Source organism: Porites lutea, chromosome 2 (assembly GCF_958299795.1).
Source record: "Porites lutea chromosome 2, jaPorLute2.1, whole genome shotgun sequence".
In the NCBI taxonomy this organism is placed as follows: Eukaryota; Metazoa; Cnidaria; class Anthozoa; order Scleractinia; family Poritidae; genus Porites; species Porites lutea.
The window spans coordinates 32,175,447-32,287,383 of NC_133202.1; the positions used below are offsets into that span (position 1 = coordinate 32,175,447).

At 38.8% G+C, this 111,937-nt stretch overlaps 10 protein-coding genes and 1 pseudogene across 11 annotated transcripts in view; 5 read left to right on the plus strand and 6 right to left on the minus strand.

Annotated features, from left to right (window-relative positions):
- LOC140926865 (calretinin-like) overlaps positions 1-12,738 on the plus strand; it is a 17,875-nt gene extending 5,137 nt beyond the window's left edge. Inside the window, exons 2-11 of one of the 2 annotated variants that reach the window (XM_073376546.1) lie at positions 148-218; positions 1,317-1,409; positions 2,039-2,122; positions 3,801-3,857; positions 4,869-4,946; positions 6,865-6,920; positions 8,075-8,114; positions 8,540-8,593; positions 9,288-9,359; positions 11,872-12,735. In XM_073376546.1, coding sequence (XP_073232647.1) covers positions 148-218; positions 1,317-1,409; positions 2,039-2,122; positions 3,801-3,857; positions 4,869-4,946; positions 6,865-6,920; positions 8,075-8,114; positions 8,540-8,593; positions 9,288-9,359; positions 11,872-12,012 — 746 coding nt within the window. In that variant the 3' untranslated portion in view covers positions 12,013-12,735. Of the gene's footprint in view, positions 1-147; positions 219-1,316; positions 1,410-2,038; positions 2,123-3,800; positions 3,858-4,868; positions 4,947-6,864; positions 6,921-8,074; positions 8,115-8,539; positions 8,594-9,287; positions 9,360-11,871 lie in introns of both variants that reach the window. The other variant, XM_073376547.1, reaches the window with a different exon arrangement.
- On the minus strand, positions 9,635-11,507 carry LOC140928185 (uncharacterized). Its single transcript, XM_073377898.1, has 4 exons — positions 11,219-11,507; positions 10,979-11,122; positions 10,619-10,708; positions 9,635-10,147 (listed from the first exon to the last, which is right to left on the minus strand). The coding sequence occupies exons 1-4, from the start codon at positions 11,285-11,287 to the stop codon at positions 9,635-9,637; spliced, it is 816 nt and encodes a 271-aa protein (XP_073233999.1). The 5' UTR covers positions 11,288-11,507.
- A 2,411-nt stretch (positions 12,739-15,149) lies between the features above and the next one.
- Positions 15,150-24,973, plus strand: LOC140928343 (calretinin-like). Its single transcript, XM_073378083.1, has 11 exons — positions 15,150-15,483; positions 16,130-16,197; positions 17,947-18,036; positions 18,919-19,002; positions 19,646-19,702; positions 19,876-19,953; positions 20,627-20,682; positions 21,599-21,638; positions 21,796-21,852; positions 23,423-23,494; positions 23,898-24,973. The coding sequence occupies exons 1-11, from the start codon at positions 15,378-15,380 to the stop codon at positions 24,072-24,074; spliced, it is 885 nt and encodes a 294-aa protein (XP_073234184.1). The 5' UTR covers positions 15,150-15,377; the 3' UTR covers positions 24,075-24,973.
- A 1,055-nt stretch (positions 24,974-26,028) lies between these two features.
- LOC140928342 (calretinin-like) lies at positions 26,029-33,967 on the plus strand. Its single transcript, XM_073378082.1, has 11 exons — positions 26,029-26,237; positions 27,015-27,082; positions 28,079-28,168; positions 28,372-28,455; positions 29,272-29,328; positions 29,510-29,587; positions 31,166-31,221; positions 31,923-31,962; positions 32,052-32,108; positions 32,469-32,540; positions 33,209-33,967. The coding sequence occupies exons 1-11, from the start codon at positions 26,132-26,134 to the stop codon at positions 33,476-33,478; spliced, it is 978 nt and encodes a 325-aa protein (XP_073234183.1). The 5' UTR covers positions 26,029-26,131; the 3' UTR covers positions 33,479-33,967.
- Positions 33,968-34,111: 144 nt separating this feature from the next.
- LOC140928341 (probable ATP-dependent RNA helicase DDX27) lies at positions 34,112-53,125 on the minus strand. Its single transcript, XM_073378081.1, has 23 exons — positions 53,021-53,125; positions 52,805-52,951; positions 52,441-52,500; positions 52,076-52,193; positions 51,629-51,699; positions 50,641-50,736; positions 49,816-49,921; positions 48,483-48,595; positions 47,385-47,445; positions 46,523-46,673; positions 45,599-45,698; positions 44,669-44,810; positions 43,809-43,945; positions 43,033-43,131; positions 42,366-42,448; positions 41,686-41,780; positions 40,118-40,203; positions 39,656-39,776; positions 39,485-39,567; positions 36,261-36,378; positions 35,743-35,845; positions 34,787-34,849; positions 34,112-34,358 (listed from the first exon to the last, which is right to left on the minus strand). The coding sequence occupies exons 1-23, from the start codon at positions 53,111-53,113 to the stop codon at positions 34,343-34,345; spliced, it is 2,262 nt and encodes a 753-aa protein (XP_073234182.1). The 5' UTR covers positions 53,114-53,125; the 3' UTR covers positions 34,112-34,342.
- A 1,440-nt stretch (positions 53,126-54,565) lies between these two features.
- On the minus strand, positions 54,566-64,957 carry LOC140928347 (transmembrane prolyl 4-hydroxylase-like). Its single transcript, XM_073378085.1, has 11 exons — positions 63,540-64,957; positions 62,619-62,700; positions 62,054-62,188; positions 60,967-61,040; positions 60,262-60,323; positions 59,594-59,628; positions 58,963-59,122; positions 57,954-58,011; positions 56,970-57,103; positions 56,106-56,196; positions 54,566-55,623 (listed from the first exon to the last, which is right to left on the minus strand). Exons 1-11 carry the CDS (start codon positions 63,714-63,716, stop codon positions 55,339-55,341), a joined length of 1,293 nt encoding a protein of 430 aa, XP_073234186.1. The 5' UTR covers positions 63,717-64,957; the 3' UTR covers positions 54,566-55,338.
- A 1,793-nt stretch (positions 64,958-66,750) lies between these two features.
- Positions 66,751-72,302, plus strand: LOC140928345 (galactosylceramide sulfotransferase-like). The gene is made up of 2 exons (XM_073378084.1): positions 66,751-67,394; positions 70,505-72,302. Exons 1-2 carry the CDS (start codon positions 67,279-67,281, stop codon positions 71,568-71,570), a joined length of 1,182 nt encoding a protein of 393 aa, XP_073234185.1. The 5' UTR covers positions 66,751-67,278; the 3' UTR covers positions 71,571-72,302.
- Positions 72,303-75,826: 3,524 nt separating this feature from the next.
- Positions 75,827-80,062, minus strand: LOC140928346 (cytochrome P450 10-like; annotated as a pseudogene).
- A 1,616-nt stretch (positions 80,063-81,678) lies between these two features.
- On the minus strand, positions 81,679-90,832 carry LOC140928348 (cytochrome P450 10-like). Its single transcript, XM_073378086.1, has 8 exons — positions 90,351-90,832; positions 88,337-88,527; positions 86,763-87,139; positions 85,851-86,017; positions 85,569-85,647; positions 84,707-84,869; positions 83,108-83,151; positions 81,679-81,907 (listed from the first exon to the last, which is right to left on the minus strand). The coding sequence occupies exons 1-8, from the start codon at positions 90,791-90,793 to the stop codon at positions 81,803-81,805; spliced, it is 1,569 nt and encodes a 522-aa protein (XP_073234187.1). The 5' UTR covers positions 90,794-90,832; the 3' UTR covers positions 81,679-81,802.
- A 6,332-nt stretch (positions 90,833-97,164) lies between these two features.
- LOC140926066 (uncharacterized) lies at positions 97,165-99,985 on the plus strand. Its single transcript, XM_073375867.1, has 2 exons — positions 97,165-97,172; positions 97,217-99,985. Exons 1-2 carry the CDS (start codon positions 97,165-97,167, stop codon positions 99,516-99,518), a joined length of 2,310 nt encoding a protein of 769 aa, XP_073231968.1. The 3' UTR covers positions 99,519-99,985.
- A 6,007-nt stretch (positions 99,986-105,992) lies between these two features.
- Positions 105,993-111,937, minus strand: part of LOC140928349 (uncharacterized) — a 6,531-nt gene continuing 586 nt past the window's right edge. The window contains exons 1-5 of the mRNA XM_073378087.1: positions 111,922-111,937; positions 107,698-107,891; positions 106,815-106,929; positions 106,451-106,516; positions 105,993-106,245 (exon numbers count right to left, since the gene is read on the minus strand). The exon at positions 111,922-111,937 is cut by the window's right edge and continues 586 nt beyond it. Of these exons, the coding sequence (XP_073234188.1) occupies positions 106,202-106,245; positions 106,451-106,516; positions 106,815-106,929; positions 107,698-107,891; positions 111,922-111,937 (435 nt within the window). The 3' untranslated portion in view covers positions 105,993-106,201. The remainder of the gene's footprint in view (positions 106,246-106,450; positions 106,517-106,814; positions 106,930-107,697; positions 107,892-111,921) is intronic.

Sequence of the window (111,937 nt, forward strand, 5' to 3'; positions counted from 1 at the left end):
GTGCTTCTGAGTAAAACTTTTATCCATAGTTCAAAAAAAGAAAAAGGAAAAAAAAGGGAAAAAATAGCCATAAGAGTATGTTACCCTTGCTGAGGAAGCCTAAAGCATCATCAGAATGTTTTGACGCATTTTTGCATTACATTTCAGGAAATGGTTATATCGAGGCTGGAGAGTTGGATGATTTTCTGGTTGCACTTCACAAAGAAACCTCTAAACAGGTGCAAATAATGTCGCGTTCATACATATCCTCATTATTATTACATTATGTAATGCCTAATGGTTTTGCTCTTCACCCAGCTTGAGAATTCTGTGAAACCTGGAAAAGTTAATACAATACTGATCGATAACTCAGCAGTGCCAATGCTTAACTTTGCGTTTATGGCTATATGAACAAAATTCTACAAGTCATTGTCAGCTAATCAGAAGAAAACCAATCCAACCTTCTGCTGAGGTTTTTTCTCTGCGGTTTGGCCTACCGTCGACACGTATTCCACCGAAACGGTCACAGAAAACGCATCTCTTCTAAAAGGTTCTCCAGAGTGAAATTTTCTGAAAACGCTGGTTTCGAATACAGTGATGCCATGCATCATTTACTACTAGCACAACGCATGCTCCGTAAGGGATGCCATCGTATTTCCATTGATTGACGATTTCGAAGAGACAGGCGAAAACGATTCCAATACGCTACCTGTCATTAAGACACGTATTTTTTTTGGAAAACGGAGGAAAAAAGTTCGTTTTCCAAAATATCCGAATACGTGTGGACGGGGCCTAAGTAATCCCATGTGAAGATTACCGTAGGTTTTGTTTCTCGCTATTTTGTTACTATTTCTAGGAACATAAGCGTATTTCCTCATAAAATTTTAGTGAAATTTTAATCTTGCCTTTTAATATCTTAACTTAGTAACTTCCTGGTTAAAGACCGTTAAAATTGAAAAACAAAAATGATCATTCAGTTGTTTGAAATACAAAGCTCTACCATCCTGCAAACCAATGAGCGTAAACTAATAAAGACTGCAACAGTTGTTCCTGGAGCTCCATTGTAGTTTCATGCAGCAGGCTCTCTGTTGACCCGACGTGTTTGTGTGTAACGACAATTATACTGAAAGAAAACCTAACTATGTACAGTGGAACCTCCAGTACCTCGGTATAAAGAACGAGTTTCTTTACCCTAGTAATAGCAAGATATATGAAAAAGGACTTCGATATAACGAAACTTCGTTATATTGAGGTTCCTCTGTATGTGTTAAACACGATTCTAAATATCTGTATTTACAAATAGTTTCATTCTTACCCATTTTTTTCACCTGTTTAAGGAACAACACGACCCAAAATCAATTGCAGAGATGAAGGAGGAAATCTTATATAAGTACGACGAAAATTTTGATGGGAAACTTGAATTGGAAGAGGTATTTATGACAGTAAAACACTAGCCTCCTGCTACTTTTGCTGTCTTTTTTTAATAGTCCATTTGAATTAATAGAAGTCTGTGTTCTGCTGTAAGGTTGCCAAGTGTCTAAGCCATGTTACATATTATAATCTAGGCAATTTCACCAATTACTAAGACCGAAACGATTACAAAATTTACTGAAATATCAAACCAGGAGATCAGAAAACCTCCAAAAACAAAACAAAAACAAGAGCAAATAAGCAAAATTAAAGACGACTAAAACGAATTGCACTCTGGAGTTTTATGACCAGCTCTAAATCGATGTAAAAAGGCAAAATTATTGAGAGGAACGAGCTTGGCCCCTTTAAAAAGAAGTTATGATAGAGAATCAAGTGTAAGGCAAAAAAACATTTCGGGACATTTTTCAAATCGTAATATATTAACTGCCGTGTTAGACAAGGATTTTAACACCCTTTCCTTATTACCATATAAGATTAACTTTTTCTTCAAACACAGGAAGCTACAGGAGGTCACAATGTTTCTCCAGGTCATTCAAGATCAAAGGGCCAAGGAAGAAAACAAACAAATCGCCGTTAAATTTACCTTTTCTTCAGTTATATCACTGACTGTTAAATTTCTTCTTCACAGCTCACCAGAATTCTACCAACCGAGGAGAATTTTCTCGTAAAGTTTCAGCACCATGATTCCTTGACAAGCGTGGAATTCTTTAAGGTTTTAAATTTGTTACGTTCACTTACCGCATAGACTGCAAAACAGTCCTTATTTTTGAGTATTCAAGTAGGCGCGAGCAGTCAAACAAAAGGTCTGGAACGAGGCTGAAAACAGAGAGCGAGACTGGGGAGGCGTGTGAAGCTCGCGCGCTTCGCGCGCGGAAGACTCTTACGCCACGCTTTACCGATTTCTTTACTGAGTTTGAGAAAAAAACCGACTGTTTTGCAGTCTACTTACCGCAGTTCTTCGTATGAAACACATGTACAATTGAGCTATTAAGTATTTCGAAACAGTTTTTCGTAGACCACACCGATATTCAATTGCCTTAAAAGTGATTTTATTCTTGTTCGAACGCCATGAAATTTTCACCACCAACTGACCTGGGATTGAACTTTGTCAATATGTTGTTTCAATTAAAATCGATAATACCAAGACGACGATAAACACAAATCTTTGAAATCACTTAAAGACGAATTTTGCAACATCTAGACCTGCCATTGAAAATCCAGGAACTTATGAGTGAGGTGTTTGGCAAATAACCTCCGTGAAAATAGAAAAAAAAAATTGTGTTTGAACCTTGAAATGGTCTATTCCGAAATGAGGGACGTCTGTATTAGTTGTTTTCAAAATCAATTTTTCGTCCATTTTACTCAGTGTTTCTCACAGTTCGCGCCCTATCTCGACCGACTATCTTTGCACAATTTAGCGAAGAGGCATTTCAAACGGATTGTTTGGATCAGTCATCATCAAACTTGGCAAACAGTTTTAGCTCGGTGGCCTTAACAACATGTGTGATATTCATTGCTGAAATATTAGTCACGTGACCTGAAAATGATCGTGAAAGGTCTAAGTGTTCACGTGACCTGAAAATGATCATGAAAGGCCTAAGTGTTCAAATTAAAACGGGGGAAAGGAAATGAAAGAGCAGCAAGTATTCTTGGGCACCAGTGTTTTTCCCACGGCCTGGATATTATGAAATAGCCCTGCATTTATGCCTACCTTATTATAGGAAATTAACGCTCCATGAAATTAAGGTATTGGAAATTAACGCGACTTAAATTAACACGAATTTAATGGCAAACGACTTTCGAATAAAGAAAATTAACGCGAAAGAGGAGGTAGAATTTCATAATAAAGGAAATTAACGCGATTAAGACACGGTTGGTGGTGACAACTGAAAACAAATTTAACAAATATTGTAAACCTTCGCCTTAGCTTTTGTGAAAGATGAAAAATAAAGGGTAAATTAATGGAAAGAAAGAAAGCTTGCAGGTAATGTTTTTTAGGTGTCAAGAATGTCTGGACAGGTTCCAAAATTGGGGTTAAAATACTGGAAATTAGAGCGCGGAAATTAGCGTTGCACTTAATTAACGTCGCGGAATTTAACGCTCAATAAAATTAACGCGACTTAAGTTAACGCGAATTTTAACGATTCGCGTTAATTTCATAGAGCGTTAATTTCCTATAATAAGGTAAGTGGAGCAAGGATTACGAGATAAAGAAAAACAGATCACGTGACTTATAAAAGACTTTAATAACTCTTAATAAAAATGCTTTGCCTTCTAGATAAAAAAAATTAAGTGGAATAATCGGGGGGTCGAGAAAAAATGGTGATTTTAATGAATAATCATATTTCAAATTGTTGCATTGTTTTGTGCTTTATTCTCTCTTTTTTAAGGTGTGGACCCATTACGACCAGGATCAGTCAGGTTTCATAGAGAGCGATGAGCTGAAGGTACGGCACGCCGAAACCAAAGATGAAAAGATATTTTACTAGATCTTTCTTAAAAGTTCTTATACTAAAAAAAAGGTTGGAAAGTACCCAAATTTTTGATAATGGTATTGTCAAGCAGCATCATATAAGGAGGTAACGCTGGTTTAAAAATATATATCTTCCAATAGGACAAACTTAAAGCAAGGGACACACACTAAAATATATTTAAAAATAAGTTCATTTACAAAAGTTTTCTTGTATCTCTCCGTTTTTATCTGAGGAAGGTGACACCAGTCTCCTACGCAAATTATATACTAATTCTTTTTCTTTGGGAATGATCGCACCTAGCATATGATTATTAATAGCTCTTTTGAAAGTGGATATATCTTGCTGTTCTAAAAGATTAAAGATGCTGACTGTTTGAAAGGTAAAATGACGCTTATGGTACCTGTCTAAAAAAAGCTGTATAACATTTAAATCAGAATCAGAAGCGCCATACACGGCGAGACCATATGTGAAAATGGGAAGAACTAGGGTTTTAAACAAGTTATCTATTTCCTTCTGGCTAAAGAGTTCCTTTCGTAGAGTTCTGAGAATGTGAAGACAATTGTTAGCTTTTGTAAGCTTGAGCCTGACGTGCTCGCTAGATTTACAATTAGGCTGAAAAGTCAGTCCGAGCAATACAAGGCTATCACGTTGAGGAATGTTATTGATGGGAGCGTACTGATGGCGTGTACCGCTACTTTCCTTCTTTCTAAATATCAGTTCTTTACACTTGCTCGGATACACAGCATGGCATAGCTGTGAGGTCTACGAAAGGGCAAACAGTGCGGTTTCAAAGACCCTTTACTGCCGAAGCGAGTGTAAAGCACTCCTTTAAGCGCCAGCTTCATTCGTTGATGCCGTATTGTCTCATTGTAATTACCGGCTTAAGATCAGGGTAGCTCCTGATACTCGTGAGTCAATTACAGTTGCAAGAGATATGTTTACAAAATCTAGCTGGATCTACTTACCATCTATTCATTTTATTAGGGGTTTTTGCGAGATCTTCTTGGTCGAGAAGGGCATATGTTGAACCCACAAAGACTTGAGGATTATGCCACTGCCATGGTAAGTTTTGATTGCAGTTAGAATATGTTTGTTGTTCAAACCTTGTCGGATGTTTAGTTGGACGATTACAGTTGCATGAGAATGCTTAGCATTCTATATAGGGAGACGCTGGCATCATGAGAGGGCCCCCAAAAGGGTTCTTCGATCCCTTCATGCTAATCCAAATTTTAACTCAATCCTTGAATCCCTATTGTAATTTTCGGCATCCAGAATCCCGTACATACTTCCACACCTGAATCTTGCCCCCGTCAACGTTACGTTTTGCTTTAAAATGCCGAACTCCGGTCTTCGGATAAGGCAAATTGGATACCCTCTCATAAGTTAGCAATTATATTTGGATAGGACCTTGCATGATCTAAAAAATTATGCAGTTCTTATTAGATAATAACTGAATTATTTGTGTTAAGTCACTATTATTTATTTTTATGTAGCATATAGCTTGAGAAATGTAATCTTCTGAACTATCATTCTCTCTGGGCCACCATACAATGGGGAATCTCCCTAGGACGTAAAAATTATTCGAGTTCGGCTTTTAGTCTTGGCCCGCTGCCGAATCAGTCTATCGCTATTACGCACCTCATCACGGAAATGATGCCGTTGATCGGCGAAGGCTCGGATTTTGGATTTTACTTTTTTAAACAGCAGTTTAAGACCTCACTAGAACAGTTTTATATTTGCAAATTAAGTGTGTTTAAAATATACTTGCCTATCAAAACGCCGTGACATTAACTTAGTTTGGGAGTTCCTGAATGGCTCCAAATAATACAGTGTAGGCTGCTTGAAGTAATCGTTGTCAAATGTCGTCGTTAGAACCCAAATGGTAGGCACACGGTCAAAAGACAATTCTCCCCATAAAATTCGATCAGCTGCAGTGAGGAAAATAAATGTCCGTAAGAGCCTACATTCTAAAGACCCAGCATTGTTAGATAATTTAAGATCAGAAACGATAATTAACAGAAGGAGGCTGAGTACATGTATCTTATGAAGAGTTATGAAGATCGAGGAGGGTGTTATATGTCGAGGCCGTAGGCTGAGGCGGATCACACCCTCCGAGATCTCCATGTTTCTTCATATGATACGAAAGCCGAATTCAATGATTGTTTTATTATTCATTTAAAATAAGTCCCATATTAGTTTAAAAACATAGCTAAAACATGCTTACCTCCATCGATGTTAAGTTCATCTTCGAAAGTGCACCTTTAGGGTTTTTCAGCTCCGCAAATATTCTCCAAATAGCAGATGTCGCCCTTCGAGTTGTCTTCTTGCTGTTCTTGCCATGTTTTTAGCTATTTTTTCGCCTGGTTCTTACTCTCGAAACGAGTGAAATGTCCGCCATTTTTGTTTTCACAACAAAAACAACTCAACGTTGTCTCCAGGTTCATCTCTGTTAACGGTGCATTAACCTGCAAGGAAGCTGCACATTTGACGTCATCGGTTGATTAATCGCAAAATTCTTCCATATTTGGTCATCAGTAGCTGGTTATGGTGAATTATGCGTGTTTAGCCAATCAGAATCGGGGAAATATTTTGAATGAATAATAAGCGGTTTTATTTAACGAGGGTTACACGTGGCAGTAATTAGAATTATGATAAACTAGTGGCCCACTAAAACTAAATTAAAAAATACAATGAAATGAAATAAAAACTAGCGATAGGTTATTATTTGTTGGAAGTTACATGTTGCATACGTTTGCACACCCTGTTGCATATTGTTGCGTGTTGTTGGGCCGGATTTGTTACGCAAACTTTTAGCCCTGTGCAAACGGGCGTAACATTGTTGGGAGTTGCTGCGTCCATTTGCACGTAGCTTAACAACCCTTCAAGTTTCTGCGTCATACTTATTAGATTTGTCATGACAGTACAAATTTCCTTTCTTACATGATTAATAGTTCCTACATGTAGCTTACTTTTCTTTCAGCTGGACTTATTCGACAAGAACAAGGACGGGAAGCTGTCATTGTCGGAAATGTCCAAGTAAGTACGAGCTGCTGTCACATGACTCATAGTATTCTTGGGGTAGAGATATTTTTTTTCTAGGGAGGAAAAAGCTGGAAGGACATGCTTTGAAGTATAGGTGTCACGAGTTATTATAAAGTTGAAGAATCATAGGAGAGATCAATATCCCTGGAAACCTAGTGCAGTTGCCTCCCCGCCCCACTCTCCGTACGGACCATAAACAACTACAGCCTTTTATTTTGGCATTAAGTGTTAATAAATCAACAACTATTTATTTGACGCCAATTTTTTTTCGTTGTAACATTAATGCCAACGACTTCTGTTGCCAAAATTATGATCATTCGATTTAAAGGGGCTGTGTCACGGCAGTCCAGTTCATTTTGTTAAATTTTGCCAATTACTCTCCCTCAATCGCTATGGAACTTAAAGTAAGCAAAGAAATTACACGTAAATGACAAAATCAAAGATCCGTGACAAACAAATATATGTCTCCTGGGCATTATTTTTGAAGTTGCAAACAGCAGGAATCATTTTTGAAAAACTGTTAGGCTGAACAGTAGACTACGAGTAGTCCCCCATTTTTCCTCAGGGATAGTAGGGCGAGCGAAACGCGAGCGCGCGTGAAAATCACCCGACGCGAGAAAAGGTGACACGCGGCGTGTCGCCTTTTCTCGCGTGGGGTGATTTTCACGCGCGTTCGCGTTTTGCTCGCCCTACTATCCCTGAGGAAAAATGGGGGACTACTCGTAGTCTAGCTGAACAGTTTTCAAAAACCCTAACTTCAATCCGTTTCAATCTTCTTCATCCGTGGCATCTGTTGTTTCTGTTATGTTATTTCAACCTTACTTTAAAGTTTTAAGCGGTTATTTTTAGGTTTCTCTTAATTTAACGGGCATTTTGTAATTTCCTAATTTGGCTGAATTTCGCCGTGACACAGCTCCTTTAACGGCCTAACAATATCCTCCGTAGATCACCGACATTGACGATTAAATCCGCTCCGCTATCTGTAAGTCTGAGAGAAAATCGGGGCCAAAACGTTCGGGTCCTTACTTGATATTAGTCAAAAAAGCGTCTTTATTTCTTATTTTGATTTCTGTGTCTTTATAAGCTATTTACCGACTTTTAGAACTAGTTTTGCGAAGCACTGTAATACTTATTCGTTTCAATTGCAGGATTCTTCCCGTTGAAGAAAACTTTATGAAGAAGTTTGGGGTAACATTTCTTACTATGTGTTCCTTACATCTAGGGGACATTTCTTCTTAGGAAAAAATGTACAAGTTCAATCTCCTTTCTCAAACTTCTTTGTAATTAATAACTCTACAGTTACTAACAAGTGTGGCTTATTTAACATGGAATCAGATGAGAAACATACAGCTCAATGAGTACTTACACATTGAAAAGGGACAGGCTAATATCCGACTTATTTTCCTCAATCAACAATAAAAACAAATTAAAGCGATCAAAAATACCGTAACACTACTTTTGTAGGAGTCACCCGATCGGGTTAGAGGTCGGGTTAGGGGCATCATCTGTGATCTTTTAAGGACTCATCGGTCTCACCCAGCTGTGAAAATGACTTATAAAAGGGAATTGATCCAAGAGTAAGCATTCTGTATAGTATTGCTTTGTTTGTTTAGGGTAAAAAATTGACCGAAGCACAGTTTGACCAAATATGGAACAAGTACGACGAGGCAAGTAAAAAAAATAGCCCTTCGTTTTGTATATACTAGAGGTGGACTAAGCATAATGGTGATGATAACGTTGATCAATTCTAACTTATAATGTTTTTTCAACAACACTGGCTAAAAAGAACACATTTCCTCGCATTGAATCGAAGCCAACAGGGATATTTCGATACATCAGGATCCAATGGGATCCCGCTTGGTATATACTTATATAAAGAAAAAATTTATTTAGGTATGACTTTATTTACAGACATATACACCTGTACTAACCGGTAAGTAACGAATGTATACGTTGCGATTATCATAACAATCGTCAACACAATGACCAGGGGGACGGAGCCAAATTTCGCATTATGTGGCTGACCTATGAACCCTTTGCAACTCGCAATCACTTGACCTTCCTTATGGAAAAATTATGGGTTGCAGCTGACAAAATAAAAATGAGACCTCAGTGGTGCTATTTACATCCTCTAGATGACGACTTTGCCTATTCTCACTACCTATCTGTTGAAAAATGTATTGGATATTCTAAGGAGAAGTTACATATGTTCACTTCTGGAAGTTAAAGGCCGGGTTGATATCATGAATACATCACTACAAGCCTTGGGTGCAAATTACCCTCCGACAAATATGGCTGTACGTAATTCCAAATCCCTTACCATGTTTTTTTTTCTTTCGTTTTCCTTTCTTTTTAATTAAGGATGGCAATGGTTATATTGCTGATGAAGAACTTGATGCTCTCATGCATGACATTTTGGCTAACTCCAACCAGGTAACTGCCTGATTCAATAACAGATCACATATAATTAATCGGTACGTTAATTTTTTACTTTGTGCATGGTATAAACGTACTCCCTTAGAATTTACGTATCTTATGTTTGTTTGTCCGCTTGTTTGTTTTTCTATCAAGATTTTCTATTGGTTTGAAAATGTTGTGTGTACTTAGTTAGAGACTCCCTGTATATAACACTAAAGGGCAGATGTTGTATACCCCATGTTAAGTTCAAGACGAGACCCGAACTCGCCATGTTCGGCGGGGCATAAACTTTAGGCAGGGTTAATCATTCTCGAGAGCACTTTCATCCTTGATGTTTTGAGAACGGAATCTGGAGCCAGGATAAGTGCTACCCAAAAGGCAGTTCTAGTGCTGTTGTTTTGCCTGTCATTCCTGATATCAGCACTGCTTTTTATTGACAGTTCAAGATAATCAGGGTCCAAACACAGTTTTTTGAATCTTGGTTTTTTGGCATCACAGTTTTTTTTCCTACAGCACACCTTCTCCACCTCCAGGGGCATGTTGCGGCAATTCCCACATACACACCACTCAGGACGTGGTCCTTGCCTCTGCAGAGGGATGGGTTGGGGTGGTGGTGTTATTGTGATACTAGCTTCAGCTGCAGGACTATGCGCCTCAGCAATGTCATCTTCATTATTATCATTATCCAGATCATCTTCCATAATGAGCAAGGAGTCTATATAATCCAGACTTCCGATTCCCCGTCTCAGGCTTCTTATACACAGTTTCTTTATGGTCTCTGAGTCAAGTGTGTTGATGAAATCCTGCAAATTATAGAGAACAACATTCATTTGGAATGATGATCCTAGAGCAGATCCATAACATCTCCAGTCCTTGTTCATTTATGTGGCAAGTATGGATTAGTGGGGCATTGGTATCTATAACTATAGCATATAAAAGAGTGACAAAAACTTGAAGGCCCACGACAAAGAGTTAGCATATTAGTTTCTGCACACCCATAAGGAATAGTGGCCAGTTCAGGAGCATATTACAACTCAGTGAGTCAAATTTCTGTGCCTGTGTCCCGAATTTCGATTGAATAAAATGACAGGAAGATGAAGACTTGTATAATAAAAACACATAAAAATATAAGTTACTTACACCCTGTTTGTGACAATATTCTTTTGTTATGCATCGTAACGCGTTGCAATAGAGGTCCTGAGCTTTGTAGAAACAACGTTGTACAAAGTATAATAAAAGCGTCGCAAATCCTGGGTCAATAATTGACATTTTACCTTGACTTGTTGGTTTGCAGCAACACGCTCATTCTCTTCGCTTGGGCGTTGAGTGGCTTGGTTGTCCCTAGCAGGGTTCGTAGCATTAGCCTGTTCAACAACAAATTATTGTGTCTATGAGTAGGTTTCTAATTTCACAGAAGAATGAACATACGCCAGCAAGTTGTTTTAGCTTCTTCGTAATTTTCGTGGGTAATAATAAGCTTGCGTTCGGTTTGCGTACTAGATGTTTATATTCACATCTCGGAATATCTGTAAAGTGCCTTGACCATTTCATTGTGACTTGAGAAGCACTAGCACAAATGATAATTGACCTAAAGCGTTACATACAAAGATGAAAGAAATATCTTTTTATCTCACCTTATTTTGGCAGGGTTTAGAAGGCTTCCCGCACCGACAAGCGTCAGTACATACACGGTTCGCTCCTCGACAAGGGCAACCTCTCGTTGAACCCTCCTTTCTTCGGGTTGAGCAAGCACTCTTACAATTACATGGGTCTGGTTCCTAAAATAATTTAGAAAGTGGAGAAGCTTTAAAACGCAATTAAGCTAAAGCATATAAAAGCAAAGTATCTGATTGAAATCACAGAGTGCTTCTCACCTCCGCTGATTCTTCGACTTCGGACGTTTCGCTTCTCAGAGACGTTTCGCCTTCCCTGGACAAGTCCATCGGTAAATTATCCGTGGTATTAAAGAAAATCAGTGCCTTGGTATAAATTACGCTCTATAAGAACTATGTAGACTCGTGTTTACTTCGATTCAAGAGGTTTGAAGATTCACTGAAGATTTGCCGACGGGATGCGCATCTCACTTTTAGATTCGCGCGGGTGATGTTGTGATATGCAAATTAGCTGAGAAATGGTATCCAATGCACATGCGCACCAGCTGACTGTGTCCCTTTAAAATCACCATTGACATTTGTGGTGCCTTTTAGATCTACCATTTACAAAAGAAACTGTGTGATGGTTACATTTAAGCGAAACAATTTTTTTGTCGTACTTTTTCAAAACCATGAGCTACTAAGGGCATCTTTTGTAAAATGTGAAGCAAAGCTGGGGCTCTCTTTTTCTGGGGCAATGAGGGGGGGAGGGGGGGGGCAACCTCTCTCGAACTTTGATAAGCTTAACTAAGCTAATAAACATCAGAGGCCTTGAATAGAGGCAAAGCTCACATATTTCTTTTCAAGAAAATAAATGAAAATGAAATGAAATAAAAATTTCAACGATAGACTAAATAATCCTTGTTTTTTTTCAGCCTGAAGCGGATGACCCCAGTACTCTGAAGAAAGTCAAGTCCAGTCTTATGGAAACATTCGATAAAAATAAGGACGGGAAGATAACGAAAGAAGAACTGAAATTTATGTTGTCACCTGCTGGGGGCAACGAGTGTGCATGAATTGTGTCATCTGCCATAGGCAACTTGGCTCACTGTTGGCTACATAGTAGTAAAAAAATCATTTTGCTGTTTTCAATTTGATGTTTCGAGAGAGTTAAATAGTTAAGACCACTTTCGATATATTAAAATTAATACTTGGCTACGAGGATTGTGCGAATCAGGAGCCGATTACTTAAATTAATCGGCTCCTGTGGGAAGAAAGCAACAGAAGTGTATTATTCATTGCTGAGAATCAAGATGATTTCCTTTGTTTTGTGCCCCAAGCAATATAGCCTGCGAACCGCAGTCGTCGGTTTTTCTCGGCGGGAGAAACTATAGACTGTTCACAGTCCTCTATTTTTCCGTAAGATCATCGAGATTGAGCGCTTTGTGTTACGGGCTGCCATCGTGCATGAGTGTCAAAACTACTTTGGGGGTTGGGGCCGTTTGGGAGGAAGCGAGAAAAATATTACCCCTCCCCCCCCCCAGGTATAATCCCCGACGCCCGCCCCCTCGGTATATTTGAAAATCAAGATACCGTGACGGTAAGACGCGGTATATCTAAACGATCTCACGAATAAATAGGGGACTGTGAACAGTCTAGTGAAACTTAAGCCGAGAAGACCGGATTCTTACAGGCTACAAGCAATAGAGCCAAGTATGAATTTTATTATATCGAAATTGGTCTATTGCTCTTCTTATAGGTAATCAATGTTTGTCAGAAATGATCAATAAAGTATTAAATAATCAATTACTTACTGAGAATGGAAATGTTTATATGGAGTTGTCCAAGGAAAGAGGGGTTACCCTCCCAGCCGAGTCAACAGTTAGCGGGCGTCATTCTATGAGTAAAAGGTTGTCTCACTCTTTTGCTCGAGCCAACAGCGATTGCTCATGCGCTGATTGTCTCGAGGCGAGAAAAAGTGTTAAAATGGAGAAAAGGTCTCCCGGTTAGTAGGGCGAACCCCCAGGGATGACCCTACCAACTGTTAGCTATTAGCTGTTAGCGTGCGATCCTACACGTGTGGAAGCCAGTGGGGGACAAGCCATGAGGCTAGACGCTAGTAAGAAAAAAATCTAAAGCATTAGATGGAAAGCAATTGATATTCAGGCAAATCGATAACAGTTCTTCGATGTAAATATCGATTGGTTAGTTTGTCGATGAAAACCTAGTATTACAATTGCTATGGACTTTTAGTCGAGCTGATCATTGAAATAAAATTACACAAGTTAACTATGCCATTTAATTACAGCATCCGTGGGGTCTTATTACGGTGGTCCGTAAGGGACATTACAATAAAGTTTTTTTTGCTTAAGTTATCGCCCGATAAGTTTAAATTATCGCGCGATAATTAGTCAGTTTATACATGGCGCGAGAAATTGCAACATATCACATGATAAAGAGAAGCTGGAACGTTGCATGCACTGTATGCATGCATTATCTTGATGTTGACCCTTTCTTTATCATACTAGGAAGGAGTTATAGTCTAACTTTTAAGCCAGCTTAATAGGGTTCTTTTGAGTTGCCAAGCTAGATTTCCAAGCAAGGGATTGTTTTCACTGTGGGGCACGAGGAGATGATTTATTCTCCTTATTTCATTTGCACAATCTGAGAGGCACTTCGCAAGATTGATACGAATGAACTTCATGATATATAATCGTTATTTTGCTCACCAGACTAGGCAAAGAGTAATTTGGAAAACCTTATAATATCCACATGACAAGGAGGACCACCAGGGTCCAAACTCATCCAACGAAATGAGCAAATAATATATATCCACCAGGGCCCGGTTCCTAAAAGGCCGAGTAGCGTTAATCCAGGATTAAAGTTTTGTTCTGTTTTTGTATTTTACATTCCTACTAGGGTATAACATTTTGTGTTATCCCTACTATATCTCTCCACGTGCAACGTTCTAGCTTCTCTTTATTATGTGAAAAGTTGCAATTTATCGCGCGATAAACTGACTAATTATCGCGCGATAATTTTTAAACTTTCTCATTTACTGGCGCGCGATAAGTTTGAATTATCGCGCGATAACTTAAGCAAAAAAAAAAAAAATGCAATGTTCCTTACGGGCCACCGCGGCTTTCATTTCCCGCAGCGCAGGCTATACAGGTCTATAATAGCAAAGAGAAGAGCTGCACAAGGAGCTGTTGGAAGAGGCTACCCTGCGAGCAGAGACCCTTCGATCTTTTATCTAGGAAGATCGAAGGGCCTCTGCTCGGAGGGTAGGAAGAGGCATGAATGACATATTGTTCAGACTTCAGATGAAACGGCATCTACATTTTGGAGACTTGTTGAAGGCTCTCACAGAGGTTAACCGTCAGCCGTTGAACGGCCTAAAACACAACAGTTAATATTTTTATATTATACCGACGTTAATATTAAATCTAACTCTTGGACTAAATGTCCGCTTTTATAGTCAACCGTCAACCAATAACCATCACCCGTCAATATTGGAAAAAAATTAACCGTGTCCGCTTAGTCAACCGTCAAATGCTCTAACCATAACCATCAACCGTCAAAATTGGCAAAAAAATTAACCGTCAACCGTCAAAGCTACCACCCCATTGAGACAGACCCTAATGGGTGCGTCCCTTCCTCGTGTGCGCCTTCCTGTCTCGCGCGCGGAGCTTCTCCTATCTCCCAGCCAATAATCATTTGTCGTCAAGCAACGCTCCTCCCCTTCCCACAAAGGAGGAAAGGTACGTTGCGTGACGAAGCATAGAACAGCCGTTAAGGAGACTAATAAATTTTTCCTATTGACTTAGGAGAATGTACTTCATAATCTTTCACTTTCTGTACTGCCAATTCTTCTTTCGTGCACGTGTTCTTTTTCAACGCCATCTTGGATTCTTTAATAGAAAGTGGTCACAGATACTTTTTAGGGACGGTCCATTAGAAAACGTATGGGTGGGGGGGGGGGGGGGGCGAAGTATAAAAAAAGATATATTCGCACAAGGGAAAATTAAATGAAAAAAAAAAAAATTCATGCACGCCAATTAACCCTAAAAAATATTCATGCTACGGCCTAAAAATAATTCATACAAGGAATTTGATAACGAAAAAAAATTCTTGCGGCTCGAAAATTCCCCACCCCCGTAACTTTTCTAATGGTCCGTCCCTTATCAATTTCATTGTTTTTATGATCGAGCTCTTGAGTGATGGCCATACGACATATGTTTCCGGCCACCATGAAACACACGTATCGAACGAAAATGAACTGTAAACCTGCTGACGTCTATCGTGGATTACCGCGCTAATCATTGTCTTATATTCGAATACACGGACGCAAAAAGTCAACTTTCCCAGTGGACACGTGTATCATATTTACACGACCCCTAATCTGTTGTCTCGTACCACGCAGGAACAGTACTCGACACTCATGGCTTCCTCACGCGGAATGAAGCCTTTCGTAACCAAATTTCACGGCAAAACTAAGCTCACATCGACTGAGTTTATGGCCATTTTCAGGAAATACGACAAAGATGGTGAGTTGTTCTCTGTTTGGCATCAAACTTTGCATATATCAAGCGTTAATCCAACAGCTGCAAGCGACTAAGTCGAATAACGTCGAATAAGAGGAAATTATTCATTTATACTGCAGATCCTCTCACGCAGTCAGGAAACGTTTTTATTTCTGCATGAATTAATTTCTTCTTAGTGCTGTACAATAACTCTTTCGTTGAATTAACAAGGATGAAAACGACGAACAGAATTTACAATTCCAGTTTACAATGTCTCCTACTGCTAATGATGTGAGCGAATGATTTTAAACCTCACTTTTTTTCCTCGAGAGAGTGCCGGATCGGAAGGCCCTCAATGAAGCCTGAAAAAAAAAAAACTGAAAACACGTAAAAAATAGAATTGAACTCTTGGAGGAACTACATTTTAAACCTCAAAGTTTTGTTTCATTATGATTTTAAAAGCCGTTTGCTCTTAGAGTATACACATTTTGATAAGTCACGAACGTGTGACGAAGCACTTCGATAATGATATAAAAAAGGGAGTACTGCCGCGGTAGCTGCGCGCTAAATAGGTTTTTATACATTTATTATTTTTTTAATGTATTTTAGTCTTTAATTTAATTAGTAGCTAGAATATGAAATAGTGCTGACAATATTTACTTTTTTCAAGGTAATGGTTACTTAGAAGCGAGGGAACTTGATCCTTTTCTGCTGGAACTGTTGAAGGCCAAATACCGTGTAAGTTTTTATTCGCAAATAAGCAGGTTGTTTTGTTGTTGGTGTTGTTGTTTTTTTGATTTAAGTAGATCGTTAAGGAAGACCTGAATGCAAAATAATTCTCAGAGGAGTTATATGGGTTATTGTAAAGCTTATATGACAAAAAATCACGCAAAATAAATAAAACATCAGCAAGTCCACAGCAACAAACCAACGAGTGGTGCCGGATATCCCCGTTGTTGGCCTGGATCAGTACAATTAAACTTGTAGAAAAATATGGAACGGCTTACTGATCCTTACGGCAAAGCGATGAAGAAGTAAACAAAATAAAACAAAAAATATATTTAAACAAATTGCCCAATATTTCGGTTTGAAAACAAACCTTCTGCAGGAGCTAAAAAAATGGAAATAAAACTAAAACTAAGTTCTTTAGAAATAAGAATTTGAAAATGTAAAAAAAAAAAAAAAAAATTCACGCACCCGCATCTGAAGAATGACTCAAGGGCGGGAGCCTGATAAACATCATGACTTTCCTAATATTTGCCCTTGTCGTGTTGGCTTTCATCCAATGGCTAATGTATTGTTCCAGGAGCCGAATCCTGGTTATTCATAGCCAGTTAGCGACTGTTGATCAAATTTGGAACGTGTTTCGTTGTGAAAATTAAAAGGAGCCCCAGGCCGTGCAGGCAGCACAGATGTCACGCAAAGAAACGGCGCGGTGGCTCAGCTATTTTGTTGAAGAGGAAATTGCGGACGATTTCGTACAACAGGAATAATACACAAAAAATGCCACTCAACGGATGACAACTGCTATTTGTTACAAAGCTGGAAATTTCTTTCCAACAGTGCACGCTCTCATTGGTTATTTTGAGATGGTCACATGACATCTAACAATGAAACTGTTTCCCGCCAAATTCTCTGAGCGGGCAACATTGCATAAAATCTATGTCGTCATAGGGTAACAGTGCACTGTTACCCGCGAATGTTGACCGACGTCCGCCGTTACAGCAAGGTTTAATGAATCCCTAGCTTCAAAATTTCCAGCTAAATAACGAGTCACTCGAACCACTATGTTTCCCTTGGCTTCGACACGGGAAACATTGAGATTCTCGGGGGACAAAAATAACTGTTTCCCTGGGGACCAGTCACGAATTGTTTAATGAAGTTTATCTGCAAGATCTGCTGGATGTCTGACTAAAGTCTTCTTATCGTACTCACGCAACCTCGTCCAAAAATCGTTTACGGACTAGTTAGGGCTAAAAACTAATTTGAGGATGGAACAATGCCACTGTATTGTATAATTGTTATTTTTATTCGATCAATTACTTTTTTTCACTGCCTGAGATTAGGCCCAAGCGTAGTGAGGTTTATAAATTGCCAGGAATAGCATCACGCACGGATCGCTTGGGGCGTTGGAATATCGAACCCAGTAGAAAGTAGCAGAAATAAAATAAAATAAAAGCGCGATCGTTGTTTTGTTTTCTATATTTCCATTCCTTTTTCTTTGTTGATGTGAATGTCGGTCTTCCCAGAGCAAAACGAAGTAAATTACCGGCCAAGGAAAGACCCGCCAAAACGTCAAAACATTTTTTTATTCTCGCGCAGAATTTCAGCGGCCCCCATAAATCCAGGTTGGTTAGTTCTCCGAGTCGGTTGGGACTCTTCCCGCTATTTAAACGGGTCTTTAATAGTGGTGCGGACTTGAGTGGCCGAATAAACTTATGGTTTTACGATTGACACTCTACTTATCAATTCTCTTTGCTTGGATAGGGTGTGGCGCGTGACAAGGTCAAGGAGATAAGAGAACTTATTTTAGAAAAATACGACAAAAACTTTGACGGCCGTCTTGAAATTAATGAGGTATGTGAATGCAGTTTGTTTAAGTAGAATTTTAACACAGATAAGTAAAGAGATAAAAGTAAAAAGAGAAACAACAACCCGGAGACGAAGGGAGATACATCTGTGAAATTTGTACAGACTTCAGCATCGATTCAAGTCAATAACGATTTAGAGATAGCACACCCACATAGCGTTTCTTCATCTACCATTCGTAGTCGAATTGTAGTATGAGCCAACAACAATCCACATATGATGTCAACACCGGAATTTGAACCCGGGCCACGTTGGTTGGAGGCGAGTGCTCTCACCACTACGCTTTCATTTGTTCCCCAGTCCCCTTCTCTGCTTGCAGCATCTCTGATCGGAGGCACGCAACGGTCCATGTCCTCATTGCTCATTGACTCCTGCTCTAGTGGCTGCGAATTAGGCCGATCAGTCGAGCCTGTTTCAGGCTCCGAGATAGTTGGAGTCCTTGGAATTGAGAAAGCGTGAACACGTGTCTTTCACGTACGTGTTGTCCCTACTATCTAGCCTGGAACAGAGTAAGAAAGCAGAGGGAGAAATCATTACCCAATTTCAGAAGAAAACGCGCTGTTTTAACCCTTTATGTGTCCAGACTAAAAGAGGCCAAAACCAAAATCGCTGGTACCAGAAATACTTAATAGTTTATATGCTAACATACACCCTCCTCCATCACCATTTCCACTCCCCCCTTATACTAACAACTCTTAGACCGTTTTACGTACAGAGCTGTACAGGGCAATTCCAAGGCTTCTCTTTCATTTGACGCACGTAATGTACCTTTACCTTTTGTATATATAAATCGTATCATTTAACTATTTCAGGAGCTGTATATTTTATGAAGGAGTTTTAAAGTTATCCTTTCGATCATTGTTTGTATAGGTAGCGCAGATCCTACCAACCAAGGAAAATTTCCTTCTTCAGTTCCAAAGAAACGCTAAGCTTACCAGCGTCGATTTTATGAAGGTACGTGAACGTTAATAAGTAAATACCGGTAAATGCTTTCAAACCAATCCAAGTTGAACTGTATAACAAGGCTGATTCCTTCCCCCATCCACGTGGAGGAACCTTTGAACAAACTGAATGTCAATTTCCCAACGAACATTGCTCCAGCTTTCACTAGGAGGTAATATGTAAGAAGAGATCTTAACAGAGGGATAGCCTCTTGATCCTCCTTCAAAACAGCGTAACGTATTATGAAACACTTAGTTCAATGCCTTCCAGGGAATCACAAGGAATAGTCTAAACCTTTAGCTCCATTTATACCAAAGCTCAACAAGGTTAAAAATCTTTTCCTTTCTAAAAGCAGCTAACTGACCTAATTTTGCGCAAACTACAAAACATGGTGACTGAATTTCAATCGAATCCAGTGTGAAAAGCTGGGTTTACGTTCCAGTTTTCCGTGTCCTTTTTTTTGTTTGTTTGTTTTTTTTGTTGTTTTTTTTTTAACCTGGTTTAAGACATGTTTAGTTGGTGTGAGTGGGGCATTAGTCTTCTTATGACTTCAGTAACCAAGGAGTTGCTCGCCTTTATCGATCTATAAAATGTCAACAAGTAATTTAGTTGATTTTTAAAAAAATAATTACTTCTTAAAAAATTGTCATTTCAGATCTGGAATCATTATGATGCTGATAAAAAGGGATATTTAGAGAGACAACAACTAAGGGTTAGTTGTAGATCTTTGTTTGATTGTTTGATTATGCGGAATTTAATTTTTTGAAAGATCAATATGTATCAGTTTCAAAACGCCTTTTCTCATAATCTTTCCCCAAAAAGGCAATTGAAATCAAGAGTACTACACAAAGAATAATTTTATTTTCTTATCATGGTATCTTTCAGGGATTCTTCAAAGACATGTTGACGGTTAATAATCCAAGTATCAGTCCACAGAGAATTGAACAATATGTCAACGCTGCGGTGAGTAGCAGGAGCCGATAGCGTCTCAACTAAGTAGACATACAGTAAAATTTGTTAAAGTTCGTCTCATGTGGCAGCATTATATGCATGATTAAGAAGGCCTCTGTTTTTCTTGTAACCCTTATGTGGTATTTATGACTTTATTGATTGACAATCCCTCTTCCCGTTTGAAGACTTCGCAACAACCTCGTTCCCACTTGTGTCTCTTGTTTCAGGCCCCTGGGGCCAAAATAGAAGAAAGGCCCTGGAAACGAAGTTGCAGTCATAGATGAGCAACTAATTGCAGTAAAGGAGCTGTTTTGAATTTTTTTTTTGCCGAGTACGCATTTCCTATTATACACCTCGCTTGCCCCCGAAGTTTTGCTTAACCCTCGTTGTTAACTTCTCGTGGGTGTTACATTCGCCCAGAGAAAATTAGAAGACATTGTTTGAAATGCTTAATTTTGGGTCGCAAACAAGGTGTGTTCAAGAAGCGAATTGTTGCAGAATCAAATTACTCACGTTTAAGCTAACACTGATATGAGTTGAGGATTCAACTAACCAGATGGTTATCTCTTGCGCTTTAAGGAAAGTATGAGACGAATTGCAAGATACTTTGCACAGGGTTTGTGTCTTCTAGTTCAATAAACACTGACCTTCAGTTTATAATGAAACACTTTCTCTTTGTTCTTAGATCGAAACGTTGGACAAAAATGATGATGGGGAAATAGAGTTATCTGAAATGGCTAAGTACGTCAATCTCTCTTCTATCTTCAGTCTTTAATGGTACTAAGTTGGGAACTACTTTCTGAACCTTTCTATTTGTCAGGAATTACTTTTGGGTGGCAAGATGATTTCATAAGTCAACAGGAGTTTTCCCTTACTCCAAGATCACGTGACATGTAACAATTAAATGATTCAAACCCTGAGAGGGGGATATTAGGGAGCTTAAGCAACAGCGTTTTTGAGCGACGGACGTCAACCGGAAGTGGACCTTATGCATCATTGGGCAGTGGATTGGTTAAAAAAAGCGGTTAAACCCTCTTTATAAGAGAAAAGAAACTCAGCAATACAAATTTGTTAGCGTCAAGGCATATAAAAAAGGAGAAGGCCTCACTTCCGGTTGACTTACGTCGCCCATAAACGTCTTTCTTAAGCTCCTTATCACAAAATATGTGACCTGATCAGGGGCACCCAACGGCAATTTTCGGGAAAATATCTGTTCGGAAGACGATTTGAGAACTAGAATTTTCGGAACATTTGTTGTAAAATTTCGTGCTTGCGTGCCTCTCCTAGGATTTTCGAACATCTACAAAATGGTATAATTACCCATTTCAAACGGATATTTACTCTAAAAAAGGCAACCTAGAATTTTCGGGAGCCTTTTCCTGACTGAAATTTTCGAAAAGGTAAGTTTGATCACTATAATTTTCGGATCACTAGACTTTCAGCTAGGAAATCAGAATAAATGAAAAGTTTTTAGGGGATAAAAATATGCCTATATCTACCGTTTAAATACTAAAATACGTTCAACAATGCTATGTTAAGTGGTTTTGAACTATATCCTCGTTGGGTGCCCCTGCCTGATCAGCGGATGGTGAAATAAATGGGTAAAGGCAGGATTGTGTCACGCTATCTGCGCTATCTACTTGTTGGTTTCTTACAGACTGTTGCCTGTAGAAGAAAATTTCCTCTCAAAATTCGAGGTAAGCTAAATTAATTGAACCCAGAGCTTTTTCGATGTATTAATTTTAGTGCATCAAGACCCTTGTACTGCATATTTTGTTTCGGTTTTTTTTTTTCGTTTGTCTTTGTTTTTGTTTTTATCTGTTTGCTTTTGTTTGTCTGTTTGCTTTTAAATAGATCCGAAGCAAAATGACAAGAAGAGATTTTGAGAAAATTTGGTACCACTACGACCAGGTGAGAAACGGGCCAGGTCCCGTGTTACGGACACAAATAGAGATATGTGTAGAATAAACGAGAAAATTAAACTAAAAGTAGTATAAAACATTTTAAGTTTCGTGCATAGTTTCCTATATGGCAGGTGCATAAACTTTTCTGATAACGGGCGAATATTCAAAAGAAACTGAGTGCTTTGTATTAATTTAACAAAATGGGTGTTTCTCAACAAACAATAACGGGCACAACAGGGAAAAGCATAGTTTATATGTCCAAATAGCGATCATAATTCAAAACGTTCAAACGACATCTTTTTTTAATAAATATTAACACACCAGATACAAAGGGAAGCACAGATGGAAAAACTTGAAAAAGACTTGAAACGGATTGAAATCATGGTTTTTGAAAACTTGTTAGCCTAACAGTTTTGCAAAGCTCATTTTAAATTTGTTCTTGTACCATGTGATATCATGCTTGTGAGTGATCTTCATTTAACTCAAAGTTCTGGTGTTATCCCTGCTGGCAACTGATTTTTCATAGTGTGAATAAATAGAGGATATGACATGGCTGTGGATATACGAAATTTCTCTTCTCTTTCTTTTTCTCTTCTCTTTCGAATCTTCTCGTGAAATATTTTTCAACACTCGAAGATAAATTTGGTATCTCTAAACGGCCATCCATATGTAATGTTCTATTATTATATAAACACCAATAAAAAGCCAAACCATTTCAATGAAATAGAAAACAACTTCACTGCGATTTATTATGTAGTCATAGCAACGGTGATCTTTTTACATGCGAGGATAACATGTCATTCTCACGTCTGAGTATGTCATGTTTTGGCGCGAAAGCTCACCCCTGGTATTTCAATGCTGTATAAAAGACGCGTATTTAGCAAAGTTAACAAAATGAGCTTGACAGCCGTGACTCACCCCCGTTTAATGTTACAATTAGCAGTGCCAAATAGTTACAAGTAGACAAATGAAAACAATGCAATAATGGTGTAATACACTCAAAATTTACGTCACACGGCAGTTCAAAATTATCATCATAGCTCATCATCCGCAAAGAGAGCGTATTAAACTTAGGGGCGATGATGCGCTCATCCCGGGCCATTTACGCAAAACACTGACTCGGGTTGAAATCTTGTGCATAAATATAAAACTGTAAACTTTGACGTGGTGGGAAACAACCCGCCGAAAAGTCGTGTCAAAATCAACTGAACAGACTAAGAAGAGTAAAAAAATTGTATTGCCTAAAATCATACCCATGTTTTCTGAACCTTTCCATACGGAACGGTGGAACCATTTGATTTTCCACCCGGAATTTCCGGTTTTTTTCCATGTAAATGGTAAGTACCCCTCCTCCCCGACCTTTCTTCATCAGTGCTTGGCGGAATTACTAGTGCTGCCATCTCTACGTATCAGTTTTTACGGAGGCATCAATTTAGAGGCAGCAGTTCATCGTGACTATCTGACTGTGTTTTTTGGTCTTCACTAATCCTTTTCCAGGCTGTGGGTAATTGCAACTAGAAAATCATTCTATGTTTCATGTTTAAAGCACTTTATCCCCCTCTGTCTTGTCCGCACAGGATCACAATGGAACTATTGCCGGTGCGGAGCTCGATGCTCTGATACGAGACTTGTACATCAAGAATAACAGTGTATGTATCCAAATACCACCACCATGTATTAATAGTACTGGGGAAGCCGTTTTGTCCACATTCGTTTCCTTTTAAAAAGATTCCCCTAAAATTGCCATTTGATAGGTTTGTGACGATTCACTTTTTAGAACCAGTTTTCTATTACAAATTTTATACATTGTGATCTTTAAAGTCATAGCCTGAGGCGAATAATGTTTAAGCTGCATTATTAGTTGGAAATAAACACCCCCCCCCCCCCCAAAAAAAAAGCCCAGTTTGAAAAACAAGTCAAGTCTTAAAAACCTAGACTAGGGGAGGCGGGGAGTGGAATGGGGGGGGGGGGGGATTCTTGTTAAAGTGCTACAGCCGTAAGGTTATAACAGGGATTAGAAAGTTAACGATTTCGATTTCTTTTAATATGCAGGAGCCACCGGATATGAAAACGATCAATGAGCAGCGTGAAATGATTATGAGATTTGCCGACCGTGACAAAGACGACAGGATAAGAAAGGAAGAGCTGGGACTGTTCTTCTCTGAGTCACGGCGAGTACAAGAGACCAAGATGGATGCGAAGGGTAGAGAGGCTTCGAAAGATAGCTAGGCTCTAGGTCGTGCAATCCCTCAGTAAAGCGAGTACAATAATCTTGAACTGTGATCCCGGAGAAGTAGCCAGTAGGTAGATGTAACATATGGCAAAACTTTGGTAAGCTTTGAACAACCCTTGGAGTGGTGTTCTGTCTTTGCTGAGTTTGTTGTCTGTCCGCGTGTTTAGCAGACCAATCAGAATAATTTTGTCAAGCAATAAGGGCAGTAATAAGATGGCTTAAGGCCAACTATGGGACCTTAACTTCTGTTCAACGCTGTGGTGACCATTAAATAGTAATATATGCGAATGCATGCATAAGCTCAACTCTTACGATGACCTAGACATACCAGGGAGCAAGCAAGGCTCTTGTCTTAGAAATAAACGGAGGATGGGATGTTACAAGCCCACCTGTAGAATGGAAGATGCTTCGACCAAATAACTTAGTCTCACCTTTGGTCTTTCGACGTATTAGGCACTAATTAGGCTTAGTCTTGGTAGGCAAAATTAACAATTATACGGTTAGCTTACATTGAATAAATTATAATACACAATGCATGTAGAAGAGGTTTCATTAATGGTATCAATAGATAGCCTTGAAACACCTGCCACAGGTGAAGTCGACAAATAAAGTCTAAGTACATCTCGCAAAAGTGGTAATATACTGTGATTTTTTCTTATCAGTTCAGTTAGGTCAGTGGGGACAGTGAATACTGTATCAGTTGCAGTGATTAAAGGTTCAAAGACGTCTATTAATAGTGGATTTCATAAACGTAGCTCCACTTGTTGTCAGATTTAATGTGGAAATATATAAAGGAACTGGTTACCATTAACGACCTCTTTGGCTGAAAGGCTCCTGGAAACACTTCATTTTACTTGTTACTGGAAATAAATGGTTACTATGGCAACACATTCTCGTACCAAACACCAAAAAAAGCTCCATAAGCTTAGAAACATGTTTAGCTAGTTACAAGACATGTTTGTTGTCTAAAGATAGACGGGTGGTATGAATTTGCGTGTACGTCCGAGGGTTAACATTGGAAAAAATAATTATAAAATAATTTTTTGACAAGATCAAAATGTTCCGATATGGAAAGTCGGCCTAAGGTACCCCTGACTAGGGCCGAGACACACTGGCATTTCAGGAGGGTGATGACAAGTCAAACATTCACTGCAGTTGGAATTCTTTCTTACACACCTCGCACGCGCGTGCACTCCCCTCTGACTAAACCGAAGAAAAAAGGAGACTAGTAGACGTGTACTGAAAAAGAAAAGGGGAGGTAACCCTCACTCGTCCTTGAAGGAAGAACTCTCCCACAGAAGGAGAAGGCACTACTACAAACCGCACATTGATATTGAGAATGTTGAGCGAGCCATCCACTAAGATACTTGATATTTAGTTGTCGTGCATAAACTTCATTTCACTTGTTTCTGCAATATTGGTCAATAAACGGTATCATTTGTTACGAAATAAGCAAGACGCTGACAGACGCTGCATACTAATTATGGGCTTGAGGTACTTGTGCAGTCGCTTGTGGTTATAAATTATGAGTCACAGTGGGATCCACTTTCAGTCAAGTTACGTCGATAAAATAGACGCGTTTTCATTTTCTTTCAGGCATTTTTACTTCATCGCTGACTGAAAACAGTCAAATAAAAATATAATATTTTAATATTTTTTAACATTTTTAAAAATGAAAAACAACAGCAAACGTGAGGAAAGTAGCGGACACACAGAGACACCTCGTGACAGAAATTAAAGGAAGAGCGATCGTGTTTCGCTGAAGCTGTAATGACAAATGCTTAGGATGTCACAATTTGACTTAGCAATTTCCGCTATATTTAATACCAGCAAGAGAAATATTCACAGACAAAAGCTTTGACAATAATTTTCTCACACCTTGAAATCAGCCAATAAAATCGCCGAACACAAATCATTTGTTCATTTCTGGGGCTCACGTACATGGGTACTAATGCTCGTGGAGTCAGCTGGTCTGATCTGCTGGTGTATGTTTACAATGACCCACAAAGCCTGTCTGTGTCAAACATAGTGGGAGCGGTGCGTAGTCGACGACATGGCCTCTTCTCGCGGGATGAAGCCTTTCGTGACCAAATTTCACGGCAAAGCTCAGTTAACATCGACTGAATTTATGGCCGTTTTCAGGAAATACGACAAAGATGGTAAGTTTTTTGTTTGGCTGAAAATCTTGCATAAATTAAACGTTATTCCAGCAGCTGCAAGCGACTAAATGGAGTTCGATTCGCAAATCCTCTCATGCAGGGCCAAGAGACTTTCTCATTTCTGCATGGATTCATTTCTTTCTTGTTGTAAAACAGTTTCTCGTTGAATTTAACGCGAGATCAAAACGAGGAACAGAAGTAACAAATCCATTTAATGCCCCGTAGGCTTTCTTCATCAAGACGAGCGAAACGCGCTAATGAATCTGTCAAAATGAGAAATATTAAACCTATTTTTTACTAGGAAAAATATTACTTTATTTTTATACCAGAAAATAAAAATGCTCCAAACCCATAAGAAATAAAATAGAATAGAATAATACGAAACCGGAAGACATTTGGATGATATTATAAACAACGACCTCCTTAGCCTCAAAATTTTGCTTTATTTATGATTGAATACGATGAATGCTAAGTAAATCGCTGTTTCAAAATTTGCATGACACCTGGTACCGGTACAATTTCCGAATTTTTCTCTTGATTTTTTAATGCTTTCTTCCTTACAAATGAAAAAAAGAAAAAAGAAGACTTGATTTCTTAGTTGATTTTTTTCCACTACTGCTAAAGAGACTCTTAAGCTCTCTTAAGTATCTTAGTCATGAAAAAAACCCTACCGCAGGTTTAATTTCTGTAAATCATCGGCTCATATTTTGACGCTCGCGGTTAACTTAACAAGCAGCTAACAAAATGGGGCTCACAATTATATTTACTCTTTCAAAGGTAATGGTTACATAGAAGCGCGGGAACTTGATCCTTTTTTGCAAGAACTGTTTGAGGCCAGATACCACGTGAGTATTACGAAATCAACAGATTTTTGTAAATTTTTAAATTTCGTGTTATTTTATGCGATCTCATTAACAATTGAAGACCTCCCCTATTACTCATGTCTTAAATTAATAGTTTCGAGTCATTGGCTCATGCAACAAAAATTTGGGATTATTGCTCTTGAGGGGTCACAATCACACACCCGCAGACATGATACATGTATTTGGAAATCACGGGGTGTGTATAAAGATTACATGATTAAGAAACTTAGACTGAGCACTTAGCATAAATATTTTGAAAAGTGGATCGATTGAGTTCCTACGAGGTTTATAAGAGGAGCATAATAATAAACAGCTCAGTAGGCTATATAACCCCACTATAAAGTTGTATCTTATCCAATATAAATTGATCAAGAAGTTGGTTACAAACTCGACTGAGATCCTGTGATCATTTCACTCCTTAGAATTGTTTATTTTGATTTCAAGCACCCGATGAGAAATCTATTAATCGATTCTTATAAACGCAATCTCTTTCCTTAATATCTTCTCCGGACTTAAGGCGTCATGTAAATGTTAATAACTCATAGTTATTTAATCCTTCAAAATTACTTTAATTAAAAATTATAAATTTTATAAAAGTAGGAACTGGGAACGGTACACAATTGAAATGTGATAGAGCCGGTTTTGTTAAGTAGAATGCGAGCGGTCTCTCTTTTTCTTTAGATTTAGAACTGCATGAGGGGAGTGCATGAGCGCGCGAGCGTCAAGCGGCGAAGCCCCGAGGCGGCGAGAAACGAGGCCGGTAGTGCGTTCCGCTCGACGTACTAAGACAAAAGAGAGACTGCTCGAAGTCTATTTTTGTTATCCTCTGATCCTGAACCAAATACGTTGGTACGTTTTTCGAGGCAGTCCTATTAATGTGACTTAATCATGTGGGTGAAGTTCCCTTAATAGTGAGACAGATATGAGATAAATTCGTACGGTACTTTGCTGATCGTGATTGGTCTTCACTGTCGACAGGGTTTAGCACACGACAAGGTTAGGGAGATGAGAGAACTTATTCTGGAAAGATACGATAAGAACTTTGACGGCCGCCTTGAAATTAATGAGGTATGTGTGAAGACACCTTTTGACACTGCTAACCAACAACTCGCATCTATCATCTGCAGACAATTCGGTTGAAAGATCATTCTGGGATGCACAGAATGAAACCAACACGTTGTTTTGTATCTGTAAATTGGCCGTCTAATGTAGTTATTTGTAAAAGCTGAACACGTTTTCAAGGAATAAGTTTATCTTTTTTACGTTTGTAGTTGGCGCAGATCCTACCAACGGAGGAAAACTTCCTTCTTCAGTTCCAAAAAGAAGCCAGAATCACTAGCGTAGAATTCATGAAGGTAAGGTGCTCATTGATAGTAAGTCATGATGATTTTCCTAGTCTAGTCGTTGAAGGTTAGAGTAGAGCCATTATTTTACCTTATTACAGGTGTACATCGGTAGCTAGGAAAAAGTCATCTGGCTAACAAACCTGACTCAGACTGACAGTGTGGTCAATTTACGCCGCCTTCTCCAACTGTTTTCCGTTTTACGGGTATTTAAATCTACTTAAAGCTAAACGGAAAGAAAAGATTAGTCGACAGAAAGATTTAAGGTCCTATCTGGGAATCGAACTCGGGACCTCTAGCACAGAGGGCGCCGCGCTAACCAACTGTGCTGGTCGTTGCTCCTAATCCTTGGATGGAGCGAAAAACCGTTGAAGAGGGGGGCGGGTGAATAGGGGTGTGAAAATCCGCCGATCTGTTATGCTTTATCACCCAAATCCTCCGTCAAAATTTTGTTCTCAAACCGAAATCCCGGCAAAAATTTTTTAGGACATGCAAAGTCCAAAATCCCCCCCCCCCCCCCCCCAAAAAAAAAAAAAAATGGATGAATCCGCAATCCACTGCAATTGAAGGATCTCCAGATCCGTTAAAAGCTCGCTCCGAATCCGAAATTCGGGTAAAAATACTTGAACGAGCGAGATTGAAAGGGGCGACAAAGGGGCCGGGGGGGGGGGGGGGGGGAGGTTTGCCATAGGCCAGAAGACAACCATCTCCTCGTCGACTTCCTTTGAAACTGAAGAAGTTGTATTACTTGGATACCAATGCCAGCAGATGAAAGTCAACTCGCCTTGACCTAAACACGTTAAAATACTAACCGTTTTGTCATTTCAGATCTGGAATCATTATGATGTTTATAGAGAGGGATATTTGGAGAAGAAACAACTGAGGGTCAGTTTGAACATTTACTGCCAGTAATTGGATCTTGTGCATTTTTTTCAAGAAGCTTGATTTTTTTTCCTTTTGGCTCTCATAATATTAGATTCGCTAAAAAGGCAATGATAATCAACAGTTATGAGCAAACAGTTATTATTTTATCTATACATTCCTTTTTTCTTGCCCCTTCTTTCAGGGTTTCTTCAAAGATATGTTGACGGTTAATAATCCAAACATCAGTCCACAGAGAATTGAAGATTACGTCAATGGCGCTGTAAGTTTCAAGATCTAATAGTGTCTCGATGAAGTAGATTAAGGCTTTTTTGTGCATGTTCACACTATTTTACTATGCGTTCTTGCCGTAACGAAAACTTATCCGGTGTAGTAGAACACCTATCCGATATCTGACTCTTGCACGTGCAGCGCAGCTTCGTTCCGTTACAGAAATCGCGCCGAAATCATCGTTTTTTGTGTGTGATATGTGGTTTTATGTGTCCAGTATGGTTTTCGTGCCAGGCGCAAAAGCTATCCTTTATAGTGTGAAAAAAGCCTTAGACGCGGGAGACTTCTCTGTAAAGGTGAAGTTCTTGTCACATGTCTGAAACCACGAAGGGAGATCAATATGGGCGTGGAGTTAGGGTTTGTTTGACCGGTAGAAAACCTTGCTAAACCAGGCAACCAATTTGCGCAACCATGGGATCTGAGTGTACTCTTAATTTAAATTGAATAAAGTTGATCAAGTTGAGCAAGTTCTTCTTAGGACGCTGTGACAGCGATTAATTTTCTTGCTATGTCTTCCTACCCTAACCGGTACTTATTTTTATGGGCAAAAACATTATTAGCTTTCCGTCCTGAAAACCCTCAACGGTACCAAAATTTGCAATTTACATCCCTAAATGAGTCGACAAGCATCCCCATCTCCTGTCACTGAAAAGTCCTCCCGAGGGGCAGATGGGTGGGGGCACTCAGACAAGTGCTTTACGTAACTTGCCAATTATTTCAAACTGATATGTCTCGCATCCCATCATATGGCCCCCTGGTGAACAACTAGAGATGTCTAGGAAAACTATACCCTCTTGCGTGTTCGGATGTAAATGAAATGAGCTTAAAGCCATACTGTAATTCCAGTGAGAATTTTAATTCTAAGTAGGGATAAGTAGGGCGCAAGGAGAAATATCGAGGACACGCGCACGCCCACGAGGGGAGACGGGGAGAGGGAGACGTCCTCTTCCCTTTAACTCTTCTCTTCGCGTGTTCCCCTCGCGCATGCGCTGTATTATAAAACTTGGCCAAAAAGCTTGTCGTCGTCTGCCATGCGGGCTTGTAACGGATACACTTTGGAGGCTGTCGCTTACTACTTTCAATACCTGACATCGATTGATATGTCTGCAAATCACGCTAGGACCTCAATAAAAGGAAAGGAATCACTTCCTAAGAACTCAAAGCTAAATGATTTTACGTCACGTTTTAAAATGGCCTCAGGCGTTGTAAACTTCTGGGTCTCCCGCAACAAGACGCTGTAAGTCTTGTCATTCAGAAGGTCAAGTAATGATTAACGTCATTATCGCGGGAACAAGTGCATCTACACACTGAAGTATGATGATAAAGAGATTTAGCCAAATCTAAAAGCGAAGCTCTCGTGAGATCTTTTGAAATTTTTTTTTTTGAGGTTATTCAAATTTCGTCATAAGCAAGAAGCAAACTGAACTCCTCCTGCAAATTGGACTGAGCCTGCGACCCTGATTTTGGCTTTCACTGGCTCTATATGTAGAAGGAATATAAACTGGATATAATGGGGGCCAGTTAGTTGAAAATCCACTGACAAATGAAATGTAATTTTCCTTGTTTGTAGATCGAATCGTTTGACAAGAATGATGATGGGGAAATAGAGCTATCTGAAATGGCTAAGTATGTTCAGTTAATCTTATATTGATCATTGGAGAAGTTTGTACATTGTCAAAACTAAAAACAAAGAAACCAGCCCAACACGAAACTCCCTCTTAACGGAAGGTTTTTTTCCGGCAGACATATCAATAAAACGGCAGAGTTCATGGTCCCGCCATGTCAAGCGCTCTCTTGTCATTCCTTTCAATTTTTTACCCCCTACAAGACAGACATTTCCTTAAGACGCTGCCTCTCTCCAAGCAGAGTTATCAGTATAACACGCCTAATTCATTCGTTTAAACATTTTTCATTTGTACTTCTCCTTTTTCATTTTCTCATGATCTCGTTATTGTTATTGGATGTAGGTCTCAGCTGTTTTTTATGTTTAGTTCAAGTAATTACTGATCGTGCAAGGGCGGTTGAAGGGAAGTTCTTCTTGTCTTTCCACCTCCCGCCCCACCCCACCCCCCTTGTCCATTCATTATTGCCCCAGATACCTCAGATTTGCCTCCTACACAAACTCTTTACTCCTGAAGATTCAATCTTCCCCCCTTCCCGCAAAATCAAAAGTATAGATTGCCCCTGTTGCGTTTGGTTTCATTGGGTGTATTCTGAATGATTTATGAGGTTTGTATTAAAGATTCATACACACTGAGATAATTAATGATCGACAACGTATGTGCTTATTTTCTTCTAAGCTGCATTTTCTTTACTCTCATCTATAGACTATTGCCTGTTGAAGAAAATTTCCTCTCAAAATTCCAGGTAAGATGATCAGCTGCCTTTCTAAAGTACACCATTGTCCGCTAACAAGTTTCCTGTACTGACATTATTTAAAAATCTTCTTTGCCTAGATCCGAAAAAATTTGACAAGACAAGAATTTGAGAAAATTTGGTACCACTACGACCAGGTAAGTAATTAGTACCGTTTCGTGGCCTTGAAGATAATGAAGTGTAGTTTGTTATACACAAACGATAGTTGGGTTGATCACACGTGTTAGTGCTGAATACTAACTATGGAAACAAGAATCAGCACTCGGGTGAGTTTGGTCTTTCTCAGTACGCTGTCGAAATTTTTCAAGACATCTGAATCAATCACTCACCGAATCGCAGGCATCAGCTCTATGTTGTTTCTGCCTCGTCAGCCTCGACTGCTTCTATAATCTACGCTTGGCTGACTCTTTGGCAATTCGTTTTTATATTTTCATTCATGTCGTTTTTAGGAACCATTAAATTAGTCAGTTTTAATTTTTTGCCTTTTACCTATACAGGATCACAATGGAATAATTGGCGGCGCGGAGCTCGATGCACTCATTCGAGACTTGTACATCAAGAATAACAGTGTATGTATCCAAATGCCTAGACTGTATTCCTGGGAAAGCAGTTTTCTGGTCCTCGGTTATTTCCATAAGATTAAGAAAAATGGATACTGATACTTTTGGTTAAATTTGTCTCTGAAACCAAATACTACAAATTCGGGTAATGCCGGTGTTTGAGGTTGACGGATCAAAAATGTATAAACTTTTTGGCTAACCTAAAAAGAAACAAATAATAAACAAAACGAAAAACAAAAACAAACTAATTAATATTAAAAAACAACAACAAGAAGAAAATTTAGAGACTTTGAAAAATAAAATTCATGCCTTTCCCTCGTTCTGACGCAACGTAATAGTAAAGAAAAATTGGGGAAACACAGCAGAGTTTGCCTTGTCGCTGTAAAGTAGCCTGCGACCGCAGACGTCGTTTCTCTCCCTCCGGAAAAGAGGCAGAGAAGCGACGACCGGAAATACGTCTTCGGTAGCAGGCTACTGTAGAGCTTCTCTCTTTCAATGCATTTTGCTGCTTACTCAGACCACGTGACCCGAAAAGCATTTCCTGTCGTTTGTACATGGAAGCCCTACCTTACGATAACCCCGTTCACATGATTTCCCCGATATTACAACCGTTCTTTTTTCCCTTTTTTTATGGTCATTGTGTGGTAACATCGAGGGGTTGTCTTTTTATTTGTCAGGAGCCACCGGACATGAAAACCATCAGCGACCAGCGCGACATGATCATGAAATTTGCCGACCGCGACGGAGATGACGGGATACAGAAGGAAGAACTGGGATTGTTTTTCTCTGTGGCACAGTCACGGAGAGTGCAAGAGATCAAGGTGGACGCAGAAAGTAGAGAAGCTGAGAGACGGGCGGAGAAAGAAGCTGAGAAAAAAGAAGATCAAAAGAAAGCAGATGACGGCAGCTCTACAAGTGGAAACGCGGGCTGTTGTTGGCTATTCTGATAATGTCAAAAAATAGGACTACATTTTTGTTTATCATCCTTAGTACCCAGATTTCTCGTGTTCCTGTCCAGCAGATGGTCGCTATGGAGATCAGCCCGTAATTAAAGCACTTCTTATGACTGAGCTGCTGTCTGCTGAGCAGGGGAAGTGTGGGCTTTGGGTGCCAATTTAACAATTGACCTAAAAATGACGACCTCGCATTCTGCTAGTGTATTGTCTCCTTGCAGCGCTTTCAAATGAATCTTGAAAATGCAAGCAATTCACCGATCAGAATGACATGTCATTTGTATCAGGGAAAACGCTGCCGGCGGCTTCTATGCATGCTATTTCAAATTGCCGTAAAGTTTTCCGGGCTGAAGAGACAAGCACATACAAATATTAAGAAAAAGTAATAATAAGATAAACAGACAACTGACAAGTACTAAATAAATAACACGATTATATTAGAATAAATTATCTGTTCTTTATTAAAATATCACGGTTTATGGTCTCGCTCGTTGATAACGGGGTACTAACTACAGAAGTATTTTACCAACTGAAATAAGGAACGAACTGAATTCATGCAAGGCAGATTTCTTCCTGGCCTGAAAGTCACTAAATTAAAGTGCTTACCAACACAGAAAAATGAACAAGTAAGGTGTACTGACAAAAGTCTGTTGTTCAAAAATCGATTTATTTTGATCAGGAATTTCCATCTGGAGGTACAATGTAAACTTTTTCACTCGTAAACGCCTTTTCTTTGTCGTGACTCTTCCACTTATAACGTATCCTCGGCCGTTGACGCCGTGCTTGAATATGCAAGCGATTGGTGTAAAACAATTTTGAAGTTCCTGCCTTCAGTAAAAATCATTTTCGTCCTTTGAGTCATCTTCTCTTGTACCTAGAGAAATGAATGGAGACGGAGCTGTAGCGATTCTCTCATTACAGACTTTGATTAGATATGGTTTTACACAAAGCAGCGGCGAGAGGTCTGCAAAAGCTGCTACAGTGGAACCTCGATATAACGAAGAGCCAAGGGACTGACAACATTTTGTTCGCTATAACAAGGTTTCGTTATATCGAGGTTCTTTTTCATTTATTTAACTATAGACCTTTCCCGCGTTGCTGTAAACAAAGGCACCAACTCGAGGCTCGTTGGACAAAATACAGTGAATTGTATGAAATTGTCCACCCAAGCCTCGTCCTCATTTCTTTTTGTTTGCTCACTTGAGCGTAATGCGGGAAAGGTCTATTCCTGGGGTAAAACAAAAGAAAAAAAAGAAGAAGAAAAAAAAGACTTTCGTTATAGCGAGGACATACAAAACTTACCTTTTTTTCGACTTAAATCTACTTGAATTTTTCTTTAATTTCTTTGAATCGTCGGGTCTGGAGCTGCAGATCAAAATGAATTCTTTTCATGCAATCTTAGTTACAGCCCACGACTCCCAGAAGTTTGGCTTTGCCTTTTTGACAAATTGCAACACTGAACCCTTTCCTAGTTGGGGCCAGCAATTGCGACAACTTTTCGTTGCAGGCAAGATTCCCTATTACGCCGAATCAAAACAAATGGTCCAAACTTGTTTGAAAAGTTCAAAAAAAGACTTGCTTTTACATCTGGAGCAAGTGTAACGCTTTTTATAGCAGGCCCACAAAGTAGCTTTTAGTTTCTGGATCAACAAATTGACCGTTCGCTACTTCACCCACGACTGCTTATTTCTTCTCTTTCTTGTATCCTTTCAACTTTAATACAAACACTTCTGTAATACGAACAGTTCTCTTGGACCCAAAGATACCAAACTTCATAAATCTCTACCTCCATAATACAGAAGACTCTATAATACAGACAGTTCTGTTGGCCCCAAAGATACCAAACTTCACACAAACCCTACCTCCGTAATACAGACACTTCTGTAATACGACCACTGAGTTATTTTTGTTTCAGAGATACCAAACTTCATACAATCCCTAATTCGTTAACACGGACACATCCCTATTAGGGACAGTTCTTTTGGTTCCAAAAATACCACACTTCATACATGTTCAATCCCTAATTGTTCAATACGGACACTTCTCTACTGCGGACAGTTCTTTTTATCCACAATATAATCCCTGCCTCCATAATACCTGATATATATTAGTCCAAAAGAAGCCCATGGTTCACACAATCCCTCCCTCTATATAATAAAGACACTTGGCTCTATTCTCTTGATATTCCTTATCACAAATGTTTCACAGTATAAGTAACGTGGGTTATTTTACCCACAGCACTATCGTAAACAACTAACCTCTGTCTAAAAGATTTTAACGCCTTTTTGCTCGTGTCGGTCAGTTCCTTGTCGAAGGCCTTTAAGCGTGAACCGGCTGCACCATCAACACCTTTCGTTTTTCCTGCGATGAAATATCATACTCTCAATCTCAACAAGAACAGTACTTGAGCAGTGACGTGTCGTACAAGAAAAAAATAAGTGGTAAGCTGCACACTAATCCTGGCTTCCGAAGTCACTTCAACTTGCTGCCAGAAACGTTCGCACCTGCAGATAAAATCATGTGGTCTATAGAAAAGAAGAAACTTACAGGAAAAAAAAAAAAGGTCGATTTCGTCTAATCAAGGCGAAATCTTATATTCAGTGGCATTTACGCATGATGCTATTTGTTTGTTTGTAAAAACGGTTTGGTTCCAAAAAAATGAAAAGTGAAATGTCTTATAAAATAAATTTGACTTTCGCTCACTGAACTTAACGTGTAAAATGAATTATACTTTTTTTTTTCCACGCCATCTTACAATAACCAAGCATAATGAAACCTTTTCTGTCCAAGTCGGGTCTGTCTGGCGGGAAGGCGTGTAATCGCTTCTTCTTCTTTGATCTCTTGACTTCTCTTGCGATAAATTCCATCTCCTTTCTTGCTTTTTTATCCTCTTCCTAATTAAAAAATATATTTCGTAAGCAGTTAGTAGAATTGAGAGAATAATTTAGTTAAATTACAATCAAGAGGCCAGAGCTTTAAAAATTATCAGCAATATTGAGGCTGCATATGTGCGTATTAGAGTGGGGGTGTTACTAAAACGAAGACCCAAAAACGAAGACCTAAGACCTAAGACCCCTTGGACTAAAACGAAGACCCTATGGACTAAAACGAAGACCCTATGGACTAAAACGAAGACCCCTTCGACTAAAACGAAGACCCCTTGGACTAAAACGAAGACCCCATGGACTAAAACGAAGACCTCATGGACTAAAACGACTGATGCTAACCGCTGAGGGCAATGCCTGCAATGCCCGCTCCCGTTATTTGTTACGGCGATTTGGGAATGTTGTGGAATTTCCTCTGCAGTATTTAGTTGTGATAGTTAAGTCTATCACTTACCTTTCCTTCAGGTTTCTTCGCGGAAAACATTTTGCATGTTTTAAACCTCTTTGGAAGTGTTTACGGTGAAGATGACGTCAGTTTTATTTAAATCAAAGCTTTTTGCAGAGTGAAGGCGAGAGTGCCCTCGTGGCCTAGTGGTAAAACCATAATGTTGGAACAAAGATCCTAGGTTCGAGTCTCGTCGAACATGCGATTTTTTTCCTTGTCTTTTTCCTTCTTTTTCTTTTTTTATTATTATTATTTTTTTATCACAGTTATCAGAAAAACAACTGTTTAAGCCGTAAAGATTAGTCATTTTTTAACAATAGAGGATAGAATATCGTAACAGCGTATGACAGGGATATAAATAAAACAAATAAAACCCGGCATAAAGACAAATGAACCTCGCTTAAATGAAACTCGAAATGTAAACCTGTACTCGAGTAATGTTCTAGATCGAAGGCTTTCTTTCCCCTATTGATGAGGTAAAAAGTAATAAAAAGAGCGCGAGGTACCTCTGTCCTTGAATTCGTCAATGAGGAATTCCCTCCCTGTACTACGTGTTGCCACTGCTTTGTTTTTTAAATGCATTGATACAATTCTTCGATATTTTAGAAAGCTGGAGCGCGCGGTTATATTTTCTTAACTCATTACACCCGGGATGACACCCAAATCATCCGACAATGAATTTTGAACCATAAAATATCAGAAAGCGAATGGACCTCCTCCTCCCTCAAACCCCAACTACGCGCCCATAACACGTTTGGCGGAAGTCTTCAAGACAAATCCTGTCAAAAGCCTTCTTGATTGTCTAGGCCTCCCATTAACACGCTGATGACCTTTGGGCTTGTCACGCCAATCGCATTATAGCCACACGCGCATTATAACCACACAACACAAGAGGGCCCTCTCGCCTTCACCCTGCAAGAAGTTTTGATTTAAATAAACTGACGTCATCTTCACCGTAAACACTTCCAAAGAGGTTTAAAACATGCAAAATATTTTCCGCAAAGAAACCTGATGGAAAGGTAAGTGATAGACTTGACTATCACAGAGGAAATTCCACAACATTCCCAAATTGCCGTTACAAATTACGGGAGCGGGCATTGCCCTCAGCGGTTAGCATCAGTCGTTTTAGTCCATGGGGTCTTTGTTTTAGTCCAAGGGGTCTTCGTTTTAGTCCATGGGGTCTTCGTTTTAGTCCATAGGGTCTTCGTTTTAGTCCATAGGGTCTTCGTTTTAGTCCATAGGGTCTTCGTTTTAGTCCATAGGGTCTTCGTTTTAGTCCATAGGGTCTTCGTTTTAGTCCAAGGGGTCTTCGTTTTAGTCCATAGGGTCTTCGTTTTAGTCCAAGGGGTCTTCGTTTTAGTCCATGGGGTCTTCGTTTTAGTCCAAGGGGTCTTCGTTTTAGTCCATGGGGTCTTCGTTTTAGTCCATAGGGTCTTCGTTTTAGTCCATGGGGTCTTCGTTTTAGTCCATAGGGTCTTCGTTTTAGTCCAAGGGGTCTTAGGTCTTAGGTCTTCGTTTTTGGGTCTTCGTTTTAGTAACACCCATTAGAGTGGGTCTGTACTATGTCGATGTCACGGTCTTATGGCTGTTGTTGGGGAAGAAATTCTCGTCTCGGCCGCAAAGCGCAATAGACTAATTTCGATATATCAAAATTCAGACTTGGACCAGCAACGAATAATGCATTTCTTTTGTTTTATTCTCCCAAGCCTCGGAGCCAAGTGTGGATTTTAATATAACGAAATTGGTGGCTAGTTTCGAATTATAAAATTCATACTAAAGAAGTCTCAGAGGGATTAACAATTCATTATTTTGTTTTATTCCCCTGGGCCTTGGAAACTGAGCCAAGTATTAACATCCGAAACTGGAACAACAACTCCGACCCGGTCTGACTCAGTGGCGGATCCAGGGGACCGAGCCCCCCTCCCTCTTTATTTCTAGACCAAACTGAGGCACCCTTATCTCAGGGTCTGGATGACCCCCCCCCCCCCCCCTCCGCCTCCTTATCGGATGGTCTGGATCCGTTACTGCCACTGCATGGCAGACGGGAAAGGTGAGATGGGTAAATTCAGGTCCTCTTAGGGGGGGTCACGTATGTCCCTAGTCTGAATTTAAAAACCTGTCGTTTCGCGTATTGAAGAGGAAGCTATGTCGCTGTTGGTATATGTTTTACTATTATATTTGCGCTTTTGTTGGTGTCACAGTTTCAACCCATCTTTGTGTTGTTTGTCGCCATTTCTGCTGTCCTATGTCACTATTTCAAGGCCATATTGCTTATTGGAATTTTTCCCTCACAGGGCCTCTAATTGGGATAGCTCAAATGTCCGCGCATGTGGTTCACAATGCCAGGATGACTTGTGCACATTGAAATCTAGACGTTCTAAAAATAATGATGACTGCATCTGTGAGCAAATTTACTCCTCAGTCCGCTCTAAAAAGTTTAGAAATAGTTCACTAGCCCGCCCAACACCGCCGGCGCTTATTGCTAAAGCAATCAATCATGCTAAGCTTTTACGATGGTTCTAGGGAAAGCCATCAAGTTGCGTGCACGCGGGATAAAAATAACACGCCTGTGCGAAGAAAAAAAAACCACAAACAAACGAACAGGCAAAAAAACAAAACAAAACGAAAGCAATAACAAAATAACAATGCAAAATAAATTAAGCAGCTTACATTTTCCTTTTCATTGCCGGAGTTCTTTCCTTTCTTCTTTTCGTTCTTTGATTTTTTGCTGGACGGTCCGTTCGTGGTTTTATCTGTCAAAACAACGATAAAATGAACGTGAATATCAACAGACTTAAGCAAAGTCGAAACCATACATGTCGATAGAAGTCTGAGCCTCACCTGATTCCCTTTTAAGATCCGCTTTGTTCTGAAACCATGTTCTTGCAGGCCTGGAGAAGATCTCTTCTTCGTGTTCAAGAAGGTTTCGCGCCTTATTCATTTCCATCTCCGAAACTCTTAGCTGATACAAAATGAAATGAAATAAAGTGAATTAAAAGCATCGACAGTCCCACTTCAAATTCATTACTGGCCAAGAGGCAACGAATCAGAACCCCACGTGAAATTTGTGGCGTTGCGCACACCAGGGCCCATTTGCTTGAAAGGTGGATAAAGCAATTGGCTTTCCTTATACTTATACGCTGGATAGCGATTTATCCGGTGGATAGCGCTATTCAACGTTTGAAAAACCGGGCACAGCTGAATAAACCTATATCAAAATTTGCTCGTGTGGACAGTAACAAACTATGGGTTCTACTGCATTCCTGAATGGCTGCTAAGCTGCAGACACGCGTGTTTATTTACCTCTTTTTCTTCGCCTTCCTGTTTTAAAATTTCTTTCAAGTCTTTGTCAAGTCCTTGAATCTTATTCCTGTATTTGCCGATAACCTCTGGAAAAAGAAATAAGAATGAAAAAATCAGATGACATCTTTGCATTTTGTACGACTAGGCACAAACCTTTTCGGCAGTATTCTTGGTCACCAAGTGGCTTACAATTCGCCATTTGCACATCTCCCATAATACACCTTGTGTGCCGCCTAAGACTTTGCATAACCTTTGTTTTTTAGTTCTTCTGGGTATTACAGTCGTCCCAAGAGAAGTGCAAAATTTTGGGGGGCAAGCAAGGTGTATTGTAGAAGATGTGAAAATGGCTACTGGCTAATAGGGAAATTCCGTGTTGCAATTAACGAGAGGGGACTGAGTTCGGGTTCAAACCAGAGATAGTAAAAATTACCACGCTGTCATTGCCGTTCTCAAGTCAACTTTGTTCATTCCACGTCACATTTGTGTAGGGGCGGCAAAGAAATGTACAAAAAAGCGTTGTTTTGCTCACTGAACCTACAGTATTGCGTTTTAGACGTGGCCGTTGCCGTCGCCGTCGCCGTCGTAGTTTCGTATTACAGCGGTTACCACTAACACGTGCCCTTAGTGGACGTCAATCAACCGTTACCATGGTTTTTCACGCGTTGGCCTTGAGAAGATTCTTTCTCCGTTTCTTGAGCACTCGGAAGAATATGTCGGCGTTTCAGCCGTTTTTGCAATATTTTGCTGCAGGATCTGACACCGCTTCATGTCAAGATTACGAGGAGAAAGAATTTGTTGAGTGTTTCTCGGAGGAAACTCAAATTATCGACATATTTACACACTGTAAGTTACAACCACATAAGCTTTCTCAATCGCTCGCAACTCGTCTGAGTTCTTGTTAGTTCTGGTTTCTATTCGATAACATAAAGAATGATAAGTAGTAGAATTCATTTTCGAAAACAGCCTCCATTCAGAGGAAACTTTTTCCCTTTTCGGTGTGATATCTTTTGTTTCTTTGAATTTATACTAGCTTAGCTTCTTGGCAATTCAGTCGTCCACGGCTCCCGTGTTTTCATACATCAAAGAAATAAACAACCTTAAAACCGTTACGTAAACTATAGAGAATGTTTCGGCTATTTCACTCAGCTCGCAGAGACCTCGTTGTTTTAACAATGTAATCCTTCATCTTAATAAAATAATTTCTGGTTTCTATTCGATAACATGAAGAATAATAAGTAGTAAAATTCATTTTCGAAAACAGCCTCCATTCAGAGGAAACTTTTTCCCTTTTCGGTGTGATATCTTTTGTTCGCCCTTCATTCAGCGATGAGGGAACCTTTTCTGTCAGAGTGCGTGGAAAACCATAGCCTGCGAAAACATCCGTTCCTCCTCGCTCTTCGCCGCTGGGGACGTTTCGCGCGGAGGAACGTCCGCGACTCGGCGACAGAAATTCCATACTGATGACGTAAAATCTGTCCGGCATCCGGTCAGAAGCGCTAATTGGTCGACGGAGTAGTTACATTGTTTTAGCTATTGTTTAGCTCGTACAAAACAGAAATGACTCTCACCTGAAGGAACTATTCTACTCTTCACTGGTGTTTTTGCTAATTTCACAATCTCTTTAAGAAGTCCCCTTTCCTTCTCTCCCACCAAGGAGACAGACCTATAAATAGCAAAGAAAAATTAACTGAAGCCACGTAAAAACGGACTTGACAACTCGGCCAACAATGTCGGGAGTTGTTGCGTCCGTTTGCACGAAGCTAAAAGTCTGATCGGTTTCAAACTTTGCGCAACAACTCCTAACAACACGCAACAACACGGCTAAAAGTCGTGCAAACGGACGCAACATGTAGCATCTAACAATGTTAGGAGTTGTTGGCCAACAATGTTGAGTCCACTTGCACGGGGCTTAAAGGTAAGTAATACTTATTAACTCTAGTCCTAAGAGGCTCCAACAGACAACCTTGTTTTTTAAAGAGTAAAATGTCGGCACAGGACACTTTACATTTTTAATCCGGGAAAACAGCCGACATTTGGCGACGCTGGTTTCCCCGCCAAATGACGTCTGAGCAACGATTGAAGAATTTCCATACTGATGACCTGATTGGTCGTGTCGCGATAAATACTTGCTTCAACCAATCAGAACTGTGTTTCAATTTCATCATCATCATCATCATCATCATCATCATCATCATTGTCGTCGTCATCGTTATCATTATTATTATTATCAACTTGAAGCCAAACATACCTTCCACTGCGCCCCGCACGAGCTGTCCTTCCTACTCTGTGAATATACTGCTTCATTGTCGGTGGAAGATTGGCATTAATAACCTGTCAACACGAAAAGGATCTTTTTCATTAGAAGAAGGCCGCGCGACAATACTTGGGTGTGCGAACATCTTAAAATTTGTAATACTGTTCTTGCCTCTACGAAATTCTTGGCCTCCATAGCCTCCAGGGCATAGGTTCGCCGCGCGTTCTTCCTACGGCAAGTGAAGAAGCCCTGAGAAGGCAGGATATCAACAACGATCTAAACTGGAGAGGGCAGGGGTCTCCGTGTCTGCAGAGTGGGAAAAGGCACGAGCCTCTAACATGGGCTGCACTTTCACATTTGACAACAAACCTCTGGTTAACACTCGGGAAAGCTACATGTGTACATAGGATTGAGATTCACGGTTTACGGTTACACTGTACGTACATGCAAAACCTGTATGGTTGTGGTGGTAGATACAACAATTCATGACACAGAAAGCAGCTTGCGTGGTAAGATTTTCCATGCGGTTTCGGGGTAAAGAACGAGGAACGATTTTTCGCGCGCCCAAAACCGAAACGCTTGCTACGCAGGCTGTACACCAAGAACTGTTTACAACTGCAGTTTTGTCGCAGGAAAAACCACAGAAGGACACGGTACTCACTGTTTTCACACCAAGTATGTCCAGACCTCGAGAAGCTAAGTCAGTAGCTACAAGAATATCCACTTCGCCTTCCTTGAATTTCCTCAGAGCCTCCAATCTCTAAAACACATGACATCACAAAGAGAGTGCCAATAAGATTATCTCCTGTAATGCACTTTCACTCAGTTGATTTAGTTGTAAGTGTGGGAGTTAGTCAACTAACGGAATTCGCAAGAACTATTGTCCATTAAATCATACTAAAATAATAGCACATTATTGTAGCCTCCTTTAGTATCGACTTGTCCACCGGGTGTTTCTATTTCAAAGAAAGCTAAGGAATAAAATTGTTATGTTGTGTATTTAACGACCGACTCTATCTCAAGATACAATTTGCATGTTAAGTTCGTAACGTCCTAGGGCAGCTGATCGTGCAATTGCACTGAATTCTACTCTTCTATAAGTGTGTGTGTTTTTCTTCTTCCACTGGCTTTGACTGCGAGGTAACTATTAAGTTTGACTCTGTGAATGAAATCTCGAAGTTACCTCTTCGAGAGCAATGCTCTATTTGAAGCCAGCCTTGTTTTCACAGCAGCTTTCCTTTTATAGTTTTTATTGAAGTTTAACCTCATATTAATTAATGGTTAGCGAATGAGCGCACGTTCAGGTATCCAACTGTAACGTTATAATCTTTTCCCAGTTTTGAAACGCCCGATAGCCCCAGTCGTCTCAAACAATGTTCAGGCGATTGGGACAATTACATGGAATTTAAAAAAATAAAACTGATATTGAAGCTTAACCTGCAGCTGAGTTAAGTTCCCATGCAGTTCTTCAACACTTAACCCCAGCAGTCCAAGGATGATTCGTAGCTTATGAGCTGACGCCTTGGTTTGTAGGAAAATTAAACAATGCTCATTGAAGGTTCTACTGCACAGCGCTGCAAAAAAGGAAATATAGACCAACAATTTCAGCAAGTCAGAAAGTAGTGTAAAATTCCGAAAATAAGCCCCTCCATGTATACGCCCCTGCAAATATAAGCCCCCCAGTTCGGTAACGCAAAAAACCCTCCGTTAAATCGCCCTCAAATACAAAGTAAAACAAAGCAAAAACGATAAATTTACTTCCACCTATAAGGCTAGCCCAATCGATTTTGAAACGCAAATTTCCCTCCGTAGATAAGCCCCTCCGAATATAAGCCCCTCCAAAATAAGCCCCTCAAAAAGGGCCCGGGGTTTATTTTCGGAATTTTACGGTATTAGTTTAAAGAAAATTTTGTAAGGAGAGTTTCATGAACAGTGTACACATATCAAAAAGGAGCTCGTTTTGTCTATAACTCATAACCCTGCGCCCTTTTCAATCCGACGTTTTTCAAAGAGTTCATGAAAGAGATCTAGTTTGGGTAGTTTGACTCCAACCCCCACCGCACCCAATCCACAGAATAACAACCAAACAAGTTTATACAGTACATGTATGTTGTTGGTTACAAGTCTGAATAGAGTTGTTCTGCACTTAAACACGAGTAACTGGTCATTTCGCTACAAGTCGTTTCCCTGACCTGTAGATCAGAATCTTTTCACAGCAAAGTAATACCGCATCAGTTTGAAAATATACAAAAACAGATAAAAGTCAATGAAACAAAAAGTAGAGGGGTCTTACATACCTGTCACTATAGCCAGTCTATCATTTTCTCTGTTACTTCGAATTCTCACAAACTCCTGTCTCAAGTTATGAGCTACATCAGTGTTATTATCCACAAAAAGTCTGACTGGCTGGTTCAACGACAGAGTGACAAGCTCTTCAACCTGCACAAAACGCAAACAGTAAACCTCTGTCAGAGATTTAAACGAGACAACTGACTTGGTTCCCCTCCAACGCCACTTACACGTGCGCATATACGACTAAGAACACCTCAAAATCTCTAATTTGAGATAACTGCGGCAAAATTAGTCACCTTGTTCGTGAACTGTCAAAGATATGTGTATAGAAGACGGGCTATACATTGTACATTGTCCAATAGTCAAACAAAGTTTGTAACATTTCTTAATCTGGCGTATCTGTACCGGCATGACTATTAAATCCGAGCATTGTTATGGCTTCTTAACAGTGGTTTAAAGATCACTACAAGAACATACATGCACTAAACAGAGGAATGTGTACTGGGGTGGGAGATTACTTTTTTATTTATTTATTTCATTTTATTTTATCAGCTTCGCCAACATAATATAAATACGTAAGGGTAATCAAACAAAAGAACAAAAAAAAAGTGGCAGGGATTCCGCAACAGCGTGAGCCAGTTACTGCGGGCCCAGTAGTTGTTTCCCACAACATCACACGTTTTTTTCGTTCCAGTGGCTAAAAGTTAGTGGGGAGGAGCACTGCGTGATGACTCTAAAACGGCTGTAAAGCAGACTACTAAAATAGACGATCTAAAAATTCTTCAACTGCCGAAGTTACAAGTTACATCTGTAACATCACCAGTAAAGACGGACAAAGAGTTTATAAACACCATAGTACATAGCAAAAGAGACAACAAAATGAAACAAACGTTAAAGCTAAGTATTATCTCACGCGTAACGTTTTTACGGCGTACCTCATCTGTCATTGTTGCGGAGAACAGCATGGTTTGTCTTCCCCTTGGACTGAGCTTAACAATTTCCTCCATTTGGTCTTTGAAGTTCTCGTCCAGCATTCTAAAAATTTAGTAAAGGTACACATTTCCACGTTAGGCTGTTAAAGTACTCAGCAATATCCAATATCACACTATGTAACAAATTGTGCGTTTTGTCAAGAACACTTGCTGTCGCAACGATTCACGAAATCTCAGGGTGAGTGGGATAAAGATTAGAGTCCTCTAATTTATTGTATTGGCAACTTTAGATTAGGAAGACCTCATCAATGGCCTTTAAATGTGGTTTAAAAATTATTATTGAAAAGTAACTGTAATTATGTTACCCACTTTTACAGTAACGTCATTTACACGTACAAGAGTGGTTTTGACTGAAAAAAATACAGGGTAACCTCCTTTAAGTTACCAACCAAAATGCAAAGACTAAGTAGTCGCTTACAGGAGGTGGTCACTTCCAAGAATCGAACCACAGGGGGTCTCTCCCGAGAAGAGGTCCAGGCACATCTACTTTATGGAAGATAATTTACTGCATGCAATGTTTAAGTTAGGGTATGTGTAGTTCCATGTTGTCAATAAAGTTGTTCGTATATTCTAAGTACTGTAACATACACACAGCGAAAATAGAGATCAGAGAATGCGTCAAAAGGTCGCTTACAAGAGGTTAAAAACAACAGAAAATCATTAACTGTCAGGCCCAAAAAGTGGTTGAAGTGGTCGTTCACTAGAGGTTCTAACTGTAACGCTTTTACAGGAAAAATTTTGGTGTTTTGGATTGGCAGTCGCTTATGGGAGGTGGTCGCTTACGACAGGTGGTCGCACATGAAGGAACTTCGACTGTATAAATTATCATGATAAACTTTCGAACAGAGTTACAATGTTTTACTACACCTGTCAGCTTCATCAAGGACAATAATCTCTATAGTCTGCAGACTGAATGATGGTGTATTATGCAGATGATCAACAAGTCTTCCTGGGGTGGCAATGACGATATCAGGTCCTTTACGCAGCGCTGCTTCTTGAGTCTTAATATCAAGGCCACCTACAAAGTGGTACAAAATTTGTCTTGAGAAGAGTCATTTTACAAGTCAACTGATAGTAATCAGGGGCGAATCTAGGGGGAGGGTGCAGGGGGTGCCCCCCCCCCCCTGAGATGACCTGCGGTTTTCTAATACAACTGGTATTCTGCAAAAAAAAACTATGTGGTTTATTGGTGTTGAAGTAGACTGAGCAAGAGACGAGTGCACCCCCTCCTAAAAAAAAATCCTGGATCCGCCCCTGGTAATGAATGAAATAAACGCAGTTATTTTGGAAAGAAGAATGGGAAAAAAGAATGTCTACTCTGCATATTTTCCTTTTTTTACATGCTCTCCTTACTAAGAGACAGACATGGGGGGACCCCAGATCTCTTTATTGCTGTTAAAGAAGGAGAGGAAGACACAACCTATTATTCTTAACGATTGAATGTCAATTCAGCACTCTCCACCGATATCTGTACATGTACCTAAAGGTTTAAACTCTTTGAAAGACTTATGATTGTATGTTTTGCAGTAGAAAAGTCACTTTTGACACAACATTTAAAGTAAGTTTTTCCTCAGAACAGTGTACAGCTGTAGATGTGTGCTACATTATAAATGTTAATACAACTGCATAGAGTGCATTAGTTAAAAGAAGAGAATGCTAAAGCGTTACTGGATATATATGAGTGGTAATTCAAGGCAAAAATAGGTAACAGTAGTCTGTAAATACTAACCAGTTGCTAGACAGACTTGAATGTTTGTGTGCTTACACAATGTTTTAGCCACTGAGTGAACCTTAAACAAATAAACATGCTTGATATCAACATTGGATTTAAGTTCAAGTGCTATAAACTGTTGACAATTTACATGAATTCTCACGTTGGTTTGTTCATGCAAATAATCAAGGAATCTAGAAGCGGTTTTCCCTTTTCAGGGAACCGAACGTCAAGATCAAATGCAGTGCCAAAATGTCAATCGCTAACAGATCCAAAAACTCAGAAACTCCAATCAAACAGTGTGCTAATGACAAGCTAAAAGAAAGCTTCTCGAAAGACACTGAACGAAAAATCTAACGCCCATTTTCCTCATTCTTCGAGGTAACGCCACGTGAAATTTGTAGTTGGTTTCTCGCTGGACGTATGGTCAATAATTTATGCCAAAAATTGCCGCTTCAACGATTCTCGAATCGCGTAGCGCGTGAAGTGATTCTCGTCGCACAGGAAACAAGACTCGACTGGTAACTTACTTTTGATTGGTACTGTATACTGTATGCACACGATAAAACGGTTTATTAAGGTAAGGGAATCTAAGAACATGAAAAAGCAATGTGTAGTTTGTTGAATTGTTGAAATCAGCCTACGCTAATAAGTTGCCGCGATCCAGGGACTTCTTTTGGTCTCGTCTTCCTTTTGTTTCAGAAGAAAATAGCCGGGGGTCATGCTTATAGTAGCTGAGGGAAATCCCCGGCCTGAGGCCCTTAGTGACAACCCTGCATGTACAATCATGAAAAGGAATAACAAACACAACAAATAATATTTATTTAATAATAATATTAATAATAATTAAAAAATTATAATGCGCCTTTTCCATGTAAATATGATCAAAAGCGTGTAATTACCGCAGTGTTTGTGAAATGTCTTTGTTTATCACATAATTTTTGGTTAAGGTTGCCACTAAACTGGCTATTAATTTTAATTCTACCTTTATTAAAAACAATAATAATAAACGTTTCATAATGCCTGGACGGACGTTACCCGATAAAACACTCCTGCTCATTTATTAAACATCACTTAATGATATGCTCATTTACGATCACTATAGTGATGTAGTACCTGAATGGCAAGTTCTCTTGTGGGAGTAAGAATGAGGACTCTTGTTACTGACGTCTGCTGTGGTCGATATATAAGTCTTTCCAATATTGGTAACATGTATGCAGCTGTCTTGCCTACATTGCATAAAAAGGTTTTCAAGTAATGATGGTGTTTATGTACAAGCCTGAGATGAAATTGACATAGCCACAGGTAGTAATGACAATGTTAGCCTGTACATGTACATTTAAGTGATTTGGCCACCTCTAAAAAGTACAAATGTATCCTCCTATTTCATTAAAAGTTGCTTTCGGATTTGTTCATTGAAACACAGAATACAATCTAATGCTTTGCTTGAGTGACCACCAAACGATGGTTTTCAAAGACCAACGCATGATTCCTAAAGCAACCTTTATAGAAATAGATGTATACATATTAACAACCTCTAGGTTCAGTGCAGGGAACTTAAAAGAGGACATGTTTAAAACACGAAATCATGAAATGGGAAAATGACTTTCTGACTTTTCGTTGTTGCTACCATAAAATTATTTGAACCGGCAAAACTATGCTCAGCACGCAAAACCTCTCAAATATTTTTGTGTCTTATTTGCAGTTACGGTGACCCTGTTTAGAACAAAAAATCGTAAATTTAGGACAACACCGTCAATTATATCCTATTTGCAGAGTATGTGTAGAACGGTTAGCACCTTGTTTTGACTGTAGACTTTTTACTTAATTGTCATCCTAACATACGTTAAAGTTGTAGCTTTGCTTTTTCTAATATGCTCTGCCAGTCTTGATGTCTCTGCTGATCGGGACACTGCGGTTAATTTTCCCAAGAAAGAGCTATTTTTGGCACATGTGATGAGCTTATGCGAGCCCATCACAAAAGCTCTGCGCGATAACGATCTTGTCATCAAAGCCTTCAGATCTTATGCCTGCGCAATTATAGAGAAGAGCTCTGGGGTCAAGAATGCGCGTGACTACAGTACAACGACTGAATAGTACATATAATTATAGGGAAGAAAACCAGTAAAGAAAAATTACCCCCTTATTGGAGCCACCATTCCAGTAACCATCAGTTTGTCTACTTTATTGTTATGATCTAGGTAGCCTTCAAATACACATGCCTGCTTTTTGCCACATGTACAATTAATTATTCATTATAAATTGACATTAAAATTACCATTATCAATATAGTCATTGTCCTTCCCATAATTATTGTTATGATTATGACTGTTTGCTTGTTTGCAATTAAAACCTGACACACGTCACTAATAATATGAACACATCAAGGGTGGGAATTAATTAATGTTTTCTAAACGTATTTTGATTAAATCTTTTAACCGGTACAAACCTGTTCCTGTAGCAGCACATGCACAGATGTCTTTACCCATTAGAGCAACAGGAACAGTGGATGCTTGGATTGGAGTAGGATGGCTGAAACCCAAGTCATTTATGGCCTTAAATTAAAGTAAGTAAAATCAATGCAAGTTTACATTTAAATTTTAAAGATGTATGGTCCATAAATTAAATAATTATTATCCACTCTCAGAAGACCCACGGAGGCTCATTAGAATAATGTTCTGAAGGATAAGGGGGATCTACATGCAAATGCCAGAAGAAAAAACTGAAGCTAAATTGGAATTTTATTTTCGAAATTAGGGGGTAGTTCTTCAAACTATTAAAGATAGCCTGCTTAAGTGCTCAGACAGTGATGGCACAAACAGGACAACAGGGTAAAAAAAGGAAATTTGTTTTATCCTCTTGCTGCTCTGAAAAAGGCTACATGGTACTGTCCAAGGCCCCATTCATCAAAAGATGGTTAATGTTTAACCTAGAGTTGAGACAATTTTTTGGCAAAGGAATATGTACACTGGAACTGGAACTTTATACAGTGTACAGAAATGTTGATCAACCTTTACCCCAAGACCCAGTTTATAAGAGAACACAGTGTGATACATGTACTCTACAAAAATCTTGTGAGGTACATGTAACTATATGTACTAACTTACTGTGATTATCATTGAATAGTCTTGAATTAGCCATTATAATTAATCAGCCATTAATCAGCCATTTAGGAATCAATCCATTGGCAATCAGAGAATCACAATAATATTCCTGTCAAATCCTGTGTTATACAATCAATACTGTGTATTCATGTAATGTTTGTACTGTTTACCTTGAGTAAAGGTCTTGATAAGTTCAAAGTTGTGAAGGTTTGATGCATCACTTGAGGAGGAGGTTCCTCAAAAAATTTCCTCTTCTTTTCTTTTATCTGTATTAAAGTCAAATCACAGTTACTAGATTTGAAAGGTTTTGAACTCATCAGACTCCTTTGCTATTAATATATGTTCTTGAGGACCTCAAGTACACAACGTTCAGTAGCATTCCCAGAATTGTGAGCGAGCTTTCAACATAAACTGAAGCGCTGTTGTTTTTACATTTAATGTTTGTTGTCTTTCATAACGAGTCTCCATTAATAACTACGGTACGTTTAAATACATGGTTTGAAAAAAGGAACATTCAGCCTTTCTCTCTTCTTTATGTCACTTAAGCATCAACTAATGCATAATGTTAAAGGTCAAATTTGATTTCAGGTTAAATTCTTTTAACCTACGGTATTTCTCGAAAGTAAGGTACCACCACCTTCTGGCTTCTGATTGGGCAGAAAAACACAAAAGTTTTCTGGCACCAATCAGAAGCCAGGACGGCGGCAACCGTTTGGAACTGGTCTGGTAAGACATTGTCCCCAGGGGCTCTTCTCACTGTCTTTACTTTTCTTCATGCCACATTTTTCCGCTCGTTTAGACTTTCCCTCACACCCACTATCTGCCCCTGGGTCTCCCAGGGTGCACCCTCTTATGAGATGCACATCACATCGCGCGCTACACAATTCCTGTTGTCTCCTATCCCTAATTATTCATGAATTAGGGCTTAAGGAAAAAAAGGAAATTGAAAATTGACCTGTAACACATACATCTACATGTATAAGAATTCTTTTGAGAAGTTGCATTTGACAGACCGAATTTTGCAGTGTAGCAGAATTTTCAAGTTGTGGGTACATCGCCTTCATTTAAAGAGATTTTTTTTTCAGTTTTTCCTTATGTCAGTGTCTTCACTAAAGGAGAAACAACTTATACAAGTTACATGTACATGCATGAATGTACCTTGTCATTGATTTCATCATCATCTGAACTGCTATTTTCCTCCTCATCTGAAGATTGGTTAGGGTCTGCAACTTTAAAATAAATTAAAACATCAAAAAAAAAATTAAACCTGTGACAACTCAAACACAGCATGAGATGCACATTTCACTCAACTACATAGATGTACTTTTGAAAATTCCAAGGGGGAGGGGGTCTCAACTGAGATTCCCGGAGGGGTGGGGTGGGGAAATAGATGCATGAAAATTCCCCCCTCCCTTCCCCACCCCCTCCCCGAGAAAAAAAAATACATATCGTATATACATTACTAGCTGCTCCTGAGTATAAAATTGCTGCTGGGTTACAAGAACACAATTACACATGTACAAGGATTTCATACACAATTCATGAAAACCAATTTAAGAAAGTGAGCCTGACTAAAATGACCTTTCAATGAAGTTTAGAACTTACCATTAGTCTCCATACTTTCATCTTTAACTTCTCTGTCTGGTACAACACTGTCGGCATTTGTTTTATTGTTTTCTTCTTCCTCATCTTGGGTCTCTTCAAGTTCCTTGTTAGATTTCTTCTACAAAAGTAATAAAAAAATTGAATGTTTTGAACTTCCAAATGTAACAGTATATATCAAAACATTTATTAAAAAGCTGGAATGTTAAGGATGGTGCTTAATCAATCAAGGTGTAATTAATCTTTTCTTTAAGGAACTATTAATACAACATATAATAATTATACTTTATAATAGTATAAAAGTGAAGAAGCATCTAAGGATGTTAGGACTTACAAAGGTACAATAATTAACTGAAAGTGTACTATACCTTTCTCTTGGCTTCTCTTCTCTTTGCTATTTTGTCCTGAAGGCTTGAAGAATTGATTGTCTAATTACAATAAATAAAACAACTTAAATTCTTCTGAAAATTATGTTTACATATAAACCAACATCATGCAAACCTTGTCCCATGCAGGATTTTTCGGAAGATTTTAAAATTAAATCATACTTTCTTCTCCAAAATACGCAAAACAAGAACTTGGTCTAGACCTCGCGATTGTCATTAACGCATATATCTCAGTACACTGAATTTTCTTTGTAACCACGTGTCAAATCATTCAGCTATAAATCTACAATGTTGAAAGCCATTCAATTGATAGTACAGGACGGAATCCTTTAAGTTATTTACTCACCGACACTTGTTTTCTCTTAGCAAAGTTGATAGCAGCGTCAAGGTTCCAAGGATCCTCAGAAAAGTCTTCAGTGTCTCCCGAAAAGAACTGAAAGCTATCATCGAACAATGACTTCCCTTTCTTCTTTGCCTTGGTCTTCTTGACTGGCTAAAAATTCAAGAAGATCCCTAAGTGAAATTAGAAAAGGTATCACAGTAAACAGGAATTACTATATACCTTTTCTGATTCATCTTCACTGTCGGTTTCATTGTCGAATTGTTCAACATCGTCGTCTGAATCCAACGTACCAACGAAAGGTAGAGCCGCCATGTTGGAATTTGATCCGCTGTGCCTAATGAGTGCAGTCGCGAAGAAGTGTCACAGGAATACCAATATAGGGTGAGCTAGGAATTTCCCTTTGATCATATTTTTTATCCTTTTTTTTTTTTTCTTTTGTTGCCTGTCTTGTTTTCTTCTGGCTATCAACAGACTGTTGCGCCCTATCCCTCCCTGGCTCATAAAAAATCATGCATGGCGTGGGTCAGTAATAGCTCGTACAATTGCTGCCGTCGGAGAACCTCCGTACAGGACTCCAGCCCAATACTTATTCTTTTTCGGAGACCGTCAGCACCCCCGCAATCCACCAACACCACAAACACTATTCTGATAAACTTATATTAAAAACTCGCCACTAAGAAGCTGCATTTTTCCAAGTTAGCTAGCCTGGGGCCAGACTCCACGGTTGGGAAACTGGGAAAAGGCGAAAAAACAATCGGCAAAACAACCAGTCCACCTTTCTACGCGCTTCGCTAGCAGCCGATTTTTTTTTTAATCCCATTTTTCCCCACAGCGGAGCCTGAACTCAGGCTACAAGTTAGCGCAGGAGCCCATGTCTGGCTCAACAGGTCCAGGAGGAGGGGGGGCAGCTGCTTCCCTTGCCCCCCTGTTAGCTACGGCTCTGCTTGTAATGCATAATTTTAACGACAAGAAGGGCTGGAATTCATAACTACGGTGTGCAAAAGCCGCCCCCCCCCCACCCCTCCCTCCTTCTTCTGTTGTAAGAATACGCGGATCAAACCCTAACAGTCTGTTCCTCCCTTTTAGCAGTCGCGCTGCGATTCTGGTTTTCTCATTCTCGATCAAAACTGGTGCTATTTGGTTCCTTGTAGTGGTTAAAACGTATGATTTATCTCGGCGAGGAGCCGAGTAATCGCCTTCTGTCTTGGTTTAATTTTACTAACGAAAACGGAGACCAGCGAGTAAATAAAAAGGGCTGAATGATTTTGTTTAATTGTACTGTAAGGGTTACCTTATTTGACTAAGTATAATAATTTAAATTTAAGTTTATAGCTTCGCCAAACTTGACTGGGGCATTAATTTATATAAACGGTTAGGCCTCTATAATACCTGACTTGTAACAGGTGGTTTCTCGACTCTAAGCTAGCCAGAAACCCCAGTATCCACAAGATAAGGAAAACCGAGATAGGACGAATTCTTCAAAAAAAAAGAAAGTTAAAAAAAATTTGTAATTATTGCAAATAAAATAAGTTAATTAATTAGTTAAATAAATTAAAGAATCCTTATCTGATGTTTTTTTTTCTTTTTAACTTGTAAGAGCATTTTAAATATTATTATTCTGTTTTTAAACAAAGTAAAATAAATAAAGATGTTTAATCATGCACATTCTTGCATTGAAAATGAATTACAATGTGTTTACGTACAATAATTTTATATAGCAAAATTGCAAAAAACTTATTGGCTCTGGAGTTTTCTGTTCTCTAACAATATATTAATTAAAAATCGTAAAACCTAGTAAATTACAAGAATATGGCTCAATAATAGTTACTACAAGAATTATATTAACTTAAAAACAAGTCGTAAACAGTTTTTTATTTAAAAGACACGACGTCCAACAGTTAGAATTTCTAAGAGAATATTCATGGGCGATAGTCCTAATCGGGGTTAGATGTTTTGACAAGGACGCCCCCCTTTTGTAATTTTGTCAAATGTCCTCATATTGAGTTCATTGCGCCTGTCCTCAAGTGTAGGGATTTTAGCAAGTTGTAAGGCTTCCTGGTATGAAGATCGGGGGTATATTATCCTTAAAGCACGCATTTGGACCCGCTCTATTTCACTAGATGGATAGGTGGAAAGGGCGTTATGCCAAATCACACAACAATACTCTAACACGGAAGGTATGAGAGCGACGTAGATAGCAACAAGATCAGCAGCAATGACGCCACCTCTACATCGGAGAACACAGATAATATGTAGACGCTTGCGGACGCCTTGCGTACAATCATACAGATGTGCTCATTCCATCTCAGATTGTCCTCGATAACCAAACCTAGAACGTTGTGTGAGCGAACTGTTCCGAGTACTTGACGCTGAGAGGTCTGTTTAACGAAGCACATGCTGTTTTTGCGTTTTCATCTCCTTTACTTTACCTTGAAGCATTACGACCGAAGATAATTTAAAAGGGAAAAGGGCGAGCATAATTATTTCACAACTAGAACAATTTAGATACCTTAACCTAAATAAATAAATAGATAAGTTTAAAATTCGTCCTCTGGCTCTTCAAAATATTCGCTTATAAGATGAGCTGAATCATTTTCTGGAGCAGGAAGCCAGTTGTTCGCTATGTATTTGATTCCTTTCTTTACGATGCATCCCCCATGTAGAGATCTACCATCTCTGTGGTTCATCCAACCTGTCTTTCCATCAAGAATATAGTTATACCACATGACAGCTTTCCCTTTTTTCGCTGGTACAACAATGTTGGCGGTTTGACAATAATGATTCAGGTTAAAGCGGTCTCCATCTTTACGGTCTCTGAATTCCTAAGGCAAAAAATTATCATAATAATGAAAAAACTAAAAAAAGAATAATAATAATGACAATATTTATAATAATAATAATACTAATTATAATAAAAATAATAATAAAATTATTATTATTATTATTATTATTATTATTATTTTTGTTTAATGAAATGAATTTTTTTCTAATCAAAACTAAGTGCTTTTTTTTTTTAACTAAAGGAATTGTAAACAGTATTTTGACGAAATAGTTTCTTTTTTAGAGTGAATTATTGATTTGTTGTTTATTTTAATCTATAATTGAAGGAAACTCTTTGAAAACTGAAACGCCTTGCTCGGAAATAACTTTAAGACAAAATAATTGTATATTTATATGTCGCACGTTTCATTTCCTGGAAAATGGGTATTTCTGTCCCTTTATTGCAGAATAATACGGTAAGGAGAGACAGAAAAATACAGTCTTTACACGCATTTCTTATAGGGAGCATCATAAACAAACTTACAGTTTCATTGAAATTTTTCATATCGGCCACAGGGAAAGCAGTTTCTCCGCCTTCTTCTACGTCATTTAGATAATAGAGAATGGTGATGTACCTGTAAATAAACCATTAACGGATGCGTTACAAAAAAATGTAAAATTAGCAAAATGAAATTAAGTACCGTATATGTCAGTCCAAGATGGTGTCCAACCCGCCTGGTTGTTCAAAAGTTGGATAGCGCCATCCACCAGATAAATCACTATCCAACGGGAAGTATTAGGGAAATCAACAGCGTTATCCACTGGATAGAGATTTATTCGGTGGATAGCGTTATCCACCTTTCGAACAATCGGTGGGCCCAGATAAATCACTATCCAGCGGATAAGTATTACAGAAACCAATTGCGTTATCCACTGGACAAAGATTTATCCAGTGGACAGCATTATCCAGCTTTTAAACAACTGGGGCCAGGTCAAGAGATTTTACACGTATCAAGAAATGGTCCATTGTATTCTCCCATCAAAATTTAAACAAGCCTTTAAATAGGCCTTTTTTCCACAATCCTGGACAAAACTACTTGAGAATGTTTTTCCCATAATGTACACTATCCTACGAAACAAAACTATTTCCAAAACAGCGGCTTTGTCAAAAGAAATCCCCTTCCCCCAGTTCAATGTTGCTTCCTACAAAAGCTGAGGGATCAGGCTTTCTTCTGAACACACAACAACATTGCTTCCAGGGGGAGGAGGAGGGGGAGAGGGAAAATCGGTAACAGCTACGATGTTTAGAAAAATGCTCCCCAAGTATGAAATTTTCTTAACAGTTTTGTCCAAGATTGCAGGTGATTCCTCTCCTGAATTTTATTTCGTTTTGTCGTCCATCACTTACCTACAAATCCTGCATTTTCCCATAGGCGCCTTTGCCAAATCATAATGACAACAGTTGGTCCCTTCGGGGTAGTCAGACTTTTTAGAGCTGTCATAGTGCGCATGGTAATGACCAAAGGGTCCATATTTTACCACCTGAGGTAAGCCAATAATAAATATTAGAGACCTTCAGATTTGAGAACAAGGACGACTACGAGCGGACGAGATTTAAATGACCTCAATTTTTTTTGTCGCGTATTCTCAAAACTCGACACCCTGGAAAGTTTCAGTGTGGTAAAGTTTTTTTCACCAGTAAAATAAGCATCGTTACTTTTATTGAAGGATGTTCGTTGAAGCCTTCTCCGGAGCCCAAATGAAAAACTTCTAACATTTTGATAACTTGTTTCCGCCACTATGACATTTTCGCAAAAACACGTAGTGGAATAAAGAGGGCTATCCAGCGTGTTTTCCCGCCAAAACGACGCTGGTTCACGCACGCGTTCAAAATCTCCTTCTCGTAGTCTTCTTGATAGAATCTCTATTGCTCTGTTACATTAATTGCTTAATCTAATACACAAATTAATTCAAGTAATGAACTAAAGGCCTTAATATGCATCAATTTTCTCTTCAATTTTCTTTTGAGTTAATGGAAACGAGATCATATGTCCATTAAAGTCGGTTTCTATAAGTTCGGAGTGTTTTCTATTGGACAATGCCCCTTGGTATGCCTTATTATTAGTTTCTGCTTTAAAATCTACAATTAAGGCGAAATAGTAAAACAGGCTATAGAAAGTATTAGAAAAATGCAGATACATGTAGTACAAACATTAACCACAAGGGACTGCAAAGGACCGCACTCGAATATGCCGAAGAACGTAGGATCTATAAAGACCTGAGTGCTCTACCAGGATGTGTCTTTCAAGCAGATATCGTATACGACAGTTTAAGGAGGGATTTAAATTGTGACAAGCCCAGTTAGAGAAAGGTAGGCTTCAAGACAATATACCTGGAGTGGTTCGCCACCATATACTATCCTCTTCTGAAGACGAGTTAGCTTATGAACTCTGTAAAACAAAATCAGACGTAAAATTGTCAGTGAAAGCTCTTTCTATGCAGAAATATAACTGTCGAATAATGACTATCTTGTGATTTAAATATTCAGTAGGTAACTTGAAGATAATCAGGTATTAATGTAATTTATCATTAAATTCAACTTAAGGAACCTTTTAACGAGTCGTTTGTTTGTTTTGGTCTTGTTTGATTTCGTCATTTTTTTTTTTTGTTTCAGATTTTCATGAGCCACTTGTGAATAAGATGGGTCCCCAGAAGGCTTTTCGGTATCCAGGATTTGACTTATTGAAAGCTGACCAAGATTGCGGATTTTGGATTGCAGAAAGTTTACACGGGATGCGGGATACCGAAAACACACATCGGGATTACGGGATTAAGCGAAAATTTGGGTCCAGGTTACGAGATTGAAGAACCCTATAGCTACTGAGGACACTCGGTAACCTCAACCGACAATTAGCGTAAAATCAAGGTAAATATAATAATATGAATGATGACAATGATGAAGGTGTAGAGAACCAGGTACACTATACGCGCGCAGGTCTTTTGATAAACTCTACATACACTTTGTACGTAAATTCTTGTTGGTTTTGTCCTTGGATCCTCCTGTCCGTCCACACAGCCAATCACATCTCAAAAACTTTGACAGATGAATTTAGTGAAAATTTATATATTATGTAGAAGTATTTTAGCAAGAGTGGTATCTACGTCTTTTCGTCACTAGAATTTATCTGAAAACGAAATGTTACTGAGGGAACTTTTGCCATCTGTCTTACTCTTGGAACTATTGTTAGACGACTTTGAAAATTTTAATATGGAGGGAAAGGGAAAGGGGGTGGAGAAAGTTTTTATAATTAAGGAAACCCACAAGATTATGTACACTTCCCTTTATGTACGTTCCACGGTGCCGTATTTTTGTTGCTGCCAACGAAAATTGTTAAGTTTACCTTTGTTTAAGCCTCAGCAGTGTTGGATCGACATGTTGGAAGAGCCATACTTGATCGCTAAATCGATCTCTATGGTGAGGATGCTTCTCTTTCATATCATTCATGTACATATCAATGGCGTGCGTCTTCAATGATCTCCATTCTTCATATCCTACGACCTCTGTTTGTAATATAAGTGATAGTCTTCAGATTTTATTGGGATACTTCTGGTTGCAATGACGTTGATGGTCTACCTTATATAAAACCTAGCTCCAAGCTTACCTTTCTTTCTTTCATTTTTTTTTTTTTTTTCAATGTTATTGTGCAAGAAACGGAATTTAAACAACAGCCATAGATTCTTTTGAATTTTTTGGAAGAAAAGAGGGATTCAAGAGATAAATTTATAAATGAATGAATATATATATATATGAATATTATGGTCATAATCATCATAACTAGTGTTGCTTGTTCTCTAGGCCTGGGTGAAGGGATTTCTCCTTTTCTCCCTTGTCCCCTTTAAAGAGGAGTCAAGTTAAAAAATATGTTTTAGACATATATTTTCTTTGCATGGTACCAGAAACGAACTATCTTTGCGAAGAAAAGGGGAATACGTACATAACCTTTACTTATTACAAAATATTTAGTTACAAACCGTCATCAAATTCTTTAAGATCCAAAGTTTCTATCCTGCAAGCAACAAGATATATTAGTTTATTATTCATCTCTTTCCTTTCTTTCATTTAATCAACACAGTAATCTGCTTAAAAATGTAAATTACATTGATTGCGTTTGTGAGCCTTCGTGATGGAATGGAGCCCCCGCAATATAAAAAGCCATTACTATAGTACCCATGAACAACACACTCATTATCATCATCATCATCATCATCAACATCATCATCATTATCATCATCCCCATCGTCGTCATCGTCATGGCCATCGCCATAGTCATCGTCATTGTCATCGCAACCATCATCAACAATACATTATTATTGTTTATTTTAGCCAATCATAAGCCTTTGTAACTGGCTCTAAGATAGGTTGCGGGGGGGGGGGGGGGGGGGGCTCTCCCGTTCTTGTTGTGATCTTCGCCTGCAGAGATTTGACTTGTAAATATCCCGTCCAAATCTGCTGTCCCTTAGCCTCCAGGGACGCCTTGTGACGTGTCAGTCACGTTACTAACCACGTAAATGAAATTATCACGCCTTTACTGTTATCTTATCTGTTATTGTAATTTTAGGAACCATGGAGATGTGATAAAGTAAATCTTTCGCGCAGTTTAGGTGGTCGCGAATGAAAGAAACGATACGAAGAAACTTACATCTCGTCTACTTCCTTTAGGGTCATGTACAAAAATTTAAACTTTTTAGCAAACTCTGTTACCTGTGTAGAAAAAGGACACCCATGAGTAAAAGGAAACTTCGTAGAACTGCAGTGAATACGTCCGACAGAACATCCAAGTAATAAATTAAATTACCTTATAAAGGCAGAAACTGTTTGTCCTTGGCTTCGTAAAGCGTAGATCTCGCCCCGTGAAAGGGAATCCAGAAAAGTTTTGCTAGTGGAATCCGGAATGCTGTTTAAGGATTCCGGATCCCACTGGCGACTGGAATCCGGAATCCATGTTCCACTAACAGAAAATCCGGAATCTATGGCATAAAATCCAGAATTCAAGTCTGTCTTGGATTCCCTTACATGGGACGATATATCATTTTATCTCGTACTCTTAGGAGACCTCGTCTTGCTGTTTATTGAGTTTTTGGTCTTACTAGGAACTACTGGTCGTTAGATGGCAACTTGCCATAAAAGTGACAATGTAGCATAGTTTAGTTTCATCCGCCACCTTGAGAGGAAATCGATAGTTATTTAGTTAAATAAGTAAATTAATTAATTAATTAATAATTTAAGAAATAAAATGTTTCCTAAGTCAAAACAGATTTTTAATTGTTATTCTTCAATGACTACTCGCCAATACACTGAAATTTGTTAAGCAGAATTATAAAATATATCTAAGACCAAGACTAACCTCATCTTTTGTGATTTCGTAATCTCTGTTCAAGTCCCAATTCAGAAAATATCCAGCAGAGCTATTAGAATGACCTACGCAATTTAAAAACGTCATCGTGTCAATAACAATATGTTCGAATCTGATTGCTTCAATTAGTCGGCTCATTTATTGTTTATAAATCTGGCGGAGGCAGCAGTACTGTCAGAGTGTCTCAATGGGGAGGTAGCTTTGAAAGTTAACGGTTAATTTTTTTCCAATTTTGACGCTTGATAATTAAATTTGAGGTCTTTTAACGCTTGACACTTATTAGGTGGGAATTTAGTCCAAAAGTATAAGTAAATATTAACTTCTGTCTGTTATGTTTTGAAGGTTTTCTTGGCCGTTTACTTAAACAATTTCTAAATATTTTCAGATATAAGCAGGTTGTAAGGTATTTTAATGTCTCCTGAAGAGTGTTTTTCATCAAAAACGTGGGAACTGGTTTTCCAGTTCCGAGGTTATCCAGTGAAGATCAGCTGAAATAGTGAGATTTGAAATACCTTGAAACTTTTTACATTTGGTCTTAATCTGCATTTTTGACGATTGACGGTTTTGACGATTAACTTACGATTAATCTGCCTCTTTTAACGATTGACGGTTAATTTTTGGGTCGTTTGACAGCTGACGGCTGACCCCATTGAGACCCTTTGTCCGATTTATACTGTTAAGATGCTGCTTGCTTCAATTGGACAGTTCCAGTTGGATTGTCAACAACCAATGAAAATAAAGCAGTAAAAGGTGCTAGCCAATTAGATTTAACTACCTACTTTATTCAAACAAATCAACATATCTTGATAGAGAAGATTGCGCAACTTCAGCGTACAAAAAAAAAAAAATACGTGAAAAGGGAAGTGGAGGAAACTAACTCGAAGCCGTGTGCAGGAGGCGAGGGTGAGGGGGGAAGGGGGGGGGGGGGGAGTTGAGGCGGGGATAGGCTTATTTGTCACCGTCTTAAATGATCATGAGAGGCTGCTAACGCAGAGCCAGGGCTAGAGAAAACGCTGGCAAACGTTTTCTAGCAAACTGAGCAATTTTACCGGGTATTAAGTAATATATAGGGCATTACCTTCCATTGATCTCAATGTTTGCGCATGCTCTTTAGCCTTAGGGTCTAGGTGGATATCACTTTTAGCGAAGCCACCCTCTTCAGCTAGTTCAATAATGTGGTCAGCTTCCTCTGGAGTCATGAAATCTGGAATCTCTACAAAAGAAGCAATCGAAAACAATACACTGGTTATGGTATTGATTAAAGCACTCAGTGATATAACAAGCGTGAAGTTGCATGTTTCTTCTCTCTCAGTCTCATTGAGATCATAATAAATGTCTTTCCCTGCAACCATTTGGGTCTTACTGCTTCACTGTGTCAAAGCATTTTCTATCATTTTTATTTGTGTTGCAAAAGATAAAATTCTGCAAGGGCTTGGTTGATAAAATAGACTTCGCAACCTTTAGACCAGCGTTGAGTGGAATCGGATCACAACGAGTCGGTAACTTAGCCTTAGCCAAGTAGATTTCTTAGCTACAGAATTTAGATAACAATATATACGGCAACAACAGTTCTCTAGAATCTAGTTTGGACGTCTTAAGAGGCTGTTTAAAAGTACGGTTCGTAAACTGAAAACTGTCTTTACCAAAAATAGGTGGTTCTATGGCCTTTGTAATCATGGTAAAAACCTTGTCTCCTTCAAGTTTCAGTCTTCTTTTGTATCCAACCTATAAAGAAATCAGATAATTAAATCAGTAAGGACCGATTATTCAAACGGAGCTTACCTAGACTTGATTAAGACCCCGGGGTTTTTTTCCGTTTTTGCCCTCCGTCCAGACGTAAACGGAGTTCGTTTTAGGCACCAAAAACGCGACGGGTTCTCAAAAACGGTCCCCATAATGTATATTCATGAAAACGCCGGCCGCCGTTTACGTGTGGACGGACGAGAAAGAGGTTCTTGAATAGGATGATATCCGTCATACATCATATTTTCTTTTTTTTATTGGCTTCTTTCCCTTTCTTTCTACTTCTGGACATTAACCTCTGCTGCGCGAGGCTCTGCGATTCAAGCATTTCTAGTATACTACTAGCAATGCGCATGTTCTGATGCTTTCGTTTTTCCATCGTTTTAGAGTTTTCATGTGGACCCCATGTGGACGGGCAAAAACGATTTAACTTTACGCGACGTGAGGACGGTTTTTTTTTTTCTGTTGAGAAAACGGAGAAGTTCAGGACAGACAGTTGAACAGTTCAACGACAAGTAACTTCCACCGTTGTTTTTGTTTTTAAGTCAGCAGTGCGTGAAAATAAGCTGACATATGCTGTAAAATGGTGTGTAATCTACATTTAGAAAACCACCCCTAATAAATACATTCAAAAAATTTACCTCGACAATGAAGTGAACTATATATCTTAGCGAGACAAAAAAAAAATACGCCATCTACTTTAATTAGTGTTGAAACCGGTGAGAAATCACCACGGTGGTAGTTTCATCTTTGCTATAAATCGCTATAATCTTTAAATATAACCTTCATTTGTGTTTTGATTAGTTAAATAACTGACAAACCTTAACAGGATCCCAGCGGTATAGCTTCTTTTCTCCATCATCTAGACAGGGTCCTCGATCTTCACTGGAACAACGATCAGAACTACACGAGTTTTCTTGATTGACACTAAATTGGCCCGCGAGTCCACGTTGAAAAAGTGAAAGAAACAAAATTAAACCTTGGTAAAAGCTTTGCATGATTCTTTTCCAAGATTTGTAGTTTACCTTGTTAAACCGATCAAGAATTAGACTAGTTTTTGCAGTGAAATTTACGCCTGAATTTAAAATCTTTTGACCATCGAGTAAAGCCGTTCTCGAACATCCAGTGACTGGTGAATAATTTATTGCGTACACGCAAAATTTTCGGTGGTGCTTTGTCCACAAAAAATGGAACAGAAAAAACACAACGCAGACTTAGAAAGATGTAAAGCTTTGTTATTGATAGCAGGTTGTAAACCAAACCCACGTGTTCCGGCATGTTCACAGTTTCCTATACCACAAACTGCCACACTGAATCACCACAGTCGCTGAAAAAGGCAAAGTTAGGCTATATACAGAGACTGTGGCGAATCAACTTTTCGCATGTCATACGATACTTTGTGACAGCGATCACCTAGCTAAGAACCTTCCATTTAAGGCTGGATGCTGTGATGGCTGGGGCCGTTAAGATTACTATACGATCGCTGGCCTACTATTTCAATCTTTTTTTACTCAGCGATCGTAGCAAAGATCACTGGCTGAGCTTAGCTTGTTAACCGCGACGACTGTAGTTGCAGCAATTTTATGGTTCAATATGCGCGATTACCTAAATATTAGACAGTTGTAAGCAGGCTTTGAACGTACAAGCATGCGACAGTCAGTTGGATTCTCGGAAAATTTTCCAGGTACAGAAATTTTTTCCTAACTTCGAAATAGAGCTGTCGTGTTATTTTAATTGTCCCGCTGAGAATACAATTTTCTTCGAGACACTCGTGGTAAATATTTACACCCCCTGATTTTTGCTTGCTTTTTGGCATCGAGGAAACACTTAATTTGAAAACTGTTAACTTTTATTGCAGGAACTTTATGCCTCAAGATAAGCTCTCGATACCTCGTCAGATTACGATTCTATCTCAGCATTCGAATCAGGCGGTTCCTAAATCAAGCTAGAGGATCGAATATTGTTTTTTTTGGAATACAACTTTAGGATAGTCAGCACGTTCCCCAGTCCCTATAGAACACGTTTTCTTGGGACGGTCATATGCAGACCGGGAGACTTAAAACAAATATAAGGCAGCGCAAGATAATGAGGCAAAATGCGAGACAATTTTCAATTTCACTTGCTAAAATACGCTGCATGACAATGAGGCGGCTAAGCGGTTACAGAGAATGACGATCATCACACTGGTAAAACCAAAAAGTAATTTCCAATGTTTTAATTCGGGTCGGATTTTCTCCCTTCAAGCGACTGGTAATCGAACAGAGGCCGAGGGAAAAATAAGTAGGGCGAGAAAGACGGAATGGCAGTCGAAACCCAAGGCCTGAGTCTGTCTGAACCATGCATACGAAAACAATAATTGAATGACCTGCCAAGTATGATACCGCATGTGAAGAACTACATGTTTACAGATCGAGGTCCACAAGTGTATGACTTAAATAAATAAATAATTAACAATTATTCCTCGAGCCCGAATGGGCTCTGAGACAATAGCCCATGAGGCCGAAGGCCAAATGGGCTATTGACTCAGAGGCCATGAGGGCGAGAGGAATAATTGTTTTAGTAAAATCCAACTATATTAGTTGGTCAAAAATATCGAGAATAAAAAAAATTTAGCTAGTTTAAGCTGGACTTCAATCATTTTTTGCCGCCATAAAGCCCGCGCTTTTCGCTACTAGTGGGCTATAACATATAGCCTACTAGTAGCTCAATCAATCAGAACGCAGTTTTGATAATAGGCCACTAGTTGGATTTTACTAAATCAAAATATATTGTACGCTTCCAGAAAAGAAAATTTCGGAAAAGATAAGTCTGAATTTTTGGCCAATATGCACAAGGAAAAGTATTTTACCTGCGGTATGCCTGACTAATATTTGGATCGCCATTCTTTCCATAACCAGTAAAAGCAAAGTGTATTGAAAATCTTTTTTTTCCTTTTTGGTTTTGTTTTGTTGTTTTTTTTTTTCTAGGATCGCCATAGATTTGCATAAAACTCGAAGGAGTACTAGAGTTTGAATTTTGCCATAGTCCCTTATTTTCCATGTATGTTTTGAGTTTTAGATCGCACTGCCGCACAAATGTAGCTTGTTACTTTTAGATAAAAAGCTTTTAAATTGAATGTGTCACTTAAAAAAGAAAATTTAATCTTCATTCACATGACGTTCCATCAGGTTTAAATAGGCCAAGACAATCTTGGTTAAAATCTCTTAATTGGTACAAAAATATTTTCAATTCTGTGCTCGAGATAGGTATATCAACGAGAACCTGAATTATAAATATCAATAAATGAAAGCTTAATTTACATTACTGTTGAGTACTGCGGATGAAAATTTTTGTTTTACCGTTTTGTGATATTTTTATTTTATTTTTCATTTTATTTTTTCTTGTTATCAGTTGGGATTAGGATAAATATTTGTTTCTAGTTACCGCTCTGTCTGCTCTGTTCTGTGGTAAAGGTCCATGTAGTTAAGGAGGCCAGTGAAGTTGTGCTGAACTTTGTGCAAGACTTTTAGGTGAACTTTTGACAGCTAAATGTATTGATTTATCTTCATTAAAATCGACTGCAGTACGTATTTCAAGGACGTAATCCAATACTACTATTGTCAATTCAGTCCGGGGTCCTCTTAATAGAAGTTTTTAACAATAGAAATTAGCCAAATACAGTTTATTTTAGTGTCCGCGTCCGCTTAATAGAGGTTTCACTGTATACATGATCGATCGTACAACAGTCATAATGCGATCGCGTTTCAAGTGTAGTCGGATTCGGGTCTACAAGCGCGTTTCTGATTGTCTGGGAAAGATTGTCTCCCGAAGGATGACTGTCGCCTTCCGGAAGAGGTACGAGTAGCCTGTTCCAGGCGTTCAGATAGTAGAGCGCGGGAGAAAAAGTCACGAAGAAAAAAAACGTGGGGAGACTAGAGGGGGAAGGGGGCTCTCGAACCCGCCCCCCCCCCCCCCCGTTTTCCCGGCGTACAACTTAACTAACTTAACTCGCTCCCCACCTACCGCCGCGCTCTACTATCTGAAAGCCTGGAACAGGCTACTTAGGTACGAGATACCGAAGAGCAAAGGACACGATTATCAGTGAAACGTGGTTCGGACGTTGTTTGGTGAACTAATCACAAGTCTTTAGATTGCTTCTTAAATAGCCTAACGAATTTGCATTACGCATTACAATCATGACCCATCTGATCACCTATTACTCTTATTTTCGGAGCATATGAACAGGAATCTTTATTCAATAAACTTAAAAAGATAGAAAGAACCGAGACCTCGCATGTGTTGAAGTTAAGTAGATCATTCCCTGATTCAAAATTTTCGCGCTCGGCTATATTGATGTTTTCACCAAGGATTTTTACCTCATTCATTTTGTTGAAAGTCCGACCAATATCTTTGTTGGATCCTCATTTGGACCACGTGACCTCCTTAAATAAGCACAGAACCGGACGTCCAATCAAACGCAACAAACAAGAGTATAAAGCACCATTAATATGCTAATGAGTACATTTTGAAAGTTGAAACTGGAACTCTGACAACAACAGGTGATCGAGAAGTACATCTTCCATGGTTTTTCGAAGAGTGTCAATCTGCCGCAGAACGGTGGTGACACTAACTCTATCGTCCTTCCTTTTTGGATTGATTATTCGTTTTCACAGCTTAACAACTAATTGTGGATTTGAGTAAGTATTACTTTTTGCTGCACTGAGCGTTACCCTCGTCAAAAACACAATGATATCCCTCTTAAATCAATTAATCAGCTGTTGTTTGGCAAAAACATGTGGCGTGCGTAAAATTCATACCACCTCGATTTCGCCTTTTACCTCATAACCAAATTTACTACGTGTTATTTCAGTCTTGTAGCCAGCTTTAATTACTCAATATACAAATATGACTGTACCACAATTTGTGTTTCGGAACATCTTATATTTCATTCATTTAGAGAACTTCAATTGTGGACAGCGAGTTATTGACATAACTCTGAAAAGTTACTAGCATGATTTAGCTGTTGAAAACGAGCCAGATTGTTACTAAACGGCCATCTTTTTAATCAATCTCGGGAAAAATGGAAATTTCAAGAAAATACGCGTTTTAGTTTCGTTTGAAAATTGTGTGACATTCATTAAGGGCGGATATATTTCATTATCTTAAGCGTTAATGTTAAAACCATTTTCTTACTTCCTCTCGTGTCAAAGAATTGATAAATTTGGACAGTTCTAATGAATATTTTAAAGTCAATTCTCCTTTTTTTTTCGCTTTTACAAAATTTACTATTAATGTTAATTCAAACACCCACTGTTTTCTAAAATAGATGACGAAGGACCAAAATATTTTCGATTTATATTGCGACTGATGTTGCCAGTTAGCCAATACTTTATCTTTAGGGAGCCACGCGTCTCATGTCGCTAAACGCGAAATACAAATGGGACATGATTAGTACAACTTTTTGAAAGGCTTTACAGACCGACCCGCATCTTTAACCTGAACTTAAATGACAAAAAAAGCGACAGAGAGATGAAACATTTTATCACTGTTTCTGTTAAAAAACGGCATACCCCTGCCGAGGGAAGTTCTGGGGGGCATTTCAAATATACGAATCCGATGATTAGAAGATTTGTCCTCTGTTTTTTTCCACGTCAAATTATTTCATCCAAATTTAGCAAATATTCGACATATATATTTTAGTTCAAGTAGTAGATACATTTTTTATGAAGTGCCCATCGAGAGTACTTGAATATGTGAGTAGAAACTTCCACTCAAATACTGATTATACTTACTTGTTTTTCAAGGTAAGGGGTCAGTGAGAGCTGTGTCTAAGATTTCAATAGTCCATCAGTTAGGTCTACTGTAGTAAAAATTTCATTTCATGGAACGAATTTTCAGCAAAAGTGTTGACAGATAGCTCGATGCCACGGTCTTCACAACAATTCTACGATCTGCAATTTATCGACGGGAGATTTTAGAGCACGGACTCCCTGTTACAGAAAGGAGAATTGCTTGTGTTAGTCTCGTGGTACAGTTAATTAATAATTTCATTCGAATGTTTAAAATACGTTGTTTGCGATGTCCAAAACGAAACAAAATAAATAATTATTTTCAAGTGACTTTTCCACGGTTGGCAGTGCTAGTTCTACACACAGAGAAGAATTTTAAAGGCAAGATTTGCTAGAAACAGAGAGAGAAAGAGAAGAAGTCATTACGTCATGTTGCCATGGCCGCAAAATTTCCGGATCTCAACAATCCGTGGTCTTGCAAATATGACCGAAAAAAAGGAAGAACTGAATTTCCTGTGCACGATTGCACTAAAGAACAAAGCGGTAGCCCTTACGTTTGAGATCCAGAAATTTTGCTTCGATGGTAACGTGAGGTCAAATTTCTCTTCTCCATACTCGCCCTACATATATTGAAGAATATTCAGACTATTACTAAAATAAGGCAAGATTTGCTAAATTTGTGTGGGATAATACTGGCTTCAATCTCACCAACAGAAAAACAGACTCGACTTCAGTAAATAGTTTTTCTTACAACTAGTCGTAACCTATTTGAACGTCTTCGCTAGAAGAATTCTCAGTTTAGGTTCAGGAGCCGGATTTATGACGCACCAATATATTTAATTCCATTGTTTAAGGCAAATTGGTAAAAGATTATCAAATGTATACACTGTCATCATCACAACATTTGACATAAGCTATCAAAAAATTTGAATAATTACTTAACTCAAAAATTAAACTGCATAAAGTTATTGATAAAAAAAATTTTACAAGGAGGAAATGTTCAAAAAGCACGATAACCTATAGGCAAATTTCAAACCTGCTTTAAAGCCTAAAATATGTGTTTTTCTAGCCTAGTTAGTTGCTGTCATTTGTTTACAGGTCTCAGTAAACAATAATGCTTATCAGCCGAAAATATCAAAGCAAAATACAGTATAATAATAATACAAAAATAACATACTTCTAATTTGCACGCAGGCCCACGGAAAATAACACACTAAATTAGCCTGCCACGGCTAAAAGAAGTCCAAATATAGTGTGACATGTCACAAACAATCAAATCAAATGTATTTAAAAAAGGTTCTTTGGGATAAAATAGAATTAGTGAACAAGGATTTACAATGGCTTACAAAGAAGCGATACAAAATATAGAGGAAAAGGAAAAAATCTACTGACATATCTTTGAATTGTTCAACCAACAGGACAGAAGAGTGCGGCAAAGATGTGCCTTTCTAGTAAGTATGGAACAAAACTATTGTTGTTTAGATAACTGGAATTTATATTTTCTTTCCCTAACACTTCGGAATAACACTAAACTCGACAGAAAAGGATTTTCTTATGACGCCCATTGCACGAAGGAAAGAGAAAATGATCACGTAACGACGGTATCCAAACATTGTTTCAAGTCTGATATCGGAAAACGATTTAAATGCTGTTTTCTGACACTTAAAAAATGATAAAAATGGAACAAAATGAAAGGAAATAAAACAGGTATTTTTACACCCTTGCAAATATCCCTTTAGAATGAAAGTCCATTTTTTGCGTCTGCGCAAACGGCAAAAGACAAGCATGAAGTGAGTTGAACCCCCAACAACGGCATGCACAATGCAAGGGGGTACAGGATGGCCAAACTATATTTTTTACTGGTGGGAACAGTTTTATGGAAAACAAAATCAAATGAATAAATCAAATTAAAGATAAAAACATCAAAATACTATTTTTTCTGCTTAAACTTGTTTTAAAGTTTTTAAAAAATTGAAGTTCAACATTGTTCTCACTGTTTTTCCCTGTGTCTATTTTAGTAAATCTACCAATGGAGACAGGGCGGCGTCGTGCAAGCCGGTGAATAAAATTTTATTTTTGAAGACACACAAAACCGGTTCAAGCACACTGACTAATATCCTAAATCGCTACGGAGATGACAGAGATCTTCTGTTCGCTCTTCCTGTGCAAGAGAAAGCCTACCACTTCTTCTGGCCTCGATCATTCAAGCTTCGTTATACTACGGTGTTTGGCAACGCACCAAATATCCTATGTAATCACGCAAGGTATAACAAGGCTCCCATGAACTGGCTATTCCCAAAGGAAACAACTCGGTACATAACGATGTTGAGAGAACCATCAGCACATTTTGAATCTATATTCAATTTTTTTCGACTCGGTAAACGTTTCAAAGAAATACGAATGCTTAAGACTCCACTGGCCAGTTTTCTACAGAAAGCAGCATTTTACTTCGACCAAGTGAAGCACAACTTATCTGGTGCGTTAAACCTGATAAAAAATCCTTCATTGTTTGAGCTGGGACTTGACCCAGTGTATTACGAAAACTCTACCGTGGTAGAAAACTACATCCGTTTTCTGCAGAAAGAGTTTGATCTTGTAATGCTGATGGAGTACTTCGATGAGTCGTTAGTCCTCTTAAAACGACGTCTCTGTTGGAAAATGGAGGACATTCTCTACTTTAAGCTCAATGAAAGGGTGCAAAAGGAAAAGCAAAATGTTCCAGCCTGGGCTAGGGAGGAAATAAAGAAGTGGAACTCAGGAGATGTGTTATTATATGATGCATTTAATAAAACGCTTTGGGAAAAGATAAAGGAAGAAGGCCAAGAATTTTACAAGGACCTCGCACTTTTTAGAAAAGCAAAACAGGCCATGGAAGAAGCCTGCCTAAGAAAGGGAAAATTTTTGACGAAACCTTACACTGGAAGATTTGTCCAAGGTTACGCTGTAAAAACCGATATTTCAAAAGAGTTGAATGAAACTTGCAATAGAATGATCACGAATGAAATACCTTTCTTAGAACATCACCGTAACAAACTGATTAAGTTCTATCAAAACATTGACAACACTGTACATTCAATCAAATGAGCCTTTTGAACGGCCTTTGACGCAAGACGAATAAATTTCACCACCAAGAACCTCGTTTGTGAAGTCTTTTCTTTGCACTTGCACTCTTTGTGCGTGGGTATTCTTCTTAATTTTACTGCCTTGGAAATTCATTTATTCAAAACTTCGCTCATTTTTATTTTCAAAACGAGGATTGGTGGTGAAATTTGCTCGTGTGCCGTGAACTTGCATATTAAGGGCTATTGGTACATGGGGTGTAAACATGCAGTCGCTTTTTTTGGACAAAGCGTGTGTAATTTTTGTATAGATAGATAGGGATACTGTTGAGTCTCATGCAATCAAAAAGGAACGCTAACACACGATAAATATAGGCGTCAAGTTGCTTTTTGTTGTTCTTTTGGCCTAGGAAGGAAAACTAGAGTGGGGGCCCCTCAAATTTATTTAATTTCACATACACACAACACAACAGGTACTGATTCAGTTATATATGCATTGAGCAATGTGTAAAACTGGTTCTATATAAACACCTCTTCTACCAAATTCTGGAAGACTTTTAAAAAATTAAATTTTTCATATATATAATATATGTAAATTGAAGAAAGTATAATACAACACAATTTTTTTAACCTTCAGCAAGTGTGTTAATTTGTTAGTGATTAACGAATTGACAACTACGTAGACAGTAGCGTGAAATCAACTCTAATCGTTTGGTTTGCTATGAAGCACAAGCCCGTTACCACCAAGAGAATAATGAGAAAGAGGGAATCTTAGGGCATTGGCCGGAATATATGTAAATTTCACTTAATAAGTTACCATTAGAGGTTGCAATTAAACGGAAGTCTAATTCTTGGGACGTCCGCAAATTTCAGTTGATTCTTTGAAACATCATCAAGATCACGCGCGACTACCCCAAAGCAAAAAAATGCAGAATATAATTATTGTAATGGCGACTGTTGAATTCTCTCTTGACAACACTGAATACAAGTTTGCGGTCCTCTCCGGCAACCAACTTCCGATTAATTTCAAGCGTTTAATTGGTCTAAAATCCCAAGGGCTAAACTGAGCGCTTCTCTCCGTCCATTATTCTCTCTTGATACTTAGTTACAGATCTCTGTGGTAGTTGACCTGACCCTACAAGGTATGCGAGAGAGTTTGGTGTTAGAGCAAAGCAACAGCTTACGCAGGATATAATGGATGTTCGTAATAGAGAAGAGGTGTGGATGAAGGAAAGATTCTTCAATTCCTTAACCGATCAATCAAGCTACAGCAGGTTTTAATTAGGTTAATTGTGTTGCAATTGCCAAGTACAATGAACAGCTCGATCGTCCTTTATACAACTCAGTGGAAGGGACAAAGACTGAAGTAGCATTGCAGAATAAGAATGTCATTTTGACGTTACCTCAAACGTTAGTTCCTTGTCTACAACTTGCAGTTACCTTTCAGTTGTTCGAAAGAGAGCAAACAGATGTTAGCAAACTACCAAAGGAAACGATGTGAAAAGGACCGCCATTTTATTACATTTCTTGCTGGCCACCATTTTGATGATTTTGTGATTACGTCCCGGTTTACTTCTTTTGTTTCTCTCTATTAGCAATGTTACTGTGTCATTATCGGGAGCGATAAGAACAGCTGCTGGTTTCGACGAGCAGAATAAATAGTTTATCCTAGACTTGCCTATTTCCGATCGTTCTGGTTTCAATTTCTCATCTCAGCCCTCCAACCCCACCCCCCCCCCCCCCCCCTCCTCCTCCCAGACCCACAAGCAAAGAAATATTCTGGGGAGAAATAAGAGACAATACAAGGATGCATCGTAGACTGCAGATATCTTTTGGAATGAACGTTTTAGGATAAAGCGTCCGTAAACTATTTGCTTAGCGATCTACAAATCTTAACTTGAGCTCCTTGTCAGGCGTCAACAGGGAAGTAACCACTGGAATTGCTTCATTCAGTGACTCAAGCCAGAAGTTTTGTGACAACTGAAACAGAAATGATATGTAGATTTACCCGCGCGAGTTTCTCGCGGTTTCTTTTATATAAGAGGGTACCGTAGGGTTACCTAAAGAGGAGGTTTACCCTGTTCACTCGTTGGATTATCCCTTCGAGGAGCACTTTCCCGATTAGATGTTGTTCTAGGTAAATAGGGTTGCCTCCAGAGAAGATTCAATTACGCGGGATGAGATTACAGATAAAACTGCGACAAGAAAAAAAACAACAACAACAACAGCAACAAAACATTAATTCAACGGCCCGATTTGTCAGAATTTGGGTCGTCTATTTCCGTTAAAATTCCTTGACAAACTGCGCGAACTTAGGCGGTCAATAACAAATTTCGCCAGCACCACCTGAAATTCCTTGTAAGTCCAAAAAGCGCGCTAGGCTATACACCCACTTACTGTAGAAAAAGCTATTTGCTATCGAGGCCCATTTACACGCATTTGACAACTTTAGTGCAACTGAGCGTGGATTCAAGGGATACAATGCATACCTGTGATAGAAGAAGATGCATCTCCAATTTAGCCACACGGCGTCCTGTACAATAAAAATAACAACAATAAAACAAAAAAAAAAAACACTGCAAATGTCTAGGAAATAGGTTTTAAGCTTAATGTCTACCGGAAAGGTATCCATAAAAAAGCTACTGAGCGATTGTTTCTGCTGAGGACCCTCAAGAGAGTAGCACTGGGCACTAACGATCTCGTGTTAGTCTACTGTAGTATTGTTAGATCCATTGTTGAGTACGCCTCGCCAGTTTGGGCTGCGATCCCTTTATATCTGGACGAGTTAATTGAGTCTGTACGGCGGAAAGCTCTCAAAATAATATTTGGTCGGGTAGACTATACGGAAGCCTTGGTCTTGGCCGGCATGGAGTCTCTTGGTGACAGGAGAGTAGGAGCTTGTAAGAGGTTTATGGCTACTGCACGCCAAATGTCCCCCCTTAAGAACATCATCCCCTCTCCTGCCGCTATTGAGTCTCATTACAGAATAAGGGTCCAATTTCCAAGACATCAACATGGTCATACCAGAAGAATTAATGACTTTGTAACTTATAAATTTCAGTGAATGTATGTAAATGGTTAATTGTACGCGTTCCACTGGGTTCGGATCCGGATCAGGATCAGTGATACAAGATCTCTTGGATCATTGGACATCAAAGGAACCGACGAATCCATCCTGGGAAAGGATTCATTGGTTCATCTGATGTACCTGCTATCCGTAACGGTACAGATGACATGAATGCGTATAATGCCGAATGAGTTTACTTTTCGTCTCACATAATTAGTTAGGTCCTGGTTATTATCAAACACATTTTTTTGCGTTCTACATGAAAAGTTGCACGCATTGTTGCCCACTTAATGAATAAGAATTGCCTACTGCTCCGTTTACGATTACAACATCAACAAACGAAGCTTCACTGCAGGGGTCAATTCTATGAAACTTTTACAAGCCTAATTTAAATGTGTTAGCTACTGTTTTTCGAACTCTAGCAAAATAGCTACTCTTTAAAAATAATTACTCGAGTAAAACGTTAATTCAATTAACCCACGATGTGACGATAAAACTCCGCACATACGTTGTAAAAGCACCCTAGGGGTGTCAGGTTCAGGGCTCGAAAAAAGTCCCGTCCGGTAGTCCGGGACAAGTCGATTTTCTTGCCGGGCAAGTAACTTTTAAAGTCAAGTCATCCTCTAATAAAATCATTACCTAAGAAGTGACCCCGCGTAAGCAAATCGCGAGAGCGGCTTGCCCAAAGGATAAGCTGTGATTCATGTTTTTTCGTTGTTGTTGTTGTTTTTATTCTGCTTTTGTTTCATGAACTTAACCCTGCAGGTAGTTTTTTTGACAGACTTACGTTAGGAGGAATGCGATAGCCTTGAATGACTATTTCTTCGGAGAGATATCGAGTATTTTCATAGGTGACTCGATACAACCTACAGAAGAAAACCGAGACTATATTAATACCATAAAAATTATTGAATTCTTAGTCGCTCAGTAATAGAACCCACCATGCATCAAGCTATAACACCCAGACTGAGAGTACGCAAAAAATTACTTAATTAATTAATCAATTAACTAAAAGGGGGAGAAGAAGAAGAAAAAAAGGGGGGAAAAGATACATTCCGGGCCTCTATTATGCTCGTTAGGGTGTAGAAATACAAGGTATGTAGGTAGGGTATGATAGAAGGCAACATGTGTACATGTACATGGAAGTGCACATTTATTTGTTTACATCCATGCTTTATATTCTAAGTAGCTTTGGGGTCATACATATTTTAGAGTCTCTTTGATACACCCCTATAGAAAACGCATTTTCTTTATGGTGGAAGCTGTCGCACGCTCTCCTGGTTTAAGAACTGAAGTGACTTCCTCATGCAGTCGTTCTTGCACGTCAGGGTTTCTTGCTAGCGAGTATAATGTCCACAAGATCGCGATGGAGGTCTGCAGAAAAGAAGTATCGGTTGAAGTATAAGGACCGACTTGTTCAAAGCTGGGTTAAGATAACCCAGGGTTACTGCGAAATTTGAATTCAGATTTGAAAGCTTAAAAAGCATTTCAGTTTTAATTCTTTTTGTCTACAAGTTGATGATTGAAAGCTCTAAATATAACAGAGGAAATTATTCGAGAAAATTCTTTTGAACACAAGAAAGAGAAACCCGGGTTAAGCGTAGCCTCCCACGCAGGCGTTTTTAGGGATGAAAAACGAGCTCCCCTAAAAACGCCTGCGTGGGAGGCTAGGTTAAGCGCTAATCAGCCTTCGAATAACTGGGCCCAGTAGTTTATATTGAAATGGGACCAATTGAAACCATTCGTCAAGAAAACCTTGGTGGTGTAAATGCAACTTAACAAAAGATTCTTCGTGTGCACTAATGACAATACTTCTAATATAGAGATTATCGCCCTCTTTTGAGATTTTACGTTTAATTCTTGAATAAGCAGTGTCGACCAGTGCACACTTCAGGATTTTTCTTCTTTACCTTATGATTGCAAGTTTGCAGAGTTTTTTTCTTTTTCTTCTTTTTCTGTTGCCGTCAAGTGTGGTAAGAACGAAAACCGGTTGCACACCATCCGCTTACGATTGTGTCACAAACGTTGAATTGACGTGCTCTGTTATTCATTACTGAACAGACTGACGGCAAAATGAAATTTACTCGTTTTATACAACAAAAAGGAAAGAAAAACTACAAACTTGCCAAGCACCACTTGACTGCTCAAGGCTAGACGTTATCCAAGTTACAAACGCTACGTTTCCTCCCTTCTTCTTCTTTTCTTCTTTATTTAATTGTTAAATTTTTCTCCAAAAAGTTTTTCAAAGCACAATTTTTAACAGCAAAAAAAAAACAAACAACAAACAAACAAACAAGAAACACGACTGTGAGCGAAATTTGCCGCGCACGATGACTCAGCAAATTATCAGAATTTTGACAAAACGCGGGTAAAATATTTTTTTCACTCGTCGACACTTTATTACTCATATTTGGTTGTTCATTTTGTGCTAATTCATACCGTTTCTATAGAGGCCATCAGTATTTCAAGCAAGTTTATTTTAATTTCTTCAAAATTAATATCATCTCTGCTGATCACGAAGGTCAAGAACTCTGCGGCATCTTCATCTGCAATGTCTCCCTTTTCAAGTTTTCCTCGTAACTCATCCAACCTTTCCTCAAGGGACCTATCAGCAAAGTTGTACATCGCATCCATATGACGATAGAATTCCTTAAATAATTTTGGACTGTAAAACGTATCAATCCAGACTGGAATGGTTAAGACTTTTAACATTATCGGAAATAATCTCCCTGTGGCTTCAATAAACTTTGCAGCCTCGGCGGAAGGCGACTTGCTAAAAGAACCAAACCTTTTTTCAAACAGAACTGTTCCTACCGCTGTAAGATAAAAAATAAAAAGTAAAAATTAATAATAATAAAAAACTGACTGGTTAGCTCCTCACAACCAAACCAACGCTCAAGGCCTTGTTATAGAAACCTTTAGATTCTAGGACGAGAAAGATTACGCCGTGGATGAGCCAGCGTCATTTTGGAGGGAAAACGTGATAGCCGTCGTCAATCTACCACGAATTTAGCGAGAATACCGTAGTGAAGTTTCACCATTTTGCGATCGGGAAAGGGCTTAAGTGACTTCCTTCAATACAGATAACAGTGCTAGCTTTTCGGGTGAATCAAAAGTACAATGAAGCCTTAATTCTGGGGTGTCTATTTTTTGAGAATACGCGAAAAAGCTTTCAGTCAAATGTCATACTCGTAGTCGTTCTCGTCCTCGAAACCAAAGGTCTCTAATGATTGACGGAGGAGAAAGTACTGCCTCCTAGCATATTGCGTCTCCTTATCATTAGACATTCTATTCTTCCCAGATAAAAATGAAAACCAAACGCCTTGTCTCGTTTGAAAAGAGTAGGGCAAAAAGACTGACGGAGTTGAATATATAGTTGAGGCCATTTCCGAGTAGCAAAATCCTTCAATTTCAAACCAAGGCCACGGAGTGCAAAACCTTTCTCGAGAAAGTCAGTTTTATTTGCATGAAAACAGAAAAAAAAATGGTTTACATATCAGTGACTTCGAGTTAGCCTCGCTTTGAAACAGAGGATTGGGATAACTTGGAAATGGCACGTTGTGTCCCATAATATAGCTTGTTTGCCCCCCTCCCCCCCAACCCAATTTTGTGTTTGCATTGTCTTCATTTCCTCGCTGGACGAATGAATTTAAATTCCTTGGAGAAATTAAAAGAAAGGTAAAAGCAAAATGTTAAGTCAGAGGTGGGGTAGGGGGTGAGGGCAAACAAGGTTTATTTATAGGAGGTATGCAAATGGTGACTTTTCAAGCTTTAGTAGCTAAAACGTGCTATATAAACTCACATTCCAAAGATCACTTGAAGAGTTCATCCTTAATGTTGGGAATAAGTCCTTCATCATCGCGAGTTTGCTTCAATCGTGACAAGAGATCAGATGAGACTTCATTAAATCCTTGTGCATATTCACCAATAACTTTCGGCTTTAACATTTTCATGTTCAAGATGCGGCGAACTTTGTACCATTCTTCACCACGTCTGTTGCAAAAAATAGAATATGAATGTAAGCCTTCGATCCCGAGATTAAAAATACCGATATACCGATATATTGATTTATAAAATAACTAAGATAGTACGCGCGCTCTGATTGGCCGAGAGGAGTGTTTGCATGAGAGTATGTAATCGTGGTTGTGGCGTCAAGTTGTTTGGCTTTTCGCGCGCTAATCACGCAAGCACAAATTTGAAAAAGTTTTCGAGTTCAAAACTCATAACGTTTACTTTACTTACCCATTCCTTTGTCGGCTAAAACTTGGAAAATCGTTACAAAGAAGGTGTGTACATTTTTCTTCGCTTAAGCTGACCGTTTTAAGCGAGAAAAATCCGAAATTGTAGGACCACACTCATCAACAAACTTCAACGATTGACCGTTAAAATTAAAAGCTGGCAGTAAAATTTGGGTGGTTGTTATAGGAATGCGTTAAGACATTGTATCTAGGTAACATATGGATTGTGTCTTAGTTACTTTACTCTAGAGTAACAATCCATATGTTACCTAGATACAATCTCTTAACGCATCCCTATAACAACCACCCAAATTTTACTCCCAGCTTTTAATTTTAACGGCCAACCGTTGAAGTTGCCTGATGAGTGTGGTCATACAATTTCGGACCATACGAAACAGCACTGTCGCAATAAACGATCAATGATTACTCCTGAGGCCTGAACTCCTGTGATTATTAATAGTCAATGCTCTTCAATTAAATGAATTGAGCGCTCTACGAAATACGTTCTACCCAAAATACAAGTATTGATATATTAATATATCGATACCGATATTAATAATATTGACAGTCGTGACAAGGAAGTAAGAAGCACATCATACACATGCCCTTCGACCGGATCAATTCATTTGCAGGTAACTAAGTATAATTGTCTGATAAGGCTGTAAATGAGGTCATCCGAGTACAAGAGTTTTAGACATGCCTCGTGTCATTGATCACCGGAAACCATTTTTGTTGTATAAATAATTGACTTGTAAGTAGAAATAAGAAAAGAAGACTTACAAGTTGAACAATCCGAGAGGCTGTTCTCTCTTCCTTGTACTTCATCCAAAGCGGGAAGACTGGTTGGCGAGTTGGACACTTTCCTTCGTCTCGAAACAGGAACTGCACATCATCGGGATTCGAGATGGCCACTGTCTCAAAGTTTACGATTTTCTCTCGATAAATCGATCCAAACTGTTGAATCCGTTGCTGCTGCATAACGTGCATTCGTTTATAACCACTCATTACTTCTCCTTGATCGCGAACATAATCAAGGAGTGTTCCAATGATCGGCAAACCCTTTGGTCCTGGGATTTCTTTGAACGGTTTTGCCGCGATGCCCTCCGTGGCTTGAGCTTGCATGAAACGAAACAGAAGGCACCTGCCCGCTTGTATACGTACAGGCAGGTTTCTTTTAAAGAAGAATTGAAAAGAGAAAGGTGGACGGACTGCAAACTTCCAATACGTGACTGAGCACAAACAAAACAACCTCCAGTTCGTCAGGCCTGTCAGAATTGTCACGCGATCACGAAAAGATAAAGGCATTGTAATGAGGGGGAGAAGGTAGCCCTGCAGGTATCATCATCCCTTGTGGCTCTTAACAGCTATGAGTCAGTGAAATTGTAGGGTCGGATTTTAATCTAAAGCTCAGGTTTTTTAATTTTTTTATTAATATATAGCACCGGAGCCACTTCTTTGGATATGTAATTCCTGCCACAACACACTAATTTAAATAAATCTAAATTAGTACTTGGCTCCGAGGCTTGAGGAAATATACAAAAGAAATGTACCATTCTTCCCTGAAAGTCGAGGTGTTTTCTTAACATGCTCTTTTCTCCCAAGCCTCGGAGCCAAGTATGAATTTTAATCTATCTCAATTGGTCTACTTTTAAACTATCTACGAGAATCATTCCACCCTCGCTGTTGTTCATTTTTAATCGGTCCCTTACAACAGGCATTTATAAAAACGAATGGAAGTGTACGCGTGTAAACGCCTGAATGGTGACAGACGGCAATGTGAGCATTATTGTGTCATTTCTATTTTAGTTGTATTGGGCAAAGCATTAGAGGTTTTTCCTTAGCTATAACAATTGAATATGATGAATGGCTAGAGAATGTGGATAATAGTAAATTGAATGGCGCAGAATTTCTTGACTCAATTAATCACAGCATCTTGTTAGGAAATATGAAAGAGCGTTTCAAACTTGACGAATAGAAAGCAGTAATGCTTCGTCAATGGCCTGCTATCATCTAAAAAGAAAATTACACGTGGAGTACCACAAGAGTCTATTCTGTGACCATTATAATTTTTGGTTGTATGTTATCGATTTGCCTGATATTCAATATGTCATATCACTACCCACTCCCTATCATGCAGTAGAAGGTGAGTGCCTTATTAACGCTTCATGAAGTGAACGTGATTTGTAATTTAAGTCGCGAAAAAAATTGTAGGGAACTTTAATTTCCGCGACCTTATTATCCATTATTTTGGCCCCAAATTTTTGATACACTTTTGATAATCTTGACAAGTACGAACGAGTATTTTATCGGGTTGGAGACACGTAAGCATAAGTGAAACTATGGAGTACCATCGAAGTGGCCAGACTTGTTTGCTGAATCCTCTTCTTATGCTAAAGGAATGTTTCACAAACCAAGTTTCTATGACAAATTATACGCTTACCTTTGTTCCTGTTTTCTTCTGTTACCTTGGCGTTCATTTCTTTCATTTAGAAATGTTACTCTCTTTTTGGTGCTAATTTCCTATATTCGGTAGTCGTTTTCTATAAAATTCGCGTTAATTTGAGTCGCGTTTATTTCAAATACCTTAATTTCATGAAGCGGTAATATCCTATAATAAGGTACGTTGGACAATCAGATTGTCGAATTCGTGATCGGATGCAGGTTGGTTCCGACTACTGTTATAGCAGTTTCTAAGACTTTACCCGACACAGTGAGAACACCTGTCAGTTCGAATGAGGATAAATTATATGATGTGGTCCACTTATCACCATGCATCTATATGGTTTTAATTTCTGATCTCTACTTCCTTGGAGTCAAAACATATCATCGTCAGAGGAAAACAAGTGCTGCAAGGAGAACTAGCAGCCCAAAAAAATGGGAGGAATCATCGTGGGCCGGAGAGAGCTTTTAGAATAAAGTTCCGCGATAAAGCTTTTGTAAACTACCATTTGCTTAGCGATCCACAAATCTTAATTTGAGTTTCTTGTCAGGCACCAACAGGGAGGTAACCACTGGAATTGCTTCATTCAGCGACTCAAGCCAGAAGTTTTGTGACACCTGAAACAATAGTAATATGTAGATTTACCCAATCGCGGTTCTCCATTTCATTTACTCGAGAGGTACTGAGGTTGGTCAAGGAGGAGGGTTACCCCATTCAGTTGCTAAGTCAGCTCCTCTAGAAGGGCAATGTTCTAGGTCAGTATAGCAGGACTGTCCCAATACAAATTTCAATTAATATGTGGGATCAGAATACAGATAAAATCTCGGCAAATTAGAAGAACAAACAAACACGGCCTGAGCGTTGAAAAGATTATAATTTTCCCGGTATTCACTTTGTCTGGGGAGGTGGAATTTTAGGTTGCCTTAGCCCTTTATATATGCATCTGGTTGGCGATCTAAAATTGCCAAAATCGCAACAACGAACTTAACCCTTTATTCCCGAGTTACATAACGCGTCATTTCTAGCAAGATCATTGCCGAAAATTTATATATTCTTCATTTTATCTACCTCTTTCCCACCGGTATCGCAGAGGTCAGGGTTCGAGCCACGACAAGCCTGAATTTTTTCAGGCTATCTTTTCCCAACTGCATAAGTTGTGATGATCGTCTCTGTATTTATTTCTTCATCCCGCACTTCAAATGTATGAAATTCACATATTCATCATTTCATCTTCACCTTTCCCGGGTATACTTCGAGCCAATTTAATGACCAGCTGCCAGTGGGCTTGCTAGCTTAATTGGTTAGCTAGAGCGCAGCACCGGTATCGCAGAGGCCAGGGTTCGAATCCCTGCAAACCATAATTTGTTCAGACTTTCTTTTCGCAACTGCATAAGTTGCGTATTTAACTGTGATGATCTTGTCTACATTTATTTGAAACAGCCCAGTTGCCAACTTATCAGCAACGACGATCAATTAAATTGCATCTAGCGAACTAATATGGCAATGGACGGTCAGTACACGGAAGTTTCTGACATTAACAGCGAGATAAATTTTAAAAAAATGAAAACAAATAACTAAACAAAAACAAATGAAATTACAAGTCATATGAAAAAATAAATAAATAAATAAAATAAAAATCGTCAAAACATAAAATTATTACAAATACTTGAATGGAACACAGCAACGGGATCAGCACGTACGGAAACAGGAGACGAAGCGTCCCAAGCGGGAACAGTTCTTACGAAAAACGAAAACTTGTCCTCGTTAATGGTAAATGAGTAACGCTGGAACTGGAATGATCTATCAACAATGCATACCTGTGACAGAAGAAGGTGCATCTCCAACTCAGCCACACGGCGTCCTGTACAACAAAGGAAAGTGAAACGTTCTAAGACATATGTAATGGCCGAGAAGCGTGCCTACTTTCCTGACGCCTCGTTTAGGGGTGTCAATTCCACATTTTGGTATCACTTTGGGCGTTCAGGAAGGAACATCATATTATGTCCCATACGGGTTTTGCTTGGGCTGTGCGCCCCTTCTTCCCCCTAACAACCCTGAGGTGTACGTCTTCTATCTATCAACAATCTTTTGGTGGCAAAAAAGGCCAAATAGGACCTGTCCGTACTGAAGAGTTGGGTAAATATTGGGTATAAAGTTGGGAAGCTCGCTTAATTTTCACCCTGAAAGGTGTCTTAGAAGCTCCTAAGATCCTCTAAACAAACTGAGGAACGGCGTGTCACAAATAACCTTGTAAACAACCTAACTCGACATGTCCTGTAGCTGGGCGGTTATAGCCGTCGTATGGTGTTTGAGAACGCCATGGGTTTGAAACTCACGAGAATCGGATTTCTGTAGGTTCGACGTTCGTAACATGAAAATCAAATCCTTCTGGTAGTGAGAACTTTCTTTGCAGCTTAAGTGCAAATATATTGCTGAAAACTTTCAGTTTCGTTTCGGCAACGCGGAAAATGCCCACGAATTTTACTTTTCGTTTCACAATGAAGTATCAAGTCCTTAACACTTTCATGGGATTAACTGTAATTCAGGCATCACGACAATGCTGGCCAGTGGTCTCCTTCACTAAATTATTCGGGGTGGTCTGAAGGCTTTTATTAGAGCTAAGCAAATTTACAGCTCTACTGTTAAGGTCAAGCCATTTCGGTTACATTGGTCTTGGTTAATTGCGCAGTCTGGCCCCTCCCTCCAAGGGACTATTAGTGTTTAAACTTTTCCACTGAGAATATCAAGGAGTTTACACAACCCCGACGACGACGGTATTGACAACGTCTCACAAAATGTATTCCATATTCGCGTTCTTTCAAACTTCATCGCCATAATTCCAACCAGATTAACTTGTGAGGTGCAGGCGAATTTTCCTGGACTAAAATGGTTATAAACCGCATCCAAGCCGTAATTAAAAGGAAGAACAATTTACCTTCGTTCGTTTACGTCGGCCATAAGACGTGAAATAGGGCAATTTCATGTCGTAACTGCGCAATGACGACAAGAAATGTATCAGAAAGGATGATGCTCGTGAAGAGATGTTATTTTGCTCATAGAACCAATTGCTTTTTGACGTTCTAGTTACCGTCGTCGCAGTCCTTTTGTAAACTCCTTATTAGGCTGATTTAGCAACAGAAGGGGAACGTCAGTTGACGACGGCGCGCGCAAATTAAATAACTGGCTTGACCAATGGCACAACGGCAAATTTGGCCCCGGAAGTCGTTTTTAGTCCTTTCCGCGCGTTTTGCCTTCGTCAACTGACGTTCCCGTCCTGTTGCTAAATCAGCCTTTTAATTCAGGGTGACGGTGCCTGGTGCCTGCTGCTCACAGGTTGTCATGATTACTTTCCGAGCTCTCTAATTGGCTCCCAAAGGACTTTTCAGGTAAACTTCAGTGTGCAACAGTGTACTTACCAAGGCACATTCTGGTACCAAATCCAAACGGGAGAAAAGCAAACGCGTGGTAAGGGGACTTGTGTGCATCGTCCCTTAGCCATCGCTCGGGTTTGTACTCCAGCGGGTCCTCAAACAACTCTGGGTTACGACCCATAACGTACAGAGGGATACGAATCATTGTCTGGGAAACGAAAGCACATGATCAATTGTAATGTACAGGATGCATAGAAAGACGGTATTCTTTGAAGGTAACTAACAACAACGGCAACGTCATTACACATACAAAAAAACAAACAAACAAAACGAACATAAAAAATATTAAAATAAAAAATATGAGTATGAGAGTATGATACATCTTAAAACTACTTTCTCTTGGTGTAGACGCGCACGGCAACAGATATTATTAAGTGACGTGAGTGAATGAGTGCGTAATGTGAGTAAAAAATTTCAGAGATATGTGTTCCAAGTGTACAATGCGCATGCGTACCGCACGTATAAATACATACTTTAAGTATTGCAACTAAAGGAAGCACTGAGCATGAGGTTGCTCAATGTGCAGAAGACACAAATCGCATGTTACATGCAAATTTGCAACTGAAACATATTCCAATGCTTGTTGATTACTAGTAAAACCATTACAACATGAAAACGTCGTTAATTGAGCTAAACGGCAGTAGTCAATTAATAAAAAACTTTTAGGATGCATGTTACAAGTCATGCAGCTATTGTTTTTGACCGTTAAAACAGAAGCTTCTCTTGCTAATTATACGATTAGAGCTTTACTAAACTCAGCGAACTCAGAAGACGACGGTAACACACCACACGTACACTGCAAAAACACTCTAAGCATATTAGGTAGTTCTGCGGTCATCTGACTTACTTCAGGTGGAATACAATAGCCTTGAATGGCTATTTCTTCAGATAGTATTCGAGCATTTTCAAAGGCGACTGGATACAACCTACAGAAGAAAACCGTGAGTAAATTAATAAACAAAACAAAGCAAAACAAATAACAATTTCCGTGAATGATCCGTTAATTGATACAGCCCACAATGCATCGGGGAGGTCTAGCGTCACCTTGACAGGAGCCAATAAACTGACTCCTGTCCTTTGTAAAGAAGTAACAACAAGGTCTGGCAGATTCGGGTCAGATTATACATACCTTAGAGTCTCCTTGATACAACCCCTTAGAAAATGCATTTTCTGTAAGGTGGAGGCTGTCGCACGCTCTCCAGGTTTGAGAACTGAAGTGACTTCCTCATACAGTCGTTCTTGCACATCAGGGTTTCTTGCTAGCGAGTATAATGTCCACTGGATCGTGTTTGAGGTCTGCAAAAAATAATACATGTAACAATAAAATGAAAATAAAAAATTAGGTATCTGACCCTTGTGCAAGTGACATGAATTCTTGAATAGCAGTTGAAAAATACAGCTCGGCCGGATACACGATCAAGGTTTCCTTACAACGAAAAGCTTGTCACGCAAAACCTTCCCGTTTAAATCATCATTTTCATTATTGTTTTAAATTAACGAAAAATTTTTCTAGCGTACTCATTGCCTAACTATGTGATTGTGCGATTAGCTTGTAAACGAAAAAGGGAACAAATTGTCACGATCTGGTCAAAAGCATTAAATAATCTCGCTAAGCTTGAAAAAGAAGAGGACAATTTTTCGCGTATTCACTGCTGCAGGACACGGTCTTTCATTTGCCAATGTATGGTCAGGACGCCGGAAATGATATCAAGTTTCCCGCACGCGACCTTCATTTGGCCCCTATGGAAGTTGTCGTCTTTCTTTTCTTTCTTTTTCTTTCATTTTTTTTTTTCACCAGGATCACCGCCACCAGCACCACCACCGTCGTCGTCGTCGTCGTAATCTTCATCGTCCTCATTCTCGTCATCATTATCATCATCATCGTCATCGTCTTCATCATCATCATCATCATCATCATCTTTCCCTAACCTTTGTCATTGTTGTCAATTCTATTGCCATTATTGTGACTATTACTTATTAAGTTAGTTATTAAAACTTACTATTATTACGAACATAACTATTGATGTTATGATTATCTTACCGTTTCAACAGCAGCCATCAATATTTCAACCAAATTCGCTGTTATTTCTTTAGAATTGATATCATCTCTACTGATCAAGAAGGTTAAGAACTCTGCAGCATCTTCATCTCTTATGTTTCCCATTTCTAACTTTTCTCGTATCTCCTCCAACCTTATCTCAATGCATCTATCAGCAAAGTTGTACATGGCATCCATACAATCATAGAACTCCTTAAACAATGTTGGCCTGTAAAACTTATCAATCCAGACTGGAATAGGAAACGCTTTTAGAAATACTTCAAATAATTTCTCCACGGCTTCAATAAACTTGGCTGCTTCATCAGAAGGTGACTTGCTAAATGAACCAAACCTTGTTTCAAACAGAACTGTTCCCACCGCTGCATAAGAAAATTAACAATAGAATTAGCTCTTTGGATACCAGACTTCGAAGCAGTAATCCACGGTTTGATTTAAGGCCGACCAACAAGTAGGGTCTTGAGATGAATGTACTGCGTTTGTTAGCTGGTATCTGTAAAATTAATAGTTAAAATCCCTAAAAGGGACGAAAAACCACAGGGGCACCTAAGGACGATTTCCTCCTGAATACGTTGAAAACACTTTTCAGGCTATCCAGAGTAGTTCTAGATCTCTAGAAATACATTCTAAGCGGCGCTATAAAATTTCATCTGTTAGGTCATCTTTGAGTCTTTTCGAAATTTCAAGGGTTTACATGCAATTTATAGCTTTCCAAACGTGACAATTTTTCTGATTCCTACCTCCATTACATTTTTGAATCCGACAATTTTAGGTTTCCACGAAAACCAGCATTACTTGGGGAATGAAATGTGAAAAATTAAGCTCCAGAAAATAGTAGGGAATTTATTAGACAAATTTCGAAAATTGTACATGAATGGAACAGTCATCTAGAAACTTGTAGCCGTCACAAGCAATAAAAATTTCTAGGCAATATTAGCTTCTCCGAACAGATATTTCTACAGAAAACAGTCGTTGGGTGCCCATGCTTAGAGCATCTTAACTGATCTGACCAAATCTTTTGGATATTTATTACCCTTTGAGTCTCAAGAGTATAACCAACATATTATTTCTCCTAACAATATCAATTTTTTACACAAGAGAAAAGGTTGTGAGAAATAAATAAAATTGTCGCCAAAAGAAAAGAGCTTTAAATTTTTTTGTCAATGATATATTTCTCTCAACTAATCCTGTTTAGGTAAGAGTATAGCCGGGAGTTCAGTCTGGAGAATTTGTATGTGGATATAACTGGGGCTTAAAGGGTTAAAAGAGCCCAGACTAGGGGGCAATACATTGAGGATAAGCTCAGAAGCAAAATGTTGATACATTAATTATAAAACAAAGCATTAATCAGTAGTTGATAATAATAAAAAACAACAACAACAACTCATTTAACAGTAAGGTTTAGGTAGATTAAATTTCAATGTTCCCTAATGTTAAAGAAAATCATGTTGCATTGGAAGAAATTATGGAGTAAAATTTGCACAGGTTCGAACTCCCCACTCAACCATCTACTTAAAATGCATGATCTCTTAAAAAAAAAAATGGTTTGCTAGACTCACATTCCAGTGACCACTTAAAGAGTTCATCCTGAATGTTGGGAATCAGTCCTTCATCATCACGAGTTTGCTTCAATCGTGACAAGAGATCAGAAGAGACTTCATTCAGGCCTTGTGCATATTCGCCAATAACTTTGGGCTTTAACATTTTCATGTTCAAGATACGGCGAACTTTGTACCATTCTTCACCACGCCTATAATTACAACAAGTCATATGAAGATTAGACCTCAATCTGACCAGCAAGAACGAAAAGTAAAATTTGGAAGGGTACTTGGAAGAAATGTGCCTTAATGAGTCCTAATATGCTGCTAAATTCTCCTTGCAAAATGCTTTAATAAGGTGACTTGTAAAACAAAAGGAGGATTTGACATTACATTAGGGGAGCGCCTTCCACACACCCCTTCATTCAAAGACTGTGGTGCTGTGTGAATAGCAGTGATTCATACACGCCACATGTAAGCCTGCCCACTGATAATCAGTATTAATATTTCACTGAACAGCAGCAGGTGGGGTCTGCAGCTGTGTTCTTAAACCTGAAGGTGTCAGACAAGCCCCATTAATGCTTGTATATGAAACCTCTTCTACTGAAGTCAGAGCTCTGGGTCAAGTCACATTTAATCCCTTGGGTTGGAAATAGGGTTACTCCTTAGTAAGAGCTATAAAAGGTATGAGCAGCTTAGGTTTCAATTTTTTACCATGGGTTGGTCTGACTATGGGTGAAATACACTGTATTTTGTTCTTTAGAACAACAAAAATCAAATATCTGCAATAGGATAAGAGTTTCAGAAAGCACTGTAGAACACACTCCCCCCCCCCAAAATTTTACACAAGTACATGATATGCCCCCCACACACACACACATCCCCCAATAGATTATCAGAATCTTTCTTTAGCCATAGGTGATGGAAAAAGATTAGAGGCTTCATTTTATGAATAAGTTATATTGCTAATTTTGAACAGTGCATAAAGTCTGCCTTTCGAGCAGTTACTGTTTATCAGGATTGTATTGACTTAAAATGAGGCCACTTGGGGGTGTGAATAGGTTATATGTTAAGTATACTAAATCTGTGTGATGTACCTCATGGAAGACTTCATATAATGTCCTAATTTGGGAGCTGGGTTAATTTCTGGGAGGGGGAGGGTAAGTGCAATTAACAGACTGAGTCTCCAGATTTTAGATTTCCAGATGTTGGCACCTCTGTCTTCCCTCAGGGTCCAGATAGTATAGCAAAGTTTCTCTTAGCTTTCCCAGAATTTTTCCTGGATTTTACTCAAGAGCAAAACCGCCTGAAAAACCAGGAATTTTATCCCAGAATTGTGCTCCTTTATGCTGGTAACAAAAACAAACAACAAAAAAGACCTAAAGCTGAAAAATTATAAAGCTTGTGAACTGTTTAAGTACCCAAAACTTTTGTTCTGAATTACATCAACCATTGCTAAATTCTAATTTTTGGCATTGTCACAAGGGGCCCTTTCCATTCAACAAAAAATCCAGTTTGAAATTTCAGAAATTCCATGTCCCCAGCGGAACAGTACATTCTGGTTGCACAGACCAGACCCAAGCCACCGCACATTTGGTTATCGTTCTTGTAAGCAGGATGCCAAAGAGCGGTACTAGGGACAACCAGAGGAAATTGTCAAATGGAAAGGGACATAATTTAGTGTGACTAATCAAAATTAGTGGATTGGTCAAAGTGGTAATTCCAGTTGGACTGAACCAAAATGGTGCATTCGATTTGATTTCTAACCGAAATTCTCCGAATTTTGGGCTGAATGGAAAGCACCCAAGGTCATAGCAATTCCCTCAAACCCGCTCTACCACCCAACCCTCCCCCCCGCCCCCCCGCTGCCCCCTTCAATGATTCGCAGCGCGTATGCGCAAATAAGTTAAGAAACACTGTCCTGTCCTCGATCAGTAAATAAACGTGCCCTTCAGCATGGCTTATCACGAAAAATAATTTTTTAATAACTACATTTACACTTGCCTTTATATATTAGTAAATAAAATAGACTTACAAGCTGAAAACTCCGTGAGCCTGTTTTCTCTCTTCCTTGTACTTCATCCAAAGCGGGAAGATTGGTTCACGCGTGGGATACTTTCCTTCGTTTCGAAACAAGAACTGCACATCATCGGGATTAGAAATGGCCACTGTCTCAAAATTTAGGATTTTCTCTCGATAAATCGATCCAAACTGTTGAATCCGTTGTTGCTGCATAACGTGCATTCGTTTATAACCCCGTATTCCTTCTCCTTGATCGCGAACATAATCAAGAAGTGTTCCAATAATGGGCAAACCCTTTGGTCCTGGGATTTCTTTGAACGGTTTTGCTGCGATGCCTTCCACGGCTTGAGTTTGAGCCGAACGAAACTTGAAGTATTTGCTGGCTTTTAGACTCGGTTTGTTTTTACAAAAATTTTGAAGTGATAAAGGTGGACGTGTTGCAAATTTGAAAGCCATTACTTAATTCGACTCTGTTAGCTGGAACATCTGCGGCTGAATCGAACATAATAAAAACAACAATCAGAGTTGTCACGCAATCGCCCACCCAAAACCGAGAATCCCCTGGGGACGAGATTATTATATTTCAGTATTCCCACGTGAGTGCATGGTATTGCCTGCATTATTTGACTTATTTATGTTATAAATTTTAAATTAAAAAAGGCGAAAAATTAAAGAACAAGTTTTTGTGTATATTCCATACATAAATGTTTGTAAGCAGCTGTCAGTCTGTAGATATGACGATCGACATTGTTAAACATGAGGTTCGCTTCCATGTTGTCACTTCCACGTTGCCGCTTCCACGTTGTCGCTTCCACGTTATTGCTTCCACGTTGCCGCTTCCACGTTGTCGCTTCCGAGTGGTCGCTTCCACGTTGTCGCTTCCACGTTATCGCTTCCAAGTTGTTGCGAGAGAGAGAGAGAGAGACATGGCAGCCATGTTCACAAAGCTAGCGTGCTTGCACGCGCTTTTGTCTCTGAATATTATGTCTGTGACACGTTCTCTGGTTCAGGAGTGATGCGGAGTAGGACTGGAAGCTACTGGAACTTTCCGCTCTCGATCCGTTGATGGCGCCGTCTAGCTGGAGGTAGGTTCGGATTTATTGCTAAATATCTTAAGATCGCTGCAATGTATAATTAGATTTGATATTTGGCGTATTTCTATGCGATGTACAGAAAACATTTAGATGATATTTTATAGTTAGTCTTATAAGTTAAGGTGTTTTTTTCGCTTTTTATGTTTATGTACTGTCAAAATGGCCTATCTAGTATTACAGGTTGACGGTCGCGTTATATCTTTCCAATCAAAACCAAATGATAATAAACGGCTACGAAAAAAATATGTAATGGTTTTATAAATTTTGTTTGTGCATGCAAATTTTTACGAACCTTCAAGGTTTTTTCACTTCTGAAGTGACGACTTCATATATATTAATGGCGATAGCAAGGGCGTTTTCCGTACGTTAGCGTTTAGCTTGTTAGTAAAATAAATATTATAATAATTTCAGTCGCCCAATTTAGCGATTTTGCCTTTTTCAATATATGCACTAAGATGGTAAATATTTTTTTCAGTCACAGAACCGTGACCCAAGAAGGTTCTGACTATTTTTAAAGTTCTACTAGAAAATTGCATTCGAATGATCTCGTGTGACAGTCTTTATATAAACAACAACAAGTTCTGCTTCTCTGCGGTATAAATCTAAAGGCTGTATTGCACAGAAACAGAATGAAGCCTATGGAGAAATTTGCTTACAAATCCCCACAAAGATTCGACTGTAAAACAAATCATAGAATTTGCTTGTTATTATGATTTTTTGCAGGACAACAGTGAGTGCCCAGCCTGATAAGACTACCAGAACACAGACTGAAAAATAAACGAGTTCATAATACTGATAATATGAAGAAGAACATGAAGTGGTCTTAATTTGATTGCAAGTAGAATAAATTAAGACTGAGTAGCATTATATTTTTGTCGTCAGAGGCTTAAAGAAGCTGTGTCACGAAATTCCGCAAATTAGGAAATTACAAAATGCCCGTTAAATTAAGAGAAACATAAAAATAACAGCTTAAAACTTTACAGGACAGTTAAAATAACATAACGGAAACAACAGACGCCACGGATGGGCAAAACTGAAGAAGATTGAAACGGATTGAAATTAGGGTTTTTGAAAACTGTTGAGCCTAACAGTTTTTCAAAGTTGATCCCTGCTACTTGCAACTTCAAAAATAATGTTCAGGAGGCACATTTGTTTGTCTCGGATCTCTGATTTTGTCATATTCCTGTCATTTCTTTGCTTACTTTAATTTACATAGTAATTGAGGGTGAGTAATTGGCCAAATTAAACAAAATGAACTGGATTGCCGTGACACAGCCCCTTTAAGTGTGGTGTTGCACAAACTACAGTCTGCTCTCAGATGGAAACTATTGGGACTGGCACAAAATGTCTGTATTAATGGAGATTATAGAGAGTAAAAGAAAATGACTGAAGAATAGTAGGGACCAACTCGATTTCCTGGAGGTGCCTTATGTTTTGATTGTACTACTGTATAATATTTCTAGCATTATATCCTCTCCCTCTCTCTGATCTCTCTCTCTGCAGATATAAAGTAGGGCATTTTTTGTCACTTTTCCTCCTTTCGTTAAAGCTTTCTTTTAAAGGTTACTCACAATTGCTTGTTATGATTTTTCAATGCCTAATACCTATACTAACAACCACACACTGTTTCAACTTTTTACCAATATTTTGAATTTTTTTACAGCCATAAAACATGTTGCGACGTTGCACAAATTCCCTACCCCGTGGATGGTCCTTTTAAAGACATTTTAAAGTACTTTTTGGCTTGGATTTAGAGGTATTCGACCTGTTAAACTCTTCCTAGCCATTCACTCGTGATCCACAAACAGTCTCTTCCGAGATTTTACAATCGACAAAAAAGCGCCGTAGTATCACATACTTCTTCATCCATTTGTGAGGTTCTGAAAACTCATTCGAAATGTGAAGCACTTTTTTTAAAAAGAAGTTGCTATATCTCTGAAATTCCTGAGTGTTTTCAGTTGAAATTCCCCAAAACACTAGCATATATTGCATTCTTTCTTCACAAAAAAACTGGCTTGAGGAAACAGCGGCTAACATTTTTTTTTAAGTTTTTAGCGTTTTGCGATACGAATATATTGCGCGTTGCATAAATGCCCTAATTGTCAAGTAGATTTATAGGCGCTTTAAAACTATCTGTTTTTAGAATAAATGGAAATGTTGTTACGTCAAAAGACTGCACTGATACAGTAGTTTCAATCCAGAAACATATATTATCAAAACAAATACTAAAAAAGGCTTTTTCAGGAAAGAAACGTTTTTTTTTTCCGTGCGTATGTGCTTATAAGAATGCTACGCTCCTGAAGTACATAATTAAAAAAAAAAAAAAAAAACCTGACCCAGTTAAATTTCGTATATTGTGAGGCTCCCAAACATTACAACCCACTATTAAAGGGTGATGTACCAAGTTTTGCTGAAAGAGCTTTACGATTTTTAGGGTAATTGCCTAGGTTTTTCACCGTTTTGTAAGTGACCGATCCTCCCTCCAAAATTAGATTTCCATATCATTTTGATGGCGTCAGTGGCCCTTTCCCCCCACACCCACTTCCTTTACCCATTCCCGCTGATATAAACTTGGTCAAGCTTAGTAGAAAATTTAATCAATTAATTTCCAAAAACGAAACACGAAAAACGGCTGTCATACATTTTACTTTTCAGTTCTCACTATCGGATCTGTAAGTACACGGGTCTTTTGTGCCCTTTCTGCTTCCACCCACCCCCTTTACCCATTCCCGCTGATATAAACTTGGTCAAGCTTAGTAGAAAATTTAATCAATTTATTTCCAAAAACGAAACTCGAAGAGCAGCTGTCGTACATTTTTCTTTTTAGTCCTCACTATCGGATCTGTACGTACGCGGGTCTTTTGTCCTCTTTCCGCCTCCACCCACCCCCTTTACCCATTCCCCCTGATATAAACTTGGTCAAGCTTAGTAGAAAATTTAATCAATTTATTTCCAAAAACGAAACACGAAAAATAGCTGTCATACATTTTACTTTTCAGTTCTCATTATCGGATCTGTAAGTACGCGGGTCTTTTGTGCCCTTTCCGCCTCCACCCGCCCCCCTTTACCCATTCCCGCTGATACAAACCTGGTCATGCTTGGTAGAAAATTTTATCAATCGATTTTCAAAAACGAAACAGAAAAAGAGCTGTCGTACATTTATTCCATTCTTCGCTATCGGATTTGTAATGTATAGCATATGTTATTGCTTGGTTACGAGTGATTTCAGCAACGTTTACGGTATGACACTTTGTGATGCATATTTCAAGTGCCCGTAAAACGAAACACGAGGTGAGTAGCACATGCTTTTCTTGTCCTCTTTTTAATCGTGAAAAACATTTTTTATGAGGCCAAAAATTTAAAATGCAACATCAAATTTCCATGTTACATATCTGCGACTACGCAGCATAAATGATTTTCAATAACATTGAAGGATTGTTCGAGAAAATGGAAAGGCCGCTTTTCTACGTTTCACCGTGTACTCAATGTCAGTGAAAAGCGGCATGGAAACTGTTCTAAACAGATGTTGGCAGTAGTTAAAACCATTGGCACTTTCCCATGGCACTTACTTTCACATTTCTATGAAATTAATCTAACATGAGATCGAACGAGAGATCGAAGAAGAGATCGAACATGAGTTTAAGTTAAAAATTCATAATGGACAGGACTCGCGTAAACAAGGATTGTGGAGTGATGTTGCATTTTCCATTAGTCACTGTCAACAACAACAGTCCTATTCAGGACTATATATGTTCACCTGGACGATCACGCTTAACCTACTAATGAGAATACATTATGAGAGGATATGAAACTGCCACTTATATAGGGGGAAAACTATGCTACATATATAGTACTATATTCTGATGCAAAATTTTCTTTGAAATCTGTTAGGGTTTACACCATGTCTGAGGAACTGCTTGTTAGTATACAAAAAGCAAAATCAGACCTTGCAAAAGCACTAATGTCAGGAGTTAAAGAAAGAGTCGAGCAGGTAAGAAGATCATTTGAGGTTTATTTTATATACATCTATATCAGTACCCAAAACATTCATCTAAGAGGAATTTTGAGGTGTTCAGGCAATTTTCTAGCCACATGATGTTTTTTTCAATTTCTCTTGCATGAATATTCTTGGGTGCTTTGCCTCCCCAGCCCCTTCACTTCCCCATAACGTTTCTTATGATCTGTCCTTAATTATATGAAAGATATCATATATGAAAATCATGTATGAGAACTGCGGGGTGAAGCATTATATGAAAGAAGATCATCGCAGTTATAGAGGCAACTTTTGCAATTGGGAAAAGAAAGCCTGAAAAATTCAGGCTTGTAGGGGATTCGAACCCTTGACCTCTGCGTTACCGGTGCAGCGCTCTTACCATTGATGTTCAGGGCGCTCATTTCTATCCTTCGTTGTAACGTTAGTATTTAGCACATTCTGATTTATCTTTCATTATTAAGTTAGTGATTAGCGTGCTCTGAGTTTTCTTTCGTTGTTGCGTTAGTGATCAGCGCGCACTCCGTTATCTTTCATCGTTACGTTAGTGATCAGCGCGCTCTGAGTTTCCTTTCGTTATTACGTTAGTGGTCATCGAGCTCTGATTTATTTTTCATTGTCACGTTAGTGAACAGTGTGCTCTCAGTTATCTATCATTGTTACGTACGTTAGTGATCAGAGCGCTCTTATTTATTATTCATTGTTACGTTAGTGTTTAGAGCGCTCTGATTTACCTTTTATTGTTACGTAAGTGATAGCGCGCTCTGATTTATATTTAATTGTTACTCTAGTGATCAGCGTGCTCTGATTTACCTTTCATTATCACGTTAGTGATCAGCGTGTTCTGGTTTATCTTTTATTGTAACGCAAGTGATCAGCGCGCTCTGATTTATCTTTCATTTTCAAATTAGTGATCAGCGCGCTCTCATTTATCTTTCATTGTTACGTTATAAACCCGTCATATAATTCTTCACCCCGCAGTTGTCATATATGATTTTCTTATATTCATAACTACATCATAATCTGTCCTTAAGTAATCCAATCTTTCTCAACATAGATCCTGTCCTTGTTAAAGCAAAGCTATGAAACAATGGTTTTGACTACTACCAAAATTTGAAAATTTTCCATGTTTTTATTTTACATAAAATAGGCAAGGAAAATGTGTTTGACGATATTCTAGAAAGAAAGAAAGCTTTTCTAGACTATAAAAACAAGGAGTTAAAAAAGGCGAAAAACTGGGATTTTTTCAAAGGGGTTAGTCCATGGTTTTTGTCCAAAATTTGTAATTTTTTACCGTGTTGAATTCACACGTATAGGTTGAGGATGATCGTCCGGATGAACGTAGTCCTCAATAGGACTGTTGTTGTTGGCAGTGACTGACCTTTCGACAAACTGCGCGGTAGTCATCTTTAGAGTCGATCACCCGGACGATCACACTCAACCTACTTATGAGATAATTACATTATGATAGGATATGAAACTGCCACTAAATAGAGTAATATACGGGGAAAACTATGCTAAATTGTAGGTTCTTTAGCCCTAATAGACGATTTAGTGATCACGCGTGTTAACTTAATTGCCTTTTGCTGAAATGTGTTAATTGCAGTGTAGGAAAAAATTGGAAGACAGGAAAAATGAATGGGTAAACAAACTCCGGATGAGAGAATATGAGCCCGTTAAAGAAGACTTCGACATTGATGATTTTCGACAACCGCCCCTCGAATGTTTCGATGAACCTAGTGATGAGGAGGTAGGAAGCACTGGTTGGGACGACGAGGATAATCCCAACAACAGCGTCGACGAAAAGCAGAAGGTATCTAAAGAGGCAGTTAAAGGTGAAAACAACGGTGGCAACTCTCGTCAGACGAGAAAAAAGTATCTTTGCCCCATTAAAGGGTGTAAATCACAGGTACGTGATCTTCCTCGCCATTTGAGAGACGTTCATAAATGGGCCAGAGAAAAAGCTAAAACGGCGACCTCCAGGTTTGGAATGCGGGAAAGCTTTTCGTCTACTAACATGGACGGAAAAGGAAAAGACCGCAAGTGGAAAGACTATCATTACCACCGCAAGTGCCCAATTTCAGGTTGTCACTCGATAGTAAAGCGACTTTCCCAACATTTACGGCAAGTACACAAGGAAATACGGAAGGGCTCATCGGAATACAAAGCCATATTAAAAGAAGCTCGGCCAAGAAAACCTTCGCGTTCATCAGCACTGGTGTCAAGAAGAACTGAAGAAGCCGAAATAAGCCTCAGTAGCAACAGTGATAATAACAGCGTAGCTGGAACTAGCGTAAAAGGTGACGGCAACAAGGATAGCGGCACAGAAAATTCAGATAGTATCAGTGATGGTGACAACTGTGGCTATGAAGGTACACCTGACAGTGATTCACAAACGGAAGCTGAAAGCACTGGTAATTTAGAAATAAGCCATGGTATATTTGGTTCTTTCATAAGCTGGCTACAGACAACTGATGGTGGAAGGAAACCGCACAAAATGTCGAAACAGCATGCCTCACAGGTAGAAAAGATGCTTACTGTTATTGACCCGAACAAAGATCTGGCGTCGCTATTTGATCGTAAACTTATTCGTGACACTTTCTTAAGAGATCACGCTGAAAAAACCTACAAACCTGACACTATTAAATCGTACTTGTTAAGTCTACGGTATTTCTGCAGCTTTGTCTTAACAGAGCGTCCTGAGGGCCTAAATGTGGACGATGCTAGTATTAATGTAATTGATGAGAAAGCCCGTTTGTGGTCGACTTCATACAAGAAAGATTGTCAACGTAGGCATTTGGAGAAACAGGATGAAGATATTTCTAACTTGATAACAGCTGAGATGGTGACTACATTTGAGCAGAGTGAATCAACACGAAGAGCAGTGTCCCTCATTGGTCAGCTTAGTGGGGCTCACTGTATTCAACTTAACCAAGAACAGTACACACTAATTAGAGATTTCATCTTAACTGAAATGACAATCGCTAATGCCCATAGATCGGGTGTGCTAGCTAACATGACTATAGGTGAGTTCAACAAATCAAAGCATGAAAGTAATGGAAGCTACGTAATAAGTGTAAAGAACCATAAGACTGCATCCATTCATGGTCCTGCCAGAGTCGTGCTTTCACCTAAACTGTTTGGTTACCTGAAAGTGTACGTTAATGAAGTGAGAAGTGTAGTAAATTCGACCAAAGATGAAAATGACTCTGTGATATTGTCGTGGAGTGGAGCAAAGGTCGTGTCAGGCCAAATATCAACTGCAATCAACGCCGCTTGGAAAAAAGCAGGGTTAGAGGGTCATATCAGTTCAACTCTTTTCCGAAAGTCAGCGGTGACTGCCGTACATACCAGCCACAAAGACATGACAGGACAACTCGCTGATCTCATGGCACACAAAGAGTCGACAGCCCAAAGGTACTACAAACTTCACGAGAAACAAAAATCCTGTGTTGAAGCAGCAGCCGAGCTTCCCTCCATTATGAGAACAACAAAAAAAGTACTGGAGGGAGGCGATTCCATTACTACTATGGAAGAAGATATTCCTGCTGGTACTAAAGATAGCACGGAGAAACATGTTACCTGGAACAAGCAACAAATAGAAGCCATAAAAGAGCTCTTCCGTGAAGAAATCGACCAGAAGTCGGTAACAATGGCACTTGTCAGAGAAAAGATAACAAATAATGCGATCCTTTGCAATCAAGACCCTAAAAAGATCTGCGACAGAGTTCGCAGTGAATGGCGTCACAAACATGATGAAAGTCACTTGGAGACTGCTGGTGCAGTTGACCCTCCAGACGAAGAAGAAACTTTTTCAGACAAAATGAGTCGCTATTTGTCAAGTTCAAGTGTTTCAGAATTTGTGCCACCATCTAATTCAAGTTACGTGAGCCGAAACATTTTTTCCTTAAGGGAAAAGGAGGATCTCCTTCGGCTATTTAAGCCTACAATCAAGAGTGGAATTATCTCAAAACCAGCCGTAAAGAACATTCTTGAAGAAGACGAGGCTGGGAGGCAATTCTTAAAAAAATTTACCGTAGATCAGATTGTCAACCGTTTAAAATATGAGAGGCGGATGAACCAAAAGCGTACTTGAGCTAGGTTCACTGTTATGTCTTTTTGTAGAGGTTTCTGATGCCAGTTTAAATAAGATGAAAAAGATGAAACTGGGAGGCAACGCTTGCCTAAAGTTACAGTATTAGAAATCCTTAACCGCTTACAATATGAGGGACGGATTAAAACAAAAGCATACTTAAAGAGAGCTAGGTGTTGCCTCTTTTTAGAGGTTTGTCATGTTAATATTAATAAGGCGTAGTTGATTTGAAGCTAGTTTTGTTTTCATGTTATGTCTCTTTTTAGACGTTTGTCATGTTAATATTAATGAGGCGTAGTTTTTTTTGTCATGTTGAAATAAGTAACACACTTCCTGTTTTTCATGTTCAAAGTACTTTGAAATTTGATTATGATAGTTAATTGGTAAGTCGAACTCTTGCTTTCTTTAAAATTTCCAAGAGTTATTGTAAATCAATTTTTTTTCGGCAATACTGTTATTAATTATCTTAAGTAAGGAGAGTTTTATATTCATTGAAAGGATGAAACTCGAAATTAAAAAAAAAAAAAAAAAACAAGGCAAGCATTTTAGTCTTAATATATACAGTTTACTTTCTAATAATTTGACAAAATTTTTTTAAAAGGTTTTTCTCAGTCATCTGTATTGACAAGAGTTTTCCGCGATGCTAACAAAGAACAAGTAGCGTTAAGGTCACTTTAGACCTCATGAGAGCCTTCCTTTGGTGATTCATACCAGACTAAGATGGAGTGTCGCAGATAATGACCGCACAGCCCCCTCATTTATAAGCCCGACCAAATTGGAAGCCGCGCACCAAAAGAAAAAGCCATTTAAAATAAGCTCGTCCTTAAGCCCACGGCTAAACGGTCGAACATTTTCGTTGAATACCGTGTTTGAAGAGCATGTTGATCAATGATCGTTAAGCCACCTCATGTTGTGCATGGCAAAAGCAATGTTGGAGATAAATGTTTGATCGTTGAGCTGATGCTTTATATAAACCTCCGCGGGGTTATGGTTGACAATTGCCCTCATATGCAAAATTAATCCATACCATATCGGAAACTGTGCTTAGACAAATCAAGGAAGCACTCTAGTAACTCGCGCGTATATTAAGGAAAGTACTTACAGTTAAAATATACACAGTCGGTATGTCAGAAAAAATCTTTTGCTTGAACAGGGGCAGCGAGGAATCGGTAGGTAATGATGACGTTTCTAGTGTTTGCGCCTGCAAGTACAAAATAGTTAGGATGACGTAAAGACTGAAAATCCCGAAGGGACCGCCTAGGTAGATTTCGTGACATTTATTGTGCAGTCATACTTGGATACTCTTTTGCGTTACGTGTTATCAGTGACATTCTGTGGAACAGTTACTTTTACCGTATGGAAAAAAGGACAGTCTTCAAAGCAGAGGGAGGGAAAAGATGTCCGAAACACACAGCTGGCATGTCGTTGAGGTCAAATATCATAGGCTGCGGAATCTGGAGGGCTAGGGAAGTCCCCCCTCTTGTTTTTGTTTTTTTGCAGTTGTCGTTTTTTGGTGGGGAAGGGGACACATCCCCCTCACTTTTGTAGAATAATAAATATTAACTTTCCTTTATTTTTCCACGGTAACTCGTTAGGACATAAAATTTACTGTTTTGGAAAGTTCAGGTTAACGCCGACTCGTCTGTTTAAAACATGAAACAACGTACGTAGCCGGTTGGATTTGGGACATTTAATTTTTATTTTATTCGCACTCCCTCCTCCCCCCCCCCCAACCCCCTACGGAAGGTTATCTACGTAGTTTTTGTTGCTGGCACCATTGAAGATTGCATCCGAGGAGTCCAAAATATTGTCGACGTCTAAGAACAGGACAGAGAACAGCTTTTATTGTTTATAGGGGGAGGGAGGGGGTGGGGCGGAAAATGTGGCTAAAGTGCCCTAACCCCCGAGACAAAAATGCCCTAATGTGATCAAAGTGCCCTAAGGTGACCGAAGTGCCCTAACCTCTGTGACAAAAATGCCCTAATGTGACCGAAATGCCCTACTCAATGTTACCAAAATGCCCTACGTGACGAAAGTGCCCTACCTAACGTGACATAAATGCCCTAATGTGGCATAGATGCCCTATTGCACGTTGCATAAATGCCCTTAAATCTACTCTCTCTCTCTCTCTCTCTCTCTCTCTCTCTCTCTCTCTCTCTCTCTCTCTCTTAGTATTATATATTGTAGTTACAAGGAAACAGGAAGTAGTATTTTTTAATCAAGATTGATTAAGCCTGATTGCAGTTAATAAATTTAACCAAGAATAAAATTTAAATTATTATACTGGACATGTATACAAGTGTGCTAGGGTTGCTGGTCACACTAAAAAGTTTGTTTTTAAATGGTTTAATAGTTGTTACAGATCATTTCTATTTCATTTGTGCATAATTCTGTATAATTTTCTTGTTTGCATATTATACACTTTTGAATTTGTATGTTAAATCACGACCCCGTTGGGCGGCACATACCCGTATAGGTAATGTATGGGAGTGCCCCCCCCCCCCCCCCGGGGTCTATTGTCCTGTATGGTTATGTTTGATCGACCGAAAAACTCTATGCTTGGACCCTTGCCAGGAGTAAATCAGTCAAGGAACTACTTACGTCCCTTTCTCTGTCACAGGATTTCTTTTTGTCTTTTTTCGTCTTCCCCATTTCTCGCAAAAAAAAGATATGTATAAATCGCTTTCTCTGCCTTCTGGCGTTGACAGCGCCTTGAGGAGTTGCGTTACAAAGCGAGAAAAGTGACTTGAGATTCACATTACAGTGCCCTCAACAATTAATAAATATTAAAGAATATGATACCATGTTTGCGTCAAACAACCAGGACTTCGTATGACAGGAACTGCCGCAAGCCGAAGCAAGAATAGGTGTTGTACCTCGGCCAGGAAATTCTATGGACAGAAACCTTATTATGCGGAAAATATGGTGATAAGAGATTTTTAGACCGTGTAATAAATCTGATCCCTGATTCGGGCTTAAAAGCCTTGTGATCCCTGATCCCATTCTTCTGAGCCCTGATCCCAGTCATATTTTTGGCTTTGAGCCCTGAGCCCATATACCATGTTACGACCCTGTTATATACAATGTTTTATGTTGAATCTGTAAGATTCATCTCCTAGCAATGTCTGGTTTCAATGTAAGACTTAAAGGGAATGTTTAGTTTCTTTTAAGTTCCTTAGTATGTCTTGCATGGGTAGTTTTCAGTGACCACTTGATTACAAAAAGCTGTTATTATCAAACAAAAATATTTGCTGGGCTAGTTATTTGTGTTCTTGCGACCTCTCTGTTGGTTTTTCAAGGGCAGTGAATTTTTTTCCCATACTTATTCTTCATTGCACAGTAGTATTAGTTAAAGTTAATTAAATGAGCACAACCTACAGTATTTCATTGGTGTTTATATAATAAATAGAACATTACATGGCCGCTTGTAGTCTGTTACACAGCCGTTTTTAGTGTCGTCACGCAACGTGACGACACTAAAAACGGCTGTGTAGCAGACTAGGCCGCTTGGAGATACGAAATTTCTCTTCTCGTGTTGAAAATATTTCACTCGTTCGCTGCGCTCACTCGTTGCTCACTCTGAAATATTTTTCAACACTCGAAGAGAAATTTCGTGTCTCCGCGCGGCCATGTAATATTCTCTATTTATCTTGTGATTTTCAAATGTACATTGGCGACGTAGCTACGCTTTTAGCAAAAGATAGTTTTCACAGTGACGTCATCAAATCGTAAACTCAAAATAGCGATGTTTTACGAATTCTTATTTACACTAGGTTGAAGATAAACAATGAGTAAATCTTTGTACCAGTTTCCATTCCCATAGCTTGTTTCATTTCGAAAATACAGCAATTTGAACTTCCGAGTTTTCACAGTGCGTGACACCAAAATAGGAATGCTGTCTTGTTGAAAAAGAGTCTCTCCTCTTGATTTTCAGCAGTATAACCATTTCAAGAAATGTTTATGCGCAAGTATGCTAGAGCTTTTATGGAAAAAGTGAACCCCATATGTTTTTGTTAATTTCAGGCGGCCATATTCGGTGCACTAATCTGGTGTCTCCATACAAAGCTCTACGAAGGTGCGTGGAACGTTTCGGTAAATAACTCAGAAACTATGGGCCACAAAGAACTGAGACAAAAATTAGTGTTTTATAACACTTCATTTTCCTGGCTTCTTCCACCGGACAGTTTCCAATTTATTTTTTTGTTGCGTGACAGGGAAAACGATCTATACTGTATTTATTCGATTAACTGCCCTGGGCGCTTATGAAATTTTTGGACCTTGACAGTGTGCGCTTATTCGAGGCTGGGCGCTTATTAAATTTTCACCATTTTCAGCAAGTGTAGTTATTTTGCAACAAAACAATAAATGCTAAAACGCGAAGATGTAACAAAGCAAGGTTTCTGTAAAATACTCTGAAGAAAACTCCGTCCTCGGGGAAGTCTCTTATTAGAATTTATTCACTCAAGTGGGTGGGGTGGGGGTGAGCGCTTATTTGAGTTTGATTGGGAGGAGGAGGGGGTGGGTGCTTATTCGAGGCTGGGCGCCTATTAACTTTTTCTGCCTTTAGGATGGGCGCTTATTTGAGGTGGGCGCTAATTCGAGGTTGGGCGTTTATTCGAATAAATACGGTAACTTCCCCCCCCCCCCCCCCCGGGGACGAAACATGTGCCAAAGGTCAAGTTGTCGGCTAATCACCAAAAAAAACTGGGAACCATTTCGGAGAACCTTCTTGGAATTACGAATGCATTGGCCAAGAGAGAAGCTTTTAGAGTGCCGTTTATGGCAAACGGCAAACGTCAGATTCAAGTTGATTCAAAATAGAAAACGTGCAGCTAAAAACAGTTCAAAAAAACTGGCTAGCGTGAAGCTACTAACTTTGGGGTAGGGCTTATGAACAGTAAAGGGCAAGTTAAGGGGGAAAATTGGTCACGTAATACAAATTCACGTTTGCCGTCTGCCGTAAACGTGACTCAAAGTCTCTCTAATCGATCATAATGCACGCCTTTTTTTAGAAAGAACTTTGAATCTGCTGTTCTAATTAACTTCTTTTCATAAATCCATTCAGGCTTGTTAATAATTTTTTCAATCAGCTGTTTATAGTGATAAGGGTTATGAACACAGTTTAAAAAGGAATAATGATAAAATAACGAGCTCGAGCAGAGTACATTATTAAATTAAATGTATAAGCGGTGTCGGCAGATTATAATGGTGGATGAGAGGTTTGATGGTAAATCAAATGAAACGGGTCCAAGCCTGTAAGACTATTTTTTAATTTTTGTGTAATTCAAAGTGAAAATGAGTCGAAATTTTGGCTCTTCAATGTTCGATCAGTATAATGAACAAGCTTATAGTCAGTGGAACAAAATCAAAAAATTACATCCGCGGTTGATAACATTTATTCTTGTTAACGTTTTTGCCAGGACTACACTGAATAACGATTTATAATTGTACTAACTATCGTTGAAATGAAACATACTTAGATGGTATTTCTCGCTTACTTAATGCCTTGCGCTTTAGTATCTTACCACCCTCGTACTTCTATTTTCTGTATAGGTAGCCGCCTGTGCTCAGGCGCCCTCTCCCATCATCAAAAAATACTGGTTGTTTTTCAGTCCGAAGATTTTCTGATAGATCTCACCCAAGACTTAACGACAATATGCACAAAAGGACAATCTGCACAGTTTATCTTCAATCATTTAGTTTATTTCTTTATCTTCACGGCGGCACATAATCCAGTATTTAACTAGGGAGACTCTTCCGGGCACACAGTAATTTTCAAGGAATTATAATAACTCCTTTTGTAAAGGTTAATTTAACTCCTTACAGTGGAGATATTTTTTGGGGAGTTATTTTAACTCCAAAAGAGAGTTAAAAGAACTCTTTTTCAGGAGTAAGAATCACCCCAGATTTGGTGTTAATATTGAGGAGTTAAAATAATCTCAAAAAAGGAGATACTCCTGTACCTAAAATTTTACTCCACTTTCAGAGTTAAAGTACGTAGCTTCAAAAAGAACAAAACTAACCTATGTAAGGAGTAGAAATAACCCCATTTTTCTGAGTTATTTTAACTCCAGACTGGGAGTTAAAAGAACTCTTTTTCAGGAGGAAAAAATGATCCCAAATTTCGATTTAAATAAGAAGTTAAAGTAACCCCCAAAAAAGGGGTTATCCTGTACCTAAAATTTTTACTCCATTTTTGGAGTCATAATAACTCCCTAAAAAATTATTATAACAGCAATTTTCCCTAGTTTAAAAATGGAGACCTCCTGGTGAACGATTAAAAAAAAATACAAATTATTTAATGTTTTTTCATAGGTCTCAACTATTATTATCACCATCGTAGCGTGTCAAGTTCAAAGAGGATCTAGCTCGGTTTATCCGTTATGGTCTTTAAAAAACTATTAGTGGTTGATTTTCGCCGTTACAGATGTAGCTGAAAAGCATGGTTAATCTTAATATTGCCATAATTTATTTAAAATTATGACGGATTATTAAAATTAATTAACCTTTAAATAGCAGTATTTAGCTAAAAATTAAGGCCGAAGTGGTAACCCTATTAAGAGGAATGTAGGAAATTGACCTTAATTAAGGTGTCGTCGAAATGAAATGAAACTCGTCATCCCTCGAAGCTTTGAGTTTCGAGTTACGGCTCATGAGAACTTATTAACTTAATGTAAAATAGCAACTTATATATTTACGACATCAGCTGGGGGTCTTCGTAAGAAGCAACCTGTAAAACAAACGATAAAAAAAAGCCTTTACTTTGTGTTCAAATAGTACATTCCGACGTCCTCGAGGACCGAAGCAGCCCTAATCTGGACAGATCATTGCAGAAAGGCTGTTCACATAAAGAACGCGCACTTAATCGTATAGAGCCAGATTCTGAAGCAAGAAGAAGAAGAGAAACAACAACAAGAACAAGAACAGGAACTCACTTTCCATAGTTGCATTAAATCCATCCTGAATGAAATAACTAGGCAAAGGACATGTGCTATGGACATCTGTAAAGCAATTTACAGGCAAATGGTTTGTCATGAGTATATATAAGCTGCTGAGGGAAAACGTTTTAACTAATTAAAATCTCTTCTAAAACCAGCTGCAAAAAAAAACTAAGCCTTTGAAATAAACTGATCAATTGGCAACCTGTTTGACATTGTTTGAATTTCCTTCTTTCTTTCTTTTGTTTTTTTTTTTTCGGTTATGTATGGATGATGTGACATGGCATTCTTGGGATCACTCTAAGAGTTCATCCAGAAAACAACATAAATCGAGTTTCGATTAGCATTCACTTATCCTTACCAGAATACATGATTTCCTGATCTCTAGTAAGTGCAAAACTAGGACCTTCAAAGTATCCAAACTCATTCTGTACGCCCTCTGGAAAATACATGTCCCAGTTCTCCAAATACCAAGGCTGAAAATACATTAAATTAATAACATATAAGTTAGGCTGTATACGTGCACTTCATGTAAAGTCTTCGACGAGGTTTGTTGTGGCTGTCTCCAAGAGTTAAGGTGTTTTGATACAGTTTGCTTGAGTGGATTCGTTTAAACTGACAGCCTATATGTGTACACCATGGAGACTTCTATATAAAAGTGACGGGAATGCTCGTCGGAAAATTAGATATTAATCCCCTAAGAGAGACCAATGTGTGTGTGGTTCAAGCGTAAAGTGACCCCAAAAGGAGACCATCACAGTAAAACAGACATCACGGCTTTTTTTGTAAAATTCTTTACGCAAAGTTCTAATCGATAGCTTAATGGGAAAATATAGTGACTTTCTGTCCCAAACACCCTAAGTGAGGCCACAAAATCTGCAATTTACACTCCCCCCCCCCCCCCCCCCTCGCCCCTTTAAGGCTAGACGAAGAGCATCCCCGTCACTATTATTATATGGGAGTCCCCCCTGGGATGTGACGAACAGTTGTCAAAGCCTTCGATCCTTCAAAAACTGGGTGAAACTCGACTAACCATTAATTTATGCTTTCATTTGAAAGCCGTTGCACTCTATAGTTCCACAGTCCCAGCACAACCATTATACCCACAATAAAGCTTCTAGATTACAGCACGCAAGAGATAATACACGCTAAAAACTTAACATTTTCTTGCTGGGATATTCGTGGTTAATCATGTCATAAAGTAATTTTAAAACACGTGATGGCTCAGGCGTTTCAAACTTTACCTCAGACGTGTTTTGATTAATATCCCATTCACTCATGCCAGGGTAACGCCAGTGAGGATACTCTGGAACAAGCTGTTCTCCTTTTAAATTTAGTCCAGAAACGGCTGTCTCTATAGAGATGCTTGACTCCGATGAAGACCTTCTTCTCCCAGCTAACCCACGAGGCTGGCCGCGCTTTGAAGAAGAATTTCCTTCTGGAAAGTGAAAATGTGCGTGCAAACAATGGTTAAACAAAAATGTCGGTACAAAACCACATCTTGAGAATAACTTAATTTAATAATTATGACATCAATACGACTTCAAAATTTGTTGGCACGGGGAGATAAGGAAGCGAAGAACTTTGTTAATGTAGCGGTCAGTAGATCATTCAACGCGATAAATTCGACTAATATGTAGGGATTAACACCCAAAGATAAATCATAAGATAATGCTGAGACTATTTATTGTAGAAAATAAAATGATAATACAATATGTCTTTTTCTTTTTTTTTAATAATGACTATATTACGATACAATGTTTAATTGCGATGTAGCACTGTTTGTCTGGAACCGAATTTCTGTAGCAGGCACTCAAGTTTTTGGCGACGGGGCATATGTACGTTTTTTACTTTAATTTTTATTTTATTTTTTAATTTTTCATTAATTTGCTTTATACACATTACGTTTTGGCATAAGAACTACCTTTCTTCAATGATTCATTTTTAGTTTCGCTGGGGGCTTAAACAACAAGCTGGCCAGTGAAGAAAATGCAACCTTTCCTTGACATTTGAATTTGAATATTGGTTGAAGTAAAGAAAACGATAGAGTAATTTACTATCATCAATAAATGTACTAAATTTCGAAACACTTGATAAATCAAGGATGGTTACGTTAAAGACAAGATCCGTCATGTTTATTAGTGTCCTATATCGATCTAACTATTATTGTAAAACAGAGTACCGTGGGGACAATAAAAACATTGCATGTTAACTGAATCTCAGTTCTAACACGAAGGGGAAAGAAAATGAAGCCGACTCGTTTTTTCTTTCTTTTTTTTCAAGGACGCACAAATCCGCAATTTAAGTCAAAACTAAACTCAGTCATTTGGGATTATTCCAGCTGGGTAAACTCTAAGAAAATTGCTGTGAAATCTTAAATTAGTTGGCTACAGTTTCCACTGTAACCATTTATACACGGTGCTCATGTTGTTTGAACAACATTATTTAATAACTAACAATTTTTAAAAAAAAAAGTGACTCTCGGATACTCAGTGATAACCTTAAATTAACCTTTCAAAATCTCCGTCCTATCTCTAGTCCGCAAGGTTTCGAAAAAGAAAATAGAAATCAGTTCTGGTAAACAATAATTCTGCAGCTCTGAACGAGCATTTCAAAGGATGCAAACGAGGTTCAAATCAGGTAAACACTGAAAATAGCTTTAGCGCAGTAAAGCAGACCGACAGAGGCAAGGAAATAAAAATGACAGTCAATTCAAAGAATGAAGCTTTGCGGATCAACTGAAGGTACGATTATCAATGTCAAAATAAAAATTATTATTCCCATTTCCTGTGGACCTTTTAATCTAGCTGATATAACCTCACCTCGCGAGTTCAGGTCCTTCGCTCAGATCACGGAAAGATCTCTACTCGATCGTAGAGTTCAAGGCTAACATTAGAAACTATGAGCGGACACCTTAGAACTTTTTATGGTTGCAAAGGCCGTCGAACATTGGTTTTCTGAGGAGATCAATAATAGGAGAATACCTTGATACAGAATTAAAACCCTCTTCTGAGGTGAAAAATGAACGATGCTCTTTAAAGTTACAGCACTCGATTTGCTTCAGCTTTGTCATTAATGCACCTTTCTTTCAGGATAAAAAAAATGATCGATGTATCTAATTTTTCTGGCGAGACTTCAGTAGCTTGGCAGTATATACAATACGGCCACCGGATCTTAATCATGCAAAACTGTCGTTCTCATCAATTCACTCTCTTATAACACCAGTATTGCTTTGTCTCTAGACGACCACGAATTATGCCAAATATTCAATTGATGTTATTTTTTTTCATCCTTAGGGACGAAAAAGAACAGTCATGTCTTCATATGCACAGTGTGTTGTTCAACAAATTAGTGGTGCGCGATATTGTACAGAAACGTGAACAGAGAACCAAAAGCCACATCTCTCACTGATAAGTTTATTTTACCCTACTTGTGCAGAAATTCGACGAAAGAATCTACCCAAAAACGTTCCTCCTTAAAGACAATGAACCACCTTGGATAATGAACAGTGTACTGGAATTTAGCAAAACAAAACATCTACAATGATAAAGTGAAATTTAAAACAAAAAAGTCTAGGGTAAACACGTGTTGCTAGATAAAAGAATAAATGACGACAGGAGCCTATTCAAGGAGTTACTGAATTTCATGAGGTGCTTTTCACGACTTATAGAACTTCCGGCGAACATTCCTGGATATAGGTATCTCTGTTTTTACAATCCACTCGTTATAGACGTCCACTAAGCGCAATCTCAGCATTTCTCAAGTCATACATCCCAGCCTATAAATTCAGTTACGTGATTCCCATCTTTAAAAGTTATTATCAGCAAATTCCACTGTTTAGGTTGTCCTTAGATACGCGGCATTAAAGTTAATTATCGCTAAAAGGATTGGAGCTGGGCGATGACTTGTTGTTGTGCGGAACAAGGAGGTGAAAATCGGATAATGGCTAATTAAATACACTTTGTTGAGGCTTTTAAAAAGGCACATATGGCAAATAACCTTTGCTATCGTTACCTAACGTTTTGAATCAACAGTTTTGCACGCGGTTTTTGAAAAACTTCGAAACACTCATTTTTTTTCTGACCCTTAAAATAAATATTAGGCAGATACATTAAAAACAGGAAAGAAAGAAAAGCAGACCAAAAATAATTGCCGAAAACTGGTAATTGGCTAAAGAAACAGGCCCTGGTAATTATAGATCCCCATGCTCGAGCTATTGTATTCTTCACTGAATTTAGTGATTATAACATCCGGCCTTCCATCCCCCCACGTGCCGAATCTATCCACCCCTTGTCTAGCTATCATCACTGCTCGTGTTTTTATTTTCAAAGATAAATTTCGGTTCTTTTGCGGCTCTTTTACGAACAGTTTAAAACATGCTTATTGAAGTAAATAAAACACTATTTTAAATCTACACTCCGGAATTCAAGAATTGGGACACACGCGTATCGAGGTAGCGAAAAGAAAGGCTTTGTTCTCTAACGCTGCGGTTTGCAAGGTTGGCGACCTTAAACACACTATTTCAACGCAGATAACTCTTAGTGGTAAACATGTACAAACATATGGGTTTTTCTATGCAGTTTTTTGTTAGTGAAAAAAAGCAATGACGAAGCTCATGCAGTTTTTCAAGACCTAACTTCCTTACCCCTTTTTTCGCCCCCTTTTTTAATTCTTTATTTAATTCTTTTATAACACAATTACATGACACTTAATATAGTCGCCTGAAAAGAAAATCGACGCCATGGATTCGAATGAGGAACTAAGATCAATAATGAGAGGAAGTTTTAAACAAAAAAGGAACACTTTTTGTTCCTCTTGTGTTTAACTATTTACTTGAGTGTTTGACAATCATAATTTCCGCATCAAGAAAGGCCACTTTTTTTCTTCTATTTTAATCCCAACTTCTAATACCGCTTCGACCTCCTAACCGCCGCATTTGACCGAAAATGGCAAACATATCATCACGTCTTATTTTCTGTGTTTATCACAGACCATTTTTCGCTCTTGGCTTAAACCATAGATGCCTTTTTTCCCGGTTTTATTCGCTTTGTTTACCAAGCTCCTTCAAAAGATTTCTAGAGCATTGCTTGATCACTTGTCTGAATAGTAATGGCAAGCTATAAAAAGTTGAGGTACCAGTTACGTTTGGACTTGATAAGGTACACTGCGATGGTTGTATATAATAACAAATTAGTCTACCTATCAATTAACCTGCAAGTGAGTTTCACAAAGGTCTACGTAACTAGCTGGTCTTTTCACTGATAAAAGATCTTTTCTTTTTAAGAGCACATGGTGGCAAGTTACAGCCGGTTTTGTATACGAAAGAAAGGTTTGCACAAGCTCAGGCGAAATAAAATCAAACAGACCTGCAATCAGAACAAATACGTTACACGGAAAATAAAACAGAGAAAAAAAAACTCGGAGCAAGATATTTTGCACGCAAATTTGGCATAAATTTCTGTCTTTACCTTTCAGTTTCGGCTC

Bases quoted from the DNA above. Each gene is read 5' to 3' on its own strand.
- LOC140928345 (XM_073378084.1), top strand. From the start codon at position 67,279: ATGGTTTTTCGAAGAGTGTCAATCTGCCGCAGAACGGTGGTGACACTA. The intron at 67,395-70,504 runs GTAAGTATTACT...TGTCTATTTTAG, and splicing joins ACAACTAATTGTGGATTTGA to TAAATCTACCAATGGAGACA.
- LOC140928343 (XM_073378083.1), top strand. From the start codon at position 15,378: ATGGCTTCCTCACGCGGAATGAAGCCTTTCGTAACCAAATTTCACGGC. The intron at 15,484-16,129 runs GTGAGTTGTTCT...ACTTTTTTCAAG, and splicing joins CAGGAAATACGACAAAGATG to GTAATGGTTACTTAGAAGCG. The intron at 19,954-20,626 runs GTGAGTAGCAGG...CTTTGTTCTTAG, and splicing joins AACAATATGTCAACGCTGCG to ATCGAAACGTTGGACAAAAA.
- LOC140928341 (XM_073378081.1), bottom strand. From the start codon at position 53,113: ATGGCGGCTCTACCTTTCGTTGGTACGTTGGATTCAGACGACGATGTT. The intron at 51,700-52,075 runs GTAAGTTCTAAA...TTTATTTTAAAG, and splicing joins TGAAAGTATGGAGACTAATG to TTGCAGACCCTAACCAATCT. The intron at 41,781-42,365 runs GTATGTTTGGCT...TGCTATTTATAG, and splicing joins CGTGCGGGGCGCAGTGGAAG to GTCTGTCTCCTTGGTGGGAG.
- LOC140928185 (XM_073377898.1), bottom strand. From the start codon at position 11,287: ATGGACTTGTCCAGGGAAGGCGAAACGTCTCTGAGAAGCGAAACGTCC. The intron at 11,123-11,218 runs GTGAGAAGCACT...AAATTATTTTAG, and splicing joins AAGTCGAAGAATCAGCGGAG to GAACCAGACCCATGTAATTG. The intron at 10,709-10,978 runs GTGAGATAAAAA...GTTGTTGAACAG, and splicing joins CTAAACCCTGCCAAAATAAG to GCTAATGCTACGAACCCTGC.
- LOC140928342 (XM_073378082.1), top strand. From the start codon at position 26,132: ATGGCCTCTTCTCGCGGGATGAAGCCTTTCGTGACCAAATTTCACGGC. The intron at 27,083-28,078 runs GTGAGTATTACG...CACTGTCGACAG, and splicing joins TGTTTGAGGCCAGATACCAC to GGTTTAGCACACGACAAGGT. The intron at 28,169-28,371 runs GTATGTGTGAAG...TTACGTTTGTAG, and splicing joins GCCGCCTTGAAATTAATGAG to TTGGCGCAGATCCTACCAAC.
- LOC140928348 (XM_073378086.1), bottom strand. From the start codon at position 90,793: ATGGCTTTCAAATTTGCAACACGTCCACCTTTATCACTTCAAAATTTT. The intron at 88,528-90,350 runs GTAAGTCTATTT...TTGTAATTATAG, and splicing joins GCTCACGGAGTTTTCAGCTT to GCGTGGTGAAGAATGGTACA. The intron at 83,152-84,706 runs GTAAGTACACTG...TTTGTTGTACAG, and splicing joins TGGTACCAGAATGTGCCTTG to GACGCCGTGTGGCTGAGTTG.
- LOC140928347 (XM_073378085.1), bottom strand. From the start codon at position 63,716: ATGCAAAGCTTTTACCAAGGTTTAATTTTGTTTCTTTCACTTTTTCAA. The intron at 61,041-62,053 runs GTAATGCCCTAT...TAAATTGCGTAG, and splicing joins AACATTGAGATCAATGGAAG to GTCATTCTAATAGCTCTGCT. The intron at 58,012-58,962 runs GTAAACTTAACA...TTTGTTTTACAG, and splicing joins CTGCTGAGGCTTAAACAAAG to AGTTCATAAGCTAACTCGTC.